Source organism: Genypterus blacodes, unplaced genomic scaffold (assembly GCF_046128005.1).
Source record: "Genypterus blacodes isolate CSIRO-AG114 ecotype Tasmania unplaced genomic scaffold, CSIRO-AGI_Gbla_v1 ptg000015l_1, whole genome shotgun sequence".
Classification (NCBI taxonomy): domain Eukaryota; kingdom Metazoa; phylum Chordata; class Actinopteri; order Ophidiiformes; family Ophidiidae; genus Genypterus; species Genypterus blacodes.
Genome location: NW_027466829.1, coordinates 3,559,873 through 3,696,366, shown reverse-complemented (window position 1 = coordinate 3,696,366; position 136,494 = coordinate 3,559,873). Strand labels below are relative to the sequence as shown.

The 136,494-nt window shown below is 47.0% G+C and overlaps 13 protein-coding genes and 1 long non-coding RNA gene across 26 annotated transcripts in view; 3 read left to right on the top strand and 11 right to left on the bottom strand.

The window, feature by feature from the left end:
- drc5 (dynein regulatory complex subunit 5) overlaps positions 1-3,238 on the bottom strand; it is a 4,744-nt gene extending 1,506 nt beyond the window's left edge. The window contains exons 1-7 of the mRNA XM_076137748.1: positions 3,016-3,238; positions 2,333-2,892; positions 1,808-2,257; positions 1,476-1,616; positions 1,079-1,131; positions 337-581; positions 1-242 (exon numbers count right to left, since the gene is read on the bottom strand). The exon at positions 1-242 is cut by the window's left edge and continues 324 nt beyond it. Of these exons, the coding sequence (XP_075993863.1) occupies positions 1-242; positions 337-581; positions 1,079-1,131; positions 1,476-1,616; positions 1,808-2,257; positions 2,333-2,892; positions 3,016-3,166 (1,842 nt within the window). The 5' untranslated portion in view covers positions 3,167-3,238. The remainder of the gene's footprint in view (positions 243-336; positions 582-1,078; positions 1,132-1,475; positions 1,617-1,807; positions 2,258-2,332; positions 2,893-3,015) is intronic.
- Positions 3,239-3,340: 102 nt separating this feature from the next.
- Positions 3,341-7,630, bottom strand: actr6 (actin related protein 6). Its single transcript, XM_076140165.1, has 11 exons — positions 7,431-7,630; positions 6,345-6,462; positions 6,177-6,245; positions 5,859-5,982; positions 5,624-5,759; positions 5,479-5,535; positions 5,280-5,378; positions 5,091-5,169; positions 4,822-4,993; positions 4,561-4,699; positions 3,341-4,471 (listed from the first exon to the last, which is right to left on the bottom strand). The coding sequence occupies exons 1-11, from the start codon at positions 7,496-7,498 to the stop codon at positions 4,342-4,344; spliced, it is 1,191 nt and encodes a 396-aa protein (XP_075996280.1). The 5' UTR covers positions 7,499-7,630; the 3' UTR covers positions 3,341-4,341.
- Positions 7,631-7,759: 129 nt separating this feature from the next.
- On the bottom strand, positions 7,760-12,322 carry LOC142988138 (protein FAM3C-like). The gene is made up of 10 exons (XM_076137181.1): positions 12,129-12,322; positions 11,960-11,992; positions 11,620-11,700; positions 10,933-11,007; positions 10,745-10,847; positions 10,131-10,189; positions 10,000-10,050; positions 9,827-9,911; positions 9,494-9,620; positions 7,760-9,034 (listed from the first exon to the last, which is right to left on the bottom strand). The coding sequence occupies exons 1-10, from the start codon at positions 12,151-12,153 to the stop codon at positions 8,945-8,947; spliced, it is 729 nt and encodes a 242-aa protein (XP_075993296.1). The 5' UTR covers positions 12,154-12,322; the 3' UTR covers positions 7,760-8,944.
- A 2,018-nt stretch (positions 12,323-14,340) lies between these two features.
- On the bottom strand, positions 14,341-19,838 carry LOC142988130 (uncharacterized). Its single transcript, XM_076137173.1, has 13 exons — positions 19,274-19,838; positions 19,098-19,191; positions 18,713-18,800; positions 18,258-18,594; positions 18,087-18,180; positions 17,827-17,914; positions 17,354-17,660; positions 17,167-17,260; positions 16,972-17,059; positions 16,538-16,856; positions 16,357-16,450; positions 16,153-16,240; positions 14,341-16,055 (listed from the first exon to the last, which is right to left on the bottom strand). Exons 1-13 carry the CDS (start codon positions 19,332-19,334, stop codon positions 15,498-15,500), a joined length of 2,310 nt encoding a protein of 769 aa, XP_075993288.1. The 5' UTR covers positions 19,335-19,838; the 3' UTR covers positions 14,341-15,497.
- Positions 19,839-20,435: 597 nt separating this feature from the next.
- On the top strand, positions 20,436-24,086 carry kcnj11l (potassium inwardly rectifying channel subfamily J member 11, like). Its single transcript, XM_076169476.1, has 6 exons — positions 20,436-20,582; positions 21,274-21,442; positions 21,631-21,870; positions 22,081-22,350; positions 22,579-22,786; positions 22,989-24,086. The coding sequence occupies exons 2-6, from the start codon at positions 21,284-21,286 to the stop codon at positions 23,426-23,428; spliced, it is 1,317 nt and encodes a 438-aa protein (XP_076025591.1). The 5' UTR covers positions 20,436-20,582; positions 21,274-21,283; the 3' UTR covers positions 23,429-24,086.
- Positions 24,083-27,038, bottom strand: cd59b (CD59 molecule (CD59 blood group) b). The gene is made up of 3 exons (XM_076169487.1): positions 25,898-27,038; positions 24,986-25,087; positions 24,083-24,801 (listed from the first exon to the last, which is right to left on the bottom strand). Exons 1-3 carry the CDS (start codon positions 25,950-25,952, stop codon positions 24,602-24,604), a joined length of 357 nt encoding a protein of 118 aa, XP_076025602.1. The 5' UTR covers positions 25,953-27,038; the 3' UTR covers positions 24,083-24,601.
- Positions 27,039-29,515: 2,477 nt separating this feature from the next.
- On the bottom strand, positions 29,516-37,481 carry prdm11 (PR domain containing 11). The gene is made up of 7 exons (XM_076138398.1): positions 37,299-37,481; positions 36,295-36,370; positions 35,866-36,125; positions 35,648-35,715; positions 35,287-35,474; positions 34,160-34,678; positions 29,516-34,048 (listed from the first exon to the last, which is right to left on the bottom strand). Exons 2-7 carry the CDS (start codon positions 36,320-36,322, stop codon positions 31,887-31,889), a joined length of 3,225 nt encoding a protein of 1,074 aa, XP_075994513.1. The 5' UTR covers positions 36,323-36,370; positions 37,299-37,481; the 3' UTR covers positions 29,516-31,886.
- Positions 37,482-38,955: 1,474 nt separating this feature from the next.
- phf21ab (PHD finger protein 21Ab) lies at positions 38,956-64,639 on the bottom strand. The gene is made up of 19 exons (XM_076137738.1): positions 64,427-64,639; positions 61,788-61,827; positions 60,963-61,014; positions 60,486-60,575; positions 57,348-57,380; positions 57,189-57,254; positions 54,569-54,715; positions 53,953-54,189; positions 53,001-53,093; positions 51,499-51,840; positions 50,072-50,182; positions 49,873-49,924; positions 49,694-49,773; positions 48,470-48,530; positions 46,545-46,651; positions 45,925-46,137; positions 45,501-45,576; positions 45,317-45,420; positions 38,956-45,126 (listed from the first exon to the last, which is right to left on the bottom strand). The coding sequence occupies exons 3-19, from the start codon at positions 61,002-61,004 to the stop codon at positions 44,203-44,205; spliced, it is 2,778 nt and encodes a 925-aa protein (XP_075993853.1). The 5' UTR covers positions 61,005-61,014; positions 61,788-61,827; positions 64,427-64,639; the 3' UTR covers positions 38,956-44,202.
- Positions 64,640-67,270: 2,631 nt separating this feature from the next.
- Positions 67,271-69,689, bottom strand: LOC142989855 (uncharacterized). 2 transcript variants are annotated; one of them, XR_012960716.1, is made up of 5 exons: positions 69,539-69,689; positions 68,765-69,221; positions 68,173-68,617; positions 67,982-68,036; positions 67,271-67,797 (listed from the first exon to the last, which is right to left on the bottom strand). It is a non-coding gene; the product is annotated as an uncharacterized LOC142989855 (long non-coding RNA). The 2 variants fall into 2 exon arrangements; XR_012960715.1 differs by having other exon boundaries at positions 68,173-69,221.
- A 5,991-nt stretch (positions 69,690-75,680) lies between these two features.
- Positions 75,681-101,903, top strand: dgkzb (diacylglycerol kinase, zeta b). Of its 4 annotated transcripts, XM_076137359.1 has the most exons (34): positions 76,282-76,459; positions 89,030-90,027; positions 90,418-90,526; positions 90,834-90,929; positions 91,026-91,103; positions 91,212-91,268; positions 91,472-91,540; positions 91,628-91,699; positions 91,878-91,994; positions 92,147-92,221; positions 92,606-92,707; positions 92,915-92,997; positions 93,257-93,317; positions 93,490-93,603; positions 93,718-93,858; positions 94,027-94,105; positions 94,333-94,388; positions 94,492-94,554; positions 95,108-95,181; positions 95,268-95,379; positions 95,516-95,715; positions 95,823-95,923; positions 96,092-96,210; positions 96,294-96,363; positions 96,457-96,497; positions 96,658-96,860; positions 97,000-97,089; positions 97,716-97,784; positions 97,942-97,976; positions 98,079-98,122; positions 98,219-98,339; positions 99,056-99,092; positions 99,326-99,425; positions 100,818-101,903. In XM_076137359.1, the coding sequence occupies exons 2-34, from the start codon at positions 89,057-89,059 to the stop codon at positions 100,932-100,934; spliced, it is 3,876 nt and encodes a 1,291-aa protein (XP_075993474.1). In that variant the 5' UTR covers positions 76,282-76,459; positions 89,030-89,056; the 3' UTR covers positions 100,935-101,903. The 4 variants fall into 4 exon arrangements, with proteins under 4 accessions (XP_075993490.1, XP_075993482.1, XP_075993474.1 ...); XM_076137375.1 differs by lacking the exon at positions 89,030-90,027 and having other exon boundaries at positions 75,681-76,459; XM_076137350.1 differs by having other exon boundaries at positions 91,026-91,268.
- Positions 101,904-103,026: 1,123 nt separating this feature from the next.
- mdkb (midkine b) lies at positions 103,027-106,567 on the top strand. Its single transcript, XM_076139036.1, has 5 exons — positions 103,027-103,285; positions 105,345-105,433; positions 105,538-105,711; positions 105,821-105,979; positions 106,082-106,567. The coding sequence occupies exons 2-5, from the start codon at positions 105,346-105,348 to the stop codon at positions 106,099-106,101; spliced, it is 441 nt and encodes a 146-aa protein (XP_075995151.1). The 5' UTR covers positions 103,027-103,285; position 105,345; the 3' UTR covers positions 106,102-106,567.
- Positions 106,568-107,661: 1,094 nt separating this feature from the next.
- On the bottom strand, positions 107,662-110,150 carry chrm4b (cholinergic receptor, muscarinic 4b). Its single transcript, XM_076170566.1, has 2 exons — positions 109,876-110,150; positions 107,662-109,023 (listed from the first exon to the last, which is right to left on the bottom strand). Exon 2 carries the CDS (start codon positions 109,015-109,017, stop codon positions 107,683-107,685), a length of 1,335 nt encoding a protein of 444 aa, XP_076026681.1. The 5' UTR covers positions 109,018-109,023; positions 109,876-110,150; the 3' UTR covers positions 107,662-107,682.
- An 829-nt stretch (positions 110,151-110,979) lies between these two features.
- Positions 110,980-129,120, bottom strand: ambra1b (autophagy/beclin-1 regulator 1b). 8 transcript variants are annotated; one of them, XM_076170502.1, is made up of 20 exons: positions 128,807-129,120; positions 127,561-127,634; positions 124,619-124,824; positions 123,560-123,618; positions 122,976-123,159; positions 122,715-122,887; positions 122,451-122,517; positions 120,645-122,206; positions 120,287-120,373; positions 118,935-119,120; positions 118,086-118,166; positions 117,780-117,880; positions 117,536-117,646; positions 117,242-117,451; positions 116,831-116,985; positions 116,496-116,635; positions 115,565-115,669; positions 115,262-115,449; positions 114,923-115,057; positions 110,980-114,433 (listed from the first exon to the last, which is right to left on the bottom strand). In XM_076170502.1, the coding sequence occupies exons 3-20, from the start codon at positions 124,748-124,750 to the stop codon at positions 113,838-113,840; spliced, it is 4,272 nt and encodes a 1,423-aa protein (XP_076026617.1). In that variant the 5' UTR covers positions 124,751-124,824; positions 127,561-127,634; positions 128,807-129,120; the 3' UTR covers positions 110,980-113,837. The 8 variants fall into 8 exon arrangements, with proteins under 8 accessions (XP_076026617.1, XP_076026633.1, XP_076026641.1 ...); XM_076170518.1 differs by having other exon boundaries at positions 114,923-115,054; XM_076170526.1 differs by having other exon boundaries at positions 117,263-117,451.
- Positions 129,121-130,529: 1,409 nt separating this feature from the next.
- On the bottom strand, positions 130,530-136,151 carry nox5 (NADPH oxidase, EF-hand calcium binding domain 5). Of its 2 annotated transcripts, none has more exons than XM_076139671.1 (15): positions 136,032-136,151; positions 135,711-135,929; positions 135,427-135,653; positions 134,996-135,233; positions 134,437-134,590; positions 134,125-134,297; positions 133,740-133,922; positions 133,352-133,484; positions 133,036-133,172; positions 132,473-132,517; positions 132,036-132,160; positions 131,581-131,665; positions 131,392-131,491; positions 130,896-131,062; positions 130,530-130,661 (listed from the first exon to the last, which is right to left on the bottom strand). In XM_076139671.1, exons 1-15 carry the CDS (start codon positions 136,149-136,151, stop codon positions 130,530-130,532), a joined length of 2,238 nt encoding a protein of 745 aa, XP_075995786.1. The 2 variants fall into 2 exon arrangements, with proteins under 2 accessions (XP_075995786.1, XP_075995787.1); XM_076139672.1 differs by having other exon boundaries at positions 135,427-135,637; positions 135,779-135,929.
- Between the last annotated feature and the right edge of the window lie 343 nt (positions 136,152-136,494).

Below are 136,494 nucleotides of genomic sequence, written 5' to 3'. Positions count from 1 at the left end.
GATGAAATGCTCAATGATCTCCTCCAGGTGCCTCTCAAAGAACATCCGTTTCCAGCTGTGGTCGTAGTCAGAGAGGTCACAGTTCTGCCAGCGTTCCCGGCAGCAGCGCTCCCAGAAGGGGTCCTGGCTGTTCAGGTCTGCCGTGGCCTGCAGGGGCAGGGAGGGGGACAGCCTCACCAGCTCGTAGGCCCTCTGGCTGCGAGGAATCTTTTCAAACACGGAATTTGCGTAAACATATCTCCCTAAGAGCAGAAATGAAAACACAGGACTGGAAACTGACTTCACTCTCCAATGAGTCACTTTACACACTGTGATGAATACTTCGGCGTTATTTACCGTCAGACTTTGTCATGATGTCTCGCACGCAGAGGCAGGAGAGCCGCGGGATGAGCTCCAGGTTCCAGTGTGGATCCTCGGCGATGATCCTCCTCCTCCTGTGGTCCTCTGCTGCTGCGGCTGCGGGGTGACTCGTCTTCGACATGCCTGCGTTCGAAGCCCCCAGGCCCGCCGGCTGCCTCGTGATATACCTGAAGATGCTCCGATGGTGATGGCGTCTGGCAGGGTAATGTCCGTGACGTAATCTTCACTACCCTCCACCTTGCCCCGCCCCCTCCATGAGCTAGAAATATAATGACGGTGTAAAAGTTCTATTTTCCTTTAAAGGCTTAGAAACAAAAGCGAATGTTTCCTCTTCATATCTCGTTGCACTAAATCAAACCCAGTGTGTGTGTGTTTTTTGTGATGGAGGCTCCGCTGCGTTCCCAGTTACGTCAGCCGTTTTCGCGCCTCGTTCCTCCGTTCAGCTCACCGCTGAACCTGCGTGTTTCTGGGACACAGTATGCTGGAATGACCGTTAGTTCGTCTGGTACGTTACGCGAATTCTGATTGTGATGTTATTGCTTAGTAGTAATTGATCACCGATATGTGAGTGATTGGCAGCGGTGAGCGGGTGCGTGTCTTACCCTACATGGGGACGCCCCCCGCAGAGAGGAGGAGCTGGCGTGGACCTCTGCGCTCCCCATGGACATTTCGAGACTTTAAAATGTTTCCACCCTTTAAAAAAACCCAAACATCTTACTCAACACTGGCGCCTGCTGGCAGAAGCTGGAACTGCATCCGTTGATCGTAGCTCTCCATGACAGCGGAAACATGATTTATGTGTTTTTTGAAAGAACTTTATTGAACAATTGGAAGATAAGTTGACACCAGCAGAGATCACCAGAAAGCTCATACCGCCACCAAGGCCCAACAGTTGACTATAAAGTCAGTGGAATTATTGGTTAAGCTATTATACAAAGATATTTTTAAAGAATTATTGAGCAAACATTTCCCAAAGGTGAGCAGTGACTGCAGCCACACACTGATGCTGGAGTGACGACTCTACAGGTGACAAATTTGCGACCTTAACACTGATTCATGATCCCGGGCTGATTCAGAAGGTTGTGTGTTGGTTGTGTGAGCTGCTGATCTTGTTACTTGCGTGCGTTCCACTTGTTGTTCCGAGCCGCGCGCTCAGTGGAGGATTTGTTCTCTTCATCAACCGCAGATAAACGGATGTCACAGTGTGTGATGCTGCTGTTCTGAGACATCGCCTCTGCAAGAGCTTTACCTCCACCCTACACACACACACACACACACACACACACACACACACACACACACACACACACACACACACACACACACACACACACACACACACACACACACACACACACACACACACACACACACACACACACACCATCATCATCAACTGAGCAGAAATCCTGAAAATCTTCAAATCCTCCCCCATCGCCTTACTCACCACAGACAGCTGGTTGCCGGACAGATTGATGCTCCTCAGGCTTTTATTGTGAAGCAGCACTTGACACAGAGCAGTGGCAGAGATCTCAGTCAGCTCATTGTTCCCCAGGTGCAGGTGGAGGAGGCTGCTGTTCTCCAATAAGGCTTGGACAAAAGCCTGGCTGCCCTCGTCTCCCAAATGGTTCAGACACAGGTTAAGGGACAGGAGGGTGGAGTTTTGTGTCAGGGCCTGGGCTAAATCCTGGGCTCCAGGGCCTCCAATGTTGTTGTTGTACAGGTTCAGGGTCACCAGATTGCCTCTGTTCAGCAGCTCACAGACGGCTCTGGCTCCTCTGTCCCCTATCAGGTTGTGAGAGAGGTCCAGCTCCATCAGGGACGGATGGTCCAGCAGGGAGTTCACCAGCAGCTGGCAGTTGTCGTCATCCACCTGGCTTCGGCTGAGTTTGAAAACCTGCAAGAAAAGGAACACAATGAAGAGCTACAAGACTCAGCGCTGACTTTTCCCACGTTACGGGTTAGGGTTTACCTTTATTGTCTTGCAAGACATGAGGGCGTTGCCAAGGGACTCACAGTCTCGCCTGGTTGCCATAAACATTCCTCTCTCATAGTTCATCCCACACCGTTTGACCCTGAACATCAGACGGAGCTCCTCCAGGTTTGTCAGTTTGTCCAGCAGGATGCGGAAATCAAAATGATCCACAAGTTCTGAGTCACTTTCTGAATCTGTGTCCTCGTTTGTGTTCAGAGCCTCTTTGATGGGAGGCAGCAGCTGGGAGATGTTCAGCCTCTTCACCACATTCCTACACAGAGGGACCACTTCCAGAACCGTCTTTGGCTCTGTCACCTCTGGGATGAAATGCTCAATGATCTCCTCCAGGTGCCTCTCAAAGAACATCCGCTTCCAGCTGTGGTCGTAGTCAGTCATGTCACAGTTCTGCCAGCGTTCCCGACAGCAGCGCTCCCAGAAGGGGTCCTGGCTGTTCAGGTGGGCGGTGGCCTGCAGGGGCAGGGAGGGGGACAGCCTCCCCCGCTCATAGACAGAGGGAGGAACTTGATCAAACATGGACTTTGCTTGAACATATCTCCCTAAGAGCAGAAATCAAAACACAGGACTGGAAACTGACTTCACTCAGCAATCAATCAACAGGTTTACTTTACACTAACCCTTCATCTTGACTGAAGGCTTTGAGTGCTGCAGGCTTTATTTACCCTCAGAGTTTGTCATGATGCTTTGCACACAGAGGCTGGAGAGGCGAGGGAGGACCTCCAGGGTCCAGCCCTGATCCTCAGCTATGATCCTCCTCTTCCTGTGGTCCTCAGCCCTGCTGAGCTTCGATGCTGAAGGATGTAAACTGGACATTCTTGCAGTTATCACCTTGTAGCTCACCCGTCTACTTCAAACTGGGAAAAAAAACGTGAATTTATGCATGATGTATTTCATCCATCAATGTGGTTTCCAACATTGTTTGTTGGCTCAAACTGTAACAGAGCAATATGCAGCATTAAGGGTTAACATTAGGTAACATGACACTAGTTTGAAACTTTTAATCTCGCACCAAAGCAACAGAAAAAAGACAAACCTGAAGGTAAATATAGGTCACTCTACATTTCCTTTCAACGCAAACACACATAGAATACAAAGTGTGGCACCGTGAACTCAGTATGTCGATGTTTTAAAAAACACGGGTCTATATTGTTTCTAGCTGGAGGAAGACAAATCAGTATCATTGTCCAAACTCGTTTCCTTTTCTGAAATGTTCTGAATCCAAACTGATCGTCAGACTTCCTAAATCGATAGTTGAGTTAAGCTGGTGACTCACTGATCAGCAGGATCGATATAAAGATGAATTGTGAGACGAAGGTTAAACAATCCGACGAACTCCTCTGCCGAGCGACACGTTGCTATGGAGATGCGCGCTCATGTGACGCGGGCACGAGCCTCGAAGTATCCAAATGAATGTATCCCAGAGAAACGATAATAAAATAACAAAATATGTGAAAACATACGAACATTAGCGACAGATAATGAAAAAAAACAAAACACCGGCTCACAGGATCAGAGCGGAACATTGAAACGTAACAAGCGGACAGAAAGAGAACTACGGCGTCCTGTACGGGACAAAACACGCGAACAACGCATAGACGCGGCACGCCCTCCACTCTCACACACACACACACACACTCGCACACACACACACACACATCTTATCTTATGTTAATCATGATATTAAACATATTTAAAAGCGCCTTACTGAAACTTTGTTCAATTCTTCATATGCACCCAAAGAATGATGGGAATGAGGTCCAACATAAGAATGTGAAGTAGAAGGTTTGAAGCAAATAAAAGTGATCAGATTTTTACTTCTACAGATGAAGGCTGAGCTGGAGGTCAGGCTGCCTGCTGTCAGAATGAAATCATCAGAGAACAAAGTACAAAAACAAAACCTCTGTCTGTAAGGAGACATTTAGACCGTTTGTCCTCATCGTCCAGCCCAGTCCAGACATTTCAGACGATGTCTCAGAGCCTCTGTCGAGTCAAATGTCAAACTTGTCTTCACAGATACAGTGTCCGTTCTCCTCGTAGTCGTCCCTGGTCACCACCATCTCGTCGTAGTCCGGGTCGTGAGCCAGCAGCTTCCCTCCTTCCCACGAGTAACAGATGGGACTGCAGGATCAAGGCAGCGAGGCATTAATGACCACTTACACTTCCTGTTTACGCAAGATTAGGCGTGAGACAAGAGGATCAGCACTTACTTTGGAGGCAAGACCACCGACATAGGTAGGTGGGCGGGGACCAGAGACCGTAGCTCCGCCTCCAGACGCTCTCTGTAGCCTGGAAACAACGAGTTCCCTCCAGTCAGGATGATGTTCTGGTAGAAGTGTGGCTGCATTTCTGATGGCAGACGGGACACACACACACACACACACACAGACAGACACACACATGATGAGTGAGTCTCCCCCCACCTCAGAGCTCCTGAGAGGCCCGGCAGATCAGCCTGCTCTCTCTCTCACCCTCAGGCATGCACTGGATGGAGTCGACGATGGCCTCTGGGACACCCATCTCCTGGAGGCCGATATCTGACGGGTGGAAGAGCATCTCAGGAACAGCGAAGCGCTCGTTGGCCAAGCGAAGGATCTGCTCTCCCGTCTTGTACTTCCCAGTGAACACCATCTCCTCTGGCGGCTTGAGTGGAGCGGAAGTGACGAGAAGGAGAGATGAAGATAAACTCTGAGGCTGCAGACAGACTGAACACAAACGTGGAGCAGCGATGGTGTCCCACCTTGCAGAAGCCTTTTTTGATGGAGCTGAAGTCTGGAAGAACGTAATCCCTCATCACAGTGTTCTCCTCACACTTCGACCTGAGCACACAGCACAATAACACACTCCACTGAGGTCGTTCTCAGCATCACATCACCACTCTGCTCTGCTGTCGTCCTCGTCCGTGTTGTGTTGATGTTTCTGTGCTTACTGTGCGATCTCCATATCCTTGAAGAACTGCTGAGAGACGTAGCAAACGTCCTCCTTCACCTGGTTGATCACATGGGTTTCGTCCATGACGTGTAACTGTCTGGAAGGAGCGGAGAGAAGAGAGAGGCCCGATGTAAACACCCTCCACTTCATCATACCCAAACCCTACACCATCCAAACAAACAGGAAATCTGTCTTACCGGTAGGAAATGATCTCCTTCAGGTGATTGGTCAGGAGTTTCCCCCCAACATTGATCCTGGAATGCAAAACAAACCAGTGGGTTGTGATCTTGTGGCCTTGTTCAGTTAATTTGCCTGCAGGAGACACCAGTGCCACCTTCTCACCTGCGGATGCCCTCCTTCATTTTCCTGCTCCGACAGTAGGGGGCGATGTGTGTGAAGGAGAAGCCGCTATCCACCACCAAGCAACAGAGCTGCGAGGGGTTTGTGCGGAAGTAGTGATGAGCGCTGAGGGAGCCGGCTGGAGAACAAACGCAGATGTGAGATGATTCAAAAGCTCTAAGCTTGGAGAAGCAGCTTCCAGCTTTAAACGGGGGCCTTTGTATCAAGCCGGACTCACTGTTTATCCTGAGGACTGACTGGAACTGGTACTCCTCAAACAGGATCTCGTTCATGGACTCCTGGATGGAGCTGAAGTTGAAGTAGGGCTCGGTAATGATGATGCTGGTGTCTGCAAACTCCACCTACAACACAGAAGACACAAGGGTCCAGTCTAAGGCCTGACGAGTGAAGGTGGAACATGAAGGAAAGGTGGTGAAGCAGGTTCTCTAATAATGTTACATTAGCAGATCAGAGTACAACAACGCAGACGGTTGATGGTCAGGATGGATTTCTATTAAGAGATTTATTTTGAAATGTAGGGCAGGAAATGGAGCACCTTGAACTTCTCCTTTCCAAAGAGATGATCCCACACTTTCCTCTGGACATCCCAGTTGACCAGATAACCCTGGAGAGGACAAACAGGAAACAGATCAATGAGGTGGTTACCAGGGTGTAAAGTCTTTAGCTTGCTATGGTGTTTCTGCATGTGGTGCCACTCTCTGACCTTCTGGAAGGGGAGGATGTAGAAGAGCCCAGAGGGATCTTTGATCTCATCCAGCTGATTGGCAGTGAAGGTCTTTAATCTGGACGTCTTGGAGCGGAACTGGCAGTTGGGGATGATGCTGTGGGAGAACACACACTCAACTGAACCCAACCCAAACCTGGAAGCCTGGATTTCTGTGAACCTGCGTTGGAATTCCTCAGGCAATATTGGCATAAGCAAGTCAATTTGTAGGGAAATTATGCAGAAAATGTATTAAATGATTAATTGCAGTGGTCTAGGCTGGGCTCAGAACTTCCCAATCAACCCACATTTGAATCTCAATTGAAATTCACGTTTTTTTTCATCAACTTTAAGAGCTTAGTGAGTCCACAGAGTTTGAAGAATGAATCTTCAATGTGAAGTCAAATCTGAGCCCTCACACAAGTTTGTGTTTTATTTCAGAATAAAAGCATGTTCATCACCAAAAAAGGGAAATGAATTAACTCAATATTTGTCAAATCAGACAAAACATTTGATCAGAACTGTAACAGAGAAATTGAATGCGGGATTTCAAGTTAAAAAGCCATTTACAACTTCAAATTAAAAGCTAATTTACAGCCGAGGTTCTTGAGTTTAGAAGATTCTAGATTCTACCAGTAACGCATCTTAGATATTTGTGTTCATTTCATAGCTTTGCTCTTCGTCTGTTTAGTTAATTTATTTTAGATTGTGTCAAATCAAAATTTCTGTGCAAATTGAATCAAAACGTGTGATTTTAGTGACGTCAGACTCCGGAAGGCGAATATACAGCAAAACCTCAGAGCTTTAAAATTACGTCTGCAGACAAAGAGACGTCGCTCTGTCTGATCTTAAGTTACTATGGACACGATCGATTATGAATCTTCAGTGATCAGATACTGGAGATTCATAATCGGTGTTGGGTTATTTTTTGAATTGCCTGTTCATCGATCAAAACAAAGAATCGTTAGACTAACAGTTTCTACATGAAGCGCAGCGTTTAAGAGCCATCAGTGCTTTAGAAGAAGATGAAGATGAAGTCTAACGCGTTAATAATGAGCAGTGCAATGATGAACCTGAGCGGCTTACCTCACTTTCTCTTGGCTGTAACCGATTTTGGCCGTATAGGCTCCGTTGTCCAAAACTAACGTGGCCATTTTACAGTCGGAGTTTATCCAATTAACTCAATTACTTCATTTTATTCATAAACTACTCAACGAACAACAGTGAGGCGCCATCTACGCGTGAGTTGACCGCGCAGCCAATCAGAGTCTGAGTTTGCGGTCCTTCTAGAAAAGAGTCCGTACAGAAACAGATGCTTCGTGGCGTTCCACTTCATCATCCGGGGAACTGAGATGTAAACAACAGGCGGAACCTTAGTGTGTAAAATGACGAGTCGAGACAGAAAAGTTATAACTTTACATTTATACTTTACAGGCCCAAACAAGTCAATGGTTTAACTCCACATTTAAGGTCCTCATAATAATTGTAGTAGAATGACACAAGGACTCTTCCAAAAACTGCATTTGTTACTTTCCAGACAAACCGATTTTTTTTAAATGAAATGACTTCGACAATTCAATACACGTATAATCACAGAAAACCAGCTGATGTTTGATTTTTCTTACTAAATGACTGAAATAAAGTCCCAGTTTGTTTCAACTGAAGGAAATCATACTTTTACTCTGTGTGCTCGCAGCCCTGTATACTTTGCTGTGTCCAAAGAAACCCAGAAAGACAAATGACCTGTTACAGTAGAGTCGTGACTTGGAGTCCTTTGTTTGCTTTGTTGGGTGATACCAGTTCCGTGTTCCTGGAGCAGAACACCATAGAGGAATGAATTCCTCTGGTAAAGAGCTGAATGAACACCCACTCCCACAACACCCACGTAAATACAAAAATGGCACACATACACGAAACCCCACAACTACAATGAATGATGTCATTGTATGTCCATATGTCACTACAACACACAACCCAACACCATACACACTGGATATACATGTAAACACACATCTACATGCTCATATATGTACATGAAAAGTGATGTAAGGACATAGACAGAGAAGTAAACACGACGACTTCTGCCAATGAATACATTTATTTTGAGGGCAAACGTCAGACATTTCCCCAGTCTTAATTCAGGTCCCTCCCTCGTCCCTAGGTGGCACTAATGAGAGAGGGGCGGCGATCCTGCCACCATCTCATCAGATTGAGGAACAGCAGCATTCCACAAGTGACATTTCCTTCTTTCATTCCTCATGGGGACTGACCAGTAAAGTACAGAGGAAGGAATGAGAGGAAGGAAGGAAGGACAGAGGAGGAACATCATTGTTATTTTGAGATGAGATTTATGTTTTTAGATCTTCAGAAGAGGAAACTTTTCCGAAAGATGAGCAGATATCTGAATAATCGCCCATTAGGCAGGAGAGCCTGGGATGCCTGCGAAGCCTCTAACTGACTTGACTGGGCCGTCTGGAATAACTGCTGTGACACTTCTGACGTTTTTATAGATTCTTTTGTTCCAGTTCTATATCATCTCATCACACAAGCAAATAATCCCACGTATTTTCATTTGATCTCCTCCATGACAGAGCAGCAGCTCACTCCAGGTACCTGGGGATGCATCCCTGCAGGTCGATTATCTCTGGCCAGCCGTCATATACATTTGTCGCAGGGTCGCTTTTCACATGCTGGAAGAGACAGAGAAGAACTTTTATCTTCCAAACCACATTAGAACTTTCACAGGTTAAGAACAGGATCTCAGGTTTGAATATTCAAATCAAATTGAAAAAGTTGGCATAACAATACACAAGAGCTGAATGATAAGTTCTGAGCCCAGCACAGAGTTCTAGCTCAGGTTCTGCAGTTGTTAATTTTCCAGTATAATCATCCTCCATCTTGACACAATGTCGCCGCAGGAACCTTATTGCAGCGTCATATAATCTGAAATGACAGCTGAGACCAAACTAAAGCATCTCTTTTTTTTGTTTGGTAAGAGGTGCGTGTCTGAGGGGCCATATGTGGCGAGGAGAGTGTGTGCTGAACAAGAGGTGACAGTGAGGATCACAGCAGCCCAGATCAATCAACCCTCTTACATTGTCTGGAGTTCAATCAGCAGGCTCTGTAAGTGTGTGAGTGTGTGCTGTTACCCTCTCAAAGCTGCTCTTGACCACAGCTCCTTTGCCACCAACAAATATCCAGTTGTCTCTGAAGGCCAGCTTTTCGGCGACCGAGCTGCCGAGCTCGCCGATCAGCTTCCTGGCATCCGGGGTTAACCTGACGGACGAGTCGAGCAGTTTAACACGAGGATGAGTGAGATCACAGATGTTGATGTGAAGTCAGATAGTTAGTGATGCAAGGAAAACGCAACTTAATGGAAGTGATTAATGAGTGAGTTTACGAGAGTCCGACCGAGCAGGGAGATTCAAATCTTAACCTGACCAAGAGCCAATCAGAGGCACCAGTGGAGGCACTGCATTTACTTTGTTGCAGGATCATCGAAGTTGACCATCATCACCACCGTGCCGGTCTTGAGGTCCTGCAGGAATTCTACGAGAGGTTTGATCTCTGCAAGACAAACAGGCAGAGCGTCTTCTTACTCTTCCAAGCTCCCCACATGCAGGCTCACCACATTGTAACACTGGTTGCTACGTACCGCCTTCATACATGTTGAAGTGATCCATCTTGAGGGTTTCTCCAGTCTTCCCTGTGGAAACAGACACATGTATGAGAGAAACACCACGGCCATGTTTAAAGGAATGTGTGGGTCTCCAGAGTAACACTCACCATTAATAACAACTATGTTTATCCCATAGCCCACGTTTTTCTTTTCTTGACTGAGAACCCTGAGAGAAAATGTCAAAGTCACAGTGGATTCCTGTAAATATCATCTGACACACACACACACACACACACACACACACACACACACACACACACACACACACACACACACACACACACACACACACACACACACACACACACACACACACACACACACACACACACACACACACACACACACACACACACACACACACACACACACACACACACACACACACACACACACAGATGCACGCGGATGACTGGTCCATAATGGGGCTGAGGCAATAATGCCGGTAAGACGTAAACATGGACTAATGTACTCTCTGCACACACACAATAAAACAGTGTCAGCTACCATCTGGCCTCAGGAGGACACATTAAGTTATCTCCTCACGGATCTAAACACATGCAGGTGTGTGTGTGTGCGTGCGTGCGTGCGTGCGTGCGTGCGTGCGTGCGTGCGTGCGTGCGTGCGTGCGTGCGTGCGTGCGTGCGTGCGTGCGTGTGTGCGTGATTGGCAATTTAGTGACCAAAGAAGCCTGCACTGTCTATCAGCAAGAAGGTCTTACAGATTGTTTTGGAAGCAGATCATTGGAGCCAAGACACTGGCAGCTCCGCTCCGGATGTAGAAGCTGAAGTAATCCTCCACACAATTCTGGACACGGCACTCTGCTATAAAAGGGACGACAGGACACCCAGTGACCCGTCAGAGTCACATCACAGATCAGTGCTGATGGGGGTTCGATCGGTTTCTTACCTGACACGTTTGATGGAAGCTTGGGCGCCAGACTGGAGCGACCGGAGCCTTCAGCTAAAGAAAGAGGCCAAAAAGCTGGAAGAAGAGGGACCAAGAAGAAGATGAGACGAGTACAGCTGATTCTCCAAAGACACGTTTCATCATCCAAAGACATGTGTCATACAGGTTCAGGATGTGCCTGTAGGGGGCACTGTAGCCGGCCTTTGCTTCTAAAGTGATACAGCATCAAAAAAGTGAAAAATCTAACTGATATAGGAATTTGTTGTGAATTTAGTGATTGAATCTTTAGCTTTTCTTCAACTTCCCATGAACTGTCATGAGTGTCAAATTACTGCTTGAATCAAACTTAACCTGATCCTTTCCTGAAACTCAATCCACTGACAACAAGGAATGAAGCAAGAAGCAAACAGACAGAAAGTTCCTTTGCTTGCATAGTGCACTGAAGCCTCATACTGTAGAGCTCACAGACCTCTTCTTTGCAACTATCAAGGATTTCAAAGTATGGGGAAGTGTTTCTCTGGTTGGCATTACTACAGGAGAACTAACTGAGCAAATTCACTTCCTGTAGTAGACTCTGTGAGGGAACGGCAAACATCTCTGCAATACTCGATCATCGACTCCAACAGGCCCAGTTTGGACAGAACTGACAGCAGAGTTATTGCATCATCTGTATTAACTGGCTCTTACCGATGAATGAGTCATATTTCGGCAGGAGGAAGAGCACGCAGGTGAGCAGGAAGACGCACAGCACCGTGCACTGCATTGCCCCTGAGGAGACAAAACAACAATAGTCACACGCTGTCACACACTGTCATACACTGCTTAATTACTAGTTAGCAAATCATTTACATCAGCTGGACTCTGGACGTCACATGAACTCAACCTCAAAACTCAAATTAAAACCGAAACACTTTCACTCTCAAGCATATTAAGTTCAACCTTGATCATGAAGAACGGTCGGTTGGTCCCTCTCTCACACACACACACACACACACACACACACACACACAAACGCGCACACACTTACATTTGAAGTATTGTCTTCTTTGTATACTTGAACCTGTAATAAAACCATGAGACATTAAAACACAAAAAGCATTCTTATGATCTCACATTTTAAGTTCGAGGTTAAAGATCATGAACAAATACAGTCATGAACACACACATTAACACACACACACAGGATGTAAACTTACTCCTCAACCTCTGTCGCTTCGTCATGTTTCTTGTTCCTGTGATGAATGAGTGAAGATGAAGTAATGATGGAGAAAACAAGACAGACACACACACAGCATTACACACACACACACACTCACACACACACACTCTATGCTACCGTTCGGTCATGCTGTGTGTCATCACCTAGTCTCAGCCCAGCTCTAACACACACACACACTCCCACACACACACCCAGCTGATTTCACTTGCTGTCTGATTCATGTGGGCGGAGCTTCTGCCTTGACTCCATTATTGTACTTCAGTAAAGTTTTCAGTATTCAGTCTTCACCCAGGTTCACTCTGCAGGTTTAGATGAACGTCAATGGCTTTTTTATACTTGACACAAAATGTTCATTAGTTTTCCCTCCTCCTTCCTTACTTCTTATTCTCCTTCACTACACACTTTTTGTTCCCTTTCTTTCCTCACTGACGTCAGTCTTCTGGATGCTGAGGATCTGATTGGACTGAACTGCGTGAGGTCCTGCATCACACTGATAAAACCAGTCGGTCCAGCTCCTCCACAGAGCTCCGCCCCATCTGCCTCGTTACCTGGATACAGCCAGTCAGCAGCAGAGGAGCTTCCAGGTCAGAGTCCACCTGGAGATAAAGGCATTGAGCAGCTGATGTATGGAGAGAATGATGGAATGTTAAGTTATTTAAGGGTCAATATTACCTTAAGCCTATTGTTTCACTTCCTAAGTCCTAAACAGAGATTTTGTAGCTCTCACACGTCAGAATGAGCACCATAATAATGTGATGCTCTATTAAAATATGTATTATATATTTATTTATGACACATGGCTGACGCATGACATCATCCTGTAAATTCTATGACATCATTGCAACTCCAGTCCACTTGTACTCTACCTCAGGATCTACGTATAAAGTTCAACAACAATAGTAGGGATAACACAACCTTCCTCCCTTCTCTCGCTCTCTCTCTTTCTCTCCTCTTTCCCCTATTTCTCTATATAAAAACGATCTCCAAAATATCCTACACCTGTATGCACAATGTCATGTACAACGTCTGTTTCAATAAAAACAAATTGCAAAAAGAAAAAAAGAAAAAGCACATGAGGTCCAATCAGGAACGAGTTCTCAAAGCTTGAAGTCAAAGTTGGAGCATCACAGTGGAAAAGCCTCAGATTCACATTTCTACCTTATTGACAGTAACCATGGCAGCAACAAGTGGTGAGACCTTGAGAGACTATAGACGCAGCGAGTATAGAAACGATGATGTCAGCAGTGGTTCAGGTCCGTCTGTGGTCTGGAGGGCAGGATGAGGTCATGAGGGGCCATGGGGGGCGAGGGTCCTGAGTCTGGTCTGGTCTCTGCTTGGTCAGACATTTCAAAGATGTGAACGCATCACAAAGCTGCTTCATAAGGCTGCAGCAGGGACAAGTGGGCGGAGCTTATCTGCAGGGGCGTGTCTGTGGGTTCACCTGCATTTATCTCACGATGCAAACACAGCGCCCCCTGCTGATGAAACCCTGGACAGTGACTTCTCCTTCTGTGCTGGATGATGCACGTCTAGTTTGTCCACCAGCATGTAGATTAGTAAACACAACTTCCTGTGCTGTTTGAGCTCAAGGTTTCCTGATTGTTATGTTGTTTTTAATTCAGTAGTTTTGGGTGAAAAGTCAGTCAAAAGAAGAAATGTAAACTTAAAATGGTTTTGTTCCGGAAAGCCTAACAAGCGTCTCTATCAATCCTCCTGCAGCCCCGCACCTCCATCAGTCCCCGGGGGTCCTTCAGTCTGCAGGGTCTCATTCTGATTATTAGTATTTGACTCCAAAGTGAAGCTAAACTGTGTTAAACACACAACCCAGCTTTAATTCAAGGAGGTAAACTGTAATATGTTTTTATCGTCTTTGGTAAAATATAAATACTTCTTCACACACACACACACACACACACACACACACACACACACACACACACACACACACACACACACACACACACACACACACACACACACACACACACACACACACACACACACACACACACACACACACACACACACACACACACACACACACACACACAGGAGCGGCGCCGCTTCATCCTCAACTTTTCTGATCGTGATAATCACAGTAACAGTTGGCGACACAACGCAAACATCTGTCTGTCTGCCTGCCTGTCTGTCTGTCGGAACATCTCACAACTAAAGAGTCTCTGCAGAATGAAAACACGTGAGTACAATGAGACAGATTTGTTTATTTACTAAACATAAACCTTTGTGGATAAGTCGTCCCTGTATCCATAGTGGCGTCTGTCGTCACCATGTGGGGCAGGAAGTGAGCCTGGTGTGGTCGACCAATAGCAGCACTTTGGAGGCAGACGAACACACACACACACACACAAAAGCAGAACGCCATTGAGAGAGAGAGAGAGCGGCAAGTGTTCTCTGCCACAGCATCGTCGCAGCCTGGACTCTCTCTCTCTCGCACGGTGCCGTCCTGTGTGGAGAGCAGATGTCAGCAGCATCGGTCACGTTCTAATGTCAATATATTATCAATATATTTTCAACTAACAGCTGTAAATGTGCAGCTACATTCATGAGTGCTGCGCCCGAGGGGGACTGCATGTCTTCTCTCGCGTTGTGGGGCGACGTCGCACGAGCTGCCGACTGTAAACGAGCAGGCAGGCCGTGTGAATGAGGCGGCGCTGATAACACTGATCAGCTGCTGCGCGCTTTAAAGACGCGCATGTGGAAGGCATCGGAGCACAAGAGTGTCTTCACAGGTTGTCCGTTTGACTGAGGAAATGTTAATGACAGATTTCCTATGGACAGGTCAACGCAAAACGGAATAACTTAAGACTTCCTGGAATAATAAAGTCAAAGGTCGTAGGAAATCACTTTCTGAGGCAACAGTGAACATATTTGTTTATAAACTTCATGAGGAGGAGAGAGGAGAGGATTTTGTTCGTGTTGGGCGGATCTATACAAGTTCAGTTTCATGTAATAACACTGCCGCCCTGTTGGAGGGTTCTCACTGGCGCTGGTCAGGACCTGCATGAGGTCCATCCCTCCATGAGCTGCATCGTGTGTGTGTTTAGAGATCAAGCTGTGGGAGGCCCCGGTGACGTGGGAGCCCGAGGACCAGGACCAGGACGGAGAACCTCAGCCCTGGTTGACGCTTAAACTAAAACGGAATCCATCCATCAGCAGAATCAAAAAAGTCCAGGTTAGAACCGATTCCGCTGCAGAACCCATCCTCCAGTACCACAGGAGTCCACCAGGGGTTCACCAGTGTTTTCTACCGCCACCCTCAGGTCGTATGTCAGCGTGTTGGGACGATCTACATCCCCTACAGCGCGGTGCGTCCGTGAGCGACGGCCTACATCAGGTGTCCAGAGTGTCCCACAGAGCTCAGCATCAAGGCTCTCTGGTCCAGCACCTCCCTCTCTCGCCCCAGTGCCCCTCTCTCCTGCTCCACCATGGCTCTGTCCCGCTCCACCGCCGCCCGCTCTCTGTCCAGCCACAGCCTCTCCGCCTGCACCGCCGCCCTCTCCCTCTCCACCGCCGCCCTGTCTCTCTCCACCATCTCCCTCTCTCTCTCCAGCTCCGCCCTCTCTCGCTCCACCATCTCCCACTCCCTCTCTAGTCCTCCCAGCGAGCCGTCGCACGGGTCCGACGTCCGCGGGCACTGATCCGAGCCGCCGTCGCCGCCGAACGACTCCTGCGCAAATTCCGAGGAGGAGGAGTGAGGGGCGGGCCGCGACCTCTGGCGGGGGGTGCGGTCGGGCTGCTGATCGTCGTCCTGGGTGACGGGGGAGAGGAGGGGGGCGCTGTTGGTCAGGCGGCCCTCCATGGCTTCATTCATCAGGTGGAACCACGGCCAGGAGGAGGCGCTGTCTGCCACACTCTCCATTCCTGCGGGAGGATACTTCAGATCCTGAGAGAGGAAACAAACATGATGTCACACCAGCTTCTGATAGGTTACCTCCTCATCATCACTTCTTTGGTCCTTGTTGTGTTTTCTGAGGCCCTACCTTGTATCTCCTCTTCAGATTGTCCCACTTCTTGGCCATCTGGTGTGTGGAGACTTTCCCCTGCAGGCTCAGCTCCTTCAGGATGGCCCTGTTCACACACACACACACACACACACACACACACACACACACACACGTTCAGCTGTACGTCTCACAGGGCCGTTTGGGGCCTCGGAGGTTAGGATTACACGTCGGACATCTTACTTCCAAGCGGCCCTGGCGGCGTTCCTCCTGCCTGTGAACAACCCCTCATTAGCAGCTCGCAGTTTGATCATCTTCCGTGTGTCCTGATCGGTCACTGGGACGGACAGACGGACATAATAAACACCAGGAGACACACTCTGACCCTCTCCCTCCTCTGGATAAGCAGGAGAACCCCTCTTACTTTTATAGGTGAGGTCTGTGGGCGTGGAACACTCCTCCCCGCTGGCGTCGATGTACGTGATGTTCCCATCGTTCTCGACGTTGTCTCCGCCCACCATGCTCTCCAGCTCCGACACGCTGCGGCTCTCCACCAACATACAGTCTCTGTCGGGAGGCGGCGACGAGACAAAGACGTTGTCCTCCTCGCTGGTCCAGACCGGCACCACCCTGGTAGCTTTACCCACCAGGCGCCCCTCCAGAGCGTCGCTCATCAGCTGGAACCAGGGCCAGGAGGCGGGGTTAGTCTGAGCCTCCATGCCCCGAGGAGGGAACTTCAGGTCCTACACACACCAGCAGAGACAGGACACATGAGGGAGCTGCACCTGTGTGTGTTTGGGTGTGTGTGAGTGAGAGAGCTCTGGTCCCAGCTGAGCTCAGTCTGATTCTGGTTCTCACCTTGAATTTGGTCTTCAGGTTGTCCCACTTCTTGGCGACCTGATCCGGTGTTATCTTCCCCGTCAGACCCATCTCCTTGACGATCCCTCTGTGTGGACAAAAAACGCACAAACCCAGAGGAAAAGGTCACTCCGGGCCGTTGCTATGGACGCAAAGTTCTACACTTTACCGCAGAGCTGAGAGCTGTTCCTGTACCTCCAGGCCGGTTTGGCCGTGTTCCTCCGCCCGGTGAAGAGAGCCTCATTAGCCGCTCGCAGCTCAATCAGGTGCCTGGTGTCTTCCTCTGTCACTGCAGTGGAGGTCAAAGGTCAATTTACCACAAAGATGACTCAGTAGGCCCAAAGTGCCAACCTTCTTAAAGCTCCTCTGAAGTGTTTCTCACGTTTGTATGTGAACTCGCTCATGCGTTGAAGTTCTCCCAGAGCCGCCGATCCGTTCTTTTCTTCGTTGTCGACCAGCAGGTCCATCTCTGACTCCGTCAGAAACTCGGCCATGCCCCCTCGGTTCCGGCGGGGTCTCTTCTTGGGCGCCGGCGATAACTGTTCGCAGTAATCGTCGTCGTCCTCTACGATCGGCGTGAGTACAGACGCTGCACCGGCGAAGCGCCCCTCCATGGCGTCGTTCATTCGGTAGAACCAGGGCCAGGAGCTCGGGTTGCTCTCCACGCCTCGGGCGGGAAACTTCAGCTCCTGGTGACGACAAGAGGAGGAAATAGATTTGACCTCACGTCTGGATTTTTGGCCTGCTTGAGGGTTGAAGTTTTTTGCTCAATAAAATGAAAAACAACAAAACTACTTAACAGAGTCAGTGTGTAGTGTGTGTAGTGTTGTGTGTGAAGTGTGTGTGTAGTGCTACCTTGTATCTCCTCTTCAGGTTGTCCCACTTCTTGGCTAACTGGTCGGTGGTCACCTTCCCCTGCAGACCCAGCTCGTACAGAATGGCCCTGCGAGCAAACGCGACAGGCGTGAGATCACACAAACACACAAACACTCCGAGCAGGACCTGAGAGTTTGGGGCCGGATCGGCTGGAGAGGCAGGTTGAGCTTCCAGTCACTGATCAGAGCCCAGAGTTCCTCAGGACTAGAAGGAGAGCGGCGAGGAGGACCTCCACTCACCTCCAGGCCGGCTTGGCCGAGTGCTTCCTGCCGGTGAAGAGCGCCTCGTTCGCCGCTCGAAGTTTGATCATCCTCTCCGTCTCTGGTTCCGTCACTGTCGACACAGAAAACAGGCTCTCACTCTGAGTCTGTGGGCTTGATGATGTAATGGTTTGAGGTGTAGCTTCTTACTCTTGTAGCTGCACTCAGACATCCTCCTCCAGCCCATGGGCACTCCCTCCTGAGGAGCGGCGTCAGAGTGACCCGTCCCGTCGTCCTCTGCGTTCTCCGCCGCCCCTGAATCCTCCATCTCCGTCTTTATGAGGAACTCCAGGATGTCGGCGTTCTCCGGGTTCTGGCTGGCCTGGTTGTTGCCGCGGTGACCGGCTCCTCCAGCCGTCTCCGGGCTCAGCACCAGGTTGCTGTTGTAGAGTCGACCCTGCATGGCCTCGTCCATGATGTGGAACCAGGGCCACGACTCCACCACGCCCCCCAGGCCGTCCTGACCCTGGTACGGCTGCTTCAGGTCCTGGGGGAGACGGAGACGTGAGACAAAACGTCAACAAGCTGACGTCAAGAGAAAGCCTGTCAGGTGTGTGTGTGTGTGTGTGTGTGTGTGTGTGTGTGTGTGTGTGTGTGTGGGTAACCTTGTACTTCGCCCGCAGATTATCCCATTTCTTGGCGATCTGGTCTGGGGTCAGCTTCCCCTCCAGGCCAAGGCCCTTTAAGATCGTGCTGAGGAGCACACAGAGCAAAACACACACACAGCGTCACACTCACAAAAGCACCAATGTGACGGAAACACAATCAGTTTCAGAAATGACAAATACAAACTTACATCATCATAACTGCATCATCTCAAAGGCTGAACTGTTTCCTAGTTTAACTAAGTATTCACAGTGATGAAGGTGTGTCTGTGTGTGAGTGTGTGTGTGTGTGTGTGTGTGTGAGTGAGTGTGAAACAGCTGTGTGAGTGGATTAACATCGTTCCTGATCTGGGTAACATGTTGGAATGTCAAACCTGACACGTACTTCCACGCTATCTTGGCAGAGTTCCTCTTCCCGGTGAACAGAGCCTCGTTAGACGCTCGAAACTCAATCAGCCTCTTCACATCCTCCTCTGTCACTGCAGGTCAGAGGTCAGGGGTCAGCAGGTCAGAGCTCAGGTAAATCCAATGCGTGCAGTGCTCATGTGGCGTGCTACTCACTTTTGTAGGTGTTTTCCGGGAGGTGGGGCAGCGGGTTGAGGGAGGACTCCATCGTGATCATGGAAGAAGGAGAGGATCTGTATTCCTCCAGCAGCTCCAGAGGGAGGAAGAGTGATGGAGGCGCGCAGCTATCCCGGCCTGACGCTAACTACATCCGCTAACGCATCCTGCAGCGTTACCAGCTCGTCTTCTCCCGCGGCAGAGCTCCTGCGTCCATGGCGCGACTGAGCTTCAGCCGACGAGCCGAAGCAGCAGGGAGCGTCCGTGTGTGTTTCCTCCGAAGCTCACAGCGAACCTGAAGAAGGATGCTAGCTAGCAGGCTAAGCAGCCAGCCGAAGCAACAAGCCGACACTGAGCCGCCCGTCTCCCTGCCGCAAAACAACACCGCCTCCCGTTACCTCGAGTTAACTCTGACACCCGACACCGAAATGTGTTGTATTCGGTGATAAAATGGTGAATAAATGTGTTTGGAGCGCATTCGAAGCTAGCAGCATCTCGTTTCCTTTCCTGAGCTCTGAGGAGTACGCTTGCTGACTCCGCCCCGTCCTGCCGTCTGTCACGTGACCTACAAACAGCAAGGGGCGGGGCTAACATGAGAAACATAAACAAATCAGACCCAAGTTGTTCTATTGGCAAATACGTAAAAATCTACATGAAGAAAGTGTTCACCTTCGTTTCTCTTCATTTCTCTGGAACGTCGAACAAAGTGTTTGGCAATAACTTTCATTAACAACTCGTGTACATTAAAATATATAACCGAATATTTTCAGCTCCCCTCACCCCCCTGGCGCTGTTGCTCGTAGGCGTCAGCTTGTACAGGATGTGAAACTGTCCTGCCCTCTAGCGGCAACATGAAGCCCCTGCAAGATGAACCTGCTCAGCATCCTGCAGTTTGGATTCGTCAAGCTCCCGTATCCCATGAGATTACAGCGGAAATGATGTCAAGATTAAAGTTTAAATACTTTCAGATGTCAATTTGGAATGTGCATACATATTTAATAAAGTAGTTACGTTAAACATTATACGAGTTATAAGCAAGGTAAAATAATAACAGGGAAGGAAATTGATGTTAAAGTACACCTGGCGATGTCAAGGAGTCACAGTGTGCGTTTTATTTTGAAGGTCAATACCGGAACTGTAACGTTTTACCGTGTACTATGACCCCTGGGCTGCTGTGTATTTTCTCTAAATATCCTGATGGAAAAACAATGGCTTCCCTGCTGTATTTATCCCTAATATAAACATATACCATATATATAATATATACATCGATTCATGCCCTTGAGCTGATCTGCTGTTTCCTTAACCGGTAACGTAGTTTCTGTTTATTATATCCGTTTACAATGATAATCATTATGGTGTGTAAGAGATGATTACAGTAAAATACACTGTAGATTTAACCTTATTAATATTATCTGCTATAAATCAGCCTGAATAAATAATATGGATACGGAAATAAAGCAGAAATTGATAATCTCGTCCGCGGTGTCTAATATGAATTACGATGCCATTACGTTTATTGCGATTAATTGTTCTTTCCGGGGTTTTACGCAACAAATGATTACTATACAACCCATGAGTTCAGTATCTATTAGTATCCAATTATCATCCAAGTAACATGACATCTCTTAAATCTCTTATCCACTAAGAAGTCTTTAAAACCCGTGATAGCTTTTATTAAATTAATAAAGAAATTATAAACTAAGATTCCCCCAAAATGGTTATGGAATATACTGTAATGTCTTAAATTTAATCTTCTTGAATACCAATTTATTCCTTCTTATTCAATTCAATTTAACTTTATTTATATAGCACCAAATCACAACAAACCTTATCTAGATTGAATCAAGAACATTTACATGAACACACAGCAGTATTTAGGTTGTTTCCCCTTAAAGTCAACAGCACAGAAGGTTCAGGGATTTGGGGTTTAGTCCAGAAACGTTTTGCCTAAATCCTGTAAAGCATTAAGCATGTCACCTGTGTGTGTGTGTGAGCAGCACCAGCATCATGTTGGCCAGGAAAGGCCTTCTGCCGGATGGCTTCCTGCTGACCCGGCTGGCTGAGGACCAGAACCAACCGAACCGCAGCCGCTCCAGAGCCCAGAGAGCCCGCTTCATCACCAAGAGCGGATCCTGCAACGTGGCTCACAAAAACATCCGAGAGCAGGTAACACATCACTATATGTGGGATTTACCAAAGTGCTCTAGGTCGCAAAGTAAAAGGTCAGTTATGAGCCAATCAGACACATTTAAATAAATTTGAAGATGAATTACACCATCCTGTCGTTATCCTGTCATGATAAGATGTAAAAACAGTCAAAAGATAATAATAATGATGGAGTTTGTTTTCTTTAGGGTCGATTCCTGCAGGATGTCTTCACCACCATGGTGGACCTGAAGTGGCAGCACTCCTTCCTCATCTTCACCTCGGCCTTCCTCTGCTCCTGGATGCTGTTCGCCATGATCTGGTGGCTTCTGGCCTTCGCTCACGGTGACCTGGAGCCCCGGGACCCAGAGGCAGAGCAGAACCACGTCCCCTGTGTGACCGCCATTCACTCCTTCACCTCAGCCTTCCTCTTCTCCATTGAAGTCCAGGTGAGAGTGAAGTGAAGGAATTAAGATTTAAGCAAAGACAAAGGAGGAAGGACGGAAGAATGACATGACAGAAGGGAGGGGAGAGAGGAATTAAAGATGATCTCTGTTATTTATCTCATGCTGAGTGTAAAATCTGAGGTCATTATAAACCACAGCAGTCAGGTGAATGCCAGTAAGGTATCAGTAAAGGTACCTGGATGTTTGCTGCAGGTGACCATTGGCTTTGGCGGACGGATGGTGACGGAGGAGTGTCCTCTGGCCATTACCGTGCTGATCATCCAGAACATTCTGGGACTGATCATCAACGCCGTCATGCTCGGCTGCGTGTTCATGAAGACGGCTCAGGCCAACCGCCGCGCCGAGACGCTCATCTTCTCCAGGAACGCCGTCATCGCTCCTCGTAATGGCCGACCCACCTTCATGTTCCGAGTGGGAGACCTGAGGAAGAGTATGATCATCTCTGCCACCATTCAGCTCCAGGTGAAGGAGAACACGTTTACATAACTGATCAGCTCTTCAATGTAAATGCAAACGTAATTATAAATGTCCACATGGTGGCGCTCTCTACCAGATCTGCACCAAAACTGAATCCACAGTTTCTTGGTCTCAGTTGTGACTCTCCACAAAATAAAACGTTTCTAAAGGTTTTGACCTGTCCAGTTGGTGTCTGTGAGTCTGAAGCTCCTTAGTGACACTGTGTCCCTGCAGGTGATCCGGCGGACGGTGACGTCAGAGGGTGAGGTCGTCCCAGTGTGCCAGCTGGACATCCAGGTGGAGAATCCTCTGAGGAGTAACGGCATCTTCCTGGTCTCTCCTCTGATCATCAGCCACACCATGGAGAGAGGAAGTCCTCTGTACGAGCTCTCTGCCCACACCCTGGCCTCAGAGGACCTGGAGATCATCGTCATCCTGGAAGGTGAACACACATCTACTAAATTAATCACTTTAGCTGGGAAGGATAATGTTATATGTACATCAACTTTTTAAACAGTCAATAATAGACTGAAAGAAAAACTGAATACTGAAATACTAAATGACTGAACTTGTTGCCACAGCGTTTCCGTCTGTAGTAGTTATTTCTATTAGCCGATCTGCTTGACTCTCTGTTTGATTGGCAGGTGTGGTGGAAACCACAGGGATCACCATGCAGGCTCGTACCTCTTACACTCCTGAGGAGATCCTGTGGGGGAGGCGCTTTGTCTCCATCATAACAGAGGAGGATGGACGCTACTGTGTGGATTATTCAAAGTTCGGAAACACGATTCCTTGCCGGATGTCGTCCCTCAGTGCGAAGGAGCTGGACCAGACCAGAGGGGTCCAAGAGGGGTCCAACCCTGCAGACCTCAATCTGCAGGGTTGGGGACTGGTTAGAGCCGGCAGAGGAGGGTTCCGCCGAGGAGGCAGGACGACCTGCGACAGCTTCGCCTCTCAGCCTTGGTACGCACAATTAGACAAGCCCAAGAAAGAAACAGAGCAGAAAGGGCAGAAGAAAACAGTGAAGCTGGAGGTGATTGGACAACAAATGGAGGAGGAGGAGCTTGGAGAGATGAGCAACTGAAGAACGGTGCATTTCCATAGACACGGTGCCGGGGCTGAGCCTTCAAAAGACCCGGCCCACATTTCCACAGGCTCAGCTGAACATTGACCTCACCATTGGCTGAATTTGATCATTGTCTTTTCATTCAAAGCTCACGATCACAAGTCAACTCTCTTTTTCCTGCCGATTTACAAAATAGCTCTTAAACACACTGATGGTGTTGGGGAAGGGGCACAATGGTTGGTTAGTTACAGGCAAGGTCAGCGGCACCGTGTTTATGGAAACACCAACACCACCTTCAGTCCTCAGATGGTACTGTTGTTGTGTTTCTGATCTCCTTATATCAAATCTGCGAGAACAACATGATTATACACTGTAATGACATCATGAAGTGAAGTGTATATGAAGCATATTCCAGTAGATTCCAGCGTTTATAGTTTATAGCACAAAATGTTCCACTGGCCCTTTTGTTATTGAATTTATTCCTCAAAACCCTATTTATAGTTTGTGCGGTGAGTTTGAATGTATTTATGTGAATATTTCTGTCCGTCTATACGGTTTTATTTATGTTTGATAAATATTATGTTTTTGTATTTTGTTTCACACTGTTGTTCTGGGGAATATTTTAAACCTTCAGTAAAAAGAGAATCATTCCAATGGATGAATTCAGTTTATTCAATTGCACAATTTTATTCAATAGTAAATAATCACATGTTTATTAGCTACTACAGCCCACACACTCATCAGGTGTGTTACAGCCTGCATCTGCACCGGGAGGCAATTTGATCTGGACCCAAAACAAAAAGTGCCATATTCTGTAATGTTAGGAAAGTGAAGAATATTCAGTTTTCCTGTCCAGATCTGCTTTCAAATCTATTCTCACAAACCAAAATCTAAATCCATCTCTTACTTATAGAGACGGCAGAAACTCATAACCAAAGATGACACTTTTCCTGGTTTTTACTGTTAAATTGATGTAAATTAGGGATCTGAAAATTAGACAACAGGATGGAAAAAGTCATTCATCATTTCACGTGATGTTCAAAGTTGACCTGAGAAGCCTAAAATGCCACAAACAGCAACGGCAAACAACAGCAAACAAGGCTTGTTTTAGCTCGAGTTAACTTTACACAAACAACACTGCTTATTAAAGACAAAGACTAAGCTGACCAGGAGTTAATAATGTGGGTTTGTTCAGATCCAGCAGCTCCAGACACTCAGCAGGGAGCCCAGGAGGATCAGGAGTGGCGTTGCCGTGGTAACGTAGCTGCCTGAGTTGCACAGGTTGCTGCTGCAGCATCGGTAGGTGTAGCCGGAGATCGCCGGAAACATCTGAGTGAGACGAGAGTTATCGCAGTCTGTGTAGCGGATACACTGACGGATGGTTTTCCCTCCTGGAGACACAGAAGCACAAGAACATTTACTGGATATACAGTTTGGAACGACTTATATGTGGTTATTTCCGTTTTGGAGACTTTTTAAAGGGAAAATCCTTTATCACACAGGTATCTGGTATAACAATACTTAAACACAACAATACTATAACACAAACAATGGTAGATGTTAATAATAACTCACCTCTTTCGCTCAGAGATATGCAGGAATCTTCAAACGTACACTCCTGCACGTTCTGGCAGCGTCCGGTGTAATCTGCACACTTATAGCAGCGAAGTGCAGAACCTGACGAGGTAGAAACAGTTTGCACTTCATCATGGGAATTTTCAGGTCACAGTCCACCGAACCAGAATCAAAATGGCTTAATAATGCACTTTCTAAATTCACAACGACATTTCAGCACCCATCAAATGTTTTTGACTCAGTGTGTGTGTGTGTGTGTGTGTGTGTGTGTGTGTGCAGTCGTGAGTTTTACATTAACATTAGTCCATAGACAACCATTCAAACTGCTAGTCCTGTGTATACACAAAGATGACACTAGATGGTAGCAGAGACTAAGGACAGTACAGCCGGCGAAGCCACTACCATTGGATCTGAACAAGTAAGACCTGGATCTGCATCTTCAGACAGGAGCTTTTAGCAGGGCTACAAACATGCAACTAGCACCTTCATCTAGCTGAGATAGAGCTGATCAGTAAAGGACAAACAGTTTGAATGGATCCTCAGTAGCTACAGAGCTCTATCCAGAACAGATCACACAGTATTGATTATTGATTTCAGTTTATATCTGTGCCCTGTATGGGCATCGGCTTCTGAGACTCCTGCCACCACCATCAACAACTGAGTGAAATCCTGTTCCTAGTATCTTGAAAACATTTCCTAGTATTTTGAAGAACAATTCTGTTTTTGTTTCCAAAAACAACATCCTAGTTACCATGGATACTCTACAGACAACACTGTTCACAGATCTTTCCAATAGAAAATAGCCCTGATATGAAAACAGAAAGTACTAGTGTCTAGATTCTGTAAGCAGTGCAGGGAAAATGTTTTTGTAGTTTAGTGAACTGACCCTTTAATCTGTCCTGGTCCACTCACCCAGATCAAACATCCCAAAGCAAAGCAGCAGGCATAGTCCAAGGCAGCGCTTCATGTCTCCTTTAAAGTGAGGATTGAACTCAGATTGGCCCGTTTGGAGGAGCAGAGGATTCCGGCAGTGTCCGGCTGGGTTTGGTGTCCCGGTCTTGTCCACTGTGACCTGAGGCGCATGGCAGTCAACTGAGCTGAGAACGACTCTTTGTCCAGAGCACCACAAAGAGTCCCTGTCTGACCACAAGCTCCCTCCTCCTCCCCCCCCTCCAACAATCACTTGGCCACAGCCTCATGGAGGCTTTTATTATGGCTGTAGTACACAGATTATGTGTAGTACTTTTCAGCTGTGTGAACGTCTTTCACACAAACGCAGCGATTCCATTGACAGGACTTACAGACGCGTCGTACCAGTACTGCAGTGTGCATGAGCGTACTTCAGGGAGAGAGAACCACAGCAAATGATCAAATGAAAGTTGTAGTTAACTGTAAGGATGTAGCTAAAGACAGTGAGGATGAGGACCCAAATGCTGAGAAACACAGAAGAGGAGAAATGCCAGTGTAATTACTGAACGCAGAAAACAAATTCCAGGAAAACTGAAATGTCAGGCCCACACACCCATGGGCCTAAAAGGTAATAAACACAAATACAAGAGAATCACTGTCTCGGGCCAAGAGGGAAACTAAAACTGAGTGGAGCTACTAAGCAGAGCCACATAGAGACAGGGGACCACGAGAAACCCAGAAGAAGAACAACTAACATGAGACTACGGGGAAACAAACGACTAGAAATAGATCAAGAGAAAACCCAGACTAAAGGAGAGAAACAAAAGACACACAGAACACAAGGACCAAAGGCAAACATACAAATTTAGGAGTAACACAGAAGATTAGGATAAAGACAGAGAACAAGAGCGCAGCTGTGGAAACCAGAGAAAAAACAGGACGAAACACCAGAGGTGAGGGACAGATGCAGTATCAGAAGACAAATGGCTTCATTACCTCATAACTAATCAGGACTGCAACTACAAACATCCAAAGCATTAAATCTGCCAAATACAAAAGCAACTCAAACACAAAGCATCCGTGACCGACTGAGTTTACCTGCTTGACTCCTTTTCCACTACAATGTCAAATCTAACCTCATCATGCTGAGGTCACGTCTTTGATAAAGGGTTCGTCCACCACATTAAGCCATCAGCTGCTTTCCTGTGTATCCCTGCTCAGGCTAAGCAGGAGGAGAGAGTGAAAGGAGGGGATGGTAAATGGGTTTTGCTCTGGGTGTTTTGCAGCCATTTCACAGAATGTAAGTGAAACATTAGAGGCGATGGTAGAGGAGCAGCGGTGCAGATCGATACGCTTAATGCACCACTCAGGACACAGAGCATCACACAGCACATCAGCAGGTTCTCTGCCAGTCTTATTCTTTCATTTGTCTATTTTTAATCGATTTACTAAGCCTGCTTTTAACTAAATATTGTTTCCTACCTGGTTATTTATCAGTCTACAATGGAGCAGTTTGAAAATGATGTGATGACGTGAGATGAGGGGCTCCAACTGAAAAATGTGCCCCAGAGCCCAGGACAAGCTGGTGACACCCCTGACTACAACAAAGAGATTGTGATGTATAGTTCAGTCGTTGGAAGTCATATGGATGCATTGACTTTGCGTTTAGTGGGAGAAATGCAGATGAAACTGACCTGTAACTCATGTTTGCACCATAGTCACATGAGAGCAAACCGGCCAAGTGTTGTGTGTTGACTGCCACCCATTCGTCTTGCGTCAGTGCATGCCTTAGATGCAACAACAACAACTAAAACAACAGAGACGCTGGAAATGCCAAGCCAACGCCAGACTCTCCCACAGAGGGATAAGGCCAGACCAGGCTATCCCACGGAGAGACGAGGACAGACCAAGCCGCCTGTCCCACAGAGAGACGAGGACAGACCAGCCTGTCCCACGGAGAGACCAGGCCGTCTGTCCCACAGAGAGACGAGGACAGACCAGGCCGTCCCATAGATCAGACAGTAAAACTTGAGTTTGCACTTCACATGCTGCCAACATCTATTTTCTTCCAACTAGATTTTTGTCTGGTGGAAACTGAAGCTCTCCTTGTTTTGCTCTAGAGCAGAAGTCAGGTTCTCACCATGCTGGACTCATACTTGTGCAAATGTTCTTGCCAGCTAAAATTAATAGTTCACAGATCTGCGTGTGAGCAAAGACTCCTGTGGCCAATCAAACATACTGCAAAGAGCGTCCTGATGGAGAAGTAGGGTAAAGGGGACCAATAATCTAAGAATAGCCTCTTTATCTGTTTATTAGATTAAATCTCCATTGTCAACCCCGGGGAAGTGTTATGTAGTTAAAATGTTTGACTCACGTTTGCACAAAGGGCCTCAGACGGCAGCTGGACATACTGGATGTAGATACAGTCGTGTCTCTGTGTGCGGCAGCTGACTGAGCGTCTGTCACTCCCTGGGACTGATACATGACAATACAAACACGTCCATCACACTCCTGCTGCCGGAATAAAGAGTAGGCTTTTTCTTGTTTCATCACAGGATGTGGTTTTCTGCTGTTAAACTGGAAAATCAAAACATGTTATGAGTTCAGTCTCTAGCACCTATAGATGCCAGTGTGAGGTTTATCATCAATCATATCTCTGAAATGACTATTTTCATGTTTCCATACAGGAGTAGCTTGTGATGGTGATGTCAGCAGGCTCTGGTGAATAGGAGGTCAGCAGAATCCTGGACAATGATCATTTTATTCTGCGTCTTAATGCTGAGCAGGAAGAGACAAAGAGGTCACAGTTCAATCATCAGCCAGGGTTCCTTCATGTTGTGATGGACAGCGAGTGGAAGCCGTTACTGTGGCTGTGCTCTTGCAGCCTCACACGTCTTCCTGTCCTCTCCGGTTTCTGGCACTTGACTTTGACAGCCGACTCTCCTTCATTCCAATCGGCTGTAAGACTTGGCAGGAGTGCGTTTGTTCCCGCGGTGAAAATCTTTTCACACTCTGATTCTTATAGAACTCCACATCCTTCTGGGTAGAATAAGCTCGTGTGTGTGAGGCTGCATTTTACTTTGACACTTTAAGTTCTTTATGAAAGGTCCATAACGGTCGTCCATCAGCCCGTCCCTGAAGTACAATTTTCTATATTTTTCCGTGTATGACAGGAAAATAGCACATGATTCATTATGCAAATTATGTATTTATATTTAAATAGTACATTATTGACAAGAATGTCAAATGTTACATTTAAATGTAAACGTGAAACCAAAGCATAGATGTAAAATGTAAATAATGTAGAATGCAGCTTCTCCATGTGAATACAACACTAAACATGCTTAGCACTGTAGCTTCCCCGCAACAGAGGAGCTACATGAGAAGCTACAGTGCTAATCTGAACCAGATTAGCACTTTAGCACTGTGGCCTCTCCAGCAGAGAGTAGCTACACTCGTGTTAGAACATGCTGAGCATTGCGGGGCGACGACACCCTCCACTCAAATATTGGTAGGTTAGCTAGTTAGCTGCCTAGGAAACTAGGAAAATAATATTTCTGACAGCACATGAAGGATGAAGTCATCAGTTGTGGCTAAATACAGAACACAGACAGCAGCACGTCAGATCAATGTATCTTAAAATGTATTTTTTTAAGCATATGAAACAGGAAAACAGAGAAATCTCATTGCCACATATTTTCATTTGGTTTCATCTGTTACCAGAATTCACATCTAACTCGAGTGAAAAGTGAAAAACTCACAGTTCAGGATACAACACAAACATGGACAACATAAAGCTCACTCCAGGCTGGAGTCCATTACAATCAACCACGGGTCAGCGTGAAGATGACCAGCCATTACAACACACGTAAGGCATAAAACACGATATTGGCATCCATAAGTCCAAACATTTGGATTGTGACCGCAGCAGATAAAGTGAAAAGGGATTGAACCAAATTGTCTTTCATCCTCTCAGCTCCTTAAAATGATCAAAGTTTACCTCAGCTGAGTGTGTAGATGAAGAAAACTACTTTTATCATTCAGCTCATCAGCTGGAGCAAATGTCCAGCCAGAGAGGACGGAGAGCATCTGCACGCAGACGTGACAGTTCAGAACACAGAACAACTGCATGCAGACAGTAAAGACGTGCAGAAAGTGCTCACCATGAAAGGAAACGCTCAGGGCCGATTTCCCCTCAATGATCAGTGATATCAAAGAAAAACAGCTTGGAGCTAACAACACTGCAAACATGAACAAAAAGGCATAAAGTATATTTTAACGATTGTATAAAAATAAAGCATTCGTATATCTGCTGAGCTCAGCTGGAGCCCCCACAGAGGCCGTTATATTCTCAATATTGCAATTATTTCAGCATAACAAACAAACATACAGTAAAATCTTATAATAATCTTAAGATACTTAAGTGTATGCCAAAGGCAAAACAGCTGAATATGAACATGCAGCTTTTGAAACATTAAAACCCTATGACTCCTTAGTTTGGGCAAAATTAAAGTGACCTTCATAGAATCATCCAAACGTGAAGCCAATGCATCTGTGAAAAACCTCCACGTACTTTAAATATAACATTTGCAGCAGTAAACATCTTAACAATGTCCCTTATGGCAAAGTATGGCATAGCAGGGTAGCACCTTTTACTTACTTTTACACTCACTTCTTGCATTTGTTCATTATGGCACAATAATCAAATTCAGGAGAAAATACTTCTTAGTTTAAAAACAGGCTCAAGCGCATTTACACGCTTATACAATATATGTACACTGTAAAGTGGGTTACTATGTCTAATAGAAATATATTGACTTTTAACATCTTTGCACTCTCTTAAAGCTCATAGCAGCTAAACAAAGACCTTTAGCACACTGACTGATTGTTCCCAATATAAAACTGGCTGCCATGCTGGCAACAACAAGTGCTTTATTCCACCAGGGCCGCTCAGTAGCCCTCAACGTGACAATGCTGACTAGAAGAAGTCAATAGTTGAGTTTCTACAGATTTAAAACTGCGAATTTAAAAGAAAAAGGTTCAAGGAAACACTCAACTTAAGAAAAATCTCCTCTAATATTGCAAGAAGTTGTTTTACGTGTGTGACGGATGTTTAAAGAAGCACAGTGCGTTTTGTACGTGCCAAAAAGGAGGATGAGATTTGTTTGAATTCGATCAGAGTAAAATAAGTTGCAGTTACACAGCAACAGCACAACGCAAGAATCTATCAAGAACCGTAAGAAGATATGAGGGACAAAGGCTTTGAAAAAACTGTGGCAAAGTCTTATATGTGAAAAAAGGAAGCTGTGCAGCAGCTGCTTGAGGATATAATGATTAATAATTCCCAAAGAGCTGCTAGAACCGGCTCACTGGAAAAAGGACAGTATGATTATTCTTGCTCTTCACTCCAGCCACGACAAAAACTCACAGTCCACTTCATCTTTTCAAATATCAACATAATGGTGTTAGCTAAGCATAAATGTTACAGATGCTTGACCTCAGAGCTCATTTAAAAGACAACAGTCAGAGGTTTCATTTTGTAGGCCAATTTAAAGAGCAGACGTGACTTCGCTCCTCAGCTAAGCAAGTTAATCTAGAGATATTTCAGCCAACAAATTTGATCATTGTCAGCTAAAAGTGAAACGCCTAGACATCACCCTGAACAGAACATTCCGGACTTAACATCTAAGCTGCAATGGCTTTGGTTGTTACTGCATTAAAGTGGTTTTGGGTCAGGATCCTCTGCTTGATTTTATAGCCCAGTATCACAAACTACGTCTCAAATGGCTTCGCAGGACCACACAGTTCCTGACCCAACCCAAAGCTTAGCATGTTTGGTTGTGATGCTCTGACCTAAAAGTCTACATTTGAACATGAAGAGATTAAAGCGCAAATTGCTAAATTGATCAGAAAAGGGATAACAGGCTGAAAAAGTTGATCCAAGCAGGCTATTTTGTGTTATTCAGCTCCCAACCATTTCAAATACTGCATTTTAGGCGTCTGGATAGAATTCTGTGTTGACATCAACACTGTGCAAAACTGACTTCTGATCAGCAGCCGACATCCTACTCAACACCTCAGCTGAGAGTGAGTAAGCGCTGCCAGACTTCTCCTCAAACCAGCTGTCCAGGGCTCGCTTCCCATCAAAGTTCGCAATGGGCGGCCCATTCACAGCCACAATCAGCAAGTCGTTCATCTGCTCCAGGGTCAAACGCGATCGATTGTTCTTACACATCTTCTGCAGAGATCCTCTGCCTTTATCGCAGCAGGCTGTGGAACTGGGCAAGATCCTGACGACCTGTACGATCCGATTCAGCAGAGGAAAACGCTGCTTGTACCTGCAGATGTGACTGATGATCTCTTTGAAGCCATTCATGCTGTAGTAGTCTGCTTTCAGATCTTTCCACTCCAGTACCACTCTGCTTCTTGCATCTGTCCTAGCATGGGATCCCTCTTGACCTACCCGAACAATGGAGTCAAGATGGTCAAATATCATCTGGATTTCCTCTTCCCCGTAGGTTTGGATGTCCTCCCGGCTGCGAGGCCATGTGGACAGATCCAGGACCTTGCAGGCTTTGGCAAATTGACGGCTCTGCAGGTCCAGTCTCTGAGAGAGGATACCCTGGCTTCTGTGGCAGATCTTTTCTCGGATGGATTGAAACTTTGACTCTGCAACGCGCAGATTCTTCAAGGCAACACCATTGAAACTTTCACGGAAATTTTCCTCAAATTCCTGCAAATACTCCCCAGGGCAGTCCACCAACTGGCCAATCTCCTGAATGGCCTCCTCTATCCTGGCTTCAATCTGAGACACTAGCAGGTAGTCTCCCTGGAAGGTGAAGGCTAAGCGTGAGAGAACAGCTATGATGTCAAGAAGGAAGTAAATGAGCTTTACTGATTGGTAATCAAGGAGAAACTGGAGGAGGGTGAGCGCGATTGCTGCAGCGTCAGCCCGCTGTGTTTGGCTACTGATATCCTTCAGATGGGCAACTACCTCCAGGTAATCTTTTATGAGGGCATTAAGGACGTTTGGCTCTCCTATGATCCATCGTACGGCTCTGATGTCTCCAAGGAACTCCGTCTCCTCTGACAGCGTTGGGGCACTGGATCGTAGCTCAGCCATCATGCGAGGAGAGTATCTGTAAAAACTCAGAAGTTGCTTCAAATTGTTTTCCAGGTCCTCCAGGCATGACAGCTCCTTCCCACTAATAGCATCCAGCACCTCTAGATGAGGCCGGTGAATCATGATGGGAAGGCAGAGGATCCAAGGAAAAGTCTTTTGGACAGCGATGTACAGGTTTGCTCTCATTCCTGAAGAGATGTTTGTTCCATCCACCCCCAAACCGACTACCACCAAATCTTGAAATCTGAGACCCAGGACACCAAAGGCTCGATCCATAGCCTGGAGATAACCATCCACACTGACCAAGCTCAGTCTCTGCAAGGACAGGAATTCGGTGTTGGGGAATCCCTCGTTATTAATGAATTGGATATAGACTGCCACCGTGTCTGAGAAAAGGTCGTCGTTTTGGGCATCCATGATAACACTTAGGAAGGGAGACAGACGCATCTTCTCAGCCAGGTCTTCTTTTAAAGCACGTGCAATGTGGTGGATGAGTATCTGACAGTCTCCTTCATTCATATACTGGTCCACCACTTTGAGCTCACACCTCTTCAGAAGTTCTGCCAGTGCGCGGAGGTCGGAGAAGGGCCGTCCTTCCAGGGCCAAGTGATAGGCTGCATTGAACAGCAGCGTCATGTTCTTGCACATCTCCTCTGTCTTCTCTGGATGCATACGAAGCTTGTACAGCTGCAGACACTTTTTATGAAGGTTGCTCTGGCTGTGGAGCTTGATTGTATGAATCTTAAATTGCTTGGATCCGATGATGAAGGCTGAGGTGCGAGACGACTGGACTGTGTATTGGCGACAAACGTGGCACCACATCTCATTGAGGGTTGGTGAGTAGCGGAGGAACCAGAACTTCTTCAGCCATTCCTGTTTGAAGCGGCGAATCCGTCGGCTCCCGCCAGAGGCAAGTTTGGCCGAGTCATCCGGAGAAATTACCAGGTCTGCAGCAATAGATTCATCTGCTGAGTCCACATCCTGGTCATCTTCATCCAGAACAACCCGAGTGGGTGTCAAGGGCTCCATCCCTGCAAAGAGAAGTCCATTCAACTTCAACAACAGCCTGACTTTTTATGATATATTATACATTATATTATAATCCAAAGAGTGAATACAAACAATGTCTTTTTTGGACCTACCTTGAAAGTCTTCTACGGGACCTTGCTCCGGGTTTGGTGGGTCCTGGTTATGTGGCAGCAGGGCCTGTTCAGAAATGGATGGGTCAGTCGAGTGCCCCTTTCCTCCTCTGAATCGTGAAAGCTCTTCCTCCAGCTCTAGGATCCTCCTCTTCAGTTTGACACAGTTTGGACAAAAGGAGGTGGAGGGTTCCCCGCTGGTCTGGTTCTCTTCTTCTTTCTCCTCCACCTTAAGGTTAGGAACATTAAAGCTATTTATAGAGGAGTTGAAACCCGCCCCTAACACTGATACTTTAAAGTCCCTGCAGGATTGTCCAGTTGCATGGGACCTGGACCTGCCAGAGTCCTCCAGCGAAGCTTCTAGAACGTCTTTGAAGATTAGGTCGATCTTCTTCTTCTTAGTAGGAGGCTGGCCGTCGACCTCTTCAGTTTGATGCTTTGGTCTGGCCTGCAGAGCTGACTGCAGGCAAGGAGATTTAAAGTCCTTCTGAGCGCAGGGCAGAACTGCTGGCTTCCCAGGACCTACAACACAAGCTTGCTTAGCTACATGAAACTTCATTATCAATTTTAGAGACTCTGATTTAGAATCGCTATCATAATTTAATTGTGTGTCACATTCTTGCCAAATTTGTGTATGAAGAAATCAGAATGTTTAAAAAATAAACAACCTATATTTTCAACAGGTGCACTCTTAATTGAGAGAGTATTTTGTGGTTCTTTTTGGTAAAGCAGGGACACAGAAGGAAAGGGACAGGCAACTGAATTTCTTATTGGGAGAGATTTCATCCTTAAAGCTTTATTGAAATTCAGGGCATCCAGCTGTCAATCCAAAAAATGTCCCTGTAAGACTGTAAAAATGCAATACTGCTTCTTCAGAGTTTCTTCAGACACACAAAAGGAATTAAGACTGTTAATGCTATAGAAACCCTATTTTAAATTGGGATTTAAGCCCAGCGATGACGCCATGGTGCTTTGAGGACCTGTGGGACAACAGCACCACCTGTTGGAGAACTGAGATCCCAACAAACCTGCAATTTAATTTAGCAGCGAATTATGCTTGTCACGAGAGCTGATGCAATGCCTCACATCTAACTCTGAGGCATTTCTAAACCTGATTGGATCTGCCTCACCTGTGTCCAGGTTTCGGTCGATGCTTTCTTGAGAGATGCAGTGCAGCGCTTGAATGTAGTCGTTGCTGTACCAAACCCTCAGCCGCTCTCCGGCCACCAGCTGCCGACAGACTCTAAAGTAGATGTTTTTACCGCGTTGAAACGCTGTCAGGTTCTTGTCTCTCTCTTCTGACGAGGTACGAACAAACCTGGGGTAACAAAACGTCAACAGTGCATCTTGTCATTGGGGGGACATTACATCATTGCAATGCTAAGTATCATTGAGAAAAGGAAATCGCTGATGATGGCATTCTTTATATTAACATTGATGGACACACACAGATTAAAAGACAATAGTTTGCCCTATATAAATGAACATTACCTCATCCAGTTGGCTTTGGTCTCATCGCTGCCGTCAATGGACCGATATGTGTTGTTAAAATCAACAATCTGCAGAGGTCACAGTGGAGAGACATTAAACAAACACACACTTCAACTTCTACTCTGGCCAACTTGTGTTACATTGAGTCTAAATCTCAAGGCTCTAAACTGGAAGGGATCTAGACCGGCTCTTGCGGCCTGTGGATTGGTCCTACTTACTATCCAGGAAAAAGCCACAGACGATTTGTCCTTGGACACCAGCTCTCCCTCATAAGGGCCGAAGATCGCCCCCTTGGGGATGTCTGCATCCACACAGCGTACATCCACCTTGTCCCCCTCTGTGAAGACTTCCAGGCCAGGCGGGACAGTGAGAGCCGCTCTGTTGGCTGACCCCAGGGCCACCGGCGTATTAGGGACAAACAGCGGGGGTCCGTGGGTTGGACACTCCCTCTGGAAATACTCCTGGCACTCCTCGCAGACTGGAGGACAACAACACCTGAGTTTACACCAATGTCAACAATATACATGCTGTGAAAAAAGAGCAATGTGTCAAACTTTTCAGACTTCATATAAAGACATTCAGAGTTTCCATTCATATCACTATGTCAATTCATAAAGTCAAAAAGTAAAAGTGAACTCAGATCTTACACCAGAGGTCCAATGACTGCTCGCTCATGGTGGAACCATGTTGATGGAAATCCAGCACTTTGTCCACTTCACAGCACTGTGGAAGCCAGACGACACATTACTAATGTCTCACAACACCTTGGTCAGTTTATCAGTGTAACAGTTTGCTCAAGTCAAGTCTGTCAGTCTTGGCAATACGACCAAACTGATGCCCAACATACTGCAGTGATGAAGTAGGATGGAAAACAGATACTACCCAGTCTGGAATCAGGTAAGTGTGAAAATCCTTTGCAAAATTAATGTTACAGGATTTCCACATATGTAATGAAGATAGTTCTGTTACTTACTCTGTTACTGTTACTTTACCACGTGCAAATATGACCTGGGATGTGTTATTTTTGCAATTTCCACATTATAAATTTAGCATTTTAAATATCCCTCTGTCTGCATGCAGCATCACTAACAAGTACATCAAACAGGCTGTTTTCACTCAGCGAGAGTAAGAGGGGATCAATGTGTTTGTACACAGTAGTGTAAGTGTTTCCCTTAAACTGAGAACATGGAATGAATGACACAGACATTTGATTATTGCAGTTTCAGTTTGTTGATTAGTGAGGTTTGAAAATCACAAATGAGGGTTTATGCAGTGAATGTGCATGAATGTGTGTAAAGGCTGATTTGAGGACATGCATGACAGACAATTCTGACGCATCACATCGACATTTGACGCTATTAAACCCGCAGGTAGAGACTGAAAGGATGAAATGTTGCATTTTCTGCAGAATCTGGCTCCTGAACGCAGTTCCTGGCTCGCTGCCATGTCTCGGGCAGCAGCAGGATAGCTGATAAACGCAGATAAACTCAAGTTGCACTGAAGTTTCCGCCTCCGTGTGACGGTGCAGACAGAGACCTGCTCGCTCATCTGCGCCACGCTTTCTGCTCTCCGCCCGCAGGCTGCTGGCAAGCTGCCTGCTGCTTTCGGAAGCCATTTTCAGTGGCCACAGTGGCTACTGACACACACTCACCCTGCGCACAAACAGCAGCGGGGACACGGACGCTCTCCCGGGGCCTCCTCTAGTCTCCCCACCGGCCGCTGAGCACCGAACCCCGGCCGCTGGCTCCGCGGCTGCCCACCGATGCAAAGTTTCCCGTGATTTTTTGCAACGACTCAGTCGCCTCCCCGAGCTTTGACCACCATTTTTGTCACAGGAAATGACATGGAGAACGGAAGAAAGCAAATGCGCAAAAAATTAAAGTTAAGCATGAGTGTGAGGCTGATGTGCAGCAGTGGAACGTTTCTGCGAGCCGCCGCCACTTCACACGTCACTTTGCTTTAAAAACCACCACAAACCAAGACGCACAGCAAATATTGAGCTTTGAACAGTTTTACTCACAAAATGATAATAATAAATGTAGGTATCAGATAAAAGCCTTTAACTGTCCCTGACGTCAGTTGTATCATGTTCCATGTTGTTTCCCATATTAGTTCTCAACCTTGGGTTCCGGAACCAGACAAGCCCAAAGCTTCTTTTATGATTGGTCCATTATTTGTATATGACGTTGATATGAGCGTGTAACACATAAATCCACCACCTGCACGCCGGGTTAGCCTCAGATTAACAGGCTGTCTCTCTCTGTAGGTGTGGGCAGCTCAGGCCGGATCACAACACAACTGGCTTTTCAGCAGGGACAGTAAAAAGCTGTTTTTACTCAGTGTGCACAGCATTGTGGATGTCAAGAATAAAGTTGTAATATTTCGAAAAAATAGTCGAAATGCTAGGAGAGTCTTCTTTGAATTCCCAAGACATTACGACTTTATTTTCTTATTTTGCTGCTTTAATTTATTTAAAGGTATAATTACAACACATACTCTGTCGCCGGTTAGCTCATAGAATCGGAGACAACAAACAAGAATTACGCTTTTGTTTAAAAAGAGAGCAAAATAAAACAATAGGAAATTTCACTGTGTGGGAAACAGTTATTAATTGTTGTCTGTATGGGCGGAAATGTTGAATAAATAAAGCACATTGAATCTATCTAGCAAGATAAAAACACCAGTTACAATTTATGTTACAAAATGAAAGAAAAATCCTAGCAGAGGATGGTTTCGATCCATCGACCTCTGGGTTATGGGCCCAGCACGCTTCCGCTGCGCCACTCTGCTACATGAACACTCGGCCTCAGGCTAATCATATAAACGGCCTCAGTGGACTGGTGCTACAACAACTGGTTGTTATATAAATGTTAAGTGTTCCTCGTATAAGAGTTTGTGTCCACATACTTTTTACATTTTACATACTTTATTTCATCTGCAGGGTGAATGAATCATCTGAGGCCTAACGGAGTTGCACATGCAGCATCTCTGTGACCTTTGAACCTGGCAGCACAGACTCCTGTTCTGTTTATATGTTTGGTTTGCATCAATATTATACTCTTGTCTTGCTCACCATGTTTGCAGTGAATGTCTTTGAATCAACAATTTGGATTAGGAACAAATCTGCACCGAAGCGTCTCCTTTACAGAGACTCAAACACGCCATCCTACCTGTGGGGCTTTTTACGCCGCTTATGCACTTCTACAAAGGTCACATTAGGACCCACAGGAGTGTGTGGAGCTCCTGCGGCCGCACACACCTGACTGCGTTCTCTAAACACAAAGAGCAAAGTCAAAGATGAAACCCTGTCGCTTTTAACAATTTATTAACAAAATGATAAAATAAATAAATACAAATTGATCAAATGCTCCTAATATCAACTCCTCCCCAGGTTCCCTACAGTATTTCCTAAACACTGCATACAAAGAATTCATCACAGAAGAGGCTCAATACAGAGGTAAGAATCCCACCAGACCAGTCACAATGTCAGGCCAACAGAAGACACATCTGGAACAGAAGTCAAAAAAATAAACACATTCCTTTCCAAAATCATTATGAAAAAATACAAACAATTATACAAATATTCAGATTGTGTAATTAACAATTTACACATTTTTCAGCACACCAGGTGAACTTTTTCTTTATTCATATCGCTACAATGCATCTCACCAAATGGAAGATAAAAAAAGACTTTTTAATTTTTTTTTTTTTGCACTCAACACACCCCCAAATGGAATTAGCTGTGGATGAGGTAAGAAGCTTCAGGTGTACTGTTGGGTCCGGACAGGATGGCGGGATGGATGGATGGTGAGCGTTTACAACAGATTCATGTCATGTATCAACAATACTAGAAGGCCACAATCATGATTTGGATGATTTGAACTAAAAAAACCCAAAGACTCTAGTCAGTATGATGAAGATCTACTTTACAGGACGCTTCCACCACGGGAGGAACTGAAGATGAAGATTTTTATGCATAAGACTTTGACGTCCTCTATTCTCAAATACGGACAAACTGAACGGCTCTCAGCTGCCAACACGTGGTCATGGTCCTTTACCAGCTTGGTGAATGCACACGACGCTGACGCAGAAATGAATTTCAAAATGATATGCATCAAATACGTAAAGGCTTCCAAACAAGAAATGCACATTTGCAGTATTCTTTGGATACGTGACTTTTAGCCTGACTATAGAAACCTAGGGCTTTTCTCTAGAAGAGGACAATGGAACAGTTCTGACAGAAGACTGATGGAGGGCCCCCCCCCCCCCCCCCCAAAACGGATCAGCTGGGGTCCCAACATTCAGCATGGTGCTTTAGCCAAATACAAATCAAATCTTAACTATGGAGCCCAAAACCTTCCTCAGCTCAGTCTCCTGGAACATTTTGTAGGAAGAAATGCTTCAGTTCTACTAACATGGATGACTACTGCACTGTTTTAACACCTAACTGCACACGTTTAGGCATCAGGATGCCAGAATGTTGAAAGAAAAAAAGGTGACTTGAATTTCACATAAAAACTTTAAAAAAAGGAAACTTAAAGCAAATGCATATTAAAAAAGGTTTGACAAATCTTGTATAAAAAATTTGCATAAGAAGGCATGCGTTCCACTAGTCTGAGTGGACAGATGTTGCTAATTGGGTGTAAGTCTGCCCATCAGGGTGCAGGTTAGTTTGTTCATTCTAAATGCACACAGGCTGCGGCTCACGTGACCTGATTTAGCAAACTCATCCCTCCTCCAAAACAGAACAGAAGAACGAGCACAGCACGGAGGGAATGATGAACCACTCGGGGAAAAGAAACATGCTCCAAAGTCCAACTAGCGGCTTCCCAACTGACCTACGGTGAAACGCCTGGAGCTTGATCCACAACCGATTGGTGTCGCTGACGGATCCTATTTTTATACTCTGATATAATAATACTGGTCAAACCAAAAGTGCATCGTGAAACAATTGGCTGTCACACTTGAACAACGTCCCAAAACAAGATCAGCAACCCCCTCATTGGAGCATGTTAGTGACCATGACAACCACTCGGGCGGCAGATTTCCATCAACCAACCTCTAAACGTTAGCCAGAGTCTGCAGTGAATTTTGAAAATGTAGAAAACCTATGTTTATCACGTAAAAAGGAAAAAGGAAACACATTTAAGGCAACTCCTATATAGAACAACAAAACACCATCTGGTTCAATCTAAACGGCATAATGTGAAACAGAGATTCAACTTGCATTGACTACTGGCAGCCTGAGGTGAAGGGACCGGGGTGTGGAGTTGTGCTCCGTTAGGTTCAGACGAGAGGAGGGTCAAGGTGGGGTTTGGGGGGGGGGGGGGGGGGGGGGGGGGGGGGGGGGGATTATCTGGAGGGACAGTAAGGTTCACAAAGTCACAGTGCAAGTCGAGAGACAAATATTATCTGCTGTTTGAAGAAAGGCACTCAAGGTACCTACTGTACAGAGGGGAAGGTCCAGTTAGTCTGGAACACAAAGTCAGCCTCTTTTAGAGAAACTTGAGGGGTTAAAATGGGGGGGTGACTACTGCTCTATCCATGTGTGAACACAGGTCAACGTGTGAAGAAAAGAAATCAGGTTTGGTTTCACTACCATGTCAACATTCACCCCAACAAGCCAACAAAGTACTACAACAGAATACACACAAAGGGAGTTCACAAGGAATTGCCAGACTTTTAGTTTCCGTTTCTCTGCCTTGTCTTTTCCTGCCACATTCAAACGGCTCAATTCTTCCTCAGGGACAAAATGGACAGAATGTGTGTGTGTGGCCAAAAAGGAAAATCAATCAAATATTACAGGAAATTGCTGTAAATACATTTTTTCTGGGACCCCCCCTGCCTCTAAATGAAGGCGGTGTGTGTGTGTGTGTACATGTGTCAGAAAGCTAAATGTGGCGAAAGATATGTTGATCTCGTCACATTCATCCATATGATGATATGAAAGGAGACACTTGCTTTGTTTATTTTCACCAAACAAAATATTCACCCCTTCTGTTATCTTCTGTACATTTGTAGCTCCGCCCATCAAAATGCATGTGTGACAAATTACCCTCAGCTCCTGGGGTATTCTATTTTTTAATCACATCAGAATTGTCTCTTGTGTTATCCCATCAATCTCTAGAATTACCTTTTTTTTTTTTTAGGAGATAACAAACAATTAATGCGTAAGAAATCAAAGATGTCAAAGTTGAAGGTGTGAGCCTGAACGCCTCGGGGGTGAATACCTGTAATGGAGAAACTAGATACTGAAGTTTAAGCAAAGTGCTCCCATGTAGCAAACAGAAAAAACAGAATCCAGCACAAACCGGAGGCCTCATGAATGAACAGATCAGAGTTTGTTAATGCCCCACACCCAACAGGAAGCCAGAAGTCATCATCATCAGCTCACCAGACAAAGACAGAGCCCAACTGACAGCCACCAAGCCAACAAATACAGCATCACATTTCAGCCCAGACATGCTCCAGAAAGAAAAGTGAGGGGGATGGAGGGGGTTTGTAAGGCAGAAGCCCAGGCATTCCTTTCTGAAGATATGAACTAGACATGAGCCAGAATGTCAAGACGGAGGTTGATACTTCCTCCTAGAAAAATATTGGCAATGTGGGGTTAAGTCACATCACAACAAAGAGATGCATACTCTGTTTAATTCCATATTAACATACAAAAAGCTCTTCAGCACTTCTTTGTAATGCAGCAAGCTTGTGCTTTAATCTCAGGATTTGATGTATGTCCCTCTGAGCTCCGTCTGAAGGAACAGGTGCATACAACAAATCCTGCCATTTCAAGGAAAAAAAAAAATCTTCCTTTAGTGTTTATTGTTTAATAAGCTCATCCGTCTCTATCTGGGGATTTTCCAATTTCTGAAATGGTAGCATCTTTTTTTTTCCGAGCCAATGTTTTTGATCTTCCGACGCAGTGAGACGGCGCCGTGCGTCCCTGCGGAATTTGGATACAATGTCGTTTTGGCAGTTCAGGATTCGACAAAAATGTACATAATGCAAAGATCACCACTTCAAAAAGAGGATTCCGTTTGTGTTGATAATGCCAGTCCAACAGGTTCAGGAACACAAAGCACTTATTTCTGAAGACTAGGAAGACCTGAATATCTTTTCCTATAAAAAAGAAACACAGCCCAGATATAGTTTTTGTGTGTTGACATTGCAATATTGCAATTTTCACATTTAGTGCTCACAGTTGACACACTTGACTCACGAATGAAAACTCAATCACTACACTTGACCGACACCACTGAAAACATCTGTTAGGCTACTATGCCTGTTCCACCGGCCCTCGGTACCTGGACTACGCTGGACACGGGGGGCCAGCCTCTTTTCTGCCTGAGCTCAGGGACGTATGTGGGGAAAAGATGGCGGAGGACGGTGGGTTAGACTTTGTGTGGAAAGGGGTTTAGACTAGGGGAGGGGGCGATACGGTTGTCGTAGCAGAGGAGGTTCCAGATGTTGGTTCCTTGAGGGGTCGGGAAAGTTAAGGAATTTGGTTCTTTGAGGAATGTTCGTAAGGGTTCGGTTGGCTTTAACGGCTATGGTTGAAAGACAAAGTTTCGGTCATTGCGTGCTTTGGGAATTCAACAATTGGTTGTTGGGAGGAAGGCCCTGGGTTACTAACAGAACAGGAAACACCCATCAGGCAAACTTGTTTCATGAGCAGCTTCCATGCGTTTGTTTGTGGTGATCTGCAAATCAAAGAAGTGAAGTTCTGGTAAAATTCTTCACTTTACCAAATCACAGCGCCTGTGAGACTGGAGCTAATGTTGAAGCCAGCTTGATGAAGATGATGTTGACTCTACACAAAGGACTGGGTGGTTTTACATCTCCAGTGGCGCGTACATGACAGCGAGGGCGGATGGTGGTCTAGGTCTCCACAGAGCAACCGCCTGGAAGCTGCACACTAACACGTCTGCTTGATAGCATCTTGCTTCTTCTGGAATGACACATAGGAAACAGCGCCATCTACAGGGCCTGTGGTTTGGGTCATTGTTGGAATGGGGAAGAATAGGATCATCAGTTTGGATTATTGGTTGAAGGTTTAGGGTTGTTCGGGAACGTTCACATGACGTTGATTAAGACGAGGGGAGGAACAGGTTCTCCTTCCAGTAAGCTCTCTAACACAACAACACTTTCTAGACCAGTAACCTCTAACAGATGTTTGGTTTCATGTTCTCAGTTGTCTCCATACCCATCTGAACCCGTCGCCCCACCCCACAGAGAACACAGGGGCCACTGTAACAGGCACACACTGGTGTGATGATGAATTAAATCTCCCTTTGAGCATTTCCACCACTGACGTCTATCACTAATTGGCATGATGACACTGGTACATAAGCCTTTTCCCAGCTGTGTGGGTGGAAGAGCCTACATCTCCCCAGAGCCATGTGACTTGGGCTGTATATCTACCATTGACACAGTCTGACAATACAATGCAAACAAACAACATTTATACAGATTGGCAACTTCAGGGCACCATTAAGGTGCAAGCAAAAGTCTTTTTTTAATATATATGTTTGAATTCCCGCAACTCATGAGACATAGCATTACTTTTTATTGTCCAAACTACTGACAAGAGCTGGCAAAGAATGCTGGGAGGGTTCTGAGGTTTTGCTGTTGTTGATGTTGCTGCCGTCACTGTCGGTGATCTCCTCCTGTTTCTTCTCCACCGCCATCTCTGGACTGTTGACGGCAGCCATCTTGTTCTCAGAGTTGGTGGTGATGTCGGCGGCGCAGTTTCCTGTTGGACTGTGGTCGGGACAAGCTGCCTCGGTGGTGCCGTTGGTGGTGGCAACAGGTGCGGCCACTGAGGAACTGGCAATGTCAACCATCGGAGCCTCCTCAGTCTCAGCCTTGGGCTCTGCCTCAGCCTGTGTTTCGGGCCCTGTCTGACCCCCTGCTCCCGCCCCTGCTCCCGCCCCAGGCCCCGCTTCTGCTCCCACCACAGGCCCCACCGCAGGCCCCACCGCAGGCCCCACCGCAGGCCCCACCGCAGGCCCCACCGCAGGCCCAGCCCTGACAGGACTGTTTTCTGCTGTTATGATGGCCGCCTCTTTTGGGACAGGCAGGCTTTCTGCGTCTGCTCCTGGTGGTGCTGCTGCTCCTGGTGGTGCTGCTGCTCCTGGTGGTGCTGCTGCTCCTGGTGGTGGTGGTGGTGGTGCTGCTGCTGCCGGGTTGCTCCCTGCGACTCCCTGCTCCTCGGGTTGTGCAGGTCCGTCAGTGTTGCCGCTGGCTGAGGAGCCGGCAGCCTTCACCGTCTCCACAGAGTTTGCTTCTGGTGCCGGTTCAGAGCTGGTGGCTCCTTCACCACTGTCCTGGACTCTGGTAATGACGTTTGTGCCCTCTGTCTCTGTCAGAGCTTGGTTGAAATTGAAGGCTTGAATGAGGCGAATCAAGTGTTTGACTTTTTCCAGGGAAAGCTGCATGTCTTTCTGACGAGACAGGATGCTGTTTTTGGTCTCCATGCATTTCTATGGGAAAGAGGAAAACAAGAATGGACCTGACACGAGACACTGTTTGCTATTTTAGAAACTCTGACTCTGGAGTCGCTATGCTGTTTGACCTTTGGACCTTTGTTATTACCAAACACTGTGATGAAACTATAAGACAGTGAAATCATTGGGGGGTTGTTACTGTCACTGTGTTGCTGCAGTATCTTACCGTTATGGAGTTACTGAGCAGTTTGACTCTCTGTTCCAGCTGCTCCCGCTCCATTTTTAGTTCAGAACTCCACTTCACCAGCTTCAGTTTCTCCTCTTCTTTAGCTGTGACAGAGAATACAAATGGTTAAACCATCACTCATTCTTTTGGCCATAGAGATGTTTGAGGGAGAAGCCGATGTCACCTTCTTTGTAGGCAATGTAGGAATGAACAATAGCCAGGGTACCAGGCCACGGAATGGCTTCTTCTTTTTTTAGGATCTGGGGAGAGAAGCTTGGAGTTGTCATAGATGCTGGGACAATGAAAAATCTGGGAAAAACACTTCAGCCACAACCCTGCGGTGAGGCCAAAAAGGGACAGGCAAATGGAGTGGATGGGTGTGAGATGTCACTCTGTACTGACACAATGAATGGGACAGAAGCACGACAAAACAATACTGCATCATGTGTATGCTTACAAAGGATTGAACAGTCCTATACTCAGGACAGTAGCGACGTACTTCTACAGTCTACAGTCTGTACAGCTACGGGCCCTGACCTTCTCTGGACTGCGGTACCCCCTTCCCCCCTGTCTCTGGATCAGTCCATATGTAAGGCTGCTGCGGTTACCTGATCTTGACATTTTGGACAGATCCACATGCCTTTAGGAATGGTTTTCAGGGGCGGATCCAGGCAGTCCAGGTGATAAACACGAGAACACGTGTCGCACATGAGCAACTGGCCACTGCGTCTGCACACAGTGCAGAAATCCTCATGGATGTCTCCCTGTGAGGAAGAATTGGACCGATCAGTTTCCCTGCCCATCTGAGCCCCACCAATCATCTGTGGAGAGGCAAGGCAGGGGGGGCACCATGGTTTAGTTTAGTCTGGTTTAGTCAGGTTTAGTTTATGGTTGGCCCTCTCCTGAAGTGTGATGATATGGTGTGTTAATTCACTTAACCAACCGGCTCTCTATAAAGACACTTACATAGAGAAGTGAGAGTGTGTTCTAGTAGGTATTACTGGATGCGTCGGGCTAAAAAGGACACTGTTCACTTTGTAAGGCTGAATCAAACTGAAAAAAGTTAATGGATGACTGGTGGTGATTATCCAATGCAGACAACAAAACTAATGGATGTGTTTGTGGAAGGTCTCGGGGTGTAAGATGACAGAGCTACTGGGCCAATAAGGACTGGTGTGTGACGGGGTTCCAACCCTCTGATTTTGTCCGTCTCCCCCATGTTACTTACATCCCCAGAGCTGGGGCTGGGCAAGGGGAGGGGATGGACGGGGCTGGAGGGGGAGGTCGGGGTGAGGCTGCCCAGCTCCGGGACGCTGCTGTATTTGGGTGGGCGACCTGGGTGAAATGAGACAGACAACAAAGACGGAAAACAAAGAAAAAAAAGAAAGATGGAGAAGGGGGGAAAAACAAAAAACAACAGTCTGTATGACATACCTTGGAAAGGGAGTCTTCGTTGGCTAGCATGAGACAGGGGAGCAGTAAAGGAGGAAGAGGAGGAAGAGGAGGAGTCAGAAGCACAGACAGCAGTGTTAGTGCGGGAGTCCGACTCCACGCAAGCCAAAGCCAAGCACGGGTACACGAGTACAACTCACGGCGGTGTGTGTGTATGTGTGAAGTGGCCGACGAATGGATGTGTGTCAGACGTTACCATACCTCCCACCAGTCCCACATTCTCACACGTTTCTCTCTCCATTTTGTCTTTGAATCGTTCATGCAGACTGATTTAAAGGGGAGCAGCTGTTGGGATCAAACCTGTGACCTCCTCCACTCAGCACAACATTCTGTTTGCACATTTGTCATAAACTGCTTGAGCCCGCCAGGATACATACAGTAAGTGTATTTCTTGTTCAACAGAGCTCCGACCTTTCCCCCCCCTGGAGCCGCCCGCCATTGATTCAGCGGCAGAAACAGGAGGGGGAAATGAATCAAACTCAAGAAAACAACAAACCTCCGTGTTATAGCTTCACATTCAATAACTACACCTCAGATTAGTGGCCACAGAGAGTTTCCTCCAGGTGTTCTGTGCCTTCATGGTTCCATCATGGTGGAGTTGAGCAGTCTGGCTCTGTGCATGTGGGCGGGGAGGGGCTCATTTTTCTCTTTGTAGGTGAGTCGGGGGCAACTTCATCAATCGTGCGTCAACTAAAGCTCAACATTGACACATACTACATAATAACTAGCTCTTCCAATAGGCCCAGAGTCACAGCGCCACTTAGTGGACGGTCTGGGTTCTGCCTGTAAGTCCCCTCAGTGAGCTGCTCTTTGTTTTCATAGGGAACATTTAGACTTTAAAGCCCTTAAACTTGTGATCAAACCCGGTGCAGGATCCACGCGAGCTTAAGTGGCTAAAATGAACAAATGCAAAGTTTCTTGTAGAGTAACTCCACTTCCTTTCTGAGGCTGATCGATATGAAAAAGTCTGACACTGTGAGATACAGAAGATTTCTCCTTTAAACAGTTATATGGAAGTTTGTGGGGTGTATTTAGTTAGACATTAAAGCTGTGGAGGTCCTCAGTGAGACGTTAGATGAGGTCCATCCTCCATTCTGAAGCACTTCAGTAATGCTGACAGATGTTAGTCATGTTTGGTCTGAGTTGAGACAGAGCATGTGACCTGAGGTTAAAGGTGGAGCGCCTCACTTAGCGCCTGCATGAGTGTGAAATGCTCCGGACACAGCAGAGAACTAAGACACGACCACAGGTGAGGCTAAATACAGAGTCTGGCCTTAAGGTGGGGAAAGGAAGGGAAGGGTCCTATCGGTGGGACCAGGATCTCAGCCTGCCTGGGCTACTGGCCTACATTACCCAGAATGCCTTTCGAGAATCCCACGAGAAGAGTACGGAAGTGAAAGTTAAAACGTTAAATCTCAGTGAAGCGACAGGATTCAGCAAGCAGGAAAAGGAAGGAAAACCACATTTAGAGCATTGAGGTGGATTAGTACTGAGCAGCTTTAGCATCATTCCCCTCCTTCTCTCCTTCTGTCTGCACTACACATCACACTCCACATCTCTACTGCATCACTCTGGCAACACTTCACAGTCTCACTTGTTCCTCCAGCTCTACAAGTTTCTACTTCCTGTCTACCAGCTTCTAGTCTGTTCCATTCAGCACCCCAGTGGCCTTTGACCTCTGGAGCAGGAGTTTGTACAGACCTCTCTTTCTGGTTCCCTGGTGCAGAGGGCTGTTCAGGTAACTCACGGCACTCTTCTTCCTCTGGAACAATAGAGGGAAAGAAACAAGGGTTAATGAGTTTTCCCATCAAAGCTTCACTGTAGATTTCTTTGTTGTTGATGTTGTTTTTCAGTTGAAACGAATGAGGGAATGAATGTTTCACTATTTGCCGTATCGAGCAAATCACAGGCTTTTCCCTGTCAAAGCAAGCAGGCAGAGATCTGAGGGTTATAAATGTTCACAAGACTTTAAATCCTGTTTGAGGAGATTAACACACACCTACTCCTACTCTGACTTTAAACTGTATTAAGGTGAGAACACGACAGAAAGGATGGCAGTGTGATTGAAGCTTTAAAGTGCTTGTTAACACACTGACAGTCTGGTTTCCCACAGATGATACAAGAGAGGATTACCAGTCATCAGTTCTCAACTCGAAGTACAATCATGATAAGACTTTAGTAATATTTTATAATTTGTAGGTATGGAAAACACATCAACTATTCCATAACCATCTGAACTCTGCTGGGTTCATGTTTTGAATCCATCTTCCTGCTGTCTGGGCTGTGTGTGAAGTGTGTAATTGCAGGACACCGGTGTGCTTTCAGCTGCTTTTACCAGCTTATCAAACATTATGTGCTATAAATATCACAAACACACACACGGTTTTCTGGGCCTTGTTTGTTGTGGCAGAGCAGCTTGGCCTGATTATTATTTACACAGATTCTTGCCCTCTTCCTCTGAGGCTCTTTGCTCCACCGCCTCATTCTCTCCTTAAACGTGGACGCTGCTGAATCTAAACGTCACTTCAGCTCTTTTTCCTTCACTTCTTCTTGTTGGCTAATGGAGTGAAATGCAGTTTGGAACCCAGTGGGAGTGTTTTGATAACAAGAATACTTTCATTCCACCTAAAAGTGTGAAAAACTGGCTATACTGCCAAGACCTCACATCCAAATGAGTTTATCCTTCTTTTTCTAAATAGTGCCAAGCAATCAGAGCTATTATTAGCTGAGCTCAAAGCTGGTTGTGTTTGGAAATAATTGCTGACTAAAGCTGAGCGATGACTCAGCAGCCTGAGGGTCCCGCTTTGTTTCATAAGAGGTAGAAACCGTTTGAATGATTTGGTCCTGTGAGGCTGAAGCAGTGACTTAGGGCTCTTTGTGTGTTGTGTGTTTGATGAGGTTGAGCTCTTGGACACGCAGACGTACCTCAGGCTCAAACACGGCGCCGCTGTACACCGGGTTGGCCGTCGTTCTGCGCTTTCGCTCCTGCCGCTTGCTCTGGATCTCTGCGGTCAAAACACAGGGAAATGGATTCATACGGAAAAACACACACACACACAGTCGCACCGCAACTGAGATCTGCATGAGGGGAAACGATCGCTCACCCTCCAAGTGCTCATGTGTGACGAGACCCAGAGACATCATGAAGGAGAGTTTCTGTGAGGAAGAAGGAACGAGCTCAGGTTACACACACATACACAAGATACATGGACATACCTGCATACACACACACATGTACCGCATACACACACATGTACTGCACACATCTGTCAGTCCCCATGTGTGTGTGAGTGCAGTGAATACCTCTGGGCTCTCCTCTTTTTTAGGTCTGGGAGGCGGAGACACAGGCGGGGTGGAGGAGGCGGGGCGACTGACCACGGCCTTCTGCTCGGCTCCACCGCCGGGTTTAACAGTCTGCTGAGAGGAGGGCGAGGATGAGGGAGGGGCGAGGGGCGAAGATGAGACGAGATGATGGTGGTGGGAGCGGGAGAAGGTGGAGGGTCCGTCATACAGATTTGTGACTTAATAAGATCTGAACACGCTGAGTGAGGAAGAGGATCTCTCAGCTCTCAGCCCCTTTGTTCACACGCAGTCTTTTCATTTCATCTCTGACACAAACACTCGGGCCTTTCAAATCCCAAAGGCCCGGAGAACTGATTCCGCCAGAATGTGAGCAGAATTTAATTTACTGCTTATTCCAGCGTTTGAATTCAGTGAAGTTAAGCTGGAATTAATTTCACACAGTGAGTTTTAAATCGACGCTGTAAGTCATGAGGAGTTTAGCTCTGATTGACCAGCAAACTAAGTTTATTCTTTGTTATTTGAGGAGCCTGGTGACCCACTCAGCATCTCAGCATGTAATCACACACACATTAATCCCTTCACTGCCGCAGAACATAACAGATTTCAGCTTTAATACGATCATCTGAAGGATTAACACCTACAGACCGAATGATCTCAGTGGGATTAGCGATGAGTGCCAGCTTAATGAGGCAGCACCTTCCTCGCTCTGCACCGTGTGTGTGTGTGTGAAGCACATACATGACACACACACACACACACAACACAGCACCTGCTATTGCTTGCTTTGATTCTCTTCCAGTCTGACTCTTTGTTGAGTAAATGACGTCACACATGTAGCTGCATACTTCATGTGAGGGATGGATCGTATCGAGACTCAACATGAGTGGGTAAGAGTTAACTCCTCTTCCGTCCCAATCACTTAAGACCTGCAGTTACCACGGAGCTTTGTGCTGAGGTCAGTCTGGACACACGCCTCAGTCTCATTCTATGGCCGGAGCTGAAGGACTTTTGTCTCAGACGGTCCTCAGGGTTCCTCTTAAAAGCCTCGTCTGAACACACACACGCAGTCCAAGGATGTGGCTGGCTGCCAACGCTTCCTCCACAAATGAGATGCAGCTCCACCACTCAGCCTGCTCCTTGTGAAAAATGATGATGACACGGCAGGAGGGGGCTCCACTTAGAGAGCTGTCATCCCCGCTCCTCCACAGAGGCAGAGCAGAGGAGCTGATTAGCCCGTGTCAGAACGTCGCCTTGATGGTTCATACCAGCGACATAAAGGAACTTGTTATCAGCGCTCAGAGCTCTCGTGGACTCGCTGAGTGTTAAGTGACGCACTCCTTTTTCAAATGGTGACATTAACTTCACCGCTAATACACAACTAGATGCCGCTGCTATAACAAGGAGAGGATCCAGACACACACTCTTACCTTGGGGTCAGCGGTCAGGCTGCTGATCTGGATTGGCTGTGCAGCAGCAGGAGCAGCCATGGGGGAGGGGTTGGGTGTCTGGGCGGGGCTGGCGAGGCGGGTGGCGTTGGCGGCGACCGGTGTGGTGATGACGATACCCGTCAGAGGGCTGGAGCCGGTCTTGCTGCAGGGCTGTCCGTTCACGATGCGGACCTGGTGAATGGGAGCCGCCGAGGGCAACGAGGACGACAGCTTGGTAGCCAGCATCACGGGCCTCTGCAACAGCTGGGGGGCCGCCATCATGGGCGGGGGAGGAGCTGGAGCGATGGGGACATTGGTGGGTGTCGCCGGTTTTGGCCTGACCTGTTGACAGGAAAGCCAATCAGAGGAAAACCGCCAAAGCCGCTGGATGCTGATCGCTCAGCTGGGTAACGCCAACGAGGAGCTCTGACTCCGGCTGCACTGCTGCTGCGACCAGGACCACTTACTGCTACAACAACTCATAACTGAGCTGATCTGAAGACCACCGCTGCTGCTGTGTAACAACAAACATGATGACTGGTGCTCCTGCTACCATTTACATATATTATAGAGTTAGGAACTCATGAGACGATGGCAGTGACGCGGTGCCTGCGGCGTCCTGAGGTAACTGAGGTCCTGTCTCTGCCCTGTGGGCGCGTGTGAGGAGGATGTAGACCTGTTGTGTTATTGTGTTATTCCTCATAATGCAGACTGGCCTGGTGTCACTCACAGGTAGGGACGGTCCTGAAAGTGCTGAGCTTACGGAAAAAATTTGACTGATAAAAACCTATTATCCATTTGAAATTCTAAGTCGGCCTTTTAACTGAGACACAACGTGCAACTAAATGATCGCAGTTCAAATTGTTTATGCATGATGTGTTAATAATAATAATGACAAATCATGCAGGCCGAGTCGAGATCGTTGCAGTTAGTAGTTTGAATCCCTACCAGTGAGCACGGTGCCCCTAACGCTGCTGCTGATACGACTACAACGCTGACGAGCCGAGCTCCTGGTGGCGTTACCCCTCAAACAAGCCAACATCACTGTTATTGTTCCATTTAAAGGGTTAAAAACACACCAACAGCCAGGAACACAAAATACCAAGAAGCTGCAGGAAAACAAGCTCTCATCATAGAGGTACACACACACACACACACACACACACACACACACACACACACACACACACACACACACACACACACACACACACACACACACACACACACACACACACACACACACACACACACACAGGCAGGAGACCTTCAGGTACACTTCACGGGTCAGTTGGAAAATTAAGAAAAGCACAAGGAGAGGAGAAGAGATGAGTAGAGGCAGCACAGAGCAAACAATGTTTTAGTGCCATGGAGCAAGGCATGAGTGTTTGCTTTGGTGCACCGCTGCCCTCTGCTGGAGAGTGAGCGAGTCGCCTCACGCGGGCCACACACACTGATTGGTGGGGATTAGGGTTTGGAGGCGGGGTCTTACAGGGACGCACCTGTGGCTGAAAGGTGGGTCGAGGCGTCAGTCTAGGAGGAGGGACAAACTGAGGAACTTTGATTGGCTGGGCGGTGGTGGTGGTGGCCTGCACCTGGGACAAAACCACAGCAGATTGTGGGTCTGTACTGCTGCTGGGTCACATCTCCAGTATGGACAGAAAAGGTTACTTGTCTTGTTCTAACAGCTGCACTGGGCAGGTAAACTCACACAGCCACACACACGAGCGACAACAACCCAGGCCTGGATGGGATCTGGGCGTTTCATCTGAAGCCTCATCGTGAAGCTTTCCCATGTTTTTGACTCTAACACACACGTATATGCTTGTGTTTTAACCATTTAAACCACTTTTACCAGAACTGCATACTGTTATCATCTGGAACAAACTGAGACTGAAAACTTAACATACATCCAACTGTATCACAGCTGATAGTTGTTTCTAGCAACCTCGTCCAGAGCAGAGAAACCTGGAAGTCCCATGAATTATCTGTTCTTTACATTATTTTCAAACTAGGCAATGCTTTTTACACAGGCTGAGTCATTTGCTACCTCATGTTGCTAGTTTATCCTAATGTCATCTTGTTGCTACTCCACAGGGGTTCATATCTCTCTGTTGTGTTACACATGTGTGGCTATGTGAGCTTAACTGGGCCCTCTGGATTAGGGATGGTTCAGCTGGTTCCAGGACCGTTACTGGTCCTGTCTGTTTGGCTGCTAAAAGGCCACCACTCCCACCACAACCTGTCTAGAACATTCCATTAGAACAGAGAAACATCTTCCTGTCCTCAAACCCCCTTCAGGCTGTTACACTGGGACGGGTTTGCGGACAGTTCATAACAATCTAAAGTCCATAACTCTGCTCAGCTCTATAGATGACAAGACATGTTTTGTAATCAAACTAGAGGAAGACAATGACAGATGACTGGGCAGTGACGGGGGACGAAGGGTCTTACCACCATGGCGTTCTTGGACACCAGTCGCACAGGCTCCATGCTCTGATTGGTCAGCTTGCTGGCCACCTGGAGGTTGATGGGGGCGTTCTGCGCGTCCGGTTTGGTGATAGCGGTGGTAACCATAGCAACAGTGGGTGGGCGTTGTGGCAGGACTGAGCCGGGCAGAGTGGGCGTGGCGGCAGCTTTCAGCACCAGAGGTAGAGTCTTAGTGGTGAGGACAGGCGTGACTGTCAGCGTCTGCTCAGGGCAAAATTCACCCAAAACAAAGCAGAGGCACGAGTTACAGCAGGGAACTTTACTCTGACTCAGACTCAGAGTCAGACTCAGACTCATTGTCAGACTCAATCAACAGGCCACATTTTGTAACTCGCCTTTTTGAGCTTTGAGCTAAAATGAAACCAAGCGTTCACAAACAATTACACATTTGCAAACACCACCGTAATCATCATTACCAGGCCTCTTATGTTGATTAACTTTATTCAACCGTCATTAGATGAGAAGAAATAGATTCAGTCTTGGCAACCCTGAAGTAATTACATCACTGCAGGAGAATGTGCTGCGTGCTCAGAGCAGCAGTGTGTCAGTGTGTGTGTGTGTGTGTGTGTGTGTTTACTACCTGCTGCAGTCCTCCAGGTATCGGCTGGCTCTGCAGCAGGTTGGCCGGCTTTATGTCGCCTCCTACTGGAGGAGCCTGGACCTGCAGCTTGGCCTCTGGCTCCTGCTTCACCAAAAGCTCCTTCCTGAGCTGCTCCACCACCTTTTTCTAAAAGAGGAGAGGAGAGGAGAGGAGAGGAGAGGATCAGTGAACATATTAGATAACATATATATCTAACTTACTTTTAGAGGCTTTTCATTCTGGTAAGTGAAGATAAATAAAAAAACAAAAACAAATAACAACATACAGAAAACTCCTTCAGTTACCAAGTTTGGACATAATCACATTTGATAAAATTGCCTTCCTTCTCATTCCTGGCCCTTTGTGTGTGTGTCTCCATAGAGTCAGAGTGAAGCAGCTCTCTGTGCTGCTGCAGTGATCACAGTCCGTCGTGTTACTACATGACTCCATCCCCCCACCGCAGCACTTAAGCAGTAATTGTGAAGGTTTCCATGGTGGCTCAGTGTTCTTCCAGCTGCTGCATCAGGCTTTTTTAATGGCCAAAGAATAAGTGAGAGAGGAAGCTCCCCCGCGCTCCTGACAGCAAAGCCACTGCAGGAAAGACTCACAGACTCTTTGTAAAGGCTCAGCACTGTCAGGCTCAGCACTGACAGGAATCAATAACTGTTGCAGCTACGTTTGGATAGGTTTGGATTTAATAACAAAAAAAAATAATAACCAAACTTATTTCCTCACTGTTTGGACTTCATCCTAATCGTTCCGACAGTTTTGAGCCAACAGGTTGGACTTCTGCAGCTCCCTGTCAAACTGAGCTGGTGTGTGTGCATGTTCCCGCAGTAGAAGCAGGGAGTGACTCTCTCTCTCTCTCTCTCTTTCTCTCTCTCTTTCTGTGCAGCTGGTGGCTCTGCATGGTCGGGGACACTGGCAACTCAACGCAGAGCATCGGTGCAACATTACAGCTGCAACAGCAAACGGTGCTGAGAGCAAAAACCTCATCACTTGTTTAAATCAATAAAGTCGTTTGTAGAAAAAGTGATTTGCTGGAGTGTGAGAGCCTCGTTATGTCGGCCCGGTGAGTCCCATTCACTCAGACTGGGAGAGAAACCAGTTTGCTCCAAAACGTTAGCATGGAGTACAAACAATGCTGCCATAGGGCTTAAAAAACCTCACACACACTCTGCCAGGGTACAAACGTAATGTAGTTCTGTAGTGCAGATCCAAAAGCCACACACACACACACACACACACACACACACACACACACACACACACACACACACACACACACACACACACACACACACACACACACACACACACACACACACACACACACACACACACACACACACACACACACACACACACACACACACACACAAAGCTGGCACTTGTGTATGAATTCAGAATGAGAAGACAAAGCCTATCTGTTGCCTAGCAACACTTGATTCTCAAGCAGCAGTGTAATGCAGTGACCTAGTGTCCTAAAGAGTCCTGCAGAGTGAAGCTGGTGTGTTTGAGAGCAGGTTGACCTCCAGTGTGCAGTTTAATAATGTGAACATGGAATCCCGTCACATCTCAGTGCTGCTGCAGACTCACACGCTGAGAAACACACAGTGACTCTTTATTAAACACCACTGAGCTGCTGACTCTCTCATCAGCTGCTTTCTGCTTATATAAATGTGTTAGCAGTTTATTCTGAGATCCTGCTGCAAACCAAATTTACCCACACACAGTTTGAACTGAATGACTTTAACTTACTTAAAGTCTGGATGTGGTCGGGTCCCCCAGTCCCCCAGTCTCACACTGCAGATCTACTGTTTACATTACATTTACACCCGGGTCAGATTAAGGGCTTGATTGTCCCCGTTCTAAGAAGTCAGTGTTCATTTTCTATCTGAGAGTAAAAATCAAAATGAGAGTCAGATAGGAGCTCTTCCCTCCTGCGGTGCGTCTGCAGGTATGTGGCCAGTTGGAACGCGTCTCTGCCCTCTGAGGCGTCGTTAACATTTTTACAACCTCTCTGCCTGTGCGAGGCCTTCAAACCCTAAACCTGCTTCAGCTTTGGCACAGTTTGTGAATTGGACAGTAAACAGAAGCACAAGCATCAAAATGAAGCTCTCTGGTTCCTACCATCTATGTCTCTGAACCCATGGATGCATCTCTGTAGGATTCAACTCAGGTTTGACACTTCGACAAGGTTCAAAACAAGCAGCTAATACGGGACATTACAATATGAAGATGAAAATAACAGCGTGTCCCCTGGAAACGCTGCTTCTAATACATCTTCTGCTACCACAGCTACTTCTCATGATGACCATCGTCAGCATTTTCTCTGCCGTTACCTCCAAACAGCAGAGTTACAAAGTGCCTAACAAGAATTAAATCAAGAAATGTAACATGTGCAGAGACGGGACAGAAATAGGATAAGTGATAAAAATAAGAGTCAACAAAAGACTAAAAGAAAAGAGTGAGAAAATCAAAAGGGAAATAAAGGAGGTGTGTGTGTGTGTGTGTGTGTGTGTGTGTGTGTGTGTGTGTGTGTGTGTGTGTGTGTGTGTGTGTGTGTGCGTGCGTGCGTGCGTGTGTGCATGTGCGTGTGTGAGTTGAGATAACGTACCTGCTTCTCGCTGAGCGCTGTGATCTTTGCTTGAAGTTCATGGAGCTGCTTCTTCAGATCTGCATTCTGGAGAAATAAATCAGGAGGAAAAAATGTCACTCAGGTTTAAAGTATCAAAGCAGAGTGATGTTAAAGTATCTGACGTCTTCCTTCACTCACCTGAGGGTCCTGCTTCATCTGGGCAACCAGTTTCTGCAAAAACAAGGTAGGAAAGTCAGACAAAGGCAAACCACACTGACACCTGCTGGCCACCAGGGCGAACTACAACAGGATGACTGCACTTGTTCAGGATGCAAAACATATTTAACATATTTATTTAAATCTAACTGAATAAATGGATTATGAAACTATAAGGCATGCTACTGAAAGCATTTTAGACTTATATATATATATTATATATATGTAAGTTGTGTGCTGGCCAGAGGGAAGGACGAGGAAAGAGACCACACACTGTGGTCAGGAGACGTTCCTGCACACTGGGACGCTAGTGTGTGAAGCAGAACGCCGCGCTCAGACAGTAGTGACACTCCCGGTAGAATAGATATAGATAGATAGAACTTTTCATACCAAGATACAACTCACATTGCTGAGCATAACTGACAGAACACTGAATTACAGCATAACACGGGCTTAGAAATTGATTTAGCAAAAGATTAAGCATGGAGAGCAGCTAGACTAATGCACAAAGAGATAAACATGAAAACATAGTGTAATAACAAAGAAGGCTTAGGGTCAAACGGGGAAGGATTAGGTTGAAACATTTCCATGTTTGCAGACTACAGGCAGGTTTGTGGCGACGGCAGAGCTCACAGGTTTCTCTGAGAGAACGTAAGGCCGCACGGCGTGGCTCCCAACACGGGGAGGAGTTCAGACACGCAACCAGGAGCAACACCGTGTAAAACTTAAGAAAGCGGCGGCGCGGATCAAACGCAATCAAATCAAAGGGACGGTCAAAGATTATGAGTGAAGCTGAGCAGCGGTTGTTGCAGCTTTGGAAGCTTTGTTCTGTGTGAAAGGGGGAAGTGGAGGCACATTCCCGCAGAGGTGGTCCCGCTTTGCTCTGGCAGACGGGGCTGAACGCAGGCGCTCTGCCATAGCAGCACGCACATCTTCAACACAGTTTACCTGATTAGTTTCTGTCCAGCGTCCACCATCCACAGCAAATACACATCAACATCCTGACAATTAGAGATCTCACACAACAATCCAGCAGCCGGCCGTGGCACTCAGCGGTTACTAACAGAGTTACTGATGTACCTGAGTGCCCAGAGCGGCTGATGGGGTGTTGGAGGTTCCAGCCCGTTGAAACACTGGGTAGATTAGATGAAACACACACACACACACACACACACACACACACACCCTGATGTCTGCACGGCTCCACAGCAGCAGAGCTACCATCGCGTTCACAGCCGACTCTTCCTCCTCACATACAGACTTTACTCTGATTTGTATTCAATCACTCTGGATTTAACCACAAGACCTAAACAGACTCAGCCCTTAAACTCTTAAACCTAAAGTAACTAGAGTAACTACACAAAATCACCAAGTTAAACTATATTATCTCATATTTTGTCTAATCTAACCATGTTTACCGATCAGCCTTGTAACAAACTAACCCTCATAAACAGACTCTCACAACTCTCACACTTATTCAGACACCAAAAAGTCCTTTACTGAGGACCGGAAGCAGAGGGAGGACTGGAGATTCAGAGCACAGAGCAGGCAGGAAAGGAAATGTAAGAGCTTTGGTTAATACAGATTTATTTCTACCACCAAAGATTTCATGCTTTTGCTTGTTTATTTGTGTTTGGAGGATTATAGTTTGATCGAAGCCTTCATCTTATTCAGTCAAACATGACATCTAGGTTGTAGACAACCATTCAGACTGCTACTCCTGCTTTTACAGGGGTTATCACTAGATGGCAGCAGAGAGGGAGGGGATGCAGCTCGAGACAGAGCTTCATTTAGATCCTGTCAAGATCCAGGAGAATCATTCCCTGCTGATTCATCTACAGAATAATGTGAGCTTAAAGATGAAACTCTGTATAGATCTGAACTGCTTTTGCTAAGCTGATGTTTTCCTCTTGTGTTTGTGTGTTGGTAGCTGTTGGCAGGCTAACTCCAAATGTTGCAAGAATGTTTCAGGTGTGAGCCTTTGGGCCGTGGACGAGTGCTGACAGGTCCGGGTGGTTTAGAAGGGGCGTGAGTGGCTTTAATATCTGCTAAACTCTACCAGTATGTATTCATAGTTAGTGGTGTTACAGCACGACACACACACACGTTCAGCCATGGGGGAGGTTTGCCTTCTGTGCATGCACACGACGACTTCATTCCCTGTTAGTGGCCGGCTCAAACACAACCACACAACAAAGTCCTAAACGCACAGATTGGACACTAATTCGCCATCTTCTTCAAACTTCCCGCGACACCAAAACTGTTCTGCACGTTCAGTCTGGGCCGCAAGCTCCACAAAGAATCACAAACTTGTAAAATCAACAAACCCTGCACATCCTCAACTGCTGCTCCGCAGCAGATAAACCCAGCCACCATTTTCTGCACTGCGAGGACGACTTGAGCGACTCGCTGCCAGCTCGCTCGAGTCAAGCAGATGTTAGCAAAATCCAAAAATTATGCGAGGAGTTCCAAGGCAACGTCTCATAGCAACGGCCGCTGAGGAGACACCAGAGAGCCAGGGAACACAAACTACTTCATGCTTTTCACCTCTCAGGTTTGACATGATATTATTGATATTACTTCACATTTCCTGACATTTCTCCGAACGTTAGGGGCTATTTCATCACATATTATACATTATTATACAAAGTATGAGATGTAAAGAGCTTTCCAGGACTAGACCAGCTCAGTTTGAAGAGGGTTGAAAACAGAAAGTGAAAGCTTTTCCGGTCAACAACTTCAGACTCTGTCCTCTGATATAAACATCATATCAGATTTAACATGAAAAACAGACAGAACTTCTAAAGCAGAACAGCCCAGCGAAAAATGTGTACTGTAGTTTACAGTAAATGAGGTCAAAGTGACAGATAAAATAGACGACATGTCAGTAAGCTGTGTGTTATTTACCAAACACAAAGAGCAAATCAGCGGAACTGAGCGCCGTTTAAAGATGAAATCAAATTTGGGATCTTGCAGCTGTGCGTTGGATCTGTAAGTATGTCAACGTTTAAGTGCTCCTCGGTTGACATCTGCTCCGTGTGAGACGGCGACATAACAACAAAGAAGTCACACTGACAACTACACAAAGTTTCCTCCATTACTCCAGGAAGCAGAGCGTACCTGATGGATCTGGATCTCCACCTTCAGGGCCTCCTGTAACGTCTGTAATTCCATCATGGATCCAGTCAGTCTGCCAGCCGATCGATCAGCCTGGGCACACACACACACACGCACACATGCACACAAACACACACACAGATACACACACACAGGGAGAGGAGAAAGGTCTAAACACCCAGTTCGACAGAAATTAGCCGTAACGGACTGGGATCATGGCTGTTGTCATGGCAACACAGTGTAAAACCTGTGTCTACAACCCTACAACCATATAAGGACTTCCTGCGTGATGCTGACCACAATACTTTCCCGTCAAGGTCAAATGAGGTCAAACCTACATCACAGTGTGGCCCTGGATCACTTTCCTCCCTTTATGGATGCACACACATATACATGCCACTCTTCTCAATAACAAATACACAGCAAAGGTCATACACAATGTGATGTCATATCATGAAGACAACATAGTTCAGACTTTACCTTAACACCGTCTCCAGTGGGAAAACCATCCAACTGAAGCATTAAAGTGCTGCTGGAAACAAAACAAAGCACAACATGTTACATCACACACCTCTCCTCCTAAAGCTCACACACACACACACACACTTTAGTATGTAAACAACAGGTTAGACGTTAACATCAAGGATCTTACTCATACATTACTATCAAACAAGTACAAGTTAACTTCACTAAGTCCAGATAGAAACTATTACAAAGCTGGATTTAATGATGACTCATCTAAACGTCATGTTCACACACCTGATGACTCAAAACCAGAACTTCAACTTTACTTAAGGCTGATTAAACACAACTTTACTTGTATAACAATAATAATAAATATGATCTCTGGTAACTATGGTAACTATGAGTCAAGTCATGAGGGAGAAGGAGACATTATAGATATTATTATTACTCTTATCATCACACTTGTTTCAGGTTACATTACTAACATTTACACTCATTTAAAGTCCATTATTAACTATGAAAGGTTAACGACAGGTTAGATGAACCTCCTCTGTATTATTAACCTTAAATAGGTTAAATGTAATAGAATTTCATGGTTAAATTAAAGATTTCTATGAACCATTGTTATTAAACTCTAACTGCTCTTATAATGAATCAGGTTAGATGTAAATTAACCTGATTATTTCTACTTCAACACATTTCACACGTAGCTTCTCCAACTCGTGATTATTTTAAACTAATATTATTGTACCACATCAGAGTACAGCCGTCTTTCATTATTCTACAAAACCAGGTTCCATCCAACTTTACTGGGAGTGATCTGATGCTAGCAGGACTCACCACCTGGCCGTGGGACTGGACTCCACCCCTCTGTGCTGCCCTGCAAAGCATGACAAACACACCATATGTCTGTTATAACCTCAGTCTGCTGCAAACACCTCACAGCAAAACCTCGTCTACGCTCAAAAAGTCACACAAAGCCAGCAGAGCGAGCCGACAGAGAGAGAGAGAGAGAGAGAGAGAGAGAGAGAGAGAGAGAGAGAGAGAGAGAGAGAGAGAGAGAGAAGCTGAGAGATGAGAATAATAAAGATTTGTTTCTTTACATTCAATCAGACCTGCAGGCTTCCACCAAGCCACACGCTTTGTTGCTATTGTATCGATTCTTAGTATTTGTTTTCTTTCTCCACAGACTGATGCTCCATGATCTAACTACCAAAAGACAAGTTTCATTACCCACTAACTAACTTAGTAGTTTCCTTCCATGACTCAACATACACTGCTGATTCTCCCACTAACAACAACAAAGGTGAGACAGGAGGAACAGTGGAGGCTTCAGGTGGAGGCTTCAGGCGGAGGCCACGTCAACCTGACAGGCTCACACTCTCACAGGCTGCAGATCCAGAGGTGGGCAGCAGCGACAGAACGTTTAAGACAATGAAATGAGTCATAATTGTGAGGCTTGAGCACAATTGGAGTAACGACACGTTGAGTTGTCAGATGTCCTGAGATTTGAGACTTTAATTCAAAGACGTTTAAATGACAACACTGTACTTTTTACTCACCTATTGTGATCTTGACAGCTGTTATTGGTTATTTTGCATTTTTTAAATTGACTTCCAGACAATTAAGATCAGAAAATCTGCTCCGCTGCCACCGTCTGGAGAACTAAACAGTCTGTGAGTAGTTTGACCCAGTTAGCAGACGACTCGCCACTGGAAAGGGCCGCTTAGATTCTCTCTCTCTCTCTCTACCCCACATGCTGCTTATCCTAACACATCCGTACCTATAGGACCAAAACAATACTTACTCAACTACACTTGCCTTGTTGACTGTATCAACACGCTTCACTGCAGATGAAGATTTGACCAGCAGGTGATTAGAGATCATAAAATGTGGAGCTTTAAAACAACCAAACAGAAACACTAGAGCTCCATCTGTCCACCTACAGCTGACAAAGTACTGTTTCTACTCAAATACATCACCAATTACTACTTTTTATACTTGAGTACAATTCAACTTTGACTACGTTGATGTTTACAAGAAATGAAAGTATGAAGTTGTTGACCCACATCCAACCAGAGCAACACTGAGACACAATAAGCCTCTGAAGTGCTCCGTTTGGTCAGTTAGTCAGAATGAGCACTTTAATACCGACACACAGCTGTTTGCACTTCTTTTGCTTAACTAAAGTAAACATTTGAATACATGTCTGACTTTGCATACGGCACTTCCATTAGATTCCCCTCCATCCTCTCAGATGTTTGTCCTCACCAACACTCTGCTCACAGCTGCATCTTCTCTCTGACCTCAGGCTGACCTGAAGGCCCTGCACACACACATTCTCTTACACACACACACATGGAGCATCAGTAATGAGGAAGCATGTAAACTCCAGCCAGGGTCTATTCTATTATTGTTACATTGTGATCTTCTGACCTCTGTGACAAACTCTGTGGCTGAGACTATGCTTCATAAACAGATCCACATGTTCCCACACAGGGACCACAGACCCTCTGTGTGTCTGTGTGTGAGTGGGTTGTGTTGTGTTGTGTAGCGGAGGCTCGCCGGTGTGTGTGTGTGTACATGGTGCCAGTTAATTGGAGTAATTGCTCCCAGGGTGGGACACGAAGTTGTGTGGATAAACTTCCCTCAGCAGCAGCATCACATGCCGCTGCAGAGGGCCAGGAAAAGCGAGAAACGGAGCTAAAATGGAGGTTTTCAAGATGAGAGCCAGGAGTGCTTCTCCTCTGCTGCGGGACTTCAAACGCTGAAAAGTGTTTTTGTTTCGGCGCTTGAAATAAATGTTTTATAACCTCCTTATTAAAGCGCCATGGCCGTCGGGATGTGCGAGCCCCCAAATAAATTCATCGGTGTGCCTCGTTAAATCCTCACCGCGCAGATAAACGCCCCGCCGGAGGGGGATTACCGGGGTGCTGAGTGTTTTCACTGAGGGCACAATCACCCAAACCGACCCCGAGTGTCCGACATTACTCAGGCAGGAGAGAAATGTTACGGAGAGAACAAGTGGATCATGTTAGCTAGCGGCTAATGCTAGCCCTCCTGTTAGCCGCACTGGCTAACGCTACAGCCACGCTGATAACTTCACATCAAAGATAAATAAGAACGAGGCTGGCGGCGGCGGGGAAGGGGAAAGGAAAGGCAAATAAAGAAATTGGATGAGGAGTAGTCCCAAAAGACGCCATCTTTCTGAATTGTGACACCGAGCAGGCGTCGGTGGGTCTAAGTTATCTCGGCCCCTTGTCCTCCAGAATATCAACTCCTAGAATAAGAAACACAGCAGCTAAACACAGAGAAACACAGAGATACAGGCAGACGGAGCGCAGAGCCGCCTGCCAGCTCACACACCCGGCCGCCAACAGCACAAAACACACGGATACAGGCAGAGAGAGGAAGACAGGTAAAGTTTGACAAGAGAGAAAATTAAAGTTATGAAATTAAAAAGCCCAATGTGCACTTACTCAGCAGCAGTCCTCCTCTAGATTAATTAAATATATATCTATAAGAAGCCGATCCACGATGGAATAACAGCACATAAATAGTCCTGCTCAGTCCTCCCCGCGGAGCTTTATTTTGTTGCTGTATTTTATATTTAGTTTTAGTAAATTTGGGTAAAAAACAGAGAAACTGAAGCTACAAAACAAGAAGAACTCTTCTTCAATCTCATTCAGCTCAGCCTCAGCACAGCACAGATCCCTGCGCCCGGGAGCTGGAAGAAGGGGGACAAAAACTACTTCCACGCCCCGCTAACGCTTGTTTCCCCGCGCTAAACCGTTTGATATTTTCACCCGCAGTGGATAAAGTTCGTTAAATCGAGTCAATCTGCGTCGCGGGGTGAAAAGAAAATGTGTTCGAAAAGCGGACTACTTTTTGTGTCGGTGCGGCGAATTTATTTCACTTTGCCTAAGGAACGGTGGTGCTGCGACTCCCATTGCCTAGGGAAAAAACCCGGATGTAAACTCAGTGAAACTCTATGGAGAGAAAGTCAGCGCACACACGTACACACTCACATACACACACACATACACACACACATACACACACGAATGCATACACATGAGGAGAGATGGAGCAGTTTGTTGTGTTGTGCTAGCTCTACGCTGAGTGTGTGCGTGCGGCCCGGTGCTCAGGCTCCATGTTCGGCTCGTCAGGGAGCCGCCGGGCTGTTGCTTCGGCCTGGTGGAGGACAGGTGGCGGCGGCCCGGCCTTCATCTGGCTCCTTACCGCCTCTGTGGCCGCAGTTTGAGGACAAGAAATAAAAACTGGAAAATGTCAGAGAACAACGACAGCACTAAGTTGAAATAACTGTTTCCCTTTTGAGTCTATCTGCAGAATAATCCGGTTTTGTTGATATGTATGAAGTAGGTCACTGACATTGTTTTTTAATAAGTTGTATCATTCTGTGGATAAATGGAGTTTCTTCACCCGGTCTGTAGGCCTTTGAATGGAGCCTTATGGATCCCTGTGCTATTTATGCCTTTAAAGCCTCTAAAAGCTTCTCTGTATAAAATTGTACATGTAGCTGGACGCAAACGTCTGCACCCTTTCCTCTTAAAATGTTTTCCTATGACGTTTTACCAGGAAATATCTATTTTTAGAGTAAAGTAGCTGATAGAATGTTGTGCAGATGTAGGGAGGCAGTGGCTCAGTGGGTAGAGCTTCCGCTTGGGAACCGGAGGGTTGCCGGTTCCCAATGTAATGTACTGTACACAGAGGGTGGTCAGAAGGAAAACCAGTACCCAAAGAAAATAGATGTGTCAAGGTGTTATTATGTCATAATAGTTCCAGTTGGGAATCCAGGAGATACGTATAACTGCATACCTCCTGTGTGCAGAACTTCTGTCTTTACACTGTTGATGTAATGGCACCAGGGATCCAAAGGTCCACACACCTGGTCAGTAAACGCCTAATATCGCCAGAGTGCTGCAATGTACAGAGGAACAAAGGACCTGAAAATAGCAACATTTTGTAAAATTGCTGAAATATCACAATTAAAAGACTCCAGCATTAATTTTGTGTTATGTGAGGATGTTAAGATGTTATTTGGACAAAATGTTCAATTTGTAAATGTAACAAGTGCATCTTGTGATGGGCATGTGAGCCTTTTATTAACCATTTGCCAGACCAGTGTTCTCAACTGGTGGCCTGAGTACCACCAGTGGTACATGAAGCGCCCCCTGGTGGTACATGAGGTGATCTTGAAATCGTCTGCAGTGGATCAAGTCATTTGTCATGAACTGGCTTAGCGTGAAGGTACAGATGGATTTAAAAAGCTGCTGTTCACCAGCATTGTGAGAACTACAGGCTTCCTCTTGCCTATATGCAGTCCCACCAACACCATTCCCAGAACATTCTGAGGGGAGAGACAACGCATCAACAATCTATCACAAGTATATTCTGTGTTAAACTGGGTAAACATTACGTATAAGAATATTTCTGTATTGCAGGTACAGCTTAACACTGCAGTCTGAGGCTATTTCTCTGTGATTCTGTACTTTTATTTGGTATTAGTTTTGCATATTTTCCTCCCACAGCACAGCAACCTCAGCAATAAAGCTATAAAACTCACAATAAGCCCAAAATAAATCACTTGTGCAATCAAGGAAATATCATTCAAACTGCTGCTTGTGTTCTATTGACATATTTAATTATCTTCTTTTAAATTCCTGCCCTACTTAAGTTGGTCATGTATTACTGAGAATGCATAATTTTACAAAACACAAACATCGGCAATGCAGTTCTTTAATGTGCTCAGCATGCAGAGCCCTTTGAACTGGGTTTGCAGTTTGAGGCTCGAAGTGTGTGGAGCCAGAATGGAGAAAAGGTGAAAGACTCTGATTGTGAACCTGAGTAAATGGGCAGTGGGCAGAGGCAGCATCCATTTATTTACAGGTAAAGTATGAAGACACGAGATGAGGAGAAAGAGGAAAACGGGAAGGCATTGAGGTCATCGAGGTCTTGATTATGTATGATCTCAAACACTTCAGTCAAATATTGGGGAACATCTACAATCCAGTATTTTTACAGGAATAATGAATATTTTCCTGTTATTGTAATTATTCAGTCATTTTGTCGTTTAGTTGTCCTATAGACATAAATGAATGACTTCTATTCTATTCTGATGCCCTGCAGGTAGATAATGGTCATAATGAAAATATGCCGCTGGAGGGCGCTGTAACACAGATGAAGAGATCAGTGCGTCAGGCCTCACGCTGCTCACAGCACTGTCATGACAGAACATTTAAATGCAAAGTTAAAAGTATTTGCGGCAAATTCATGAGCACCAAATCATGACTGATAAGTAAAACAATCAAAAAACAAAAATATCAATCGATAGTCAAGCCTGACTCACGACTCTGCAATGCTCTATGGGATATTTCTGAATGGTTACTAAAACCAAACATCAACCATATGTTTTATGTTTTAATGCTTTTTAATCAAGAACAATCCAACACTAAGAATATCAATAATTCAATAGAAAGAACGAAAATTAATAACACAATCCAAGGGGAAACTACCTTTTTATCCCCCAAATAAATAAATATGGAATAAATACATAGGTCTTTATCCCATAAATAGATGTGAGGAATTGACTCCAAATCATATTAATGATCGTTATGCTACTACAGCTACTATACTATACTATACTATACTACACTACTTGTACTATAAGGGTTTCAGCGACGCAGGCTCAGTCATAAGCTTCAGCCACTATATGAGAAAGTGGTGTACAAATAATTGTGGCAGACCCAGATCCCACTGTAGCGCCCCCTTGTGGCAGAAAGCACGTGTCGCCCCCGCGGGCACAGAGGTGGGGATTCTGCTCCTGCTCCTGTGACGGATGAGTCAAAGCCAGAGGAAGCACAGAGACAATCGATCATTTCAGGAGATACTTTCATACAAATCACATTTTTTTAGCTTGTTTTGTCTTGGAGGAGGTATGAGCTCTATTGTACCCTTCTAAATTCTTAATGATGTTGCAATTGCTCTTTGTATTCCAAAAACAAAAGGATTACCTGAAACCCAAACAGCCCAGCATGGAGTTAATGTGTAATGGTGCTTGCATGTTCACTCTGGGGGGATGGGATGGAGTTGTCAGGGTTGTGTTGGTGTCAGATGAATCATGCCAGAGAAAATAGCACATTTGTATTTTCATGCAGAACCTGCATTGAATTCTTGATCCTCCCCTGATAATCAACAATAATACCTGGAAGAATCACTCCTTCTTCTTCTTGTGCTTGTGCAGTTATGAGGGAGGAGGAGGAGGCGTCAGAAAGCTGCAGGCCTGACAGCATCCATGTTCACCCGGGCGGGGTCAAGGAGGGCGGAGCCAAAGAGAGCCGGTGAGGTGAGAGAACGCCTGTAACAAAACACGCAACTGTGAATTTTACTCGTTTAGCTTTGATGAATAAATCTGAGAAACACAAATAAACACTAAATCCTTAAACATCATGTAAACAACTCTGTCAGATTGGAAAAGCATAAATAGATGGAATCTTACTGCTGCTCTACATGATGGAATTGTAAATGAATGTGTTCAAGTAAATGTTATGGTAACATAAATACTCATACTCATAACTTCCTATTTTGTGTGGTTGTGTTTCCTTAAGGACTTGACAGTAAACCAGATGGTCAAGTGGGGAAGTAAACGGCTAGAAAACATAAAGATTGAAGAGAACAGGGAAGGAAAATGCAAATGTGTTGATTTATCATCAATACCACCAAGAATGTCTGCATTTCTTTTGTAATATCCAGAATAAACACTGAATAAAGTAACTGTTCTTTGTTCCTATAGTTACATTGAAGTAAGGAGTCTGACGTGTAATACTCTCATGTAGGAGGACCAATCAGCTGGCTCTGTGCAGTGACTGACGGCCCTGCGTGGTGGTCTGTGTGTCCTGGTCTGTTAACCCAATCACAGGGCAGTGAATCCATCATCTCCCTGCCCAGATAATAACTTCCTGGCCTCATTAGAGCCTCGTAACCACATTAAAGGCCCAGCGCTCTCTTTGCCTCTGTGTGTTGATTAGTTTTCCAGCTGCGTCTGCTCTCCTTTGAAAAGGAACTCTGGCTTCTGCACTCAGAAGCTTCTTCTCCTCAGATCTAAGATCAGGTCGGAATTCAAACACATTAAACCAATAAGTGAGCCTTTCATGCTGCCGCGTCTGCTCCTCTGTTCAGGCAAACTGGTCTGATGCTCCCAGACTCACGCCGCTGGAGGTGGGACTGAGAGCCAGGGATGATAAAGTGGAAAACCTTCAAAGTAAAAGGAAAATAAGCAGAAGATCTTATTTAGCTTCTCTGTCAAGGCATCGCAAGACCCAGACGCTCGCACACAAACAGCAAATCACACCAAACACACACACGGCACAGCCTGCTGAGGGCTCCGGAGCTGGCTGCACTTATTTAACGTTATTACATTTGAGCACAACATTATTTTCATTTGAGGATGATGTTGCCTCACAGCAAGAAGCTTCTCCTGGGTTTAGAACCCAACGTGGGCCTTTTAGTGTTTTGAGCTTGTGTAGTTTCCTCCAGCCCCCACACACACATGCAGGGTTAGTTAGTTGTACCTGGCGTTTAGGTGCGTCCTCATTACCCATGCTGGTGTTGTGACCGGAACGCTCAGGTGAAAGGACGTCTGCTGTCACAAGTGCTCTAGCTCAGCTCTTTAGTATATTGTCCCATGGGGAGAAATGCAGTTTGCAGCAAAAAAGCCGATTAACAACATTAGAAAACACAATAGAAAGACACAGTGACTCATAATACAAAACACACAGTGACACACATTACATTACAACAATACAATGCAGCAGCAGTGCAGACAATGTGAATATTAATTTGAATATAGTGCTTCCATACAGCTCTGTGATTAATAACACCAGTATAGTATAAAGTATAAAGTGCAAAATGTGCAGAAGATGAGCAACAGCAGCAAATGTGTGTGTGTGTGTGTTTGTGTGTGTGTGTGTGTGTGTGTGTGTGTAGCACTTTGTCACACAGGAAGCTCTGGGTTTTCCTCTTGGTCATGGTCATTTCTCTTATAGACGCTAAAATATTAGAAAGATCTTTCCGTTCAACGCACAGAATTGGATCAATATCAGGATTTTGACGATGTAATCCACTCCTCCTCCATCCCTGTATGTACGATATGTTATCAACAACAAACACTCACACAAACCAACGCTGATGAGAACAAAAATCAGTAAATTAAAGCAAGATGTGGTGGGAATGAGTTTGAATCCGCTGGGCTCAGACAGTGATGTTCCCCTTCTGTCTCTTCCTACCTGCAGACTCTGTAATGGGGCTTTAGTCTTTACTTATTCAAACACAAGCACCCCCTGATAACATCATTTAAAGCATTCGGTGAAGTGTGAAAGATAAAGTAGACAATAATGTAGTCTAAGTGTTATGTTACTTCAGTAATGGCGGTTTTGCTGGCCGGAGGAAGCACTTTGAAGCAGGTGATCACACAGCAGCCCAGCGTCAGAGCCAGGCTGCGGCTTGGACAGAAAGAGGCAGAGAGCTTTCACACACGTCGCGCAATTCTATGTATAAAGAAGCTCTGTAGCTGTTTAAAATCTGCTCAAACTATTTATACTGTACTGAATCAGCTCCATCTCAGCTGGGTGATGGTGCTAGTTGCATGTTTGTAGCCCTGCTAGGCACTCAGCTCTGCCTGGAGACAAAGAGATCACAGGTCCAGCCGTCTGAATGGTTGTCTATGACCGAACACCAAGGTAGAAAAATGTAATAACTTTAAATCTACAATCCTGATCTGACTCAAAATCTGCTTCAATGTTCCTTAACCCTCGACTCACATCCCCACAAAATTTCAGAATATTCCCTCTCACACACACACACACAACAAATCAAAAGCATAACCTCCCTCGCCGAGGTCATAAAGAAGGAGTTGGACCCAAAACACGTGATTGTATGGAACAAATAACACAATAAAAGTAAATAAAGAATTATAATAGAATGACTATAATACTCTTAATCCCCTCCTGCTGCATTACGGCATGTGAGGCTTTTGTCCCTGCAGTATAAAGTTGCCCTCTGATGACATAATAACAGCTCGTCTGTTACTTGTTCGTGCCTTAGTGGAAGTGAGTCATGACCGGGCTCGTATGAATCAAAGCAGGTTGTGGAATGAGTTTCATAACGCTCTTTACGTAAGGAAATGCAGCTGTGTTTCGGGGGTGGAAGTGAAGCCTCGGAGCCGCCCACTCCCACTGCAGCACCACTCCACGTCTGCTGCAGCAAAAACCAACATCCAAAGAGCCAAAACGCCCCAAAACTATTCTCCTCCGTGATTCATCCAGCCTCCTCCAAGTTCAAGGCACGCGGTCGTCCTCAGAGTTGAAGCGAGCAACTAATGAGGCTTATTGGAGGTGCAGGGTAATGAAAGTAAAATGGAGGAGGCCTTCCCCAGTGGTGTTGCCATTTTGGGACTGCAGCTAATCAAGAACAAAATGGGGAAGTTGTAGTTTAAAAAAAAAATGTTTTTAATTTTTTTTTAAATATATCTTTTACTATTTTAAAAGTTCTATTAAACGCTTTCACACATTAAATAATACACTGATGATCTTTCCTGTCTAATAAAGGATTCTTCATAAACAGACTAGTCAAAACAGATTTCAACAAACACACTGTAGACACACACACACACACACACACACACACACACACACATTTCACTCAATGGATGTTGACTGTGTGACGCCTGACAAAGATGGACTGAGGCACAAGAATCATCAGGATCACGAGAAAACAGCATGTCAACACAAAATGATCCAGATTTTGTCAGTGTGAAGATGCCATGCAGAAAGCCTCTGTTTGTGTGTTTGTGTGTGTGTGTTGTGGAGAGGAGCTGCAGGGCAATTATTACAGCCACTAACAGCCAGCATCAGGCTGAGCAGACGAGCTCTCAGGCAGAAAACAAGCGGGTTGATGTGATTATGTAGGAGGAAGCACGACTCCTGCAGGAGAGGCTGCATGCCATATTGAAATTGGATTGATTGACTAATCGACGGGCTAACCCTGGCCTATCAACTAACCCTAACCCATGGACCCAAGAATGAATTATCATCCAAAGCCTCACATCAACAGTCCAGCAAAGGCAGTACGAACCTTTTGTGTCTGTGACTCGGGCTCCTTAAGTCCTTGTGAAGACCCAGCAAACATCTGCATTCAGCCCCACAACAGAGCCTTCTGCAGCACTGACAGTCTCAACAGGTGCTTGTTTGGCTCGGGTGTCCCCAGGAACACAAAGGGACCCCTTTAAATGACCTTTACTCCTTCTGTTTACTGGAGAGTCCAAAGGAATCGGTTACTTCCCGTCTACCTGTTGGGCCAAACCGTTTGCTGAGCTGTAAAGTGAACCAACAGGATTTAATTACAGGAGATTTTATCCTCTTTTCCCCTCCAGCTTTCACCTTTTGTCTCGCTGGCCAGCTGGACCAGGATCCCGGCCCTGCACCTGGCAGAAACATGATCCAGGTGCTTGGTTTGGACTCTGAACTATACAGCTGGATGTTTAGAATAAAGAGAAAGTGACAGAAACCTTAATAGTAACAGCTGACCACACAACAGCTGTTTGGTCAAATATGCAGCAGGACGTGTTTGGCTCGTGACGCAACTCAAAGGAATCTGACTTTCCCACTTTCAGCTCTCACACAGAGAGATGAGCTCATGACTCCGGTGTTATTATTACCTCCACCTGTTTGTTTGTTAGCAGGATTACTTCTAAAGTTTGGAACTTAGTTTCTCGACACTCTACGTCCAGATAGAACACAAACCAAGGGAGAATCAAGTAGAACCACTGATTTAAACCCAGACAGAAGCTGCATTAGAATTAACTAAAACAATCCTATTTCAGATGATGGCATAGGATGAATGACCATGCGTTTCCCTCTGACATGTATGAGTTTAAAATGGATTGCACATGATTTGGGGCGGATGATGTTGCAGCAGACAAACTGGATTTCTGCTGCTTCTTATTCTACCGAGCCTTCACTAGGTGGAGCCTGAAGCCCAAACGAGTGGAAACATCTGTCACTCCTAAAGGTTAACCTCTGCTCAACCATGGAGGTGAGCCACGTGTGTGTGTGTGTGTGTGTGGGGTGCTCACTGCAGATCAGCAGTCATGCCAGGATGTGAATGTTTTGGTGCATTCATCTCACTTTGTTTACTTCGACCTCAGCCAGTGATTTCCCTACATTACCCAGAATACTTAAGCGCCTTTATGAAACTTGTGTGTTGAGAGGCAGTGTGAACTTGTTGGCCTCCATTGTGGGTCCTGCAGTGTGCGTGGGAGGGCAGAGCAACAGCAGTAATGATGTGAAAACGTTTCTCCACTCAACACGGGGGAAATACATCCATCTCCACATTTGAGCCTATTTAGTGTTGATAAATGCTTTGGTAATGAACCAAACACAAGAGCACTTCAACGCTTTGTAATGGAGTAAATGTTTGTTGTAGATCTTGTGTGAGCAGAAATAGAGCTTCACAGGCCACATGAACAGAGACAGAGCGGTAAAAACAGAGCTGCTCTCCTCTGGACCAGGCTGCTAGAAACCAGCAGAACTTCACCTGTAAAGGTCGCATGGACACAAACACTTATTAAAAGAAGGGAAATGTCCCTTCTGCCTCAGTACAGGTTCTAATAAATGGTTAAAAATCAGGCCGAGCCGCCGCAGTAAGATTCAGCTCAGCTCTTCTCTGCAGTGTTAGGTAACAGCAGCCACTCTACATCTCTACAGGTGAACAGAATCATAATAATCCCAATCAGGCCTTAAAGCAAAACATCATCAATCAAATCAGAGTGTAAGAATAGTTTGACCCATTTCTGCCGACATATTAGAGATCTTTCCTTCCACCACACATTCTGATACAGATTGGGACGAGCCTGACACTGCTTCTGTTTTCATATCATGCTTGTTTCCATAATTAGTTGCCAACTTCATGCTTGGTGACTAATCACTGAAGCTTGGCCAACCGTTGAACACATTGTGTAGTTGGAAACAAATTGTGTTGACTTGTGCATCATCATCTCCAATCATTCCAGCTGAAATCGGGCCTGGAGTTTTGGTCCGAGCCCGGCTCAGCCTGACACGTGTCCGAGCTCAGCACAGAGTAGGGAGTTTTGAAACAGAACCCCACTGTCCCCTCACAGTCTTCATCTAGAATCCAACAACAGGTTCTTGCAGCTTTGGCACTGAGCTAACCTGGTGACTTTCAATGCTGATTCTGATTTGACGGCCTTGAACTCGACCTGAGTCCGACCTGTGTCATAGACTTGAATTCCACAGAGCTCCTGAGCTCCTCTATACGGCATCTCTGAGCAGGAGTCTGACTCACTGTGAATGTCGTTCCTAATATGCCAAGACAGAATTTCCCTGTTCTCCATGATTCAGGCTTTACTTTGCCTTTAAGATTTCAAACTTTTAAACCGTTTCAATGATCACAATGCCACTCTCAGATGAGCCTGGGCTCTCTGGGCCAGCTTACTTTTACACTGTGGACAGGGACTCAATCACAGCACCCTCCCATCGCCTGCTGCTGCTTCATTTTAATTGGCTGTCAAAAATAACCCAGGTTCATCCTTCAATTCCACCTTAAAGTGGGAACCCAGGGGATCAAACCGCCACGTGCACGTGGTGAAGAACTCTGCGTGGGTCTCAGGGCGGCCGTGCGACCTCTGCTTTACTGCAGTGTGCTCCTCTCTCTCTCTCTCTCTCTCGGTGTGGGCTGCTTCTCCGTCTTTATGTAAAGCCTATGTGGGAGGGAGCACATTGCAGAGTGGGGCTTCAGAAATGTGATCCAAGTGAGAGGCAGCCTGACATGCAGCAGCTTCCACAGCCAGAAAAGCTTTCATGTTCTGTATAAGTTAATTCTTTTTATTGGACACCTACAACACGGCTTAGGTGGGTTTGATGCTCAATCATTTGTGCTGGAGGAGTCAGAGGGAGAGTGGAAATCAGAATATCAACGCTTCCACCCGTGTTTCAGCCGTTCAACACTATGAAAAGAGTCCACACGTTCATCTGACCAACATTAATGAACAAACCAAATACAATAAAGAAATGATGGAATCTTAATGATGTTGATTTAATTTGAGAAGGTTTAAGTGGTGGACTCCAGATATGAATCAGTGCTTTTATTTAACATTAGAGGCGACGTCATACATGACAGTGCTCTAATGAAACCCACATGAAAATTTAATGAAATCTTGAAATTCCTTTTAACAGGAAGGTCATCACTGGAAAAGCACGGGCCATTTCTGTGTGTGTGTGTGTGTGTGTGTGTGTGTTTTCTATTTGTATCTGTTTATTTGATGTATTTTGTTCTATAGTGTTCATAATTATATTAGTCTACGTACATAATAGCTGTTGCATTCTACTATTTATTTTAAGTTTTCATTCTATTTTAATTGTACCAGCTTGACTGACATGAATGTGTGTGTGTGTGGTTTGCCTCCATGTCGCTCTGGTCGTCCCTTCAGCTCCTCACAGGAGAAAATGAGTTCATTTCCTCCTCTTTTTTTAGCCCATCAGCTGCCGTACCTCATGTGCACCAGTAGGGGGCTGAGAATTCGTCTCAGCGTCTCAGCCAATGAGAGCGAGCCGAGCCGAGGGGTGGGCGGGACCAAGACGGAGAGAGGGAGAGCCACACAGATGAGTGGGAGATAAAAAGTAAAGAGGAAAGAGAGTGAGAGCAGAGACAGATGATTGCCAAACCAGAAAGCAAAAGTATGAAGCAGCGGAGCAACAGGTAGGCAGAGCAGCCGGGGAGGAGACGCAGCTGCTCGCCCTTCACTGCCTCTCTGGTTTCATCTTGGGCTGGAAACTTCCTGGATTGTTGTTGAGGCGAGTGTGGGGAGAAAGAGGAGCCTTGTTCAGGCAGAATGAAGAGGAGAGCAGGCAGAGAGGCTTCCTCAGGCAGGCAGGGAGGGTTTGGAGAAGGAAGGAAGTAAGGAAGTCAACCCCCCACTACCCCACACTCCTCCTCCTCCTTACCTTGAGTTTTGTTTTGAATGCTGCCGCTTCCTGGTGAAACTGAAGCTCAGCAGAACACAGACAGACTGAGAAAAGAGAGAGAGAGAGAGAGGGGCGGAAGATCTGAAAGTGTATTTCCTGTTTGTTGGCCCCCTGCGCCTCCTGGGCTGTGCGGGCTGAAGTTGCTGGCTGGAGGAGGAGTGCTGAGGAGTGAAGCTGGCAGAATGGCTGACTGCTGCCTGCACGCCGTGACATCTCTGCTGAGTTTGTGAGCAAACCAGAAGCCATGGAGCAGCCTGAGGAGGAGCAGCATGAGCCTCCTCAGCACACCACCACGCTCCAGGATGGAGAGGAGCCCTTCACCTCCACCTCCGTCCCCTCTGCCTCCTCCTCTTCCTCCTCGACCTCCAACACCGAGCTGCCCTCAGCAGCTTCCTCCGCTCCTCGCTACCAGAGCGGCAGGACCTTCACTGGCCTGAGGATCTTCTGCAGGAGGTGAGTGTGTTCATCGTGTATTCAGCTCCCTCACACACACGCGCACACACACACGCTGCAGGGTCACGTCAGCTGGTTCTCATCCTCTCCTTTTAGGGAAACACATTAAAAGGCACATTAAAGCACCGATCTGCAGCCTTTTCACTGCCTTGTCTCTCTTTGTGACTTTCTCTCATTGATTGATAGCAGGAAGTAGCAACGCAGCCAATTAAAGCTTTTAGGTTTTCTGCTCTGAGTAGGTGCCTCTTCTGGGAAAATCCTCCGTCTCACAGGAAGTGATGCTTTCTAGTTTCCACTTGCAGCGATTTCAGGTTTGTTTGGAATAAATAGAGATTTTAAAATGAGTAGGAGCACAAAGGCTCAGTGTCAGGATCTAATGGCTCAGATACGTTCCCTCTGGTCTCACTGTCGGGTCGGAGCCTCAGACTGAAGATTTGTTTTGGTGCTGCTTGAGTGTGAACACAGAGGAAAACATCAAAAATTCATTGTACACTAAAGGAGAGATTAGCGTTGCTGATCGTCCCTCTGCAGATGAATACAGTCACGCAAAGGAGTCTGTTACAATCTACACACACACAAACAAACCAGCGAGTGGGTGAATCTCAGTGCTTTGACTTTGACTCCATCCAAACTCCAGTCACCAGTTTGCTGCCTTGAGGATCAAAAAGACTTTGACTCTATCCCCCCTGACTTAAAGCCCTCTGACCTTCTGTCATATCGGTGTCCTCTCCCTCCCCCTGCTCATTACTGAGCTGTTCAATTGGGTTTACAGCACATTAGCATAAGACTGGAAACTCAAAACCTAAAGCAATACTCACTCACCAGGTCTGTGGTCCATAAAATGGACCCGTATGGATCAATAGAACACGTGTTAAAGCCTCTAAAAGCTGGTGTACATGCTGAGAGAGTGTGTGTGCAGACATGCATGCAGCGCTGTGAGGGGAAACACAACCCAAAGACACAATTTACTAAGTGTAAAACTTACAAAGTGAGCTCAATATTGACACTTGAGTGCAGAAACACGACCTGACCTCAGGAAATATCAGTGGCAGCCGGCCAATTACACACACACACACACACACACACACACACACACACACACACACACACACACACACACACACACACACACACACACACACACACACACACACACACACACACACACACACACACACACACACACACACACACACACACACACCAGCCAGAGGGGGAAATTGGTCCCAAATGCCTGATAAATATCACAACAGGTGTAATTCAAAGTGTGGTCACCTTAAAACACACTACCATTACACACGTAACACACGTGACATTAACATGGTATCGTGTGCATGTGAGTTGCGTGTCGTCCAAACCCATTTCCAGTCCGTTTGTGTGGTTTTACATAACGGCTTGTTGCTCCAGTCAGCTCACACCGTGTGGTGTTTGGCTGTGAGAGCTAAAAAACAATGCTTTCACCTGGAGGTTCTGGACGTCTGGAGTTCTATAATGGGATTTCCTCCGATCGTTCAGCCAAACAGCGCTGTTCATGTTCATCATGTTTGGTCACGACTTGTTTAGGGCAACAATCTTCGATGAGATGAAATCCTCTAACGCTAAAACAGTTTTGTAATGTTGAGAGGGTTTTATCTACATTTAGAAATTTGTTTCCATGAACAATTTTTCATTTTTCAAATTACTATACATTTTGTAAAATGCAGGACAATGGAAACAGCTTTAGTAGCTCCAGTTTCTATCCTGCTGAGATTATATTTTAGCCATGCATTTTATGATTATGATCAGATTTCCACGAGCTGATATTTGAAGTAAACATCTGCATTTCTGTTAAAATAACCACAAAAAGGAATACAAAGCCGGTGTTCTACATCCAGCACTGGCACCATGATGATGATGATGGTCCATGAGAGTGTTTAAGCTTGTTGGTTTTGGTCAAACCGACTCAGCTCTGCTGCTGCAAAACACAGTCGGACTTCCTCCTTTGATCCGCTGTGGCCTCTGAGTAACACAGCCGTTTGTGTTAGTCAGTGATGCTCACTGTCTGATGAAGATCACATGGAGCACAGAGGCTAAACTGCGCAATGCTGGGAAAAAAGTCACACCACAATATTAATCATTTTTTAATTAATGTGATCATTTGTTTTGTTAGATGTATTCAGGTCATTTTTGTAGTTGTTCTGAAGGACAAAAAAATTTAGCATGGCTTCGGCCGCTGCTACGAGACAGACAACCACAAAAACTGAGCAGATTTGTCCCTGTAGGCCCCTCAGCTCTGGGCACGTTGATGAAGGGGCTGTGTGTTTACCAGGTCAGAGTTCATGCTCCACACTGCTAACAGGAGCTAACTTTCTCTATCTAAGCTATTGTGCCTTTTTTTATTTCTCAATTATTGTAAAATGAAAATGTGAACTGGCCCATCCTCCTGTGCAGCGTGTGCTAAATCAACACACGCTCCTTTGTGAATAAAAAGGTAGCAGTGTCAAGTTCAGTCAGGTGGTGAGATTAATCTCTCAGCCTTCTCCCCTGGTTCTCTAATTATAGCTGCTATTAATGGATTGGCAGAGCAATTAATTAGAAGCGGTCATTTTTAGGGCCTAGTGGGACTGTTTGACTCCAGAGGAGAGGATTCAATCAGCAGACCTCAGAGGACAGAGGGGGGGAGGAAAAAGAAAGAAAGAAAGACAGAGCGGAGTGGCTGCTTCTCCTCTTCCTCTTCCTCCTCTCTAGAACCCATCAAGGGCTTTTAAAGGGGACATAAACCGATCGGGCCTGTTGTGAATCTGTGCAGATATCACACTGATCCATTCACGCTTGCTGCAGCATCACTGTGCACTCTGAGTGAAACCAAGCCATTTCAGTTAGGGAGTTACATTATTTATAACAATAATCCTGTCTTCCCTGGTGTTTCTACAGAGAGCTAAGATGCTATGATGATGTGAGCAGGGGTCCATTGTTCAGAGCTTCAGCCTGTTGGATGCCCTCAGCACTACACTTTGTTTTCTGAATGCTCTTGTGACCTTTTGAGAATTTATTATTAGCAGTGTAAACAGTGTCAGCTGATGCCAAAGACGACAGCAACTTCAAATTTACACAACACAAACACAAGAATCAATGTACAGAAGGTGTGTGTGTGTGTGTGTGTGTGTGTGTGTGTTTAAAGGACAATAATTCTACCTGTTCACAAAGGCAAGAGATGCATTTAGTGTCTGATGGGATGTAAAGGAACACATCCTGCTTCCTCCTCTTCACATTTATAGTGGAATGGAGCAGGATTTTGTGTCAAAATGTCTGAGCTGAGCTATGCTGAGTCTGGGCACCGTTCACATAGATTCACTTTTTTCTTAGTATGTAAAACACACCAACATATACATCATTTCTTGGTTTGACTGAGCTTCCTGTAGCTGACTTCTGTAGCAGCTCATTGACGCTGTCGGCTGCATAGTCCGCTTGTTTCCATGTCCAAAAACTAGTTTGAGGATTATGTTGCATGACGTCACAGGCGTGACCGAGCACGTCGCAGCAGACTGCTCCTCTACAGCTGATCTGACTTTACACGCTGTTGTCTGGAGACTCTGCGTTCCTGTTTAAGCAGGACTCCTCCAAAACACACAGAACCAGAAAGGGACTACAGTATTTTGAGCTGGATTGTTTAGTTTAGCAGCTAAAGGTGCTGACGACACCTCAGTGTCACATTTATCATGAAAGTGTCTCACTTGTTTTTAGCTGGAGCACCGTGAACTATGAGTTCACTGGACTCGTTCAGAAAGTGTTGGCTGTCAGGCGGGAATGCAGAGGCCGGAGGGAGAAATGCTTCTTTTACACTCTGCATAGTTCTGATTCAGCTCAGCTAGTTTTGGCATCCAATACATTCATTCAACCAATAAATCTGTAACATTCACAGTGAGGATCATTCAGTTAGTCTTGATTCTGAAGCAAAATGATGATTTGAACCAAACCACAGCGCCGCAGGGTTACTGCTGGCTCTGGCAGGCCAGCAGATATGATTGACAGAGTCCAGAGACAGGCTGGAGATTGACATTAACAAACAGAGCGGCTGCTGGCCAGAGCAGCCGCTCTGCCCGTCGGCTCTAATAAGGTTAGAGAGGGAAGCATCAGGCAGCGGCTCACCCATCATCCTGATTGTGATTCTGATAGAGTAATAATTAGGAATCCAGCCAATCAATCATATTATCCCACATCCTGAGCCTGCCCCTAGAAACTCCTCCTGTCATGTAGACTCGACTCAGTCTGAGTCATCATCAGGTTAAAGTGACAGACGTGTGTTCAGCGTAGATCTGAATGATCTAATTAAACTTTACATGAACTCTTAGTACATCGGCAAACATGCAGTAATGATTTACACTGAACTTACTGAAACTGTGTCACACACACAAACATGGAGCCACATGTTTACTAAAACATGTCACACGCACAAACATGCGTGTCTGAAAGGTAAATGCAGTCAAAGTCACCTCTGCACTGAACACTCTCACCCGGCCTTACAGTATTTACTCGTTTGTTCCATCAGTGTGTAATGCTATTCCTCACACACACACACACACACACACACACACACACACACACACACACACACACACACACACACACACACACACACACACACACACACACACACACACACACACACACACACACACACACACACCCAGATCAGATGTCGCCCCTGTGAAACGTACACCGGCCTTGCGGAGCTTGACTGAAGCCTGATACCGCCGCTCCATCAGACTGTGTCGAGCCACGCCCCCCCCCCCCCCCCCCCCCGCCATCATGTGACTTCACAGCAGGTGTTGAACCTCAGGCAGCTGTTCAGGAACCTGCAATGACATCGTTCCCCTCATGAGTGGGCTGGGCAGCAGGAGTGTAGCCTTGTTAAATGAGGTTGTGGGTTGTGTGTACAAATAGCTGAGTTATGTCCGGCCGCTTCTTTGCTCAGTAGTTTCACAGCAGCTCAACTCAGTTACACCAAATAACTCCATGAACGTTCAGATTCATATTCAGATTCATATTCAGACACAGAAACCAATCAGATCTTCCCTCAGCTCGGCTCTTCAGTAGAATGATGTCAGATAGAGGTGATATGGTGGGAAGTGGAATTTATGTAATGTGGCTCACAGTGCTGCACATTACAGGCTGAGTGTGTGTGTGTGTGTGTGTGTGTGTGTGTGTGTGTGTGTGTGTGTGTGTGTGTGTGTGTGTGTGTGTGTGTGTGTGTGTGTGTGTTGATGAGTAAATTGAAGCAGTGTGGTGCATAGTGCTGTTTAATGTGGGGCTGTAGGGTGATGTGTGTTAAAATAGAGGGTTGGTGTGTGTGTGTGTGTGTGTGTGTGTGTATGTATGTGATGCTTTGAGGTTTTGCTGCGTTTGCCACTAAATAAGGAACTGGGCTACTGCATCAGCCACTTTTAAACACACACACACACACACACACACACACACACAGGTGACGAGTTGCAGCTGAAAGTCTCACCGTGTGAACACAACGCACACAAAGGCAACAAACCAATGCTGAGGTCAAACCAGTTTATGCTGCAAACACACAGACCTGTTCACCTCTGAGCCTCTATACCTGCTTAGCAGATATAGACATCTGTGTGTGTGTGTGGGGGCGGGGGGGGACAGGGAGGCGATGCAGTCAGGGATTACACAGACCCATTTCCTGTGCTATCTTTGTCACTTAGTGGCCCTGTTTCTATAAATAGTCTGGTCCAAAAGGGCCACGGTAGCTCTCAGGGAGGAGGAGGAGGAGGAGGAGGAGTGGGAATAGCACTGCGAAGAGGAGAAATACAGGTAGGAGGAAGTAGAGGAGGAGGAGGAGGAGTGTAAGGACAAGTGGGAAGAGGAGGAGGAGTGTAACGACAAGTGGGAAGAGGAGGAGGAAGGGATGAGTAACATCAAGAAGAGGAAGAAGAACTTAGAGTAGGAGGATGAGTACCATGAAGAGAAGGAATGGGAGGAGGTGGAGGATGAAGAGTACAACCAGGAGGGATGAAAAAGAAGTAGAGGATAGACAGATGTGCACCAGGTGGGGGAGGAGGACGAGGAAGAATGAGAGAACAATGTGGATGAGGAGTGAGGAGCAGGAGGCCTAAGAAGAGAGGGAGGAGGAAGGTGATGAAGAGCAGGAACACAGAGAGACCAGGAAGAGAAAACAGGAAATGAGACAACAGAGGAGGAGAGCTGGGGAGAGAAAGCTTGATAAACAGACGACCACACACACACACACACACACACACACACACACACACGTACCTGCTACATGTCCTGACCACCAGGTGGCAGCACTGCAACATCATAACATGACACAACGCAAAGATAGTTTGATTTGATGAGCTCACATGAAGTGACATCACTATGAGCCACACAGCAGAGAACTACTGGGTTAGAATGAGTGATCATATGATGTCACTGATGATGTTTATTGATCTGATTTATGGAGCTCTCTCTCTCGCTCTCTCTTTCTCTCGCTCTCTCTCTGGACATCAGATCCTCTTAATGGATCAGGATTTAACAGGGAAATCTCTCTCTCTTTCTCCCTCCCTTTCCACTTCCATGTAAAAGTTTGTGTGTTTGTCTTCCTCCTGGATCGTTTTTGAAAGCAGAGCACCGCTTGCTCCTGTAACAGGATGCAGGCCTTATTTAAGGGGAATCCAATATGGAGGCATTATTAACTATTTAACGGAACAGGCAAGTGTGTGGCTGTTGAGAAAACACAGTAACTCTGCTCTGGAATCCTCAAAGGCCAAATGTCAGCGGGGAGTGTTTTGTTTCCCAGAATGCATCTGTCAACATGGCAATGAAACACTCCTGTCCATGTCCCTTCTGTTATACCTCCTTCCTGTCAGCTTGACTTCACTACAGCAGCTGATTTGTTTCACACTGCAAGTTTACCTAAATCCATGAAACAATACATGAAAGCAATCCTTCATGTTTCCATCCCCGTCAATCACAGCCCTGTAACAAGGACAACAAACATGTCGTCCCTCATAAATGATGCAAAGCCCCCTGGGGCCAATCAGTGACAAGATCCAGCATCACTTCAGGTTTCATCAGGCTCACACTTACTGACAGTCACATGATTCCTGAGATGTTTCACTTAAGCTCTGTGATTCTATCTGGACACACACACACACACACACACACACACACAGTGGAAAAGAAGCAGAACTACTCGATTAAACACACACCTGCTCACTTTCTGCCTCTATAGATTCAAAACATAGTCAACAACACCCAGTCTGTCTTTTTAGAGTGAAAATCGCCAAAAGCTGCCTCATTTGTGAGCTTCCTCAGAAACGCTGAACAGGTTGCTATGCCACTCACTCCATAGCAACGGCAAAAAGCCACCAACAGAATTTGGTGGTTGTAGGACTCCTCATTAGTCCGATAAGCAGGCGGTGTCTATACACCGGTGTCAGAGTGAGATCAGATCCAAACACATGAGTCAGAACATATGGACGCTGTTAGGCTCGGACAAATTAAAATGCAAGCTCCTTCCTGTTATTATGACATTTCTCTGTAATGAAACGGATCCATAATGTAGTAGTGTGAGGGCCTTGAAGTGTTAATGAAGAGTATTCTGGGATGTTGGAGTGGGTCGGCGGCTCCATTCATCTGTAGGCGAGCTGCGGTGAAGTGAGCCGAGACAAAAGAAAAGGAGCAGGGGCCGCTCCCTGGATCAGCACCGAGCCGCCCCATGTCAGCTGATCCTCAGGGGGCTGGATGGTCACATGACACTGTGTGACACTCTGCAGCTATATATTCATAACTTTACACACTTCTACCTAAATAAACCAATTACATACTTGAATAATAGTAACAGTTCCATAACATAGGTGGTAAAACATTTTGGTCTTTACCTTCCTCTTCCTCCTTTTCTTCGTCTTCCTTCAGCTAATGTAAGTCTGCGTCTGTCTGGCCTATAGGGGGTGCTGCAGCAACGATACCTGGGTCAGAAGTCACTCGTCAGTCTCACTGTTGTAAAATTAATTTTGCTCAATTTATTTTCATACAGGATGTTTGCATTCTGCACTCAGTATATTTGATCATTGGAGTTTTATATGGAAAGTGTGTGTGTGTGTGTGTGTGTGTGTGTGTGTGTGTGTGTGTGTGTGTGTGTGTGTGTGTGTGTGTGTGTGTCTGAAGCAGCAGCAGCCCCCCTCTTTCACTTACTCACTCACTCCCTCATGCATGCTTTCTCTCTGCCCTCCCTCTCTCTCTCTTTCCCTCAGTCACACACTCCTCTCTCTCTCCCCCACCCCTCTCCCTCTCTCCCATTCTCCCCCCCACCCCCCTTTCTCTCTCCCTCTACCTTTCTCTCTCTCTCTCTCATCCTACCCCTCAGTGTGTCCCTCCTCTTCGTCCATGCAGGGCTGACTGAGCTCTTCCTCACAGGTTGTATATAAACTGGATGTAATCTCTTCCCCGGTGTGTTGTGTCAGTGAACTGTTGTGACTTTGGTGTGGTGAGGTTTTTGTACTTCTGTGTTCAGTTAGCAGACACAGATCATAAATCTGTGTTTGATGATTGACATTATGGAATTTGTTGTTCCTGTTGTAGCCGTGTTTGAACATTAAGAGTGTGTTATCATTTCCTAGTCGTCAGCTTTGATGTGTTAAATGTGTGTGTTGTTGGAGGGAAGGTGGTGCTGAGCACCACAGCACGACCAGATCCCACAACGCTGCACGAAACAATTCTGATCTATAAAAGGGGGGCGCGGCAGAAAAAGTTTGGGAACCACTGTGTTTAGGAACAACAAGTGTTTAGTGGAGTTTTATGTGCTAAAAAATACACATTTTACAACATATGTAGTTCATTTGTGCCATAGGCGTCTATGTTACTGATGTACTGCTGGACATATTGAATACTACATTTACTATAGTTTGCCTGATCAAACTGTTGTGATTCTATAAAAACAGTTCGATCTTGACTCCGCCCCTTACAGAACTCTATCTGTATATCATCTGTAGAACTGCATGTGAGTCTGGATGTACGTTAGAAAGTGGAGGAGCTTTTTTGTCCTTTGTGCAGGTTTATCTGTTGACATGCGCTCCTGCTTGGCGTCATCCCGTTAAAGGATAACCAGGGTAAATTTAGTTCCTTCTAACGCCGTTGTTGCCCCAGAGAGCTGTGAGGCCAGGTGACGCTCATGAAATATACTTCTAAAATACTTCATCAAGAGCAGCCTATCAAACATTATCGCTGCTGTTTTATGTTGGCAAAAGAAGTAAACAGTAATAATCTAATGAACAGAATACTAGATTAGAATGTGAGGAGATTAAGGAGGATCAGCCTCCTTCTCTGCTCTCAGATTAGCTTCAGCTCTCATCTTCCACCACTCTGCAGCAACATCAGCTACTAATGTCAAACCTTTAACTCATCTCCTTCAATTCATAATGAGCTTCACACTTTACAGCCAAATGACAAATTAAATATACCCCAGTGTGTGTGTGCGTATGTGTGTGTGTGTGCTTCCCGGCCCCAGCAGAGTCTCAGTTTCCAAGTGTAAAAAACAGCGTTAATATTGATGAATCTTTTTGTCTGTGATGTCGCTGATCTTTCTGTCATCTTGGCCCAGTTAAGCTGCCAGTCTTCATAAATATTCAGTCAGGCCAAGTCATTGTAATGACGAATTATGGAAATATCCAATCTGATTTTTCCTTGGCTGAGCTCTTTAACTTTCTCTGAGGCCACAGGAGCATTACAAGTAGTGACACTACCAACCTAGCCATTTTGGAGTAGCTCAGCTGTTTTTGAAGCAATTTAGCTTTTTCAGTAACTTCATCATTTTCCACGGCTCACTCTGTCAGAGGGACTTGACAGGAAAGCAGTGTGATGCGTTGAATGGATCACACAGAAGTATTACCTGCTACTTAAATGATTGATATCCTAGTTGTCTCACTGATTCTCTTCCCTTTTCATGAGTTTGGCACCTGACTCTCTGACATTTAGCTGAGGTTGCCCACACGGCCCTCCCAGCTGTGTGGCCCGCACAGAGCAGTTACTGCCAGCTTATCTGCGTCCCCTCATGTTACTGCCAACAGGCTATCAGCTGTGTTACTGCTAATTGAAAAGCCTGCTCCTCTATGCGGTTTGGCAAAGCAACAATGGCGTCGTAATGAGCGGGTGGCCCGGCTTTTTCCGGCTCCTATTGACTCTGCGATAGCTCTGTTTGGTTTCAGCAGACTGGGGTTGATAACGCTGCTTTGGTTGAAGTTTACTCTGATCTGATGCTCCAGGTTATTCTGGGTCACAGATAAAGTGAAGCTGCACAGGGAGGAAGCAATGAAGTACGTTTACAGCCAAATTTACAAAGAATCTATGGTTTAATGTTTATAGTTTAATAGACGCAAACAAGCACATCTCCATATTTAGTAAGAGAGACATTCCTTATGTATTAGCACACACACACATATACACACACACACACAAACAAATCATAATATTTCACCAAATAGATTTTAAACCAACAAAAGTGTCCCAGCCAGCCAATCAGCCTCCACGGTCCAATAGGGTGCAGGTCTGAATGATGCTCGGGTGGAAACAAAGGCCTCTCTTGATTTAAATCAAATAGGATAACTTACTTCATCCAGTAAAGTTCAGGTTACGGGCTCCACACAGTCCCTGGATCCTCCACACGACAGAGAAGAACTTAGTCTTCCGGTCAATGAGTCCACTTGAGCAGCAGCTTCCTCCATTAACAGGTGTCTCCTCCATTAACAGGTGTCTCCTCCATCAGCTTCCCCAGCTCCGTAGGCGCTCCGGTCGCGTTAAACGTGCGCTGTTTTTACTAAATTCCGCTCCGCCGTTCGCAGCTGTCTTACCGACAACCTCTAAACTTCTTGGTTGTAAACTTTAGCCCCGTTACACCTTATGGAGGAGCTTGTTGCGCAGCTTCCTTTCCTTTCCTTCTCGCCGGTACTTCCGTTCCTCCTCCGGAAGTTTACATTCACTTTAATCAGCCCGTTACTTTCGAATAAATGAAATAAGTCCTTCTTCTTTTTGTTTCTTTGGTTATGAATACCAAACTATGACAACATCAATATAAATTAAATATGCAACAATCAACAACCAGTACTAACACTAAATACACCCTTAAATGGATTTATATTATTTCTGTTATAAACACTTAAATACGCCCTTATTTCCCTGTAGTGTTACACCGCTCACACTTGTTTGTTTGTGTTAGTAGGAACTTGGAGGCTTTGACTTAACGTAACTGAGCCTTTTTCTCACAGCTCAAGTAAATGATTGGAGTTGCCCTGTGGCTGCTGGCCCGTTAAGCGTTGGGTTACCCCTTTGTCAGTAGTACAGTAGGGCGATGGGCTGCCCGCCAAGTCCCTGAGCGAGCGTGGGGGGTAACCTGATAAGCGTGACGGGCTGATGGTCAGACAGGTTGCAGGTGAGGTGGCTGAGTGAAAGTGAGGGCTATAAATAGAGTCTGTGTGCCACTAAGCTCCTGTTTGTGCTGAACAGTCGCCCTGGTGATAATCAGAGGAGAAGCAGGGTTACCTGGCCTCATTCTGTACGCCACTGCTCGCGTCACGACCGGGCTAAGCCGGTGTCACCACCCCCATTCAGCCCTCAAATACAACTGCAACAGGAAACTGCTGATCTGCCAACATGCAGGACAAACAAACCTATCTTAGTGCAGCTTTACAGTGATTTCACCTGCGTGTGTTTGTTTGTCAGCCATGTTTCACTTTCAGCGCTGGAGAGTGAGAGCGTTTAATGAACACCTGACCTGACCATAATGATCACACACACACACACATTCAGTCTGGAGCTGTGTTTTGTGAGGTAAACACTGTGTCTGCTGATAATGGATCATTTGGAGTCAGAGGCGGTCTGGTCTCCTGAGGTGAAGTGAGCTTTGTTATCTGACCTTTGACCTCACTGCTGCCGCGGCGATGAAGCCATGGTTGAGTTGATCGTATAGATTTTAGCTGAGTGAGGTTTGAGAGTTGAAATAACATGAATTATTCCTGGGTTTAGTATGGAGGAGCTGGTGTTTGACCGCAGCCTTAATTACTGTTGTTCTCGGCGTCACAGCAGAGATGACAGCTTCCTGTTGTCCTGCTGCTCCCCCTGTGGTGAACCCCCCCCCCCCCCCCCCTTCCCTTGCGCCCCCCACTTCCTCTTGCTGTTTTATAATTGATGCTCTCCTCTTCCTGTCAGGTTCAGGCTGTTATTCGACGCTCCAGTTGCACCATTTAAATAAATACAGAGAGCTTTGTGACGTGTTTAGACAACCTGCAACTTGAATTTGAGAGCTGCACCTCATTTGCTTTTGCATCAATAATTACTTAGGGGAAGTTTGTTGAGTGTGTCTTGATTTAGAAGCGAAAAACTAAACAAAGAACCCTGGTATTAGTGTCCTAACTTCAGCTCAGATGTTACAGGAAGTTCCCTTTAGGTGTTTGGTTCTTTCATGTCAGTGTTTGTGTCAATGTGACCTTTACTGGGGAGGTTCTGCTGGTCCCTAGCAGCCTGGTCCAAAGGAGAGCAGCTCTGTGGTTCTTCGCTCCCGGCTGACTGCTTTCTGCCTTTCAGAGGTCTGTCCCCCTGCCGCCGTCCATCATGGACACCTTTTTCCGTCGACACTTTAAGAAGAAGGAGGCTGGGCTGCAAGCCGATGCCGAGGTGAAGTCCCGCCAGCAGCGGAGGCCCAGCGTGGCCGTCCCCACCAGTAAGGCCCGCCGCAGGTCCAGTGTAGGTCTGCCTTCATCAAGTCTGACCCGGCGCCGGCGCTCCAGCGTGCAGGCACACGGAGGTCTGATATGCGGACAGCTGGCAAAGACACCCAGACGCAGGAGGTGGGCAGGACAAGGGCGGAGGCGCTCCAGCACAACCACACCCAGTGTTAACCCACGATTTGCTGTGTGCCGAAGAAAGGTGGGGAAGCTGCGTACGATTGACACCCACCTGCTGGGGCCGTCCATGCTGCTGGCCAGCCTGATCCAGATGGCTGAGGAGGAGGAGGATGGAGAAGAAGGCTTTGCGGGGGAGTCACCAGCTGGAGAACAACAGTTGGAGGTCAGGGGCGGGACTAACAATAGGAGGATGTTCTCGCGCTCCAGCAGCCTGCAATCAGATGTAGATGATGACATCACTGATGACTTTCTTCAGGACAGCCAATCAGAAAGTGAAAGTGAGCAGCTAGCTGAGGAGGACGATCGGCGTCCTGACGAGTCCCCCTGCACATCGACCTCAACTGTGGAGGAAGTGAACAAGACGCGCCAGCTGCCGTCAACTTCACGGCCCCTCATTCGTGCCCCTCGATGTCTACGGAGGAATTCCTCCTGTGTTTTGTTGGGAGACTCTGTCCCTCACATTCGCTACCATGTCTCCAGCCAAAGGAAGAGGAGAAGGATCTCCACTATCTCCAAGGCTGGAAGCCCTTGGCCAGGACGATGCCCCCCGCTGCCCAGCCGCAAGACTTCAGTCTACTACCTCAACCACCCAGCCTTCCACAGGGGCCCGGGGGCCTTCATCCCACTGGGGCCCCACCAGTACGACTCTCGCCTGGAGAGCTGGAGTGCCTTCATGCTGTAGGTAGTCTGTGACCACCTGTGTGCCGTTAGAGGTCTTCATCTGTAGCTCTCAGTCTGAAGGAGAGATTAGTGGGAAAAGTTCCATTCAGTGTGTCTGCAGCTTTAAGTGAAGTCTGTATAAGTCTGAATTTAAAGTCAAGTTAAGTCAGGTTTGGTTTAAAAAGCCTCCGCCTAACTGCAAACAGGTTCAGATTCAAAATGATATGATACAGTGTGTGTGAGTGGAGTCGGACTTGGACTCTACCGTTGGGTCACATGTTGGTCAGTGTGCACAAACATTTACACAATGACACAACTCACAAAAAGCGCCGGTGACCAAGTTTGGATTTCACTTCCTGGGTTTGTCTGCCTCCTTAAAAAGCCTTTTGTTCCCTCCTCTGGTTTCAGGAAAGCCATGGCGAAGACGGGCCTGCCGCACGTGGCGGCGCCGCCCAGCGTGTCCACAGCAGAACGGTCCAACACACTGCAGGAGCCCAACAGCACCGTGGACTGGAGCGTGAGTCATTTCAACCTCTTATTAGCACATCAGCTCAGAACTACATGATGAGGAACGACAGCAGATGCTTTCATCCAATGTCAATATTAAAGAGAACAGCAGCCATTTAAAGGTTTCCATTATTATGAGGTCAAGAGCAACAGAACCACCAAGAAGAAATCAAGTGCTTGTCCCTGTTTTGTGACCTTTGTAATTCATATTCTCTGTTATTTTTAATTTGTTTTCAATCTATTTGATACAGATGTTCAGTCAGGCCATCACAGCAGCAGGAATGTTCTGGAAGCTCAACATTTGTTGTCTGTTTCAGGACAACGCTCAGTTTGGGGATCACATCTGGTTTGAGACGGGCGGCTCTGGAGACTTCTGCTACGTTGGGGAGCAGTACTGCATCGCCAAGACAGTGGTGAGTCAGAGCGCCCCCTAGTGTCAGATACTAAACTATGATGAAGGCTTAGTTGAAGGCTTAGTAATACGAGTGTTGTCATGTTGCATTTCACAGCAAAAGTCAGTGGCGAGGAAGAAATGTGCTGGATGTAAGATATCGGTGCACACCATGTGTATGGAGCAGCTGGAGAAGGTAAGTCTGCCTCATCTGTGGACTGGAAGCTTCCTCTTACTCTCACATTCCCCTCTCACTCTCTCTCTCTCTCTCTCTCTCTCTCTCTCTCTCTCCCTCTCACCTCAGATCAATTTTAGGTGCAAGCCGTCGTTTAGGGAGCCAGGATCTCGAGCCATTCGAGAGGTTGGTCCATATCTCTTCATCTCTGCAAGTCATCACTCATCCAGAAGGCTTTGGTCCCATATCTATACTGTTAGTTAGAGTGTTAGTGCATGAACACATGTGGTTTTTCATCCTATAATTGTTCTTATTGGAGGTTTGATTCTTCTTCTTCTATACATTCACACATTGGCAGTTGAAAGAGTTAACATGCTGCTGTGTTGCAGTCAAACCTGGTGCGACACCACTGGGTCCACAGGAGGCGTCAGACAGGGAAGTGTCGACAGTGTGGGAAGGTGAGCCTCCGTCTGTGTGGAGACGTCTTCCTCCTGGAGAATCCAGAGCCTGAACGCTCACACAGTGTCTCTCTTTACGCCCCACAGGGATTCCAGCAGAAGTTTTCATTCCACAGCAAAGAGATTGTTGCCATCAGCTGCTCCTGGTGCAAACAGGCGGTAAGAGCAACAGCATTAAGTTTGATGGATAAACCTTCACATTCAGCCCCCCCAAACTCTGACTGACATCACAACACGACACCTTAAACATGAGGGAGAGCAGAAACAACAAGTGTGAAGCTGCATGTAAAGCTTCAAACTGTCTGTGCTGATGAGCTGAGGCCATTTCCTGTTTCAGTATCACAACAAGGTGACGTGCTTCATGCTGCAGCAGATAGAGGAGTGTTGCTCTCTGGGCGCTCATGCTGCTGTCATCGTCCCTCCCACCTGGATCATCAGGGTCCGCAGACCACAGGTACACACACACACACACACACACACACAACTCAAACCCATTCTGAACCCCAAAATAAATATTTAAAATTCACAGGTCATAAGGACCCGAGCTCACACACACACACACACACACACACCCACACACTTAAACATGTTTTTGTCATCCTGCAGTCCTCCTTAAAATCCAGCAAAAAGAAGAAAAGGACGTCCCTGAAGTGCAGCAAGCCCAACAAGAAAGGAGCAGAGGTGATGATGATGATGATGATGATGATGATGATGATGATGATGGTGATGATGGTGATGTTGATGTTCCAGCCGGCGTGAGTTGTTTGACATTTCAAAAGGAAAGTGACAAACCTCAAACAAAGCTCTGCATCATTCTGAGCAGCGTTGTGTCCTCAGCCATCCGTCCTCCCTCAGCAGGGACAAACTGCGTCTGTGCTTAATAACCTTCAGACTTCAGAAACGTCCCTTTAATTAGTCCGAGTGAATTTGAGCTCTGTGGTCATAATTAGAATGGCTGTTGTATTGAGGCTAATGAAGTGAGATGATGTAACGTGATGAGGTTAATGGCTCGGGGCAGGCGAGGAATCAAACTGTGTGTGTGTGTGTGTCTGTCACGTCCCTCAGCTCCAAGATGGCCGCTGGAAGCCCTTCCTGGTGAAGCCCCTCCCCTCGCAGCTCATGAAGCCTGTGCTGGTGTTTGTCAACCCCAAAAGTGGAGGAAACCAGGTGAGGAAAGCACCAAAGTTATTCCTGCTCTATGTGGAAGGAGTTCATATTCAAAAACTGAAGTCCTTTGATTTTGAATCACAACAAGAACGTCTTTGTGAGCAACTCAACATAGGAAATTCAAATGTTGACGCTGTGCCAGGACAGAAATGAAGTCCGGCTGAGTCCAGGCTGAATTCTTCTCCCTCCGTCTCTTTATTCCAACAGGGAGCCAAAATCGTGCAGTCTTTCATGTGGTACCTGAACCCTCGCCAAGTGTTTGACCTGACAAAGGGCGGGCCCAGAGAGGGGTAGGCTCAGCTGCACCTTCTCACGCCCTCTGACCCCCACACTCACACTCTGTTCACACCTCCCTCCACTCACACAGTTCCCTGCTATTTTCTTTACAACTTCTAGGTCTTTTCTTCGTCTCACACTCCACAGCCCCGACTCCCTTCCCCTCCAGACCCTCCAGTTCTTTCCGGGGTCTCACCCTTCCTGGTTCTGAGCGAGTTTCCGAAGAAACTGACCCCCTTTGCTTTGCTTTGCTTTGCTTTGCGTTTCCTGCAGGTTGGAGCTGTATGCCAAAGTGCCCAACCTCAGGATCCTGGCCTGTGGAGGAGACGGGACAGTGAGTGCAGCGTCCATCACCACAATGCAAACAATGATGCACAAAACCCTCGATTAACTAAATATGAATAAATAATATAATGAGGATGTTTACCTGTTTGGTGTGTGTTTGTGGTTGTGCGGCTTCCATTTTAAGTTCTTTATCTGGAGTTAAGGCTCTGCTCTTATTTCAGGTGGGCTGGATCTTGTCAGTGTTAGACGAGCTGAAGCTCCGCCCCCCACCTCCAGTGGCCATCCTTCCTCTGGGAACAGGAAACGACCTGGCGAGGACTCTGAACTGGGGAGGGGTGAGTTTCTACTGGGGCTCATCTAGACTCTGACACTCTAAAGGTGGAGCAGGAGGGTCCAGCCTTTGCTCTGAGTAATGCAGTTGTTCTCTGCGTTCCTGTTTCCTTCTGCAGGGTTACACTGATGAGCCCATAACAAAGATCCTCTCACATGTCGAGGACGGGAACGTCGTCCAACTGGACCGCTGGAACCTCAACGTAGAGGCAAACCCCGAAACCCGAGCGGAGGAGAGGGACGAGCAGCAGACGGACAAGGTCGGTCTGCTGATCTGCAACTGTCACATCACTAAGCCTTCATGGTCCTCAGATCCTTTGAAGAAGCACGTAGACTGAACCACACTGGGACCTTTGCTTGTCTTCAGCTGTTTGTCTGGACCGTTTGTCTCTGTTGTCTCATGGATCATCCTTCCTGTTGTTTCTCAGCTTCCCATTGACGTCTTCAACAACTACTTCAGTCTTGGCTTCGACGCTCACGTCACCCTGGGCTTCCATGAATCCAGGGGTGGGTCGACTCATCCTGGAGCAGATCTTTGTTCGCATGTGGTCACTTGGTGTGGTCTTACTCTCTGCGCTCCTGTTCTACATCCTTCTCCTCCTCTGCTGCAGTGACCTGAATTCCTTACTGGGATCGTTAAAATTAATCTAATCAGATTTAATGGGACAAGGAAACCAGGAGAGAAGCTCAATGCAAAGCCCAGAAACTAAATCGATCGTCTCTTTCTCCTCTAGAGGCAAACCCAGAGAAGTTTAACAGTCGCTTTCGGAATAAGATGTTCTATGCGGGGGTAAGCGTCCTCACAGTGCTCGCTTCTCTGCTTGCCTCTCTGCTGTGTTTACACCTTAAACCTGTCATCTTTACTCTTCTTTATGTGTTTGTCCGCCTTTCAGACCGCCTTCTCCGATTTCCTCAGCGGCAGCTCCAAAGATCTGGCCAAGCACATCAGAGTGGTGGTGAGTGGAGCAAAGACAGGAAATCTGTCCACATGTATACATAAAGACGAAGCCAACAGACTGCCAGCATTGAAAACATGGAGGAAATACAACGTCTCAATGTCAGGTGATACCAAATGACCAATCACAGGCTTGTAGTCAGAGTTCAGGTGTGACTCCTTTCCTGCTGACAGATGGTTGAGTAGATAAATGTACAGGACACAGATCATCTGCTCCTCTATTCTCTTCAGGAGAACTTCAGAATTCCTCCCATACTTTTAGTGCCAGCTTCTCCCTGCAAAATCGCCTCAACACCACTAGGTGGTGGCATTGTCACAGACTGTAGCCATGACAACAAAACCAGAGGGTGCTGCTGTGGTTTTCTTTTATTTCTTTATCATCTAAATGAATCGTTGTTATACAAGAGACTCATATTGTGAGATCCTACAACCTACAGATTAATATTAAAAATGCTTTGAGTTCACCACTAAAGATGAGATGACTGCAAACACTGTGTGTGTGTGTGTGTGTGTGTGTGTGTGTGTGTGTGTGTGTGTGTGTGTGTCCTCCTCAGTGTGATGGGACAGACCTGACAGCTAAGGTCCAGGAGATGAAGCTGCAGTGCCTCCTCTTCCTCAACATCCCAAGGTACGTAAGCCAACACACACTCAGCATGATCCTCAGTAGGTGTGATTGAGCTGTGCGTGGTATTCACACCTGCACACACACTCCAGGTACTGTGCGGGCACGACGCCGTGGGGAAACCCGGGGGAGCATCAGGAGTTTGAACCACAGCGTCACGACGACGGCTGCATTGAGGTCATCGGCTTCACCATGACCTCTCTGGTGAGTGCACAAACACACCACACTGTGCTGAGGTGTGAGCCTCAGCGCCTCACACCTGTGTGTTCCAGTACTGCAGGTGGAAGAAACACGTTCTCTCCTTCCTCAGGGGTAAAGAGTTGTTTCTTGTGTTTTCTAGGCGACATTACAGGTCGGCGGTCACGGTGAACGTCTCCACCAGTGTAAGGAAGTGACCCTCACCACCTTCAAGTCCATCCCCATGCAGGTGGACGGAGAGCCCTGCAAGCTGGCGCCGTCCATCATCCACATCAACCTGAGGAACCAAGCCAACATGGTGCTGAAGGCCAAGAGGAGGATCTCCATGCCCCACCTCAACGAGTGAGACCACAACACACACACACACACACCTACAACAGGGATACCACAAACCTCTGTAGTTTCATACTTAGTACGGTGTGTGTGTGTGTGTGTGTGTGTGTGTGCAGTCAGCAGCCGGTCCCTGAGAAGCTGCAGATCAGAGTGAACAGGATCAGCATGGTTGCCTACGAGGCCCTGCACTACGACAAAGACCAGCTGAAGGAGGCCTGTGAGTGCTTCAGCCTGCTTCATCAATCAGCCGATCACTTCCTCCCTCTGACACATCAGTCTGTCTTCATGTCTCATCACACACCATAAAGACACAATCATCTGTTTGCTGTCAGTCTGGTCTATGTCCTCGTCCCCTTTGACCTCCATGTGTCCTCTGTTTCTGCAGCGACCCCTCTGGGAGTCATCACCGTCCCTGGAGACAGCGACCTGGAGACCTGCCGGCTGCTCATAGAGCGTCTGCAGGACAACCCAGACCAGGTGCAGGTGGACCTGGACCTGGACGGGGTAGCTCACTCATCATTAACGCAGATTTATGTTTGGTAGAAATGTGTGTTTCCTTGTCTGAATGTTTCCTCCTGCTGCTTCAGGACAGCGAGGCCATGAGAGGAGAGTGTCTGTCCTCACAGAAGCTCTCCATGAAGTGGTGCTTCCTCGACTGTGAGTCCTTTACTCGGCACCGTTTCTCACCTCAGAGAAGCCACATGGCACAGAGAAGCTACAGATCTCTTTGTTTGTGTGTTTGCCCTTCAGGTACGACTGCAGACCGTTTCTACAGGATAGATCGAGCTCAGGTACTCAGATCCTTCACGTCGTCTGATAAATGTCTGTTTGTTTCCAACTGAAGCAGAATTGTGGGAGCAGAGCTGTGTGTGTGTGTGTGTGTGTGTGTGGTGGGAGTTTGGTGGAGGTCCAGTTCCTCCTGACGTTCTGCCGGTCTCCTTCTCTCTCCAGGAGCATCAGAACTATGTGACGGAGATTTCCCAAGAGGAGCTGTACATCCTGGACCCAGAACTGGTCGTCAAGGAAACGGTGGGAACGTCACCCGGCATGCCTGACCTGGTGGACGCCTACAGTGAGGAGCAGCAGGACCATCAGTTCACCTTCCCCTGCTCCCCCACCTCCCCCACCTCCCCCACACCTGCAAGCACACAGAGGTGAGGAGGGGAACACACGCTGAGGGGGAGGCAGGGGGTGGGGGGGGGGGGGGGGGTGCTCTCTCTCTCTCTCTCTCTCTCTCTCTCTCTCTCTCTCTCTCTCACCCTCTCCCTGGCTTACTCTCTCCCTCTCTCTCAGGGCGAGAGACCTTCAGAGGAAGAGGGGTTCCAGTGACAGTTCAGTGGCTGAAGCTTTGTCTGAGGGCTCCTCTAAGACCAACCTCTGCAGGTAGAGACAGTCACACACACACACACACACACACACACACACACACACACACACACACACACACACACACACACACACACACACACACACACACACACACACACACACACAAACACGGGGAGTATGATTTCAAGTTGTTGTTGAAGTGTAGTTAGATACTAATATGTTGACCTGTGACCTTTGACCCTGAACCCTGTGTATGTTGTGCAGACACACATGTAGTGTTGTAGTGAGGACAAATCTTAGCAGAGGAACACAGATGTGAGGAGGTGTTAGCTTCATTATAGACACAGTTCTAGTAGTTGATCCAGGAGATACGTTGAGCTTTTATTGTGGAGGGCAGAACTTTGAACTAACATGGATCCATGAGAGTCCAGTCAGAGACCAGAACAAGTTCAAATGTACTTCTGTATTTCACCAACATACTATAGTGTGTTTCAGTTATTTGTTGCTCATCAGTCATCTCATTTCCACGTGTTTTGCTCTACATGTACCAGCTGACAACACACACCACACACACACACTACACACACACACTACAGCACAGCACTGCAGGTCGACGCTGCTCCTACTGAACCTGTCATTTATCCATGTTGTCCACGATGTGTCTTGCATGTGATCCAAAGGAGGGGGGCAAAGATTCTCAATGTCCATCGCTCCAATGCAACCCTTCCCGATTTCACACCCCTGCATAGGTACGACCCCATCGTGTGTGTGTGAGCTGCTGCGTCTCATCCTGTCCCTCCGCTCTGGTTGTCTGTCTGTCTCAGCTTGTTGGTCTCATCGTCTCTCTTCTGTGCTTGGTGCTCATTTCTAAGTTTTCCTTTGGTGTCTCTCTAAACTCTGTCTCAGGTCCTCCAGTGCTACCTCATGCAACGCTGAAAAAGGTAAACAAAGCACAGACAAACGCAAATAATCATATTTGTGGAATCATTCTACATCCCTTTGTTGTTCCCATAGCAAAGTGTTCACCTCTTTGTGTTCTGCAGAGTCAGAGTTGATCGACTGCGTCAAGACTGAAGATCTGAACCAAGTGAGTCTGAGACCTCCTTCTGTAAAACCTCATCTCTTGTCACCGTCACTCTTATCTGAGCTAACTGAGCCTGCTCTTCTCTGCCCCGGCCTCCAGCTGATGGAGCTCCACCAGCAGGGGGCAGACATCCTGCTACAGGATGGTGGAGGCTGCACGCTGCTGCATCACGCCGTGTTGGCCGGCAGCAAAGACATCATCAAGTACCTCATCGACAACGGTGAGGACCAGAGACGCAATTCTGTTCAATAACATTAAATTATTATTAATTAAAGAATTATCTTATTTACTAAGTAACACTATTAACTCACTCACTCCCTAAATTTGAAGTCAAACTTGAGAATCAAAGTCATAATTACAGTAATATTTCAAAAACGTTTCATAAAAGTAACACAACAGAACTATAAACCCACTTTATGTAAGATGTGGTCGTCAGTCTTAACTCTGGATCCTTTCTTGTCACTAACAGACTCCGGTTTGTTTTTCTCACGCGTTCACTTCAGTTGTTGTGTGTGTTGAAGTTTGGCTCTGGCTCAATGTTGCTTTCTGGCTGCATCTTGTAGTCAAACGTCTTTAAATAGCTCCTGAATGGAAGATGACAAGCTGCTCGTAAAGTTGCGAAAGGAAACGTCGTGAAAGTGGGCAGCATGCGTGTCGTGTGTGTGTGTTGATGCTCTGACAGTGAAGGCCACACTGTTGAGCTGCAGACTTGGACGTCTGGATGTTTCACTTTCCCACCAGCATGTGAACATACAATCTCCATAATGAGGAGCTTTGAGACGGGAAATCTAATTAATCACTGTGGTGGTGATTGATTGGTTTCCACTTCCTGCTCCGACACACAGTTTGTTTGTGAGTGTGAAGCTTTGCTGCGTTTATTAGATCACCTTCAATGTACATCTAAGTGTATTTTGGTTTGTGTCTCTTTACGTTTAGTGCCCACGCCTCACCTGGACATCACAGAGAAAGAGACGTAAGTCAACCTTCTGCTCCAGTCCCATGATAAACACAGTTTTAGCTTCTTCTTCTTCACTCAGTGTCGTAAACATAACCAGCAAAGAGCGACGTCTTCATCAGGGTTGAGTTCAACACTCACCACCCATCCATGTCTCAGACAGAAGCTCCGGAAATCCTGATGTTATCAACAGATCTGTGTTTATATTCTATGTGTGCATTTATTATGTGTGTGTGTGTGTGTGTGTGCAGAGGTGAGACGGCGCTCCATAAAGCCGCCTCATCCAGTCAGAGGAGCATCTGTCACTTCCTGGTGGAGGCCGGGGCGTCGCTCATGAAGACGGACCTTCAGGTAAACATCAACACTCAAACTGCATCACTGAGGTATGGTTTCTCATCATGAACGAACCAGAACAGACCAGAACAAACCAGAACAAACCAGAACAAACTACAACAAACCAGAACAAACCAGAACAAACTAGAACAGATCGAAACAAACCAGAACAAACTAGAACAGACCAGAACAAACCAGAACAAACCAGAACAAACTACAACAAACCAGAACAAACCAGAACAAATAAGAACAGACCGAAACAAACCAGAACAAACTAGAACAGACCAGAACAAACCACATTCCACTTCATGTTCACTATTTTCACCCCATAATAGAACATTTGAGACTCTGGTGTCAGTTTTTCTCTTCTATCTGTTCTGTTGACACTGATTGAAACAGAAACCTGAGCACTTCTGAGCTGTTGATTCATTTGGACTGTGGTTCGCGATTGCTGCTTTGAATTAGTTCAGCATCCCCACTGCTCAGCTGATTTGGTTCCACACACCCCCCCCCCCAGACCTTCACCTCCTCCCAAACAGGAAGAAGGTTTTAGCTGGAACTGGTTTGGGTGATGAGGAGGATTTCGGGGGCAAAAGTCTGACAAAAATGGAGAATGTGTTGAATAATAATAACAATAAACAACCGGTGAGTTTATAACTTTCTAGCGTCTGGACCCTGGGTCCGAGCAGCTTCCTGTTGTCTGTGATAGTTGAGCGTGGGGTTCTCAAACACACAGACTGGTCCCTGCACACTTTAAAAGGATCTCCAGCAGCATGTGACCCACTTCCATAAAGTGATTAATGTTGTGTGTCATTGAGGAACGAAGCGCCGCAGGATTCCCCGGCCTCGCTCCGACACACACAATGACTGTGGCTCACTTGTTGCCATGGTGAAGCCAGTGGTGACAGGAAGCATCCCATAATCTGGGATTTTTTTTCTTTTCCTCAGCAAATGGAAAGAGTTCATGTGTTACTTAGTTTGTCCAAAGTTGGTACAGAGCCGAGATTCACTGCATGCTGAGAGACCAGAGGCTTCTTCCTTTTCTGTTTGTCTGTCTGTCTGTCTGTCTGTCTGTCTGTCTGAATCAAAGCTGTTAAGTTATGCAATTTCTAAATCATTTTATGCCATAGACAACCATGTGTTAACACTAAATGGCCACTAGATGGTAGCAGAGAAGAAGGACGGTAGCCAAGACAGTTCAGACATTATTGATTACTTGATTTCCATTAATATCTCTGAAACTAATAAAGAGGGAGAGATCATTGAAGTTACTATGGGGATGTTTTGAAGATTTAAAAGTGAAATATAGACGGAGCTGCAGGTTTCTGGACAGGTTTCTCTTTCCTCTGCCAGCGTTGAGTTTGAAGCTCGTCCAGAGATTCTTTAAAGCCAATATCTGTCTTTTGTCAGGGTGAGACGCCCAAACAGCACGCAGAGAGGGCCGACGACCAGGAGCTGTGTGAATACCTGGAGAACTGCCAACATTACCAGATGATCCAGAGAGAAGACCAGGAGACGGCCGTCTGACCCCCCCTCCTCCCGTCTGTCCTAAGCTGTCCATCTGCGTCTCTGTGTGTCTGTCCTGGTTCATTTAGCCAGCAACACGGTCTGAGCTCCAACGACCAGAGTGGACAACACCGAGGGACGAAGACAGACGGAGACAGAGACTATTTAGAGAGTGGTCTCTGTTCTCTGGTCTTGCTGGAGCTCTGAAGCCACTGGACACTAAACTGGACACAAACTAGTTTCTACATGCAACAAAGCCTCACACACACCCTGGACGAGCACGTTCTGAATGTGGCTTCACTGAGTCTAACGGCGGCGTTCTGAACTCTGTGTCAAGTGAAAAGATGACCTTCACATAAACGTGCTGTTGGAGTGAACAACAAGCGCTTCGACCAAAACAGTGGACACATTCATCCGCCCGCAGCTGGAGACCACCAGCTAGTTTGCTTTGCCATATCCAGATAGAGCGGCTGCTTCTTTCGAGCTTATCGTGACCTTTTGGATGTATTTGTTTACTCGACAAATAAGTGTTTGTTCAAACTTTGGATATTTAACTTTGTCACCGATGAATTGAGCTATTTATGATGTATTTGTAGAGATAAAGACGCATTTTTTGCTTATGATCAAATAGAGTGGAGCTTCATTCTCTCGTCCACTGCTTCTCCGTTTTTTGTCCGATTTTGTGGATTTCCTTTTGGATTTCAGTTCAGAATTTTAAATATTTCAGTCGACGTATTAGAAATGTTCCTTTTTTTTGTAATTCTGTCTGTTACATAAATGTCAAAAGCTTCTGATTGTGATGCGTATGGACTGTAAATAAGTCGTAGAATCGCCAGAGTCTGCAGCAGCAGCAGTAAAGTCTGTATTGATAAGTGCATTACGTCACAATGACATCATTATATAGATATGATATTGGCGTTATAACTGGGTAACATGTTCTGTTTGGTTTTATCATTTCTGAGTGACCTGCAATAAAGCATGTCAATAATACGGCTGTGTGTAAATGTGTGATTGTGTTACCATGACAGTAGAAACCCTGAGCTGCTTCACACCCAGCAGACACAGAGCAACACCAGCATCCCATCGATGCTCACCTGAACTAATGGCTCTGGGTCTTTGTCTGGTTTGACGCTCGTCTTCCGCTGAACCTGTTTATTAAGCTGGCTGGTGGGAGAATGGACCTGAAGGAGGACGGGGGAGGGGGGGTCTACGCATGACTGAGCCATTTCAGTGAAAGAGAAGAGACGGAAACAATCAGCTGCTCTCCTTCACAGAGAGGACGAGTGCAAACCTCAACACACAGACACCCCCCCCACACACACACACACACACACACACACACACACACACACCACTACAGAGATCAAAGGTCCAGCATGTTTGGAGGAGAAGCACAAACATCTACACAATGACATAACTAAAGATGTCACTGAGCTCATTGGCATATACCAAAACAATCACATCATTTAATGAAACTGTATCATAACTCAGGACTGAAACCCAACTAGATGAACTTTGACCCAGGCTGCTGTGCGTTACCCAACACAGAATTTCAGTAAAGTAAATGTACTGAAGTACTTTCCGCCTCTGAACACACACACACACATACACACACACCTACCTGTATGTTACAGGTGGGAACAGGTGGTGAGTGTGACCTCTATCCTACACGGAGGAACCAGTCATCGGTGGTTGAGTCAATATTAGCTTACAGGGTCTGATCGCTGGACACACCTATACACACACACACACACACACACACACACACACACACACACACCTTTACACACCTACACACAAACACACACACACACACACACACACACACACACACACACACACACACACAGAAAGAAAACAAGTTGTGGCTGTAAAGTGTAGAGGTAGAGAATCAGCAGAGAGAGAAAAAACTACATTTTGAACAGAAAGGACAGAAAGAATCCCACAGTAAAGTAAATGTACTGAAGTACTTTCCGCCTCTGAACACACACACACACAAACACACACACACAGTCAGGCAACATACCGGCTGCCAAAAACCTGCATCACACCAACGTCATGAGAGCGGCTCTGTCCCTCACTGATGCTTTCAGCATTGTCTACATGCATGAGAGTGTGTGTGTGTGTGTGTGTGTGTGTGTGTGTGTGTGTGTGTGTGTGTGTGTGTGTGTGTGTGTGTGTGTGTGTGTGTGTGTGTATGTGTGTGTGTGTGTGTGTGTGTGTGTGTGTGTGTGTGTGTGTGTGTGTGTGTGCGGAGGAGGGGAGAGAGGGTGACTGTGCGTGTGTGTGTGTTCAGAAGCAGCAGCTGTACTCAGGCAGCGACAGAAGGCGACAACTCCACAGCTCGACTGGCTGCTCCTCTCAGCCTGCAAGTAAGTTCCTAGATTTTCCTTTATTTGATTGTGATTTAACGATTTAACGTCTTGGTTCGTTTTAAACTCACTGAAGCTCAGTGAGTGAATGAGTGTGGATCTGTAATCCTGCTGTTTGACGGACAGAAGAGAAGTGAGGAAACAGTGATTTAGCTGTGATGGAGGCAAACCTCAGGTGTTTGCTTCTTAGTCAGGGTGTTTCTCTGCCGGTCCTCAGGTGAGAGACAGATTCTGTTTACGCTCGTTTGTCTGATGTGCAGTAACTTATTCTCCATCCTCACTCATCGGGTCTGTAAATGAGTTTGTGATCTGCTGCTGTAGTGACAGAAGAAATACAAACAGAAGAAGTGAAAGGTTTTTAAAATCCTCAGAAATTCTTAAGTTGACTTTGCTGATTTCAGGGCTGTGTGTTAGTGCTTGATTCAAAAACAAAATTACTTTAAAAAACGCAGATTTGAAGGCAAAACCCGATTTTTTAAAATAATAATAATAATAATAAAAAAAGAAAAAGAAAATATGCTGCTGTTTTTTTTTTTACTTCTTTTTTCTAAACTCTTGAAAAAAACATCAACAACTTAATTTTATTGAGAACTTCAGTATTAAAAGCATAGAATAAAACTTTCTGGGCTAAAAATGGCACAAAATCGCTTCTATTCTATTTTTCTGCTCATATTTTCCGTGGCCGTTTTGTTCAGGAGTGATGTGTTTGAACGTTGGCCTTCGTCGGCCTTCGTGGCCTCCTGTCACAGCGACACACGGCCCTGATCGATCCAGCGGCTCCTCTCGGAAGGAGAGTGAACCCTGCAGATTTGGGAGGAAGTTCTCTAAATGTTGTTCCTAGTTTTTAACCAAAGGGAGCATCCCACTCCTTTCCTTCACGCTAAGATTCCTTTGTTTTCTTATGGTAATGGGGCTCTATTCAGGGCGTCCCGGGCAGGGGGGGGGGGGGGGGGGGACAGGGCCTAAGACGTGGCATGGAATCTGTGTTTAGGCTTAAAGAAATGAAACCAGGCTAGAAGAGGCTTTGTTTTGGCCCAATGAATCAGTATTATTCTTTTGAGAGGAAATCTAAAGGGCCCTTTCAGATGCTGCTGCCCCCCCACCCCCCCATATCCTCATTGATGGAGGACAGGCTGGAGGCCTGCTGAGAGCCGGGCCTGCCACATAAAAGACCTCAGGAGGAGCCAGAGAGGAGCAGGATTTGCTCTGCCAGCTGACATGTGAAAGAAAGAGAGAGAGAGACAGAGAGAGAGAGAGGGGGGGGGGGGGGAGAGCGAGAGAGAGAGAGAGCAGAGCTTTAGCGGAGCCCTGGAGGGGGAGAGATGGGGTGAGACATAAGAGAGACAGGGAGACAGGGAGAGAGGGACGGGGGGACTGGGGGAACAGAGGGTTCTGTCGTCCTCTTAAAGGGACCAAATATTTAATCGGATCATTCAAATCATCTCAACCAAACCTGTAAACTGTGATCCTTCATCTGATCTGAAATCAAGAGAATCATCAGCTCAGATTCAGATTGATCTGTTTTATGCTCAGATGAAGAAGAAAATTAAAGAAATACTGTTATATCACAGAAGTAATGAAAGTAAGGAAAAGGGAAGAACACAGAGAAGGAAGGAGGGAAGGAGGGAAGGACAGAAGGGGGTGGGGGGGGGGGGGTCCCAGTCATGTTCAGAGTAAAGCTTGTTGTGATGAAGCACAGACAGTGTGTGTGAATACATTAGCCTACTTTTCTAATCCTGATGGAGGTGCAGACGTGTTGCCATGGTTACAATAGTCCGATTATTTTGGCTTTGGTGTTCTGAGGTTTGGGGGCCGAGCAGATTTGATCCGGACTAAATTTGGAGCATCTGGCCCGGGATCAGGCTGAGCTCCAGCCCGGCACGTTTAGTAGCAATGAGTCTTTCCAAAAGTCTTTAAATTGTTGATTGATTTGTTTTTGTTATCCTCTGTAGTTTATTAACCCTTTGTCTGTGTGAGACTGTAAACCCGTTTGATCCCTAAGTGGACTCTGTTGTTGTTGTCACATTGCTGACTCGTCGTTTTTTTTCCTAAATTGCAGAATGCAAAGTTTGTTGTCCGTGACGCTGCTGCTCCTGTTGGCTCTGACCGCCACCGCCGAGGCCAACAAACGAGCCAAGAACCACAATGGTGAGGTGGCAAAGTTTCCACCATGTGGCGCTGTCGTGCAGGGATGAGGAAGGTGGGGAGATAAAGAGTTCAGCTCTCTGATAACACTTTGTCTGTTTAAGCAGGAGGCAGACATGACAAATCCAAACCTGCCCCTGAGTGCACCAGTGCAGAAATGCAGTATGGGAAATGTGTGCCTGAAACTGGAGACTGTGGAGAAGGCATGAGGGAGGCCAACTGCAAGGATCGCAGCGACAAGATCCCCTGCAAGATCCCCTGCAACTGGAAGAAGGACATCAGTAAGTCAGCTGTGTCCACCAGGGGGCAGCACTACGTTAAGAAAACCACAATGTACAGAAACCAGAGACACGTGGGCCGACTCAAATGTTGTGTGTTTGCTCCTTTAAGGTGACTGCAAGTACAAGTTTGGCCCCTGGGGAGCGTGTGACGCCGCCACCAACGCCAAGAGCCGATCGGGGACCCTGAAGAGGGCGCTGTTCAACGCTGAGTGTCAAACCACTGTCAAGGTGTCCAAACCCTGTGCCCCCAAAGTGAGGAAGACCAGAGGTGAGACCTGAGGACTCACATCCATCACTCCATCACTCCCTCTGTCTCACACACACACACGCCCTTTAACACACGCTCTCTCTCTCTCTCTTTCTCTCTCAGGGGACAAGAAGTTAAACTGATAGATGGAGAGAAGCAGCAGACAGCAGGATTCCTCCTCCTCCTCTTCATCTTCCTCCTTCAAACATATGCAGAGACTCCAAAACACGACAACCTTTCCTTTTTTTTTTGGCTCCCTTTTGACTCCTCTTCTTCTTTTACCACCTGTGATTTGCTGTCCTTGTGTTTATCTGGATGTTAGGTGATACAGAATAATCCCGTCCTCATAGATGATAGTTTGCTTTAACGCTACATTTAAGATATTTGTTTTTACAGTAGTTGAAATGAAATTAACATCCAAGCGACACTGTGATCAGTATGAAGATCAAATCAGTGCTGGATTTAAAAAAACAAAAAACCTTTTTGGATTTATATGAAAAATGTAAACAAAGCAAAGTAAAAGCTTGGATGTGATCAGGATGTAAAATCCTCTATAAAATCTATTTTTGAATTCTAGATTATTGACATTGAACAATGACTCGTGTATAAATGGACAAATTAAATAATGTACATTGTTTACTTTAAGGAGTTTGGTCTGTTTAATTGTTTCAATATGTCAAATATCATGAGATGAGGAGTGATGAGGTCATAGACAACCATCCAGACCGCCTGTCCTGTGTTAACACCAGGTCACCACTAGATGGCAGCAGAGACCTAAGCAAATACAGCCACAACACTCATAGGGTCTGGATCTGGATCAGTAGGATCTGGATCTGGTGGTCAGAAAGTCTTCAAGTCATTGAAGTTACTATGGGAGTTTTACAAGGTCAAGAGGTCAGATTATAAAAGTCAACTGTGACAGAAATGCAGGTTTTGGCAGTTTGGATATTAATGTGAAAATACTAACTGGACTATGTTCAGCTCAGGGTCAGTGTCATCCTCAAGGGCAGAGGCAGCTGTGTGAAGGGGGCTGGATCTCTGGATGTCACCTGAGTAAATATGCTACAGAGACACGTGACAGCAGCTTCATCATGAAGTCAATCACAAATCAACACTTTCTGTGGAGCATGATGTCGTGCTGAAGCTGTGGCTCACATCAGGAACATCACTTTACTCAAAGAAGAAGAGAAGAAGAAGAACTCGTGTATCACATCACAAACAAAGTCATAGGAAGTTAAGTTTAATTTAATAACAGATGATGTTTTGATTGAACCGTTACTGAGAGGGTTCAACTCTACAGCTGTGAGCGCCCTCTGGTGGATGATAAGAGAACTACAGGAAAGAGCCACTAAAGTCCAACAGCAACATAGTGATAATATTAAATGCATTGATGTCATCAGATACCCCACGCTGTGCCCACACTGAATCACTAATGATCTCATTCCCATGGTTACTGAGTTGTTACTAACCCAGGCCGTCACCTCTGACTGACTTTAACATGGTAAGTACATTACATTACGATCATTTGGCAGACGCTTTTATCCAAAGCAACTTACATTACATTACCACCCTTCGCAGAGGGGGGAGCAATTGAGGGTTCAGTGCCTTGCTTAGGGGCACCTCGGCAGGGGCTCAAACCGGCGACCCTCCGGTTCCCAAACGGAAGCACTACCCACTGAGCCACTGCCTCCCTTAGTAGTAGCCTAACAGATCTGCACAGGCTTTCATCGGCGCAGTTTCCTGCTGTGGCAGCGCAGCAGGCTGCAGAAAGTCCGTCTGAAGGTGACGTTGCACAGAGCGTAGCAGCCCGGGTTGATGCTGCTGTTGATGTAGCACAGCCAGTAGCCGGTGGTCCACAGGACGCCAGGGACGCAGGTGCGACAGAAGGTGCCCACGATTGCCATGATGTTGTATGGCGTCCAGGTAAGGATGAAGGCCAACAGGATGGCCAGGATGGTCTTGGTGACCCTCCTCTCCCTCGCCAAGACTCTACGCCTCCGTCTGTCCTGAGACCTGAAGCTGGGACAGGCGGAGAAAGCGGCCGAGGCTCGTCTGTGGAGCTGAGCGATGGACGAGGAGTGGTTTTCCATCCTCGGGGTGCTGGTGTAGTCTTCCTCCACTGTGAGAGGGTGACACTGTAGAGAGGAAGGGTATGTCACCGTTCCCTCCGCGGCTTCTCCTTGATTTCTTGACACCTTCTGGTTTCTTCTCTGCTTTGAGGAGCTGGAGTCAGACTGGTTGAGTGTGTCTGAGCCTGTCTTTGTCTCCGGCTCGCTGGCCACCCAGCTCCTTCTCTTCTGGAGGAAGTCTTTGATGGAACGGCTGGACGTGCTGGCCGAGTCGCTCTCTGACCGGAGAGCACTGAGGCGGCTGTGGCTGGCGGCGGACACTCTGCTGTACAGACCAATCATGAGGAGCGCTGGTAGGTAAAAGGAGGGCAGCGTGGTCCCTAAGGTGAAGGCGGGGCTGGCCAGCAGTTGAACATAACACTCTCCATCAGGCACGATGCGTTTGCCTGTGACGGCCTGCCAGCTGAGGATAGGAGGAGCCCACAGGATGAAGGACAGCAGCCAGGCGCCGCCTATCATCAGGCCCGCCATGGTGCCTGTGCGCCTGGCTGGGTAGGTGAGGGGGCGGGTCATACAGAAATATCTATCCAAGCAGATAATCAGCAGATTCATAACTGAGGCGTTACTGACAGCGTAGTCCAGAGCGAGCCAGAGGTCACAGGCCAGCGCTCCCAGAGGCCAGCGGCCCCACAGGAGGTACAGAGTGTAGAGGTTCATGGAGACCAGGCCGATGATCAGATCAGCCACCGCCAAGCTCAGCACAAAGTAGTTGTTGATGGTTCGCAGGTGGCGGTTGACTCTGATGGAGAGAATCACCAGCATGTTGCCGAGGACGGTGGCGACACTCAGAGAGGTGGTTACCATGACAATAAGGATGATCTTAGCAGTGCTGTACGGACACGCTGCCTCAGCTGGCGACTGAGAGGAAGTGTTCATGCAGGGGCGGAGCCAGGCGGAGGCGTTGACATCAGCTTTAGGTGTCGGTTGCATTATCGCCTGCAAAACATTCAAACACAAACAAAAGACGCTCAGGTAGAGAACAAACAACCCTCTGATCTCAGCCCTCAGCTCTGCAACAGGTCTCACTCCTTCAGTCAGAGAGACGCTGGAGTGAGAACACCACTGCAGTGAATCAGCAGCTGCTTAGTTTGAATCAGTTTTGTTGACAGAGACCAGTTCAGTGTGTGTCAGCGTGTCTAGTGAGCACATGATGTCATGGCTGACAGGTTGTTGGTTCTGTGCCCAAGCTACGCACCAGCATCAGAACAGAACACACAAGAGTAGGGTCCAACATAAACAAGTCAGTGTGGGAAATTAAAGGACAGTGAGGTTTTATCTGTCATAGTGAATTAATCTAATAGTAGAAATAGTTTTGAGTTTGTGAAGCAGGGGAAGAGGGTGACTGACAGACGGGCTCTCCTCCATATTTTGATTGATTGAATATCAGATCTAATCAGTTCTGAGGGCAGCGGTCGTCTGTCACAGCATCTGGAGGATCAGACGAGACACTGAAGCAGAACACTGGACCATCAGAACAAAGACAAACTACATCATAATGCTATGATATTATATCAATAAAGACTCGGCTCTCTGGCCTCCTCTACCTCAGAGGAGCACTTTCACACTGGATCCATCCTAAAATATTCATGCACCTAATATCATTTTGAATTGATTTCAGTCCCTGTGGTTTGTCAGAGACGCCCCGGTCCCACCGTCATGCCCACTGAGCTGAAATCTTATTGCAAACATGCTTCTTAGTTCTAATAGTTCCTGTATTTACACTGAACATACTTCTACAGCATCTGCGACTACAAAGATGAAGATGAGGCAGAGGTTGATGCAGCTTACCGGTGATGTTGACCTGAGTGAGGCGGCTGCTGTCAGTGCTGCGTCTCCCCTCTGTCAGCTCTATATGTAGTGCAGGAATGCCTCATTCATCCTCATTAGCGGCCCGTTTGCTCCGCCCGCACGTCTCCCCATCACAACAAATCATCGTTCATTCACATCAGCAGCTCCTCCTGCTCCTCCTGCACTGCTGCTGGATCCAGAGTCTCCTCTTTAGGGGGTGGAGAGGATAAAGACGCTACGGTTGAGTTTGAGTGTCAGGTTTATCAAAAAGGACTGGAAGAGTTTGATGAAGGAGCAACCTGACAGAGCTACAGAGCGTTTGGCTGCTACATCTCTCTTTATTCAAACATGAGATATGAATCAATAATCAATAATCTGTGTGATCAGTTCTGGATGGAACTCTGGAGCTGCTGAAGAACCGTGCAAACTGTCTGTCCTTTACTGAATGAGCTCCATCTCAGCTCTGCCTGGATACACAGAGCTTCTATCTGAAGAGGATCTTAGGACCACCAGATCCAGATCCAGCTGATCCAGATCCAGTGGTAGAGTGTTTTGATATGAAGGCTGCTGTACCATGCTGCTCAGTCTTTACTACCATCTAGTGGATTCTGGTGTTAACACAGGACAAGCAGTCCATATCACCTAAAACAACGTATAAAGGTTTTAATAACTTCAACACTCTGATCTGGATCCGCCTCAAGAGCGACTCTGGTGTATTTTTGGTAGGAATACTGTAGGGAGTTTAGAGGGAAGAACAAAAGGCCTCATCTCTTCTGAAAGTCTGTCCTCCATAGAAACCCAAAAATGACAAATCCCAACATTTCCTGCGCCCTGCGTAGTGAACCAATCCAGCCACCAGGGGGCGACAAAACAAACCTGGGGAGGGATTTTAAAAGGAGAAGCATGCAGATTTTTTATGTTGTTATTTTTATTCATGGGTCTACTTTGAACATCTTTAATGTGCAAAAACAGTGAGAAGTACAAGGTTAGTGAGGGCCAATCAGAACAGAGCATGGGGGGGGAGTGGGTGATCTTAAAGAGACAGTACCTTCAATCAAAGCACAGCCAGCAAGAATACAAGTGGGTCTTTTTTGCACATTAAAGCATTTCAAACAGACGCCTGAATGAAAGTGAGAGCATGGAGATCTGTCCATGTCCTGATTCTTAGAAGACTGCAGTATGACATCATCAACACAGAGACCAACCCCATCAGCTGGGCCAGGTTTGACCGTACGAGCGTCACATTTCAACAACACCCTCCGAGCACAGGGGAAACTCTCAAAGCTCTTTAATTACAAGACGTCTAAAAGTCAAAGCAAAGAATGATCTGGTGGTCTGAGCTGTACAAACGTGACAGTTTGATAAAGCAGGGCTATTTGGTGACACTTGTACCTTTGTATACCAGCTGAATATAAGGTGGTGCAGTTTATCATTCACAGGAGAAGGGGCACATATACCCACCAATAACCCACACACACGCACGCACACACACACAGAGACAGACACACAATCGGCCAAGTAAATTGTCTTTAAAATGTTCATTACTCAAGTAAAGCCAGGAGGAGCATTCAGATCAGTCTGTTCTCTTTCCCTGCTTGTGTTTCTCTCTCTCGCTCCCTCTCAGCTCTAAACGTTCGCCTTTCCTTTACATGCAGCCGCTGTTCCTGCCAGGTCGCCGTGGAAACGAGATCCCTGATCTCACCTGGACTAACCTGCACAAATAAAAGTTAGAAAAAAAAAAAGAAAAAAAAAGGGAAAAAAAAAAGGTAAACAGCTTTGTTTTGAATCACACAGTCTCACTGCAGAGCTCCGCCCTGGGCTGCTGCTCCTCTTCCTCCTCCTCTTCCTCCCTCCACGTCTTCATTTCAATAGGTCCGTTATTTGTAATGTGGTGTCACCCCCCCCCTCCCCTCACCCCCTTATAACCAGAGACGCACACACACAACTAAAACACTATCAGTACACAAACCCTACGAAGCTTGTTTGTGTGTGTGTGTGTGTGAGAGAGTGTGTGTGTGGAGGCTAAGCACATGTGTAAATAACAGTTTAAAAAAAACAAAAACCTTTAAAAACAAACAGCACAGAGCTTTCACTGTACAGTCTAACAGGCGGGGGAGGAAAAGTAGCGCTTGATCAAAAAATTCAAGTTTTCTTCGTTGTTTCCTTTGCAGGACTGGGGGGGGGGGGGGCTGAGAGATGCTACATGTGCCTCCTGACCCCCCCCACTCAGACACACACTCACACTTATCCCTGCTAAGGCTACCACACACACACTCACTCTCTCTCTCTCTCAACTTACAGGAACACATCACACACACACCTGGTTACTTATATTCACATAATTCCACATTGCTCTCATGGTGGCAAGTGTAGGTCTCAGAATCCGTCACACACTCACACTCACTCACTCACACAGCGTTTGCATTTCATACAATTGACTACAAGCACAGACAAGCTGGTTTGTGGATGGCGTGGATTCTGGCTCTCGCCCTTCCTGTGAGCCGTTAGTCTGAGCTCCTGAACACAGAGCAGCAGCGGCTAACATCAAACCTTTAGGGTGGAATTTAAGACAAATCTGAAGCATTTCAATAAGAGGTTTATCGCTCTGCCAGCTGCTGAGGGGAGACATTTAGTTTCCCTAGAGAGAGAGAGAGAATAATGATCTCTGTGTTTTAGTGAGTCAGTGATTTGTTGGAACTTCAGATGGAAAAGAAGGAATTTACTGTTGGTAATTGAGAAACCACCACATCTAGACTCCATCTACAGTCGGCTCCACACACGTCTGCTCCCAGTCGGCCGTTTGTGCCGACTGGGATTTGAGCCGAGATCCAGATTTGTGACTTTTTGAGATTTCTGCTCAAACGCTGTCATTTGTTTGGGCGATCAGACGCATTCATGCCTGTTTTAGCTGTCTGGGTTTCATCTGATCACCTGCCACACACACACACACACACACACACACACACACACACACACACACACACACACACACACACACACACACACACACACACACACACACACACACACACACACACACACACACACACACACACACACACACACACACACACACACACACAGCAACTGAGTGGGGGGCGGGCGGGGAGGCAAGATGAAGATCCCTAACAGGAAATGGTTCTTCTCCTCTTCAGCCTTTTAAATGAATTGTTGTTGTTGTTGTTTCGTGGGGGAAACTGGAGCTGCAGCGCGACTGAAGTGACATGCAGTAGATTCACTTCAGTCTAAGGTTCTGTTCTCAGTTGAGTGGTTGAGCACAGATCTCCACACGGAACAGAGTAACATCCTGGCGAGGCAGAGTCCAGACACAGGCAGACGCACGCAGCCTCCGACGTGGGGGTTCTGTTTTCTAACATGATCATAGTTACACGTGGTACAAAACAGGCTTCAAATAAAGTAGTGCTGAATTCACGTTTTAAACACTTCAATCACGCACTAGTTCACATCAAATTTCAACATCACATGGCACTGAATGCAGCACATTGGAGTAAATGCGTGTGTGTGTGAGTGTGTGTGTGTGTGTGTGTGTGTGTGAGTGTGTAAGAAAGAGAAACCACGCCCCCCTACATGGCACTTGGATTAGAGGAACCTTGTCTTCCATCATGCAGATGCTTAGAGAGACGGGCAGAGAGGAGCTCAGCGGCGGCGGCTGGTCTCCGTTCAAGTAGGAGCCCTTTCTGATGTGGAATGATCGCGGTTCAGCTTCAGTCTGGTTTGTTTAAGTGCAGAGGAAGTGCACACTGATCACCAATGCCACTCTAGGTCTGGGGGGTTGGGGTTGGGGGGGTTGTGGATGGGGGGGCTGTCGTGTCCCTTCTTCTCTCGGTGGGAGACCCTGTGCAGAGTCGGAGCAGCACCCGTTCTTTGTCTGATAAGGCTTTGAGGAGCGCCCTCAGCGAACCGACCGGCCGACGCTCGGCTTCTCCTGGCCGACGACTCCACTACCTGCTGTAAGGGTCGCCATGGTAACCGCCCGGGCTCGCACGGCTGTTGCCGCCGCTGGGGAGGGGACTGTGAGGGGAGGACGAGGAGGAGGAGGCCGGAGAAGGGGAAGACAAGAGTAGGGAGGAAGAGGAGGGGCCCGGCAGGGAGCTGTCGTCCACCTGTCCGGCGTCAAACACGCCGTCCATCCGTCCCGCGTCAAAGACGTCGTCCATGTCCACAGTCAGAGACAGGCTGGAGGGCTGGGGGCCCGGCAGCACCTGGGGGCCCCACATGGGGGCCAGCTGTTCAGATGTGTTGCTGGAAGCTTGGGGGTCCGGCAGGGGGTAAGGGTGGGCCTGGGGTGGGGTCAGGAGGAGAGGACCTGAGGAAGAGGAGGCCGCCGCGGCGGTGGGGTCGACAGCAGGGCGTCCCGCCGCCGTCTGGGATCCGCGGTGGATGCGGTGGCTGACGATGATGTTGTTCCCGAAGCCCCCCATGGAGGCCATGGTGGTGCTCTGCTCCCGCTGGACCACCGCCGTCATGCCGCCCTCGGCAATCAGCCGGCGGATCCGTGCCAGAGCGTCTTCTCCTGAGCCGAACTCAGAAGACTCTCCTGCAGTAAACAACGCAACGCAACAACTTCACTTATGAGGTCACTGAGGGAAGCCCCAGTTTAACTATTCAACCAAATGTAGTTCACCAAGTGGACGCTTGTAAACTCATCTAACTCTTTCTCCTATTTACTTTGGATTTCTCTCATTAAAGCCCAAACATGAGGTCGTTAATCTGCTCTGCTCTGAGAGAAACATGGACAGACTCGAGGAGAGGAGGATGATGATGATTAGACGGTGGAAAGCAGCTCCACCTCCTTCTTTAACACAAACACACATCTCACAGCTGAACTTTGTCACACACAGCTGCCAGTTATCCAGCACTCATGCAGCCATAACACCGACTCCACAGAAACTAAAACATCATTAACTCAGGCAGTCCTGGAGGTTTAAACAGCAACATGTGACACTGTAAACATTACAAACAAGGTAAAAGGCAGAATTAAACCTTCCAGCAGGCTTTCAAATCATTGCAGAGTGTGGAGGAGTACCAGTGTTAGCTGTGGAGGTGTTAGGCTCTGACGAGGCGTCCCCCAGGGCCCCATCCTGGGCGCCCACGGCCTGAGACGACTCCCGCTGTCCCTCAGATCCACGACTTGTGGATGGACCGTCCTGAGGGACATCTGCTGAGGACAGACACGAGACGGTGCTGAACACAGATTCGATCACTTCAGAAGAAACACACATCAGCAGGTTCAACGCTGCACTTCCTAAACTTTGCTAGTGAGAGTGTCAGGTGTGTGTGTGTGTGTGTGTGTGTGTGTGTGTGTGTGTGTGTGTGTGTGTGTGTGTGTGTGTGTGTGTGTGTGTGTGTGTGTGTGTGTCAGTACTGGGGGCCGGCTGGGAGACGCTGGGTTCTGGCAGCTCCCTCTCCGTCTGGGTCTCTGCGTTCTGCAGCTGGATGATTGGCGTCTGGGTTCCCTGCGAGGTCACGGAGGGAGCGGGATGTCGAGGCTGCAGACCGATGGCGTTCATCAGACCCATGTCTCTGTCCAGTCTCCAGCCGGAGCGGTTTGGCCTGAAAAGCAATTACAGAAGCAGTTTTAGTTTCAGCGCTGCATAATCAAACATGGCAGAAATCCTGAATCCATTCTGGAGTTTTGTCTGCATGGGGAACAAGAACAAGTGTTCACCCTGGCCTGTCAGAACCCCGGGTCCGGCTGGTTCCGCTGTTGTTGACGGAGAACAGCGGCTCTCCGATGGCTTCCCCCGGGCTCTCACCGTCACTTCGATAGAACCTAAACACACACGCCACTCATTAATCTCATTCAGGAAGTCTCAATAACAGACCAGGGGTTTCTTCTTGGAATCACAGACCACGACCTCATTAAGAGCGCTAATTGACCTGCTCCAATTTATGGTCTTCCTGTCCACAATGGCCATTAAGATAATTAAATCAGTTAATTTCTCACTGTGGAGGGGGTGGAGGGGGAAGCTCGTTCCATCTGATGATCTGTGCGGCTCAGAGGAGAGGGAGAGAAAGGCTGGACGCACAACTACACTCTTCTACCACACTCTATACTCTACACTCGGACTGGGCTGTTAAAGAGTTCTTAGGTTTAGAGTTGGTGTTGTGAAGGGCGACTCAAAGACCTTTAAGGTGCATTGTTTTGAAACGTAGCTAAACATGAAAAATCTGTACTCATCAATAAATCACCACCTTCGCTAAGGAAGAGATGTTTGCATCCTTTATCCGTCTGTTAGCAGGATTTAACAAAGGATTGACGATTTTGGTGGGTTTGGGCAAATCCATGTCACTTGTGCGTCTCCTTCCTGACACTACAGCACAAACTCAATATGGGGTTGAACTTTTTAAAGGATTTCTTTCACACAAACCCATCTTGAATGTGAGACAAGCTTCTGTCTGTTCAGGTCCAGATATAAAGCTTAATCTAGCGCTCCTAACGCTCCAGGGTCTCTGTCAGGAGCGGCCCAGCTGCTTTAGCTTTAGTTAGTTTTCCTTGTGAAAGATCTGCACTTAATTGCAATTAATCTTAAAACACGTGGTTTAAAAGCTTTATTAATGAGTGCTGCTCTCCAGCTTGACAGAGTTAGGAGCCTCACACAGGCCGGCAGATGACCAGGTCTCCCTTGTTGGTTCCGTACGCCAGGCCCATCCCCGGATCTGGGAGCCAGCGAGCCGAGTTGATGCTGACGTGGCGCCTCTGGTCCGGCGCCATGGGGTAAACCACGTTGAACACCATCTGAAACACAGCAGCCGTCAAATCACACACACACGCTGACAACCGGCTTAGCGATTAAAAGTGCAACGTGCAAAAACAGGAAATTGGCATCAAAAGTGACCCGAGTGCAAAAGCATAATAAAGTGGAACCTCAAACGCTCGATGAAAAGGTGTTTTAAAAAAAGCAGACGTGCTGGCTGCTCTGCCCTGTCTCACCCTGATGGACGTCTCTCCTCCATGGGGCTGCTGCAGGCGGAAGACTTGCGCCACCATGTGGTCGGTGGTGGGATGTAGCAGGATTCTGCGTGACGCCAAGCCCACCATCACGTAGCAGCCCATGGGAGAGAGGCTGACAGAGATGGCGTTTGGCCCTGTGCAAAGACAAACATCACACCGTTCCATTAGAGAGCCATGTTAGAGAAGAACCTGCTCACCTCAGACCTCACTGTGAAACCTTCTCACTCCCAAAACCTCACTCTCTAAAGCTCTTCATCACATTCTCTCACCACACTAAATTTGGGCACCGGTTGAACACTAAATTTGGACCTAATGAAGGATTTCTAAAGGGACCAAAGGGTCTGTCACTGTGGTAATCACAGTGCGAGTGCTGGCCTAGGCAACACTTACTGTCCAATAAAGGTACAGTACCAAATCTCTTGGTGTAGAGCATCTCCCCCAGGTTGTGTGGAGCCAGCGAGTAAATGGCCAGGATGCCCTCGTCCGGGAAGCCGCGCTGACTGCTGGGGATGAAGACGGCCAGCAGCTGACCGTCCGCAGAGATGTCGCAGCTGGCGTCGTTGTAGATCTTACAGTTTGGCACCAGAACGTTGACCGAGGCTGAAGACACAAAACACACACCGTCATTGAGTGGGAATAGTGAAAAGTTATAGGTCTTTGAGTTTGATTGATGAGTCGCGTCACCGTTGCTGATCTCCGGCAGGTCGAACTTGGTGAAGTCCCACCACTGCAAACGGTAGGTTGTGTTTGCAATGTTGCTGGCCACCGCAGACTGGCCGTCGCCGATCGACGCCCCTGTAGAGAAAAGCAACACGGTCAAGGACGAAGCAGAAGGAGACAAAAAGGGGGCGGGGCAGCGATGGGCGACGCTTCACCGGTCGCCTCCAAGCTACTGACTTTATGTTTGATAGTGTTCCAGTGCATTTACCAGCTAGTACTCTGTTGACAGAGGAGTGTGTGGCCAGGCCAGGCTGCCCTCTCTCGTGGAAGATCCCGGCGTAGGGCAGGTACTCAGGAAGAAGGAAGCGCCTGGGGGGAAACAAAGGAGAGAGCATCAAACCCAACAGCCCACTGAAGAGGATCGGGATCTCTAAAATTAAATCTGGTTGTGAGAGTGAAATCTGAAACCCTGCAGAAGCCAAACAGTCAGCTGTGTGTTCGGCTCCGACTCCTCACTGAGAGCAGCCAAGCGGACTGTGAGGCCGCTGTGACTCAGGCTCAGAGCGCTGATTACCGTGGGACAAAACGACCCAGCGAGGGCGCCGACATTCTGGCGTTCCGTGGCGTCCTGTGCCTCGCTCGGTCTCCATTATCACTGGAAACAAAAAGGAGAGGAGAGAGGGAGAGACAGAGAGAGAGAGGGAAAGAGAGAGAAAATGGTTAAGTTACACAGAACAGAACACACTGCCTCAACACACAGGTCAGTTTGCTCCTCCTGCAATGTGCTGGGAACACAAGACAGCCCAGGTAACCATTTAAGCTCGGAAGGACAGTAACTACCCTCCCTCCTATCCCTTCCACTAGGCCAGTGCTAAAACGCCACTCGGTGGACAATCTGGGTCACGGTCTTCATCTGAGGGACCACTATATTTGTGTCTGTTCATAGTAACCATGGTCACAGAGAGAGAGGGAGCAGAGGAATCGTGTGGCTGAGTTAAGGACCTGGTGGCATCCCACAGACCTGACCAATCACATCAGAGATAAGCCTGTGCGCTGGAAGTCCAGACGCCGTGGCGGCATCAGCAAATACGGACAAACACAGAGATGAAGTCAAACTCTTACATCTTAATGGCCCGATAAGCTAAACTGTGGCAGGTTGAGTGTGCAGCTGTGTAATGACAGACGTGCCAGAGCCCTGAGGCGGCGGCGTATCGACAGGTTTATGCTGAGCAAACAATGCTTCTTATTTACCGTCTGACATCAGAGAGACACACCCCTGCTGACTCATTAGCCAAACAGAATGTCACAATAACATCACAGTATAATGGAGACTACTGGGAGAGGCGACTGGCTCTGTTCCCTTCCCTCACTCTGCTCTACTGGATGGCCATGAAACGCCAAAAGGCAGTAGAGTGGTTCTTACTCCAGCTCCTCAAAGTCCACTTCGCTGTTGTCCATGGAGCCCGGCGGGTTGGCGGAGGGGCTGTCCGACGAAGAGGACATGGCCCGCAGGCGGTTCTGCTGGTAGCGGAGCGAGCGCTGGCGAATGCTGTCCCGCCTGGACAGATACTGGATCATTCTCTGGGCGTAGTAAGCTGCCGGGGAAAGTCTGGGCAACGCAGAGGAAGACATGTTCAGAGTGAAGGTTAAGGTGCTGGTACACAGAAGTCAGAGCGGCTCAGGGGAGGTCAGCAGATGTTGCGGAAGCGCTTCTTCATCTTCGAGTCATTACAGGAATTTGATCAGTGCCGACTTCAAATTTGAACCCAATAAAAGGTGAAGATCTCAGCTTCTGACTAAGTGGCTGATTGCTCCCTGACAGCAGGCGGCTTGTCGTCTCTTATGGTCGCTCCCTGCCTGCTTCACGGCGTACTGGACCGCTTTCTTCACCAATGAGAAATTTGTGTTCTCAGGTAACAGACAACAATAAACTCATGACCTAATTCATAACGCTTTACAATTATTTGTCTGGGCAGATATGTGGAGCATAAGGAACAGTGTTGCCCTCTGCCCCTGGTTGTTTCCTTCACTGCTGACGGGCCCGTAAGGACAAGCAGTCGTCTTAAACTCTTAACCCTTGTGAGCAGCTCGGTCCTGGCATCCGGCTCCAGAACAGGAAGCCCCCCTTTAATCCAGCGTTACGCAGTGAGACTCTGTGACCCTGCACACACTTTGGCTCATAAATCAAAGAGATCCCACAGAAACTTTTCTTCTTCAAACATAATAATTACGAGGCTGTAGTTTCTACCAAACAGAGACAGCTTTGTGTCAGAGTCGGCCTCTCCGAGCAGAGCTACTGCTGACTCTGCCGTTTGTAAGATGAGGCGGCAGAGCCCAGCGACGGGGCACAGAGTCGACCTCATGAGGGGGAAAGCCAACATCGCCAATCACAACATGGATGATGGCAACATAGGGGGGGGGGGCAACAGACAAGGAGCTGTGTGTCGCACCGGGCCGGATCTGCAGATACACAGCAGAGACACACAGCCGTGCCACACTCTGTCAAAGAATTTGGGCTACAGGCCAATTCCTAATGTGCACAGGAAGCGGTGGAATCATTGGACTCTCTGGCCGTCTAACAGGCCGCAGATTGAGACTAACTGTGACTAAGTGAGTTAGTGACGTCAGCAAACAGTTTGTGACGGAGGTTAAAGTACTTCCTTCATCTCTCTCCCTCCCTCTGCTTAGACGGACCAGGAGTGACTGAGTGACGGCGTGGAGGCGTGTGTGAGCTGCGTGTGTGCGTGTGAACACGGGTGCTGAGGCGTGTTGTACCTGGCTGGGTCGGGGTAGATGGGGTGGTCTCTGGATCCCGTCATGTCATAGCGAGACAACGTTAGCAGCGATGATTCTAACAGTCTCCTGTGAGGAGGAAACAGAGAATCACAGGACGGAGGGTCAGGGGCAACACTCTTAAAGCACACAGACACACAACATGTAGAGATCAGTCAGGGCCTCACTGACAGAGCTCAGAGGGGACAGAAGGGAAATAAAAGCTGAGAGTTTTCCTTGATTTGTTTCATTTGTGTGCTAAATAAATCTGTGAGCGTGAAGCAGAGGCTGCTTCCTTCGTCTACATCAGTACAGTCTAGTAGTACAGTAAAGCTGAAGTCCTTCTGAAACGGCTTCTTACCTCCTCAGCGAGTCCTCATCTGGGGGATCTACAGGCATTTCTTGGCTTAAGGCCTCCGGTGGCTCTGTGGTTCTGCTTGTAGCTGCCTGCCGGTACACCCTCTCCCACTGCGCCGTGTCCTGGTTGTACACCAAACCCACCGGCTGCTCCGCCGGCTGGCTGGAGGATGGGGCTATGGGGAAGGTCACCGCTCCCACTCCTCCTCCACCATCGCTGCCGCCGCCGCCGCCTGCAGCAGGAAGCGGCTGCTCACTGGGCTCCAGAGGGGCCCCTCTCTCCTGGGATTGGCCGTCGTGTGTCCTCCTGCTCTCCTCGGGCTGCCAGGGGGAGGGGGGAGGAAAAGAGGTGGAGGAGGATGAAGGAGGGGGCTCCAGAGTGGAGGCAGAGGTGGAGGAGGTTTGGCTGGTGCGTTCCCAGCGCTGAGAGTCGTGGTTGAAGGTCAGCAGATTGTGGCACGCCCGACAGCGGTTCAGGTGGCCTCTGGAGGCCGGGGCAGGAATATTGTTCTCCAAGCTGTGGGAGGGAGGGGGAGGGGGAGGGGGCTGGTAGTGAATGATGGTGGGGGAGGAGGAGGAAGAGGACGATGAGGAGGAAGGTCCCGGTCTGTCTGGGTCCATATTATTATTCAACAACTCTTGGTTCTGTTCCTGGGTACCCTCCGCCACATTGCCCCCTAACGGCGGCTCCAGGTCCTGCATGCGGTCAAACTCCATGAAGTAGCGGCTCAGATTGCACTGAAGCACGTTACGGAAGGAAGCCGTGTTGGTGCGTGAGCCCTCCCAGAACGGGTGGTGGCCGCTGCTGGTGCTGGCGCTCTCTCGGCTCCCGGACTCCGCTCCTTGTGGAGGGAAGCCCCTCCCCTCGGTGGCGGAGGTGTAGACGGGGGAGTGGGACGAGCCGTCCTGCTGGCGGAGCACTGACAGGAGGCTGATGGAGGAAGAGGAGCTGGTTCTGGGAGGCAGCATGCTGGGCCCGACGACGCCCTCCCGCATGTTAAGCAGGTTGCGTGTCCAGTCGTGCCCCGGCCTGACGGAGGAGTGAGGCTCCACGCCGCTCGGGGCCGTGGTGTTGAGTGACGTGCCGGCGCTGTAATAGACGGAGGTAAAGGCTGAAGGGCGCTCCGACGGCTGTCTGGGTTCTGTACGCGCTGAAGAGAAAGTGGAAGCTGTCGGCAGCAGGGGGGTTTCTGACGACACCCGGGGATTGGCGGCGCCTGCAGACGAGCCCTCCAGGCCCAGAGAGGTGCTGCGACTGACCGAGCAGCGACTGCACAGGCAGACCATGCCCAGGTGCTGAGTGCAGCCGGGGAAGGGAGGCCCACGTTCAGGGGCCGGGTACTGGGCCAGAGGCATGCTGGGACTTTCTCCAACTGTGCTGCCCCCCTCAGCCAGACTACGAGCCTGCTCACCTCCAGGCTGAGCTCCCGGGGAGCGGGATGACAGGATGTGGAGGAAGTTGTGGAGGATGGGTGTGCGGCGAACCGGCTGGGAAGGCAGGAAGGAGCGCTGCCGAAAGTGAGGCAGCTCAACGCTGTCCATAGGAACCTCAGAGTCGTCCTCGTTCTGAAGGAGAAGCAGGTGACACAGCTGAGAATTGGTCTGGAGACTGAGAGCCATTTGTTGCACATATTTGGTTGACTGAAGTGAGGATGAGCTTTAGTGTTATTCTACTGCAGTAAAGGGGCTCTGGGTGCTGCATTGTTTAGGTTGAACTGTTTACAGGGCTGATTGCTCTGCTCTGTCCTGTTTGGACCAGAAAACCTTAAGTCTCTACATCACCAACAATAATGAGTGAAACATTTCTCACCTGCTGGTTGGACGGGTTCACTATAGCCGTCAGCAGGTTGTGACCCAGAGGATCAAACCTCACCAACCTGAAACACACAGTTTGCATAAATGAATGAAAGATTGGAGCATGGAGCAAGTTTCATTCACTGATCCTCCCATCATCGGCAATCTCATGATCCGAGACGATCTGAAGAGACACGTGTGGTTGACTCAAGGCCATTTGTGCTGATTTATATTCACAGGCCCTCACTAGCCCCCCCCCCCCTCTCCCCACAGGACCCACCGGACTCTCTCTGTGTCGCTGCCAGTTTTGACCACAGCAAAGGGCTCCGGTCGGCTCCAGTCCCAGAAGTGGAGCTCGTTGTTGGTGGCGATGAGGAGGAGCTGAGCGGTCGGGTGGAAGGCCAACGACGCGATGGCAACATTGCTTTCTGTAAACCAACTCTCGCTCCCGCCCTGCGGACATAAGGAGCGCTTGTTAGTGTTGCGAGCCGTCCCGGGGCAACAATTACCCAGAGCGTACGTGCCAGACTGCCGTACTCACATGCAGGTCCCAGATGCGGACTTCGCCATCAAGGCACCCGGAGGCCACCAGGCCGGGAATAGTGGGGTGAAAGGTCACACACCAGGGGGTTCTACGGTGGCCCACTAAGGAATGTAGGCACTTTCCAGTCTTCACCTCCGTTATGTAAATGTTGTGATTGACATGTGTGGAAGCCATAAGGGTCCTGAGGGGAGAAGAGAGGGAAACACACCATTACACATTTCATACTTGATTATATTATTATTAAAACTCAACTCAAGCCTCCAGGTCGACTTTGGCTCTTTAACATAAATAATTACAGCATTAATAAGAGAAACACACCTCTGTCAATTCCCCTTCACTCATAAACATAAAGCAACCAAACAGCACAACCTGACAGATCCAGATGAACTATTTAAGCATTTTAATCTCCCAGTTTGTTTCACAGTGCTGTCAGTGAATCCTGAGCGCGCACACACACACACACACACGTCAGCAGCTAAACATGGCTTTAGGAGCATTTCTAACTTGTGTCAATACGTTTCCTGAACGATCCCTGAAACATTCTACTCCTCTCGTCACAGCGTCAGAGTGGAATTCCTCACCGGTCTGGGCTGAACGCCAGCAGGAACGTTGAGCGAGGGCTGTCCGGCAGCTCCACTTTCTGTCAAACACACAAACATCCTCACGCTTAGTTACCTGCATTCAATCGCACACAGAGGACAAAGCTGCAGCACAGGGAGGCAGAGGAGGACGGTCTGAAGTGAAGTAATGACACTCTGTTACTCTGTGTGGAGTGATAAGCTCTGCACCAGCAGCCAAATGGATTTTAGATAAAGATGAGAAAGAAAGCGACTTACATCCACGAGTTCATCAGGTTTGTTTGCTTCACTCTTCACAGTTTGGGCATACAGTTCATATGAAAGGCCTGGAGTAAGAGCCTCTGATGATGTTGCCTTGTAGTAACACTGACATACAGTATCTTGTGAAAAATGATTCTAATTTGATTTCAGATGCTCCGGCTCTTCGTGGGCCTGGATGCTTCTCAGCCTCGACCCTCACTGGGCAACGTTTGAATAGTCTCGTGGTCTGGAGTCAGGTTTAGAGACGGAGACAATGAGACCAGTGTTGGTCCAGAGAGGACAGACAGGAGCTGTTTGGGGTGATTTTGGTTTGACACACACACTGACCGCTGTGTTTGATTCAGACAGACAGATTCAAGTAAAGCATGTTTGAGTAACAACGGAGTAACAAGTCTGAGCAGTGTGACCAAAGTCTGGTGCCGCTCAGAGTGAAGAGACGCCGGCTCACTGTTGGCTCCGGCCGTGTTAGACCTCAATGTAACGCAGTCGCCTGGGATCAGTTTTGAAAATACTCTCATTCTATCTGCCAGAGTGGTGTGGAATCAGTCAGCTGGTGAGTGAAGCGCAGCCTTTTGTTCTTCATTCTGCTGCGTTAGTGGCAGCCGGCGGCCGTGCAGCCCGCTGATGCTCTGACAGCGAGGCGGCGGCGGCTACACTGGGTATCACATTCCACAGATATTTCATATTGCATGGTGTCAATGACAACAATTCAGACAAGATCAGACGCTGAATGATGATTTGTGTAGTGTAGTGTGTAGACGTGTGTGTGTGTGTGTGTGTAACTCTTTGTTTAGTAGATACCTGACTCTGCCATTTCATCCAGCGCACTTTCTCCTCTACGAGCAGCTGCAGGAGCCGCTGGGAGCCAAAGGTCTGGGAGCCTCGCTCCCTGTTGGACAGGATACGGACCGAGTTCCTCTGTCGAGACGCCATGTTGCTACTGGAGGCCTTGGCTGATTGGCTGCTCACTCCCACTGCTGCCAGTCCCTCGCCATGCAGAGTCTAGGCTGGAAGAGACCACAACAGTCAACAGCTGCTGCTTCAGAAACACAACATGAACTTAGCCAACCATAACGACAGGAGCAGGTCACAGTCAGTCATTACATCTTTCACACCTCCTCAACCATTTACACTCAGCTCATTAAGTTCCGGCCCAGATGTGAAAATCAATCATAATTACAAATCAATAATTAAAATCTTTGCTCCATGTTTCATCAAAAAACACAATCAATCAAACTGAGAGTAAACATGTGGAGTTTGACCCATTTATCCAAACCCAACACCAAAAGGATGCTGACGGTGAACATTAACAGAATCAGTTCAGTGTTTAGACTCATTGTCACTTGTAAATAAAGGGTGGGAGGTTTGGGTAAATGAGGACCTGTTTGAAAGCATCCGACTGCTCCCTGACTTCAGTAATCATGAACAACAGGAGACACTACAATGAGCCAGGATGTAAATCAATGTGTACAGATGTTTAACTTCACAGATTCAGCACAAGTGGGGAAGATAAGATCTAATCTTTGCAGCTTTGCATGCTGGGATTTCTGTTAGCAGATCTGCTCCTGTGATCTCCGTGAGAGACTTGTAGTCGTCTGCCCTATGACCCTTCACCTGACACCTCCACTTGGGAAGTCTGTCATGTAAGAACTACAACTTAAATGAATAATCTGAGTGGAGGAAAGTCTTTGTGTGTGATGAAATGCTGCAACTCCTTAAACCCTGAGTTGAAATGAGGAAACAGTAGTAAATCGATATTCTGGCACCATTCCTCCGCTGCAGGCGACAGTGCACTGGGTGTGGTGTATGAGGAGGCGGTGTGAAAATATTGACAAGTCCTGCTAACCAGGCTGTGCGCGCTTGCTGTGATCAAAGCCAAGCGCACAACTTCCTGCTGGCCACACACCTGCCGTGTCCCAGAGTGAACTCTCTCAGGTCAGCCTGGTTTGGACTGGAGGGAGCTGCTGGTCAGGTTTGGGAGTCCTGACTGTTTTGGTTCAGTGTTTGGCTGCAGAGCTCGTATACGTCCCGGCACGCAGAGCAGCAAAGGTCACATCTAGATCTACAAAAGGTTGTGATGAAAGCCACGAAACCCTGAATATTCCCATCTTAGCTCCAGACCTCCTCAGTAAGAAGGAGCCGCTGCACATCTGATCACAACTTCACATTGGGTCCAAACTGTAACTGAACATCTGAATGACTTGATGGTCTGTTTCATGACTGCACCACATGTGGCCAAACTCACTGCATCTGCTTCTAGAGGATGTTGCACAACGTCAGCTCGTGGCTCTGAAACACCCAGAAGCCCCGGCGTTCAAAACTGACTTTGAATGACACATTTGCTTTTTCAAACATTGAGCTGGGAGTTAAATTGACAAACAGGCAAACTTTGCCTAAAGAGCAGGAACTCAGGAGTGTCAGGAGAGTCAGGCTCTGCACATGCATACAGACTACAACTCAAAGAAAACACTCAGCAGTCAAACCTTCACCAAGGACGAAGTGTTCCCGCTAACGCACCATGCATCTTTATGTACATTTTCCATGAATACACCGAAAAAGAGAAATCACATGAATGCAAATGACTCGATAAGGGAAGTGTTCCTTTAACACCATGGGATAGAGATTTAATGTAAAGATTTAGACGTGCTACTGTGCATTGTGTACCTGTACATACACAAAAGGTTGGGCGGTAAACAAAAGAATAACCAAAACCATCACATTCTCTGACCTTGAAGACGTTCCTATAGCAACATGAATGATACCGCTATTATGAATGGAAATTAATTATTTGATAAAGATGAAACAGATCTGCGCCACGAACAAATCAATTGCTCATTTGCCCAAGACTCACTGTCCCACAATCCAGAACAAGAACAAACTCCTTGGTAGAGGTGATGAGGACCGACGAGACAATAGATCAATACTGTGCACCGAAGAGGATGAAGGCTTTCACAGAGCAAAGAAACATCCTCTCTTCATCACTTAACAATCACAACTTTAGAACCATAGCCTGGTTAGTGAGCCTCATCCCCAGGCTGTCCCACCTGCTGCAGAGGAGCTGCTCAGTGTGCAGCAGGAGGAGACGCTGGTCACTACAGCAGTGAGCTCCCACTGGGAACGGGAAGGATGAATGTGGCGCCGGCTGAGGCTTGCGGGAGAAAATATACTATACCCTTAGCATTAATATTATTGTGAAAGAGATGCGTTCAGTCAACTTCCTGGCGCAGGCAACTCAGGATTATGATTTAGAAAAAACAAATCAGACAGCATAACGAGCCTTTGACTTCACACTGGGGCGATCGCCGGCTTTAGCTGGTGCGGATTTGTGCAGCTAGGACACCGGCTAAAGCCGCCGTCACTCATGCACTCCGATCAGGAAAAGTTCCAGCTATTGTCCGGGACGGAGGAATGTGAGAGAGCGAGCGCATAAAGTGGAATGCAGGAAAAGTTGTTGTGGCAATTGTCCTGCTCAGACCTCGGATAACATTCTCAGATACGCTCCTGAGAGAACAGGTGCAGGGGACGTTTCAGGATGAGCAGAGGACACATCTGTCCTCCAACTGTCCTGTGACACTGCGCTTAGCTCATTGGTGAACAAGTGGGATATACAGGAGAACCTACACGTTTAAAAGTCTGCATCTAAGGGGCATTTTCACACATCACTGCCTTCAAGTGTCAAATCATTTATACACATAGAAATGAATGCATCTTCATTCAAATTAACTGCGTATAGTGTGAGATACCTGCAGAAACACCTTTAATCCCCTTTGGCCCTCTGAGGGATCTCAGGTTTGGGTCCTGTGGTTGATCCAGAGTCCTGGTTTAGAACAAAAGATGACTGATCATATAAACAACCTACTTGACATTATAGCTTCTCTTCAAAACAATTCATTTCATTATTGGTCTCTATAGGAGACTAGTATAACTCATTTATCACCTCTTCTGTTTGTATCCTTCATTTCACATGTAGATCATTATTATTATTATTCAGGGAGATTATATCTGTCAGTCATTTATACTTCGTTGTGTCATAGTTTAGCTGTTGCTGTATTATTCAACCAATGTCTCATCAATAAGGCTTCAAAATCATATTCCCCCGCAATCACTGATTAATCTACTTGATGAATCATTTACTGTATAAAAACGTAAACAAAAAGGAGACAAATGAGGATCAGGATGTGAAGCAGCCCGATGTGAAGCTTTGCAACATAATGCGACTCGACACACACCAGTATGAAGCAGAGGACAGCAGGACAGACAGACGGACTGAACCAGAATCCTCCAGTTTGACCCAAAGACGCTCCACACAGCAGCTGATGACTGAAGCCGTCACGTCCACACAAACAAAGACTTTACACGGGTGAACATCGGCACCGGAGGGGAAGAGGAGCTCTACTGACTGAACCCCAAACCATCCACACTGTCACATACACACACACTAATCTGGTTTATACTCGGACTGAACAGAGTCTCGATTATGATGAACATGAAGGTCTCCGGTTAGCGTTCAGAGTTGAAGCACCAGCTGGGTGATTTACACTCAATTCCTATCATTTCTCCTTTTCCAAACGAGTCAGACGCGTTAAGCCATTTTAGATTCAACCCGCACCAAAATAAACGGCTCAGTTGTCTCGAGTGAACGAGTAAACAGCGGTTGTCATTGACAGCGTTTGCAGTTTAGCAGCGTTACCCGAGCGCCGTCACTGAGTTTAGCACCCCAGCTAACATGACAGCCGGAATAAAGCAGAAAACTTCATTAAACAGCGTTAGCCACCCTGTTAACCGAGCCCAAGCTAAGGAGCTAACCACTTAGCTCACTTAGCCTTCTGCACAAACGGCCAACAAGCAGACATCTAATATGGATAAAACGCACATTTTATTGCGCTTTATTATCAACGGTGTTTACTTACGTACGTGGATTAATCAACAATACATGATTTGAGGCATTCTGGTGTATACGCGGGCGTCAGAGCGCAGTGTGTGGCCTACCTTCTTTCCTCGAGTCGCTCTCCAGCTGTGCCATCACAGGCGCTGCTAACAGGCTATCTTCGCTAAAACCGTAGCTGCTAGCTAGTTAGCAGACTCGGCCAAAAGGGAAAATGCGGCCGTTGCCAACCGTAAGCTGCCTTGGGTTGACATCGGCGATTTTACGGTTATTTCTTGAGAGTTGTGTCCGTTAAAATCTACGGACAACATTCATAAAATACGAGAAGGGCGATGAAAATGGTTTTCTAAGGCATTGGTCCAACGTTTCACTAGCTGCCGACGCCAAACCGCTACTGCGTAACTAGCTAGCTGCTAGCTAGCATCACATACAGGCTTATCAACAGAACACCGATTTCTTATCATCGATGCTATCGGATCAGAAACGTTTTCCTTCAAATGTAGATTTCTTGCAATGTACTGGAGTACCTAACTGAATACATCTACTTTTCTTATACATTTAGAAATACACAAACCATAGACAAATGCTAAAAAAAAACTGGTTAGATAGGAAGTAGGATTGACTCAAGTGAGGCCACTCTTAAATTGACTACAAATCCTTCTCCAACCCCTCAACACTTGCCTTTATTACTGTGTGGGAATTAAATGTAATGGTAAAGAAAAAAGATTGATTTGATAACAGTTTTTAATAATGTATTAATTACATATTTCGATAATCTACTTAATGGTTTCTGCTGACTTTTGATTGTTTTGGTTGACGCTTAGTAATAGATATTTATTTGTGTATTTGTTTGATTAATTTGTAATACTGGTTTTATAAATATTAGTAGTAGTACTACTATTGTTATTATTATTGTTATTTTATTTATTTAAACCCCAATTACTGGTAGTTCCCTATGAATCCAGAAAGTTGCAGCGATTCTTAATATCACAGATACGGAGGCCTGTTATGTGACAGAGAATGTTTTGCTCCAGTGTAATCAAACAGGAGCAGGTCCAAATGGCAGGGGGAAAAAATGCAAAACTCAAGGTGCAAATGTTGTTTAAAACTGGGATTTTATTTCCAGATAAGGTAACATTAAATCAGTGCCTGTGTTTCAGCAGGCTGTATGTCAGCTCACTTACACATGCTAAATGGTAAACAGTGTCCTATGGTTCTATGTTCTATGGTTGGGTGACTTATTTATGTATTTCAAGGAAATCCAGTACTCTTAACAGAAACAACTTCCCACCCACTATTCACCCAAACCATGTTTACTGGGTGGATTTGCGTAACAATGTTGCTCAAACTATTTTTCTTTTTTTTCAGACACTGGTGAAATGTGCTGAACATCACAAATGAAAACAAACAGTGAAAGTTGATCCGATGGGGACTTTGAGTTCTTTTTTCGTAACTTAGAAAACTCCTACACGTTATTGGCACAAGTCATAAACATTCAGAGAATAAGCAGACTTCAAAGGGACACACACTTCTACACAGACACGATGTTAAGGATCTATCACCAGTAAACACCACACCAGTGCATATAGAGATAAACGGCTAGAATCACCATGAAACAAAGTCTCCTACTGTCCAGGAAATCAGGGCAGAAATAAGATACATATAGTTGTGTATGGATCAGTCAGGAGAGAAGCAGTGCACAGAGCAAAGGCAGACGCAGACGCAGATGCAGACGCAGACGCAGGCACGCACGCACGCACGCACGCACGCACGCACGCACGCACACAGACACACACAGAGGCAGGGATTGCGTGTTGGCCAAGCTCCTCAGAAGTTCTCCTTGTAGAAGTGGAAGCCAAAGTGTTCACACTGAGCCTTGATGAGTTTAGCCAGAGCAGGAGAGCCGCAGTAGAACACGTGGACCTTCCCTTTATTCTCCTCCGCAATCTTCTGGAACACCTGTAACCAATTGCAGCAACAACCTGAGCATGTGGAACAGATCTCAGTATCACACACACACACACACAGATTGAGTGATCATCGTTTTGATGGGCAGAACCTCTTTCTGTGTGCTGTGTAGAGGAAAGAACAACATGAGGGTCCATTCAAAGACCTACAGAGCTGATGGATGAGGACCTGCTCTGATGTCGTGTGTTTAGTAGTTTGGACCTGGCACAGTGTGTCTCTCCTCACCTTCCCCCATTCGGGCCGCCCAGGTTGGGTTCGCGTCCTCAGTCCGGTGATGGAGTCTCTCTTCTCCTTCTTGGCCAGAAGGTCCAGCGCCATCTGCAGGCCAATGGCCTTCATGTCGTTCTTGCTGAGTGCAGATGTCATGTACATGTGCATCTCCAGGAACCGACCTGGAATCATCAAACCCTGATGAGTTTAATCTCAATATTATGTTTCATTTATGTTTAAAATCACAAACACTCAAAGTTTTTATGCACAGCAGCAAAGCTTTCATTAACATTAAAAACCCTAAAGCAATACATTTAAAACATCTTCTTCTTCTTTCTACTCTGTTTTATTAGTGAGTTGATGAACACTCTCAGTCTCTGCATTTGCTCTTGTTTGACATCGCTTTCTGTCCACATCTTCCTCTCCTCTCTTTCCCTCTGTCTCTGTCCCTCCGCTCTGTCTCTCTGTCGCTCTGTCCCTCTGTCTCTCTTCTTCGCGGTCTCTCTCTCACCCTCCGGCTCCTCGTCAGCCTGGTCCATCTCCAGTTTGGTCAATAAGCTGACGAACCATTCAAACGACTTCTGGTCTCTGTTGATCCAGATGAAGTCGACCTGCAGGGTCCAAAACAGACTAATGTCCACATCAACGCGTCCTCACCTCTGTCAGACACATTCAGCATCACTGCACTGCGTTTCCTTACCTTCCGTAATTTCATGTCACTGTCTTTAATGTTTTCACACCAGGAGTAGTTACAGCTAGGACAGTTCTGCTTCCTCCTGCGATATCTACACAGCACACACACACACACACACAGCAAGTGAGGACAGGGACACAAACAGTGTGAAGACACAAATGTGAAAGACATGTGAAAGACACACTGATACATTGGGTTTCTTTCAAGTAGCAGGGTTTAAATGACTGATGATGATTACCATTTGATGAATGGATGGACCGGTAGATGGTTGGATGGATGGATGGATGGCCAGGTGGATGGGTGGATGTATGGATGGATGGATGGATGAATGAATGGGAGACCCATGGGTGGATGGATTGGCGGATCAATGGTCAGAGGGACGAGGATGATAGACAGACAGATGGGTGAATGGATGAATGGACAGACAGATAGAGGGATGCTGGGCTCAGAGTCTGTTATACCGGTACATGATGCTTTGAAGGATGGAGGCGAAGGGCGTAATCCCGATGCCAGCCCCGATGAGGACGGCGTGCTCAGAGGCAAAGATCTGCCTGGTCGGCGTCCCGTAGGGTCCGTCTACGTAACACTAACACACACTAACGCTCAGCTCATGACACTAACACACACCTTCACACATCGCCAGGTAACACAGGGATGTCATTAGGGTTTAGCAGTAACAGAACACTGCCCCCTAGTGGTGATTAAGCCTGACTGCTGACAGATCATTTGGAACTTTGAAACAGCTGGATTTGGTAAGAACAGTATAAGTTTGAATACGAAGGTTTAATAAACAAAATAAAGCAAATGTAGTTATTCTATTATCAGTTTAATATTGATTTATACAGATGCAGTGTGATAACTACAATCTTCTGACTTATACAAATCTGTGTTTACTCACCTTGATGTTGCAGAATCTGTGGTTCTCTCCAAACTTGGCAGAATTCTGCATGGGAGGAAAGAAACATGTTGGTCCATATTAATTCTATGACAGTATGATGCCTTGTAAAGTCTTTTCTTGTGACGCTATTTTCCTCACAACACCCTGCATGTGGTGTATAACTCCGCAACATAGAGATCCATACAGACATAAAAAGATTTCAGGGTCAAAGGTCATAAGAAAACACTTTCTGAGGCCCCAGTGACCCCCTCAGCCTCTGGCTTTACCTCTACGAGCGGAGGTGCCTCTCCTCTCTCTGCGGGTCCCGGCTCATCGCTGAGAGCCCCTGCAGGTCCCGGAGGTCCCGATACAGAGCTGGGGTCTAGGCTGGGCTGGGAGCCGTTCTGACGATACATGGTCAGCTCAATGTCGTCATCTTCATTGGACGCCACTGTCCCGTTCCCATCCGCCGTGCTAAACAGCTCTTCCTGCAGGAAGATCACACACAAGACAGAAAACCATTTAACAAAGATCCATCCATCTGTTTTTATGTGTGTGCGTGTGTGTGTAAGTGTGTGTTCCACCTGGGTCAGTTGCCTTCGGTTCTTGAGGCTGGTGGCCAGCCTCTTGGGACTGTCTGTCTCACTCTCTGGCTGTCTGAAGTACTCATACAGGCGGTTGGTCCACTGGCCCATGGAGCGAATGTGCAGCCACAGAGAGTCTGCGGGTCAAAGGTCAAATATACTTACAGGACCTGCCTAAAATACTTGCTACTGGTTAGTGTGGCCAGTGTGAGTTTTCTTCCATCGCTTCTTCTCAAAGCTGAAACGTGATATTTGTATATTCTCTTCATAATCTAAGCAAAAGTATGTAATACTGTGACCACGCCTTGATCTGTACCTGGCTGCTCAGGGGCGCTGCTGATAGTGAATGGATGCCACTCATACTTGGCTATCACTGGGATGTTGATGTAAACATAATCTCCAGGTTTAAAATGGAAGAACGGGGGACGCCTGATCACAAGATGAGTCACCTGAAAGTAGAACAAGCAGCCAACACTGTTTATCACAGCACACAGCCAGTTAAGAACCCTGAAAACGACCTGTCTGAATGGTTGTCTATGGCCTAAAAATGATGGAAAATGTTATGTAGAAATTTGAAACTAGGATCTTAATTCACCTCCCGACCCTCCCAAGATCCACAACCTACACATTGTGACCAAGCACAATGGTCTAAATCACAGTCAAAGGGAAGAACAGCAGCGTAAAGGTTTGTTTGTGTTCAGTACTTTGGATGGCAGCAGGTTGACCTCCACGATGTAAAGGCCTCCCATTCGAGAAACGGCGATTCCAACGATCTTCTCCAGTAGGAAGACCAAACCGGGGGCGACAAACCACTTCCAGAAGTTTGCACAGTGCACCATCAGCAGAGACCACACCAACACGTAGGACAGATGAGACCAGTAGAAGACCTGGACCGACACCAGACAACAGTTTGACAACAGTTATAACTCTCTGGCATTTTTATACCATTCACTGTTTACAAGTACAGCTCCTTGTCACCCTGTGCTCATATAAAGATTCAGTCTTCGCAATTATGAGGTCATTGCCGACTGAGCAAATCGAGCACACACAGACACACATACACACACACTTATTGTCATTGATCCAAACCTCAAAGTGTCCGCTGCGGCGCACGAAGGTGCTGGAGCAGATAACCATGAGGGAGATCGCAACCTGCAGGATGACTCCGGTCACTGAAGCTGTTCCCTTCACCCAACCGATACCTGGACGAGTGGTCAGCAGGTACTCCCACACACTGTACTCGCTGTTCTGTGAGAGCTGGACTGAGAGAGAGAGAGAGAGAGAGAGAGAGAGAGAGAGAGAGAGAGAGAGAGAGAGAGAGAGAGAGAGACCTCTGTTTTTGATTATAACCATGCATTTATCCTGGATGGTGTGTGTAAAGACAGATGTGTGTGTTTGTACCAAAGTTGAGGATGTGCGCGGTGGTGTGCACCAGTGTGAAGCAGAGAATAGCGTAGCCCACGATCTGATGCAGTAAGATGTTTTGGTCCAGAGGTAACACCCTCACGATCCAGGTCGCTCTCAGCCAGGTTAAACAGCGACGCAGCATCAGAACCTGCGAGCGCACGCACACACACACACACACACACACACGCACACACGCACACACGCACACGCACACGCACACGCACACACACACACACACACACACACACACACACACACACACACACACACACACACACGTATGTCAGGTAACGTTCCTCTCTGATTTGTTTTTGCTGTACTAATTTGGATGAATAAACAAACCTGTGCCATGATAGTGAGTCTGTGAATAGAGACACACTAACACAGCAGAATATGTAGGTCTTTATACTTGCAGTTTGCTAGTTTAGAGGCCCTGAACAGCCATGTAGTGAAATTCCTTAATGGTTCAAGCTGCAGATGCTTATCAGCGATGATTGATGAGGTGATTTTGATACGTTTGCTTTTCTAACCACTCTGCAGACTGTTGTCGTACCATGATGAAGGTGCAGTTGAAGTTGAGGCACTGGCCGCAGCCTTTGGCCACCATGAAACAGACGCCACCGTGGCTGTTCTGCAGCATGGCCGTCATGAACAGCGTGAAGTTGAGACAGGCGTAGACGCACAGGAACAGCAGCTTTCGGCTGTTGTTGTGCCAGTAGGCGCGGGTCAGATACCTGGGGGTCTGCCGGCGCTTCTGGTCCAGGTCGGGGGGCTTCAGCCAGTTTGCAGCACTGAGAGGGAGAGAGAGAGAGGGAGAGAGAGGGAGAGAGAGGGAGAGAGAGAAAGAGAGAGAGAGAGAGAGAGAGAGAGGCTAAATACGTTAGTTAACAGTAAGGCAATCTGTTAGCTCCATTATAGACTTTCCACACACATATACTGTACATGTCGCATTGTGCTGCTTGTCATGGTTCTGTTGAGTCCGACCTGATGGTGAGGTTCTCCATGACTTCAGGGAATTTCTCCAGCTCGGCTTTGAGCTCCTCAAAGGTGATGGAGCCGCTGTTGTCTTTATCAGCCGACTCAAACAGCGCCAGAGTCAGATCGTCCAGCTTCTCCTCCGGCAGAGAGATGGCGCTCTCACGCAGGCAGGACTTCAGCACAGTGCGCAGCTCATCTGGATCTATAGAACCGCTGCCTGCAAACATAATCAACTGTTTTCCTCTGAAATATTAACATGCTTTCTAGGCTAAAAATCACAACTCCTGCACTGCATGTGTTAGTGTGTGTGCGTGTCTGTGTGTGTGCGTGTGTGTGTGTGTGTTACTGGTGCACTGACCGTCCACATCATAGACCTGGAAGAGGAACCTGAGCTTGTCTGTCTCGGTTCCGTGGATGAGCAGGTCCAGAGCTTTGAGCAGCTCGTCCAGGCTGATGGAGCCGCTGCTGTCTGAGTCGAAGAGGGCGAAGAATCGCTCGGCGAAGAACGACTGCAAAGTACAAACATCACGTTAAACAACATCATGTGATCACGCAGGAAACCACAGCAACTGTTGAAAATATGAACAATATGTCTGGAGAAACACACTCACCTCTTTCACCTTGAGAGCCGTTTTAAATTCCTCAAGGTCTATCTCTTTGTCGTCCCCGGCGATGCTCTCAAACTGTCTGGTGACCCACTCCAGCCAATTGGCATCATCATCCAGGCTCATGGTGGCTGAACTGCTGCTGCTTAACAAACAAGCAAGAGTCCGGGTAGAACAAAGACTGTCAGTGTGTGTGTGTGGTCTAAGATATTTTACACTGATGAACAAACACAACTTTATAATCTGTTTTTGAACCCTCAGGCTCACAGACATGTAAGTGGTTGTTCCTCTCTGTTCCTGCTCACTGAACCCTCAACCCGTGTAGAGGAGATCCAAGGTCAGGTCACGACCCTGTTTGTGTTCATCCCTGAGCTCCTCCCTGTTCCTCAGGGTGTGTATGTGTGTGTGTGTGTGTGTCTCTCCTCAGCTTCCCTGTTTTTACTCGTCACGTTACTAAAGAGCCGCTCTT

Bases quoted from the DNA above. Each gene is read 5' to 3' on its own strand.
- dgkzb (XM_076137350.1), top strand. From the start codon at position 89,057: ATGGACACCTTTTTCCGTCGACACTTTAAGAAGAAGGAGGCTGGGCTG. The intron at 94,389-94,491 runs GTAAGCGTCCTC...TCCGCCTTTCAG, and splicing joins ATAAGATGTTCTATGCGGGG to ACCGCCTTCTCCGATTTCCT. The intron at 97,090-97,715 runs GTAGAGACAGTC...TGTGATCCAAAG, and splicing joins TCTAAGACCAACCTCTGCAG to GAGGGGGGCAAAGATTCTCA.
- phf21ab (XM_076137738.1), bottom strand. From the start codon at position 61,004: ATGCTTCAGTTGGATGGTTTTCCCACTGGAGACGGTGTTAAG. The intron at 49,925-50,071 runs GTATTCACTGCA...TCTTCCTCACAG, and splicing joins AAAAAGAGGAGAGCCCAGAG to AAACTCTCCTTCATGATGTC. The intron at 45,577-45,924 runs GTAACCGCAGCA...TTCTCTCCCCAG, and splicing joins GTCCAAAATGTCAAGATCAG to ATCCTAAAAAAAGAAGAAGC.
- ambra1b (XM_076170502.1), bottom strand. From the start codon at position 124,750: ATGGCGTCTCGACAGAGGAACTCGGTCCGTATCCTGTCCAACAGGGAG. The intron at 116,986-117,241 runs GTAAGTGTTGCC...GTCTTTGCACAG, and splicing joins TACTGTACCTTTATTGGACA to GGCCAAACGCCATCTCTGTC. The intron at 114,434-114,922 runs GTACTCCTCCAC...TGTTTACTGCAG, and splicing joins CACCTCCACAGCTAACACTG to GAGAGTCTTCTGAGTTCGGC.
- mdkb (XM_076139036.1), top strand. From the start codon at position 105,346: ATGCAAAGTTTGTTGTCCGTGACGCTGCTGCTCCTGTTGGCTCTGACC. The intron at 105,434-105,537 runs GTGAGGTGGCAA...CTGTTTAAGCAG, and splicing joins ACGAGCCAAGAACCACAATG to GAGGCAGACATGACAAATCC. The intron at 105,712-105,820 runs GTAAGTCAGCTG...TGCTCCTTTAAG, and splicing joins CAACTGGAAGAAGGACATCA to GTGACTGCAAGTACAAGTTT.
- actr6 (XM_076140165.1), bottom strand. From the start codon at position 7,498: ATGGCCACGTTAGTTTTGGACAACGGAGCCTATACGGCCAAAATCGGT. The intron at 5,983-6,176 runs GTGCTCCATTTC...TCTGTGTTGTAG, and splicing joins TTGGAAAGGAGAAGTTCAAG to GTGGAGTTTGCAGACACCAG. The intron at 5,760-5,858 runs GTGAGTCCGGCT...TTTGTTCTCCAG, and splicing joins GTCAGTCCTCAGGATAAACA to CCGGCTCCCTCAGCGCTCAT.
- kcnj11l (XM_076169476.1), top strand. From the start codon at position 21,284: ATGTTGGCCAGGAAAGGCCTTCTGCCGGATGGCTTCCTGCTGACCCGG. The intron at 21,443-21,630 runs GTAACACATCAC...TGTTTTCTTTAG, and splicing joins ACAAAAACATCCGAGAGCAG to GGTCGATTCCTGCAGGATGT. The intron at 22,351-22,578 runs GTGAAGGAGAAC...GTGTCCCTGCAG, and splicing joins CTGCCACCATTCAGCTCCAG to GTGATCCGGCGGACGGTGAC.
- prdm11 (XM_076138398.1), bottom strand. From the start codon at position 36,322: ATGAGCGAGCAGTCATTGGACCTCTGGT. The intron at 36,126-36,294 runs GTAAGATCTGAG...GTTGTCCTCCAG, and splicing joins GCAGTCATTGGACCTCTGGT to TCTGCGAGGAGTGCCAGGAG. The intron at 35,475-35,647 runs GTAATGTTCATT...TTGTTACCCCAG, and splicing joins ACCAAAGCCAACTGGATGAG to GTTTGTTCGTACCTCGTCAG.
- chrm4b (XM_076170566.1), bottom strand. From the start codon at position 109,017: ATGCAACCGACACCTAAAGCTGATGTCAACGCCTCCGCCTGGCTCCGC.
- LOC142988138 (XM_076137181.1), bottom strand. From the start codon at position 12,153: ATGACGAAGCGACAGAGGTTGAGGA. The intron at 10,848-10,932 runs GTAAGAAACCGA...TCCCTTTTATAG, and splicing joins GCTTCCATCAAACGTGTCAG to CAGAGTGCCGTGTCCAGAAT. The intron at 10,051-10,130 runs GTGAGTGTTACT...CTGTTTCCACAG, and splicing joins AAACATAGTTGTTATTAATG to GGAAGACTGGAGAAACCCTC.
- LOC142988130 (XM_076137173.1), bottom strand. From the start codon at position 19,334: ATGATCACGATGGAGTCCTCCCTCAACCCGCTGCCCCACCTCCCGGAA. The intron at 19,192-19,273 runs GTGAGTAGCACG...TCTGACCTGCAG, and splicing joins CCCGGAAAACACCTACAAAA to TGACAGAGGAGGATGTGAAG. The intron at 18,801-19,097 runs GTACGTGTCAGG...TGTGCTCCTCAG, and splicing joins TCTGCCAAGATAGCGTGGAA to CACGATCTTAAAGGGCCTTG.
- nox5 (XM_076139671.1), bottom strand. From the start codon at position 136,151: ATGAGCCTGGATGATGATGCCAATTGGCTGGAGTGGGTCACCAGACAG. The intron at 134,298-134,436 runs GTACAAACACAC...TCTCTCTCTCAG, and splicing joins CGCGCACATCCTCAACTTTG to TCCAGCTCTCACAGAACAGC. The intron at 130,662-130,895 runs GTGAGGAGAGAC...AATTGGTTACAG, and splicing joins GGCGGCCCGAATGGGGGAAG to GTGTTCCAGAAGATTGCGGA.
- cd59b (XM_076169487.1), bottom strand. From the start codon at position 25,952: ATGAAGCGCTGCCTTGGACTATGCCTGCTGCTTTGCTTTGGGATGTTT. The intron at 25,088-25,897 runs GTGAGTGGACCA...CTACCTCGTCAG, and splicing joins CTTTGGGATGTTTGATCTGG to GTTCTGCACTTCGCTGCTAT. The intron at 24,802-24,985 runs GTGAGTTATTAT...CTGTGTCTCCAG, and splicing joins CATATCTCTGAGCGAAAGAG to GAGGGAAAACCATCCGTCAG.